We start from the raw sequence: 117,467 nt of genomic DNA on the forward strand, positions 1-117,467 counted from the left end.
CGTGGCGCCGATGACTAGGCCAGGTTTCTGACTTTGTGGCCGTGGTAACTAGCGACGACTGTAAATGTGACCAAAGAGGACAATGGGTGACTGTTGATGACAGACGCAGAGAAATAGTGAACACAGAGAAAGCTTCATAGAAGACAAATTATATGTACATTGTCATTTCAGATAATGTAGACACTGGGCTATTATGGTCTGTATAAAACACAGGAGGGTGCTGAGGGGATAATGGCTTATAATAATGGCTGGAATGGAGCAAATGGAACAAATGGAATGACAAACACCTGGAAACCATGTGTTTGATGTATTTGATACAATTCCACCTATTCCACTCCAGTTACTAACACAAGCCCGCTCTCTCCAATTAAGGTGCCAATTATGGTCCAATTATGGTCCTGTGGTATAGAATGAAAGCGGCTAACTGTTCTTAAATAGAAACTGCCCCTTAAAAAAACAACTTCTCATTTAGAGAGCAGCCTATGTGGCTTTGAATAGGAGTCAGAAACATGTATTTTACTGTCAATATTGACTACGTTTAAATAGGGTAATTTTGTTCAAAAATTAAGGTTGGGTTTGTTTCAATCCTGCCCACATACCCACAGCTGGCAGCACACAAGTAATCATCAATTCGGATTGCAGCTGCATACGACCCGATCCTAATACTTGTGGTAAATTTGAGTTGACTTATAGGGCTAGTTCGGGACCATCGGAAAAATACACAATGTAGCCTGGGACAATATGTTACATTTTACATTTACATTTTAGTCATTTAGCAGACGCTCTTATCCAGAGCGACTTACAGTAGTGAACGCATACATTTCATACAATTTCATACTTTTTTTTTTTTTTTTTTTTCTGTGCTGGCCCCCCGTGGGAATCGAACCCACAACCCTGGTGTTGCAAACACCATGCTCTACCAACTGAGCTACAGGGAAGGCTAAAATACTAATAGCTAAAATACCAATAGCTCCAAATTTCAATGACTATAAAACATCAAACCAACTACAGATTTTAGAAATTCATATAGAAATATTGAAAGCATTTAATGAGAACTGAAAAGTGTACAAAATGAACAGTCTCATTTACATTGTGTAATTTATTGGCCGGTCACTAACTAGCCCCAGCGCTAGGCTATCCAAAGTCAAACCAACTTTTAAATGTATTTTTTTATTTTTTATGTTTACCTTTTATTTAACTAGGCAAGTCAGTTAAGAACAAATTCTTATTTTCAATGACGGCCTAGGAACAGTGGGTTAACTACTGTGTTCAAGGGCAGAGCGACAGATTTTTACCTTGTCAGCTCGGGGATTCAATCTTGCAACCTTTCCGTTACTAATCCAACGCTCTAACCACTAGGCTACCTGCTGCCCCACTTTGCCACGGTCGGTTGCACACCAGTCAGCTGAAGCTAATTGGCTAACTGTTCCCAACTGTGAACACACACACACACACACACACACACACACACACACGACACCCACATAAATCCACACCCCGAAACCAACTCGCGTTTGAATTCTGTCATGGTCACTAGCATTTCTTAATGAACCAAATCTAAAACAAGGCTAAATCAGGAAGTGTAGTTGCCCTTTAACAGTCTGTGCAACCCCCCAGCTAGCACATTTGGGTTTTTATTGTGGCATGGCTTCAGTGAGATTCAAACCTATGATCTTCTGCTCTTTATCCATGGAATTAGTCCACCAATTAGTCCACCAGGATGGCACTACCATACCATGCTTTTTTACAAAGCAGTTCATTTTAGTCTATTCAAACAGACCCTATTTTAAAGGAAACATGCACTCTTTATAAATCAGGTGTGGCCAATTAGTGGACACGGCCAACACACTTAAGAATAGTTTTTTTTAATGCTGAGAACAGAATGTATGTTTTTAAATAACATTCTTAGAACGTTTTCTTAATGTTCTGGGAACATGACTAAATAGAACCACAAGGAAACCTGCAGAAAACGTTATGCTGTACTTGAATTCCCACAGAAGAAAGTTGTTTAACATTCTCTAAACAATTTGAGAACACGACTAAATTGAACCATGAGGAAACCTGCAGAAAGCATTATGCTGAAGTACTGACATTTGCACAGAATGTTGTTTCTTAACGTTCTCTGAACGTTCTGAGAACATTACTTTAAATAGAACCATGAGAAAACCTGTAGGAAACGTAATGGAAAGGTTGTTGCAAAATAACCATAGGACAACCACACAATCCTCAAGCTCTAAGAAATACTGTATATGGTTCTCAGAACCTTATGTGCTAGCTGGGTCATTAGTATCAGACGTGTGTTACCAGTGTTTCACCTACTACAGTGCAATTAACAGGTTATCTATAGAAATATAAATGTAATGCAGTATTCATACCCCTAGACTTATTCCACATTTTGTAACAGCCTAAATTCAAAATGGTTAACATAGATTTTTTTTTTTCTCTCCCTCACCCATCTAAACACAATACCCCATAATGACTAAGTGAAAACATGTTTTTAGAAATGTTTGCTAATGTATTGAAAATGAAATACAGAAATATCCCAACCCTGAGTCAATAGATGTAGAAACACCTTTGGCAGCGATTACAGCGGTGAGTCCCACTCAAATGTATATTTTTTATTCAGTACATAGGAATTTTAACGACAAAAGTTACTTGTATGTGCACTACGCCATCATGCACCGAATTTGATGAAAACGCATGGGAAAATGCAGGCATGGTTTTTATGCAGATTTGAGAATATTCATTTGCCAATTGGATGGAAACCTAACTACTGTGTGCTTGTTTATGTGGCTTGCTCTCAATACATAATTATAAAACTGAAATCATACAGTGCAAGTAGACATTGATTTTGTTTCCTTTATAAAACATTGCAGTCCATGACATCATTACTGTTTAAACGCACTGTTCTTTATGTTAAAAGAAATATTGTGTGAAATGCATTGTTAACATGTCTTGCTTGTCACTTGTATCAAAGTAAGTTACACCTTGTTTTATCATATTGTACTGGTGAAACCTGTCTGTACAAATTGCTGCATGATTACAGTACCATTTCCAAAATGAAGCAACAAAACAGTAAGGGATGTAAGTCTTGGTTCTTCACATCAAAATTCAACCACTTCAGGTGCTGCACATGCTTTACCTGAATCTTCAAGAAAAAAAAAGACTAGAAAACATTCATTTTAATGTACAACAATTCAGATTTTGATCAATAAAAATCACAATATTATACTGTCTTTCTATCTTAGACTGCGGTTTGAATCTCAAAATCAGTCAAATATCTCTTCTGCTGGTCTTGCGATAACAAAAAGGGAGCAGCCTACCGTTTATTGATTCAAATGCAATCAGTACATTTCCAATAAATGTACAGTGCAGGCTAGTAAAGCATGTTGTTGTGCATGCTCTCCCTACAGCGGTCAATGTCCAGCTTAAACAACATGCAACCACTTTGAATTCTCCTCGGCTACTCATACCTCTAAAAATAGAAAATAAACAATCATTTGTTTTTTTTTTAGAAATATACCGGAATCCCTTGAGATTTGATAAAAAACAGCTTCGCTTACCCAGGAGATGACCAAGGCCATAGGACCACTGTAGCCTACCAGAGGAGGCTAGTGGGAGGAGCTATAGGAGGACGGGCTCATTGTAAGGGCTGGAATGCAATAAATGGAACGGTATCAAACATATGGAAACCACATGTTCACCCCCCGTAATCCATTCCAGCAATTACAAATGAGCCCTTCCTCATATAGCTCTTCCCACCAGCCTCCTCTAGAGTCGACATACTACATTTCCCATCATGCCTTGTCTCGTCTGATAGCAGTGATCCCCTTCTACTGACAAATTACCAGGTTCAGCTTAACTGTGCCAATAATGCACATTGATGGCTATACCACACTGGTCATTCTACTCTCGAGGTGTGAACACACACTGTCAAATATCAGCTCGCGCTCTACGGTTTCAACCGTTGGCTACAGTAGATGTTCATTCCCATAGAGAGTAGTAAAGTGAGCCGACACACAATGCAAACGTGACCCACATTGTATACAGTATATTAACGGAAGTTTAGACTCGACACACGAGTCCCTGTGGTGGTTGTGATTCGTCACCACACCTGGGCTAACATACAGGGCCAACCAATGGGCTCGCAATAGAGCCCTCTCAGTCACATCAACTCTACAGTAGATTCACTTTTTTCTTTCCAACGCCAGATTTCTCAACACCTACGGTCATGTATGACACAATGTCGTCATGTATTTTATCATAACACCCATATAATATTTTAGTGAAAAAAACGTAAGTCATTACAAAAGACTGATTTACCACGGTTTTCTCCAAGAGAATGGATTCTAGAAGGTGATAAGTGGTTTCAGTTTGCTTATGTCTGGAGGTGTTCTCAGTGTTGTCAAGGAGGGCATCCCTTGGGTAGGTGGTTGCTAGGTGGTTGCTTCTCCAGAGGGATAGTCGCTGTGATTTAAAGGTGCTTCTGTATGAATGGGGCCCTTGGAGACCCCTTCCCCCTCAGAGGGTGATCCTGGCACAGTGGTGTTTTAGTTTGCAGGGCAGCACGCCCCGGTTGAGCTGGTAGAACTCCACTAGCTGGATCAGATCAGCGAAACGCGTGTGACCGTCGTCTAGGCTGTAGAACAATTCCCCCTCTTCATCCACCTGACCACACACACACACACACACACACACACTTGAACAAGATGTTGTCTAAAAGAGTAGAGAATATACCAAGACAAAAGGTTATACTCACCGGTAAGATCTGAAAGTGTTTGATTCTCTGTGTGTGACACAGTGACAGTACAAATGTATTGGGGTTGCTTTGGCTGTCCCTTAGAAGAAATACTCTGAAAACAAAGACAAGTCTCTCAGTTTCGTCAGGAACAACTTTTTACATTTTTTTTTTTTTACACATTTCTGTCTGGGGAAAAAAGAAAGTAAATTACTCTACGATAAAATCCATATGTAAACTCTTTAGCTTGCGGCGTCAAAAAAACACATAGAAAAGTGCCTGATGTTGCTCACCCATCAATCAGACCCTGTTGAGTGATTAAGCGGTGTGCCTCGTCTCTGGACAGTTTGCTGTGGAACCAGGGCTGGGCCATATGGAGAGCTGCAAAACACACAGGACAACCATGGTGATGTTCATTAGGCCCCAAACGGAAGGAAACATACAGAAACAGTGAGTGACTAGCTGAACTTGTCCAATAAGAAACGCTCGTTTCAGTTATCCGTTGCAAAATAATACATTTGGTGGGTGCTTATATTTGTCCCATTTCATACACGTACAAGTGTGTATTAATATGCATATGTGAAATGGAGATGTTTTTTTGGGGGATATGCCAACTCTCCTTGAGACACCTTTGTAGAGTGGGGTCAGGGCCAGGCTCTGCCAATATCTACGGCAACCCTGGAGCAATCAGGGTTAAGCGCCTTGCTCAAGGGCACAGACAGACTTTTCACCTTGTCGACTCGGGGATACTAGCCACCTTTCGGATAGCAGCCAGAACGCTCTAACCGCTAGGCTACCTGCCGCCAAAATCGTACTGCTAAGGTGTGCACTAATGAATACGACCCATGTGTCAAAGGGAGGGAGAGGACAGGACACTGGTGGCTGAGTCATTAAGCACAGTGTATCTGGTCAGGACAGTCACGTGGCGGTGTCGATGGAAGTTGCTGCTTGGATGTTGAAAGTGGCCTTCTACTAACCCATGTTTGACATGGGACCCTGAGAGGTGGATGGGCTTCCATGGGAGCTCAGACGGTGGCAGCTTTTCCTCTAAAGGGAGAGAGAGAGGAGAGCAGTTCAAGTGTCACATGCTAGGACTATTTTCACATGGCTGCACCATCATTTCATACCTTACACGCGCTGAGTAGAGAGACATGACGTCAGAGAGAGAACCAATGGCCTACCCTCCACGAGAGACCCTCCTCCACGGCTACGGACAGCGCCTCCGATGGGTTCTCGATCACCCGGCTCTTGTGTCCTGAGAAGTCCATGGCCACCAAGGAGTTCTCGGAGATACTTCTCTGGAAATATACATCGTGTTTGAGGTAGTATACATTATTATGAGTATACAGTGTAACAGGGTTTAAACGTTTGAAAAAAATGATACAGATAGTGAGTGAAAAGTTATAGGAGAAGCACATTCATGCTTTCGTGTGTGGTATTGTGCTGCCATCTAGTGTCAGAAGTTCGACAGTATAATTTCTAAATGATTCCGAGCAGAATGTGCTCCAGTCACTGGGGATTAGAGGGGATGGGAATAGAATGACACATGGGCACATAGAATTGATTATGGTTCCTTAAGCTGTCATAGTCACTGGTTCTAAATAAATCACACACAAAAGAAAATACTTATCAGGATTAGTGAGAAGCCTTTAAAATTGCCATGGTTTGCCCCTCTATCAGCCCTAACCAGCCCTAACCTTAAGGGCAGTCGTCACAAAGTGACTACTGTTTACTCTAAGGATAGAAACATTCCAATCCTTCTAAGACTCTCCGCCCCGGTCCTGGGTCTATTCAGGCGATGCAAAGATCATTCTGGGGCTCCCAGGCATCATTGTGCAAACAAACTGATTGCTCCTTTCCTTGGATTGGTTTTATTGTGATTTGATCCTTTGTCCGTAGTTGAACGGCACGTCGTGCTCTAGGCTGTAACAGCTGTATGCCGGGGTAAAGGAGATTCAGCAGCAACATGACTGTACCCTAACTTAATATCCTCCGCAAGCCTGTTCCCAGAGGGTCAGTCCCTAATGGTACCCTATTCCCTATATAGTGCACTACTTTTCACCAGGGACCATGGGGTATCCCATAGGGCCCTGGTCAAAAGAAGTACACCATTTGAGATGCATCCTAGCCCCTCCCTGTGCAGCGCTGAGCTCAGGGTCCCAGCCCCATGCAGCGCTGAGCTCAGGGTCCCAGCCCCATGCAGCGCTGAGCTCAGGGTCCCAGCCCCATGCAGCGCTGAGCTCAGGGTCCCAGCCCCATGCCTGGCCACTCTTTGCGTTCTTCTGACAGCAAAGCAGGGGTGATGAGTTAGTAAGTCTGAGAGCAGCTGATCTATGGTTATTTTTAGAGCAGACAGGCTGGAACATGTTCCAGTGCCCAAAATAGAACAGGTGTTTACTCATACAGAATACTCGTATTTGAGGGGGGAATATGCACATTTCAGAATATTCTGGAAAATCAATCCAGGATGAATACTAACTATGTGTCATGTGCTGTTAAACAGTGTATCAGCACATTGTATCTACACATCACTTACCATAGGTGTTTTCTGTTTCTGGTGTGGTTGAATGAAGTTTTGGTACAGCTGCATCCCATACTGCAACACAAAACATGAGCACGTTTCAAAAAGGCAAGCCTTTAGATGTGTAGACACTAGACAGAGTTTGGATGTGATGGGGGGTGGGGGGGGGTCAGCATGGTGACTGTACCTTAAAGAGGCGCATGGCAGTGACCCAGCAGGTTCTGGTTTGCTCGTCATCTGCACACAACAGCTTAAGGTCCCGTGGAGAGCCACGCTTAGTAGACTGGGGGGATCATCATGAAGAGAAAGCATGAGTTTACCAAACATAACTTGGAACTGACTTGCCTTTCTTAATTGCCCCTGATGGGATAAATAAAAAGGTTAGAATGACTTGAATAAGTTAACATGTTAAAACCTTTACAGAAAACACCAAATATAGGTTTATAGGACAGAGAAAGTAATAAGTACCTTGACACAGAAGCCATAGTCAGTAGGCGCTCCGTGTATCTTTCTCGCTGATAGTAACGTGTAGACGTCGCCGTCACTGAACTCGGCGATGAACTGGAGATGTCTTGGTTCCTGTGAACAGAAAACAAGACATGTCTCAAATCTCCACATGCCTTTCAGTGTCCCCTTTACGGAACACCCCCCCCCCCCCCCCACCCCCACCCGACGATGCGCCATTGCAACGAGGGGTTGGTTCTTGCATTCCACTGTAGAGTAGACTCAAGTTCCATTACAAATCTAACTATGCGAGGGATCAGGGTAGAAATGTGAACAATGCAGGGCTGCCCAGTGTGAAGACAGATGCTAAGCAAATAAAGACTGCAATGTCATACTTCTTGGCCATTATGTACACACAGACGTACCTCTGTGTGAGCTTAGTGGGCCGGTCAACGTAAGGAAAAGATAGCAGTTAAGGCATGTGGTATAATGCCAGTCTGTAGTACGTTGGTCACTGTGACAATAGTAAAGAGGGAGTAGCTTGGAGTTTTTGTCTGCATCACAAATGGCACCCTACTCCCTTGACAGCAAACTACGTTTGACAAGAGCCCTATGAGTCCAAGAGCACTGGACAGGGAATAGGGCGCCATTTGGGACAAAGATTCCCATCGACCTGGTCCATTGTGATCACAGAATAAAAAGAGATTGTTGTTTTTGCTGCAGACTCCTTAAAATGGAGAGGTGGGACGAGGTTGGAACACTTCGACGTAGTCAAGCAAATAATACCGCCCTATCCATTACACTGTAGGTGTGGCTAGTGTTTGACATAGGACCAAATATGTGACAAAGTGATAAGAGCTCTATTTATACAATAAGAACACTGTCAGGGAGCCAAGGCAAAAGAGATTTACCAAGCAGACAAGCACAAAGTAAACCATTGTTCAAACTCAGTGGGACTGCGACACAACATTCTCACTTCTGTGGCACAGTGTAAAGAACGGGTAGCTATAGTTGTCTGTGTTTGTGTTGACTGATTGACTGGCAATGTGTAGGGCCAAAACCAATTTACACATCATAAATCCCTTCATATCAAACTAAAAGAATGAAGTCAGATCTTACTTCTCTAATTGCGTCACCTATATTTGAGATAGAAAACCGAGGTCTTTTTGTTTTAGTGTCTTCTGTTTTTGGGAGAGGGAGAAGTGGTTGGCTTGGCACAGCGCTGTGTAGGTCTAAGCCTCACCTGTCATCGGTGGGTGTTGAGGGCTCAGTCCCTGGCACTGGCATGCCAGCTGAGCTAAGGGAAATCTAGCTCAACCAGTTACACAAAGTAGCCAGGAGACAAGAGCTAGCTAGTCCCCTACTGTACACCACACCACTCTGGCACATTGACACAGACTTATCAAATGGTCCCATAGAGCAGCCAGCAAAAACAAGTTCAATTATCTCCTTAAATCTATTTGCTTTTTGCAAAAACACACTTTTTGCTTTAACATACATAATTATTTTGTGAAGGAAATCTATTCCATTCATATTGTAATGAATTCATGTTATATTGAAATCTGGAAAACTTGACAGATACTGAGGAAACATTTCTTGAATGCACACTAATTTATCAGTGATATTGACTGACCTTTGATGTCCCCTTGTTGGAGAAGTAGAGACCTGACCTCCTCAAGACAAAGTAGAACTTCTTCCAAGACTTCCTGCCTTGTTCTTTGGCATGGAGGTGGCCATGGATCTCTGGACAAGTGCTCGAGTTGAGAAAAGTCTGTTGGACAGAAAACAGTCCGGAAATACTTTAGCAGCACCACTGAAGGGCTGTTTCCTGGACACAGACTAAGCCTGGTCTTGGACTTGCAAGCAAACTCACTGAAGAATCTCCTTTGAAAGGGCTTGTTAGTCCAGGACTTGGCTTAATCCGTGTCCAGGAAACTGGCCCCGACTCTGTCCCTTTTTAAAGTGAAGATACTGTACATGTAGAATGTAGCTTGATGGATACCTGTATTAGCTGAGAATGGTTCATCATCCCGTTGGTTTCACTTGATATGGACACCATGTGATCTGGGAAAAAATCCTATCAACATGAAAACAACATCAGTGTTAACACCACACGTGCTCTTTATATCAACTAATACCTACTGGTCCAGCAGAGTGCATTAAGATAACAGGCGGGATAATGTTTAAATGAGTACACCATTTTCTTTGCTAATATCACACCCTCATCTTACCAGCGGTTTATTGAAGAATTCATATTTGGCATAGTTCTTCCGGAAATATAAGCGACTGTCTGTGTCCATGGCCCAACCGGACAGCACCTCCATAACAGATTCATGGTCTTCTATGATTCGTTCTGGTGGATACAGGAGAAAGAAATGTCAAATGTAGAGACCACAAAAAGACAAAAGAAATGGACAGAGAGGAAAGTGAGAAAGGTCAAGTTAGTCAAACCTACAGCAGCCGACCATGTTCCTTGTCACAATACTAGAATGAATCATCAAGGTTCAAAGAAAGGTTATCCTCTCAAACATACAGTTGTGATCATATGTAACAGCTTCCCAGTGAACACAGCAAGACTGGTCTCGGCACCAGTGTAACAGATGTGATCGTACTTCGTAACTCTTGCATTGTGTTTTTAAAGAAAGGACTATCCAGCCGGCAATCCTAGTTGATTGGTGTTTATTCGCTTGAATGTCAATATCAGACTGAGTATTTTTTTTAAATCAAACGTAAATTGCGAAAATAGTACTAAAATACAATAAATGTAAGTTCCTGACGATAGACATAAGGAAGCGCATCAGATGTGTAGGACAACAGTATGTCGATGGCTGTAGATTCGTGATTAGCCTGTTAGCATGGAAATAACTGAATTAGCAGGGGCTAATGTGACCATTACATTTAGAGCATGGAAGCTAACTCGCTCTTACAGCAATAACACACAAAAGCAAATCCAGGAAGCCGCCAACATCAGGACATGTACATAGTGAACTCGTACACATTGTACATTTAAGCAATAAGGCTTGAGGGGGTGTGGTATATGGCCAATATACCACGGCTAAGGGCTGTTCTCCTGGACACAGCCCTTAGCCGTGGTATGTTGGCCATATCACACAACCCTCCGAAGTGCCTTATTGCTATTATAAACTGGTTACCAACGTAATTAGAGCAGTTAAAATAAATGTTTTGTAGTACCTGTGGTATATGGTCTGATATACTACGGCTGTCAGCCAAATCAGCATTCACGACTCAAACCACCCAGTTTATAAATGAAAATACAGTATTTCAGAACGTGACCTACTGCTTGCATGTCAATAACAGACAGAGGAATGTACGTTCACAATCTCCCCCTACGTGCAAGCGTAGCCAATGACTTGACCTTTGATTGACATCTGACTTAAACCAACCAATTAGAATACATGAACATTAAAATACACATTTCTGCAGTCGCAAGTGGAAACATAATTAACCACGTTACATTCTCCTCTGCTGAATTCCACTTCACACTATAAACAAAATGAGGAATGTAATACCTTGCAATGTCACCAAATATTCCAGTCGATAGACTATTCTCTAAAGGGAATTAGGGGAACTAGTTAAATAAAGGTCAAATTAAAAATAAATTAATAGACCTCATAGGCAAACATGCAGGTTACATGTTAAGTACACTCAGTGACAAATGGTTACCTCATAGAAAGAAAAGAAAAACCTGGGCCTACTTGACCTCTGACCCATCACTGTCCACAGGTCAAGTGTTCTGCTACTGTTGCTGGAGCCTGTGGCCCAGTGTGTTCAGAATGACTTCTCTTCAGAGGGTTCTGACCTTTATCCTCTAAAAGGTCAGCTCTGACACGCTTGCACAACCAGCGGCACCCTGAGAATGTGGTGTGTTCCGATGGTCACCTACCAGTGGCACATCTTTCTGCATGTCCGGGATCTCCTCTTCCGTGGTCAGTGCCGATACCAGACATGGACATGGGTGGGTATATCATTCATGGATAAGGCCTCAGTCTCCTTACTCTGATCCTCACCGTCTCCTGTATCAGGTGTCTTCAAGGCAGCGTCAGGACTGTTGAAATCAGAGTGGGCTAGCATGACCTGATCGAGGAGGGTTTGTTTTAACTGACTGAAGGCCTGTTTGCACTCTTCTGTCCAGTGAGATTTCCATGTATTTTTCGCTTCTTCTTGCCTTTCCCATGGCATGGGGTCTTTGTCCCAGCACTTCCATCCAAGTTCTGGCCGAGGCCTTGTGGGAGACGGTAATACTCATATATGCCAAAAGGGGAAGTAAAGGCTGTGAACTTCTTGTCGTCTACATGTACCTCAAAATTGTAGTAGCCCGAGGTCAAATCTATAGTGGAGAAGGCATTGATACCCAGGGCCAACACTTGGTGAGGCAGAGAGTGAGCATCGTGGATGGTGCGAGCATTAAGCCATCGGAAGACTGCACAGTCTCAGATCACCGGACTTCTTCCAGAACACCACGAGTAGGGGGGCGTACTCACTGCGGGACTTCGACTATCCCTCGCTCCTCCATCTCATCCAAGGCCTGTCTGAGCTGGTCATAATGGTTAGGGGAGAGCCTATGGTAAGGCAGACGGAGCGGCTTGTCGTCACCAATTCTGGACATGATGTACATAGCCAGTAGCCTTCCCACAATCTAGCTTGTGCCCTGAGAAGATGGAGTCGTAGCGGGCTAAAAGCTTAACTAGCTTGGCCTTATACTGTGGCGACAACGGAGTGGACTCAATGTCACCTAGCCCTAACTCCTGCAGCGCCTCCCACAGTTGGGGTTGTCATCTATCTTGTCCACCTGCTGCCCCAGGGAGACTGGAGGGACAGTGGGCCCATCCAAGTAGTCAGTGTCAAAGTCCTCCAATGCCATACAGGGAAAAACCTCAGCTATCTTGGCATTGCGTCTCACTGTTAATGGCTTCGGTGAGGGATTGATAACTTTGAATGGGACCATCCATTGCTCCACAATGTTGCTACTGTTCTCCGTACGATAAATGTTTTTCGGTCTTGAACGTGCACAAATGTACCTTATTTACATAAGAATTCTGACCTTTTGCTATTAGACTCGAAATTGAGCTCAGGTGCAGCCTGTTTCCATCGATCAACCTTCAGATATTTCTACAACTTGATTGGAGTCCACCTGTGGTAAATTCAATTCATGGGACATGATTTGGAAAGGCACGCACTTGTCTACAGTATCAGTCAAAAGCATTCTGCAGCGATATGCCATCCCATCTAGTTTGTGCTGAGTGTGACTATCATTTGTTTTTCAACAGGACAATGACCCAACACACCTCCAGGCTGTGTAAGGGCTATTTGACCAACAAGGAGAGTGATGGAGTGCTGCATCAGATGACCTAGCCTCCACAAATCACCCAACCTCAACCCAGTTGAGATGGTTTGGGATGAGTTGGACCACAAAGTGAAGGAAAAGCAGCCAACAAGTGCTCAGCATATGTGGAAACTCCTTCAAGACTGTTCGAAAAGCATTCCAGTTGAAGCTGGTTGAGAGAATGACAAGAGTGTGCAAAGCTGTCAAGGCAAAGGGTGGCTACTTTGAAGAATCTCAAATATATATTTTGATTTGTTTAACACTTTTTTGGTTACTACATGATTCCATGTCTGTTATTTCATAGTTTGTCTACAATGTAGAAAATAATACAACCCCCCCCCCCCCCCCAAAAAAAAACTTTAATGAGTAGGGGTGTCCAAACATTTGACTGGTACTGTATATAAAGGTCCCATAGTTGACAGTGCATGTCAGAACAAAAACAAAGCCATGAGGTCAAAGGAATTCTCTGTAGAGCTCAGAGACAGGATTGTGTTGAGGCACAGATCTGGGGAAGGGTACAAACACATTCCTGCAGCATTGAAGGTCCCCAAGAACAGAGTGGCCTCCATCATTCTTAACATCGAAAGACTTGAAAATATCTGTGCAGCGATGCTTCCCATCCAACCTGACATAGCTTGAGAGGATCTACAGAGAATAATGGGAGAAACTCCCCAAATACAGGTGTGCCAAGCTTGTAGCATCGTACCCAAGAAGACTCGAGGCTGTATCGCTGCCAAAGGTGCTTCAACAAAGTACTAAGTAAAGGATCTGAATACCTATGTAAATGTCATATTTCCGTTTTTTTGTTGTTGATAAAACTGCCAAAATGTATACAAACCTGTTTTTGCTTTGTCATTATGGTGTATTGTGTGTAGATTGATGAGAAAAAGAATAGAATAAGGCTGCAACGTAACAAAATGTGGAAAAGTCAAGGGGTCTGAATACTTTCCCGAATGCACTGTACCACACCCTCTTGGGCCTTATTGCTTAAATATAATACAGTATTTCAGAATGTGACCTACCGCTTGCATGTCAATATCAGACTGGGAATAATTGATGTTTGCAATCTCCCCCCATCTGCAAGCGTAGCCAATGACATTAACTCTCATTGACATCGAACTTAAAAGAACCAATTTGAATACATAAAATATTAAAATACACATTTATGCAGTGGCAAGTGGAAACATAATTAACCACGTTACACATACAGTACATTAGTGGTTATTTGTTCATAATCATAACAGCAATATAAACACATTTAGTGCCCAGGGCCAACATACAGTACAATCAGACCTGTGTCACAGCAGGACATGCGTTTTGCTACTTTTAAAAACGTTACACCGTGCAGATTGATTATTAACACTTTATCTAGAGATAAGTTATTTATTAATCTAAGGTGGGATTTACAGTGCGAGTCCTGGCTCTGTGGGTGTTATTAGAAGTTCACAGCAAAGACAACAAACACATTATTGTCTGAATTTAGCTTTTTGTTCAAATAACTCAAGCATAGATTGGTAACTTTTTTCTAATTTGGCACACCAGAACAAGAGGCCATGAGTAACTTCGTAAAACAAAAAGGCACCTATTGTTATAAGCAGTCTTACTTAAACCCTCATATCCATCGCCTTATTTGACCTAGAGACGTGGAAATTTGTATGAAGGCGTCTTTCCTCATGCTGAACAAATTTGCCTCAAGGACCCATAAGGTAAATTGGGAGAGATTTTCCTCCATCTTAGACATTTTTAAAAACCTTTGAAAACGTATTCTCATGAGCTCAAATAACGCCGATGTAGACCCATGTACGTACATCTCTTAAATTAGTTTGACAAAAGCTAAGGAATTGGTTAAGAGACGGCTAAGTTATTGATGAATCAGGAAATCTGATTTTACGTGTCCATTTAAAATCCATTGTAAATCCAATCCACAATGACCTATCATCTTGAATCGTTTTAGGGTTTTCAAAAGACATTACCATGATAAGATGATTTAAGTTTGGCATGGATAACCAATAAGGAAACTAATAAGAATTCACTTTGACAATATGGCACTAATGCTTAAAATAAATCATACAAATTATTCTCAAGGACTAATTAAGCAATAATACGAGGCCATGTGTTATGGCATTTTTTGCCGAGTGACTTAGACCACATCACAGCCATGATAAAAATGTTATAACACACGGACTAGAGTGTATTATTGCTGTTATACAATGGGTTGCCAGGATTAAAAAGCAAGATTCTTTCTCAAACCACACATATTTCAACAGAGCGTGATGCTACATTCACTAACACTGGTTGTCAAGTGCAATTTTTGGGCTTCTCTGGTCATTAGTTCTATTCAAATTGACTGTCAAAAACCTCCCAAGAGCTGGTTGATACTTCCAGAACTTTGCAGGTTGCTATGGCAAACAAAAATGGTTGCTCTCCCCCCTTGCTAGCAAGCCAATTACACAGCTAACACAATCACTTCAGTTAGAAAGGCCGCAAACTAGCTGCATTTCATTTGACCTGTTTCTCTATTGACATTTCATTTATATATATATATATATCCATAAAATGAGGCAGATTCATCATTTCTACTGGCTGAGGAAAGCTGCCTGTCTATCTTGTGCCGACAACATTATTATGGGAGATCTAATTTCAATATTTCAAATGTCGGAGAGAACGCCTAGATGCTTTTACAGTGGAGATCAAGTTTATAAGTTGCATGGCTGGGCAGATGAGACAGTGGATCTGTAAAAGTAGTAGTGCGTTGCTAGGTAACGACAAACAATGCCACTTTTTATGAATGTGGCCATGTGTATGTTTCCCCCTCCCCCTTTGCCCTGAGAACAGCCTCAACTCAGGGTTGTGGGTTCGATTCCCACAGGGGGCCAGTACAAAAAATATATATATATATATATATATAAATAAATAAATGCATGAAATGAAATTATTGAAATGTATGCATTCACTACTGTAAGTCGCTCTGGATAAGAGCGTCTGCTAAATGACAAATGTAAATGTCAATGTAAAAAACAAAAATTGGGGCAAGGACTCTATAGAAGGTGTCGAAAGCGTTCCACAGGGATGTTGGCCCATCTTGACTCGATTGCTTCCTACAGTTGTGTCAAGTTGGCTGGATGTCATTTGGGTGGTGGACCATTCTTGATACACACGGGAAACTGTTGAGCGTGAAAAACCCTGCAGCGTTGCAGTTCTTGACACACTCAAACCAGTGCGCCTGGCACCTATTAGCATATCCCATTCAAAGGCACTTAAATCTTTTGTCTTGCCTATTAAACCTCAATGGCACACACACAATCCATGTCTCAATTGTCTCAAGGCTTAAAAATCCTTCTTTAACCCATCTCCTCCCCTTCATCTACACACATTGAAGTGGATTTAAGTGAAACCAATAAGGGATCATGGCTTTCACCTGTCTTCAACTGGTCAGTCTGTCATGGAAAGAGTTCTTAATGTTTTGTACACTCAGTGTACAGTTTGTCTAGTATATCATGGGCATGAGACTAACAATGGGAATTCCAAACCACCCATTCTATAAAAAGTCAGATTTACTCCAAACATTGATGCATTCAAAGGATCGCCACACTATACCAGTAGATAAATATTAGCATGCGCTAAAATATGCAAAAAAATACAATGAACCATAAGTCCAAATGACAGCAAAATGTGGAATGTAGGTCCATGGTACATGCCTAAACTTGTTTGGGAAAACTAAGGGATTGGTCAAAAATGTAAATTTAAAAGCACGTATCAACTTGAACCTTGTCATCGCTATCACGGACATCCCTAAGATGTACCACGCTGAATTTAGCATGTCAAAAAACATAAAATAATTATTTGCATATGTAACACTAATGCTCAAAATCTGTTAATTAAAACATTGATTAGTATATCATTTATTGTGGCCCCATTATATGGTCTTGTGTCATCCTTGAGGTATTGAGAGATAAACATGGTAATGCTGATTGTACATAAAGGAAGATGGTTTCTACATGAGCGAGTGCTTTGTTATCCAACGGATCATGTGCAATTTTGGTCATCCTGTGAACCCCGTTCATTGCTGCTCACAGCTATATTTATTATTTCAATTTATCATCAAACTTTACTCAATCCTTTGAACCTCAAATGCATATTAATCGTTCCAATGGAAAGCAGCGGTTTGGAGGCAGTCGTCTGGAATGCTGCACAGCCATTTGAGGCTGAGTTATTCCCATAGTATAACCACAGCCGGGGCAAGGCGGGCTGCTGCATGGTCATCAGACCCAAATCCTCGTCAGGGTCTATTACAGCCAATAAAGCAATGTCTGTCTAGTATCGTTAGAGAAGACAAAAAAAGGTACCAATTCATCGCCACATAAGCACTGAAAGGGCTTAGAGAATGAATAATGCAAGAATTGTACATCTAAGTCGAGTAGCACTTCATTACAAACTCAGTGAAAGCAGATGTGCTTCTGTTAGAGAAGTAGTTTGAAGTGCAAGCTTTATTTGGCTTGACCAAGATGAGTGAATCAGGCCAGAGATTGTTAGAGGTTCAAAGGGCTCTAAAAGGTTGAGAGGAACTAATTCGTATATCCCAAATGGCACCCTATTCCCTATATAGTTTTACGGACTCTTTGTAATGACAACAGTTAGGAGCCTGTTAGCTCAATGTTTCATCAACAGGAAACAATTGACTATTGGAATAAAAGAGGTTATGTTTTAGCTGACATTCTTTTCACAAATTTCTTTTCCAAAAGTGTAATTTCCATTTAGGGATTAATTTAGGTATTTTCTGCATATACCGAACAAAAAATATAAATGCAACAAAGATTTTACTGAGTTACAGTTCAAATAAGGAAATCAGTCAATTGAAACAAATTCATTAGGGCCTAATCTCTGGATTTCTGGGAATACCGATATGCATCTGTTGGTCACAGATTCCCCCCCCCCCCAAAAAAAAGGTAGGGGGCGTGGATCAGAAAACCAGTCAGTATCTGGTGTATCCACCATTTGCCTCATGCAGTGCGATACATCTTCTTCATATTGACTAAAGGCTGTTGATTGTGGCCTTTGGGAAGTTGCTGGATATTGCGGGAACTGGAACATGCTGTCGTACACGATGATCCAGAGCATCCCAAACATCCTCAATGGGTGACATGTCTGGTGAGTATGCAGGCCATGGAAGAACTGGGACATTTTCAGCTTCCAGGAATTATGTACAGATCCTTGTGACATGGGGCCGTGCATTATCACGCTGAATGAGGTGATGGCAGCGGATGAATGGCACAACAATGGGCCTCAGGATCTCGTCACAGTACCTCTGTGCATTCAAATTATCATCGATAAAATGCAATTGTGTTCGTTGTCCATAGCTTATGCCTGTCCATACCATAACCCCACCACCACGGGGCACTCTGTTCACAACATTGAAATCAGCAAACCGCTCGCCCACACGACGCCATAAACGCTGTCTGCCATCTGCCTGGTACAGTTAAAAATCAGGATTTATCCATGAAGAGCACACTTCTATGTGCCAGTGGCCATCGAAGGTGAGCATTTGCTGACTGAAGTTGGTTATGACACCGAACTGCAGTCAGGTCAAGACCCTGGTGAGGACGACGACCACGCAGATTAGTTTCCCGAGACTGTGTGCAGAAATTCTTCGGTTGTGCAAACGCACAGTTTCATCAGGTGTCCGGGAGCCTGGTCTCAGACGATCTCGCAGGTGGGGAAGCCGGATGTTGAGGTCCTGGTGTTGTTACACGTTGTCTGCGGTTGTGAGGCCAGTTGGACATACTGGTAAATTCTCTAAAACGACGTTGGAGGAAGCTTTTGGTAGAGAAATTAATATTAAACTCTCTGGCAACAGCTCTGTTGGACATTCCTGCAGTCAGCATGCCAATTGCGAGCTCCCTCAAAACTTGAGACATCTGCGGCACTGTGTTGTCTGACAAAATTGCACATTTTAGAGTGGCCTTTTATTGTCCAGCACAAGGTGTACCTGTGTAATGATCATGCTGTTTAATCAGCTTCTTGATATGCGACACCAGTCAGGTGGATGAATTATCTTGGCAAAGGATAAACGCTCACTAACAGGGAAGTAAACAAATCTGTGCACAAAATTTGACCGAAATAAGCTTTTTGTGCATATGGAAAATTTCTGGGATCTTTTACTTCAGCTCATGAAACATGCAACCAACACTTTACATGTTGCGTTTATATTTTTGTTCAGTTAAGCTCATCTGAAATGAACACTTAAAATATATAATTACACATTACAGTCATGCCAATAAAGTCAAGGAGAAAAGGAGACTCAGAGGAACACTGCAGACTTTAGGATACACCTTACTAAACTGGTTGAATGATAAACAGCACACTTCCAGCAAAATCAATGCTTTAAAGACAATGAAATAATGAACAAAATAGATGGATAAGTTCTGCAATGCAAGCTGCTGAGAAATGGTAAGGCTACACCTGTAGAAAGATTGGAGCCACTGTTGCTGTACGATTAACTCTTTTGCTGATCAACTTGTGGTATCTCTTCAAAGAGCAGAATCACACTGCAGTGTGCCACAGAAAAAAATCCAGAAATAAAAATAAACTGGGTCCGGTTTAGGGTTATACACTCACTAAACCGAATCTGGTGCACTTCCTCGTCACCATTGCACAGTAATCTAAGGTTGTATACAAAAAATGTATGCGGAGGATTTTGTGTCTATTTGATACTGTACTTGTAAAACAGACTTGTCTTACTTAATTGCCCCTGGTAGGGTAAATAACATCATTTTGAATTTAAATCTTACCTATGCTTAGATGGGTGAGATGCTCAAACAGAGTCCAGCTGTGGTCGTCAATGCAATGATTCTTCAGGACAAACAGCTGGCATATGTCCCGGGCTGTGATGTCAGTGGGAACCTCTACCGCTCGACTTGTATTGTCCTCATTATACACTTTGATTACCTGCAGCGAAACAAACACATTGACATGAACAACATATGTATCAGAAAAGTTCAGAGCTTGCTTTATATGTACATTTAAAAATACATACCACATACGTACATGAAATAAATGTACATTAAATGATACATCAAACTTTACAAATAACCAACTAGGCAAGAAACAGTGGTGAGAAAATGTCAAACACATGGGATTTTCAAATGTTCTCCAAGCCTTATAGGATATTAGGTATGTCAAATCTCATCTTTGTCAAAGTCCACCATAATTCTACCCCATAATCATTCAACCCACACACAACAGCACCAGATTCTCCCAAAAGTTGATAAACGTATCCCTAACAAAGTAGCCTACTGTGTGCAGGTTAGCGTTTTTCCATCATAAATCTTGTTCTGGAGACAGCTCTGCAGAGAGGTCACTAGCTGGCACAGCCACAAAGTCATAACATTTTAAACCTAACCACACTGCTAACGCCTAACCTTAACTTAACACCAACATTTTTGTTTTCATACATTTTCATTTTGCAGCCTATCTAAATGGGAAAGCGACCAGTCCTGCCTCCAGGACAAGACACGACAAACATCAACGTGCCTACTGCGTAGCCTATCGCTCCAAATACCTTTTCCTTATTTTTCCTTCTTCTTCACAGCAGGTATATTACAGTTCTGCATTAAAAAGCTCTGAGAACCTCAACAGTCATGCAATATTAACACAAAACAAGCTACTAACAAATCATCTGACATCACAACTTACCTTTCTGTTAGGAGACAAGACTTGTGAATTTGAGCTAACTCTGTAGCCTATGTAGGGTTGAGTGCACAGCATTGTAAACCAGGCTTTTAGTGAGGAACATGGAAACATGCATCAGACAGGCAAGACGGTGCAGAGCCGAACAGAACAGAGCAGCGAGTCAGTATCAGCTGGGAAGCGAAAAGTAGAGCCCGCTCTCCCTCTCCCTCTCCTCTCTTTACTGCAGTGGGGCAGAAATGAGCTAATTAGAAAGAGCTGCCTCTGAGCACAGCGTTTTCCTGACTCCACAGATATATGTCACCGGGGCTATGGCCCAATCACCTGCTACCTTTTCCCCCCCAAGTAAAAGAGCCCAGGATCAGCCTGCTCTGCTCCACACAGCCCAGGAGGAGGAGGAGGAGGAGAAAAGAGTCAAAAGGCTCGCTCCCCCTCCCTATTCACACAGCCATGGCAATTCGAGTTCTTAGCATAAAGCCCTGCGTGAGCTCTAAAGCCATTACAAAAGGTGCTGGTTAAATGTAATGCTAGTTGGGTCAACTCTGTCTAAAGTTGACAGGGGTGGGCGGGGAGAAGGGAGGAAGAGAGTCACAGTAAAGACCAACTGGCTTGGCTGCCTCTTTCTGTGTGGATGGGTCTCTGTGCCTTGGTTTAAGGCGGATCGTGGGGCAGGATGCACCAGCCCTCTTTTGTGGCTGCCTCTTTCTGTGTGCATGGGTCTCTGTGCCTTGGTTTAAGGCGGATCGTGGGGCAGGATGCACCAGCCCTCTTTTGTGGAGTGAAACGAGGCCACAGTGCTCCAGCCGAGCTGGGGTCAGTGCCCTTAAGGAGCCCGCAGCGAATCACAACCACCAACTATGACGTCACCCCTCAATGAAGTAAAAATCAGTCAGTGCTGAGATTTACAAGACCCCAAAAACACGTAAGGATCCCCCTTTGCGGGTACCTAACAAAAGCCAAGGGACTGCATTACTGGGATTACTTTAATGTCCTTTTGGTGAGTTGTCCGTACAGTACGGACGGACAAGCTAATAATGACACACTAATCATCTCATACATTGCAGCAACACTGAAGTCACTGAGGTTGAAGTAGAAAGCCGAAGATGATCATCTCAAGGCCCAGAGCACTTACTGTATAGAACATTATACTGCATCCAATGCATTTCCAGGGGTAGAAATGACAAAAGAAAAAAAAAAGAAGAAAAAAAGAGATGAAACCAGTGTGAAGGAGCCTCTAAATCAGGCTGTGGAAAAAAACATCTAGGCAGGAATCCAGTTGTGTCCCTCTGTGGAAGTCACTTCCTGAGAATTTGCCAAATCAAATCTCCAAAGGATCGTGTTTCATGGAGGAACAGGGCAGGGTTTGTTAGGGGGTGAAACAGCTTTTACTGCGTTACTCCTGCAGGACGACATTAGTTCCTCCACACAAATACACTGGACATGATGCTATATTACACAAGGTTTAGGATTTGTGTGTCAGGAAGATATTTTAATATATGTATAGGAAAACCCTAGTCAAAAAAAAATATAGGATTTGTGATTTTTCCAAAAGAATCCTGTAGGATTTTCACAATCCGATTAGGATTTTGTTCCACCTCTTTCAGAATCCTATTGGACTGCTTTTTCCCCCCTGATTGGAAATCAAAAGTAATCATATTGGATCCTATAGGATTCTCGCAATCCTAAAATATTTTGTATCAGTCCTACTGGACTACTTTTTTCCTACTGGAAATCAAAAGTAATCCTGTAGGGTTTTGTCACCCCAATCAGAATCCTATTACAACTTGTTTTTAAATGATAGTTTGTCGTCATTTGTTCCAGTGCAATACAACATGAATTACAACATTTTTGTTGATTGGAAACAGTTCTATATGACTACCAGTACAGTGCACCTTTTTCAACAAAACACCCAAAACGAATGATGACAGAACATGTATTCATTGAGATATTGCTTCATGAAAATGCTACACATGTATTATAAAGTACTGTAGTGTTACGCCTCGATCACACCGACAGCATCATTGCATTTTGGTACACCAGAAGTACTTTAAAATGTCCCAATGGAACACTGCATTTGCCTCGCAGCATTGCATGGCAGAGGCAGTTGCGGTGCGTTCTGTGTGGCGAATTCGTTGGATTTAAATCGAACGTACTCATAAAAACTGTATGCGTAGACGGCTTGACAGAAATGGCAGCAGAAGGTGAATGATGAACTTTTGCTGCACACATATCCAGATTATACTGCAAAAAGACGCAGTAGGTGTGATCGAGGCATTGTGCATACTCCCTGTAACACTCGGTCTCTTTATATATCTCTTTTATATTAGCAATAAAAACAAATATGGCCTGTATGTCCTTATTGGAGTGTTCCGCAAAGCTAGATATAATCTGTGTGCATATCTCTTGACTATTATCTATGTTTACCCACTTCAGAGAGCTTTGGACAAATATTTGGTGAGGTTCTTGAAAATGCATTCAACACTCTGCAATAAAAAAAAAAAATTAAAACGGCCGATTCTGTCCTCATTCGGTATCCTACGTTCTGTATCTGGAGATACAAGATTCCAGACAGCAAAATGTTCACAACTAACGAACAATAAAAACAACGTGCATAATTCGTTCTAATGAACCTTTCAACAGACTGAGCCCACACTAGCTCCTACATGCGCCGGCTCTCGCCAATAAATCGATTTGATCATTGTATCATAGCATGCTGGGATGTTTCAACAAGGGTTGAAATGACTGGCCTCGGTATCCATGATAAATCGCTTGGTCCAGGGAGTCAAATGAATGGCGAAGCCAGATAAAATGCTGCTGTGAACTGCTGCTTTCTGTATCAATGAGCACAAAGAGGTGCATTCATCAGGTAGCCATGCTGCTCCATGTGCTCACCTGCACCTGCTTTTATTTCACAGCTCCAATTCTGTCTGCCAAATTCCCTTTTTTTTTGTGTCATTATACTAATATAGTTATTGTGGATGCTTTACAAAAAGCTTTCCAAGAAAGATTGATAGTCTAAAGATGCAGTTTTCTACCAATTTTTATATTCTCTTTCATTATACCATGTTCAAAGACGACACTCAAATACTACAACAAATCCAAAGAGGGTGAACACATAAGGACTGCTTAACGCCTCAGTTGAAGTGAAAAGTAGTTCAGAGCACATGCAGGCAACCTGGCCTGTGCAACTAAATACCAAAAGTGCATTTCAGTCCAAAGTAAATGTGAAGTGCGCTCGCGATTTAAGTTCAGATAGTCAGTCGTTCTGGAACTGCGAGAACTTAACACAATGACATACACTGTGCAGGCACTGACATGGGAGAGTGCTGAGGGAAGTAAGATAAGAGTTGGGCAACAGAGATAAGGTTGATGACAGGGCTAAGCAGCGCTACGAGCTTTGAAACAGTACTGACTGCAACCCATATTTTAGCCCCGGCCTTCCCCCGTCGACGGCCACACGGTTGTACATACAAATTGTACAGAAACTCTGGGAGGAAAGGAGCATGGTCTCCAATTGAGACAGAAAAGGGAGGGAAAATCCAGACAGACATAAGCGCTGGCCTAAATATAGATTTGTCTATGCTTTGCTAACAACGCTATAAAGTCCTCTTTATCTCAAGGACAGGGTTGCGGACACCGGTTTACTAATTTGCGTGTGCTGGTTTTACCTTGAACTCCACTCCCACAGCTGCAGCTCTATCTGTGAGCGCCACAGCAGTGGCCTCAGCCCTGGGCTCGGCTCAGCGTGTAGCAACCATGCATCCACAGTGCCCTTCACTACAGCAAAGCACTGGATAAGCTCAGTTAGCCATGCTACTCCTCCACATGCTTGAACTCCCTGGCTGTCTGGACACAGCAGTCCTAGATGCTACACCTGGGCCTATGCAGTCTCTTTGCCCCACTGCTCTCATTTTGAGGCATTTTAGTTAAACATTGTGCAGCTGTATATTCTACGTTTCTGCCACGTAATGTCAAGCCTTTCATTTCATGATTAATGCGAAACTTATTTTAACAACACATTTTTACAAAAGGTACTCATAACACCAAACCAAGAATATGTTGGAGGACCATAAATAACCCTAGGTCAAACCTTCTACACATTTAACAGTGGAACTCCTCAGTGGTGCAACAGGCAACAGGCTCACATAGAACCTTGAAATGGCTCACTCTAGTGTCATTTTTGCCAAAAACAAGTTTATAGACCGTTACAGACACATATTTCAACCGGTCAGATGTTTTGTATTCCAAATTACTTCTACATTTATCCTTAGCGTGATATCATCACGGCATTAAGCTGTCTAAGTCTGAGTTCACAGAGTATTTTGAAATACGTGGACAAAATTGGGTTTTAATGTCAACCATTGTTTTTTCACTTTTTAATAAGTGCGTCGACTGCAAAATTGTATCACATTTCTATTAAGCTGCTACTGTAAACACGCTACTGTGAAAGATCCAGGGAAGCGCATGGTGAAAAATATAGGCCTGCTTGTCTCACACACACACAAAACAGAGGAGGCTAGCTAACCTCAGAAAAAGCATAGCTGCTCCAATGACTGCCATATACTGTACCTCAGCAGTAAAGGGGAAAACATACTGAAGACAAATCTATGAATTTAATGTAAAAAAAAAAGCTAATGTGATGACTGATGGGAAACTGATATAAATACTGAAGCACAATCCAAAGGATCAAATAAAAACTACTGTATCTCTGGATTGGAGTTTTTTTTCTGAACTCCAGGCCAAACTGGTTCAGAAAAGTGGATGAATAAACTGTTTTTCCACTTCTAGTTCCAGAGTGGTTTAGTTGAATCCCATTGTACGATTTAACACGGACACACTATTAGGACAGTTAAAGAAAGCAGAAGTCATGCAGTGTGGCAAAGAGAGGAAATTACAAGCACGTTTCCTACCCGCTTCTGAAGACAAAGTGGAGTAATGGCAGGCAAGGTGACTCTTCTCGCATGGAAGTTCATGCTTCTTTCCTCAGTACACAACAACTAAAATAAATAATATCCATATATCTAAGTTGTAAATACTGGTATTCTATAGATTATTTTAGAAAAATCAAACCGCGCAATGTCATACTTAGTATATTATCTTAATATGCAGAAGTCTTCTCTAAGTGATTCTGCTATACAATGCACGTTGTATCGTATCTCTCTACACTGAGGTCGTGCACAATGAATGTGTGAGACAGAGAAGTCATCGCTGTACAAGAAACTCCTCCTTTGTCCTTGGAAATCTAAAAATATATTTTTTATTTTTTTTAAGAAAGCCACTTTATCAAGCCACAAACAAGTCTTGATAAAAATAGTTCCAAGAAGGACTATAGTTTACGATGCAGAAGCTCAGAGAAAGCCAGAACGCTAAAATGACTAAAAATCAAGATGAAACATCTGACACAAAAGTGAGTAGGTGTATTATCTATAGTAATATAGTTGCCCATTTCTAACAGCTCAGAGAATGTCTTTCCATTGGTACAAACGCAACATGAAATAAAAAAATATATCTGAAAGGGAAAACTGTGATGTAGTCGATGGCCAGTAATTTAGGAGGAGAATTGACACCTCTTTTTCCCCCCGTAACCAGAACATGTCCGTCTGTTCAACAATATCATTGTACTACAATCTCCTGCAAATAAATCAAAAACGTGAAGTGTATAAATGTTGTCAACTTTAGAATAATGCAATTTGCAAATATGTCCACAAGAATATCTGGCAAATCACATTTGACATGAATTTCCATATTTCATTTCTCCACATTTCTTATCGGAAAAAGCGTGCAAGTCAAGTACAGGTATAGGCAATGGACAATAGCGCATTGCTGATTTCATATCTATACGACACTACAGCAAGGAAAAGATGTGGTTGGCAAAGAGGAATGGGGGACGGGAGGAGGAGGTTGGGAGACTGTATAAATTGGGGGCTTCAAAATAGCTCTGCGCCAAGTTGTTCCCACAGCGACAATTGCCACAATTCATCTGTTTAAATCTGTTGTACTGTAAGGATGAACAAAGAAGTCTCTGAAACGAGCAGCCTTACACAGTATGCATTAGAGTTAATGATGTAATAATGAAAGTCACTCTCAATGGTCTGATAAAGACGAGTTACACATCAAATAAAGATGTATTCAATACATTTTTGTCGATGGTAAAAGAGGATTTGGCCCTGACAAAACCATTTTAATTCTGACAACGCTAAACAATTATATTAGCCCCCTTGGCTATTCTGCCAAATGTTCCTGCTGATAAGCTTGAACTTGGATAAAAAGGTCAAGGAAGAGATAAAAAGGGGAATTTGATAACGATGATAATAGTGGTGTTTTTGTTGGAGAGTTCAAGTGTTTATGTTTTATTAAAAAAAGGACAGCAGAAACATGTCCTTGGACACAGGAAACTAGAAACATCCAAAAGTGTGAGATCTCTTTTCATAAAACCCAGTTATGCAATTAGCTAGGCCCTATAATGGGTCACAGTCGAAAAGGGACCAGAAATGCATTGCTAGATATACACAACACCATGCACAGGCCAGTTCCACTCTGCTACATATTTCTGTCTTTCCAAGTGCAGGGCAAAGCTCAACATTTGAGCCAAAACTCTCCTATTAATCTTAAAATGTCAAGCAGAAGAGGCAACTTCATCTGAGAAAATACTACCCTGACTTTATGATGAGAAACAACGAGACCAGAAAATGATTTTAGTAGTATTATTTTACAGAAGGGCCGATTAATGATTTAAAATCAACAACATTCTATGGGCAGATAACGGTATGCATTTGAATGGATTCAACAAGAAAGCACATTATCCAGCTTTACGTACATTAATATGTCATTAAAAGTGCATGAAATGTACTAACAGAGTACACAGGTCAGAATCAGACCATGTACTGTAGTTTTGACTAAATCTAGACACATTGTAGCAGTGGGAGGATTCCTCTCTCCTGATACTCTTTCCTTCCCTCCCAGACCAGACCGGGGGGTTGGCAGGCAGCACAGTGGTGACTGTCATACAGCTTCCCTCATGAGAACGGAGGAGTCCATCCCAAGCTCACAGTTTATCTGGAATCGCAACACAACATGTTGTGAATCGCACAGACAAGCAGACGCTGCTAGTTATCGGGAGTGCAAAAATGAATTTGTATTAATGGAGCCAAATTGATAACGGAGTCTCCGCAACTCTCATAACAAAGCCTGCTCCAGACACTCTGTCCTTGACCAGGGCTCGATTCAAACAAGACCCTTTCTCTCACACACACACACACACACACACACACACAGCAGGGCAGGAGGAACTGTTTCTGACCCCACATGCCTGCAAATAAAACAAACTCTGGCAAACGCAGGTCTACAATTATGCATGAATGCCTTTGCTGAGAGGTATGGGAGTAGAAACACCGCTACCATTGTACTCCTTTCTTTCAACTGTACCTTCAGTAAACTGTACAGTACATTCAAACGGATATTCTCAATCCATATCACAACAGATTGTATTATGTGCTCGTAGACCTTTACACACGTACCCGTATACGGGTTAAAAATGGCAGATTTGGACACTGATAAAACGGCAGTGGCTGTACAGTAACATGCTATACATGTCAGAGCTCAGGTTCTCCACTTTACAGTGCTGTATGGGATTCAACTGACAGCAGATCTAAATGTGAGCACCAAGCACAACGAGAAGATGCCCCCATCCCTCCCGCTAACTGGGCTACTTTTACAAATGTTTTGTTTGTGTGTGGGGAAAACTGTAGATCAAATGGTAGGCGATGTGTTTTGAAAGCTGAGACGTTGAGGATTATAATAAAATAGAGCTTTGATGTCATATAAGCAAACCACACACACACGTGAGTCCAAATATGCGCTTCCCATTTCCATATTATAATATTCATGTAATTTACATTAAAGTTTATGATCGCCATGTTTGATGTACAGTTACAAGGATGACGTGGCGTCATACCCTGGGTTGTTCTGAACAGAATGAGCCCGTTTGTTCGATTGTGAAGGAAATGCACTCATGACTCCATTCTATGCGCACTTAAATTACTATCCGTTTCTCTGAAGCGCCTTAGGTGGTCAAAAAAAGAACTAAATTTGTCATACATGAGTAAAAGTAAAAGCTATACATCAAATTCCTTAAGCAAATCAGACGGCACAATTGTTTTATTTTTTTTTAAACAGCCAGGGGCACACTCCAACACTCAGACATTTAGAAAACGCAGTATTTGTGTTTAGTGAGTGAGCCAGATCAGAGGCAGTAGTGATGACAACACGTTATATTGATAGGTGCGTGAATTGGACCATATTGCTGTCAGTCCTGAGTATTCAAAATGTAAGTACTTCATGGAAAATGTATGGAAGTAAAACGTACATATTCTTTAGGAAGTACAATTCTTCAAAATTATATATAATAAAGTAAAGTACAGATACCCCCAAAAAACTACTTAAGTAGTACTTCAAAGTATTTTTTAATTAGTTATTTTACACCACTGGTTAATATTATTTTATTACATAAAAGCAATTCCCATATGAATCCTCCTTCACTGGTGCTTGACTGGACTGTGCCGGGCCTATCATAAGAGCATAAATCGTCCACCTAGACATGTATACACTAGGCTTATACCCTGACTACACCACTCGCGTCGCGCGCGCATTGCAAAATAAATGTAGGAATTTATGTTATTCAATTATTGCACCCACACTGCTCGCGCGCATCAACGAGTGTCTGCGTTGCCAAGGGCTAAAATAGAAGTCATTTCTATTTCTGACGCAGATCATGCTGCAAGTCCTGCCTCTCCCATCGCCTCATTGGTTTATAGAAGCAGGTAGCCACGTGCCATCTCCTCATTGGTTATACCCACGTGGGTGATTGAAAGACGAGTTGTTTTGCCGGTTGTCGTGGTAATACTATGAAAGTTTAGATGCCAATCACCATTTAAGTTCAAAGATGAAAAAGCCTGGAAGGAGGAGAGATGACTAGAAACGATTCGGTTGACCGTTTTATGTGTGGATGAATTGGCGGAGTAGAGGACCTTGTGCATTTCAGGTAAAATAACAACCTAATATTTATATCCCAGGACAAATTAGCTAGCAACAGCAAGCTAGCTAAATAGGACAAATTAGCTAGCAAGTGCAAGCTAACTAGCTAAATTGCCATAAATGTTTAATGCTTTTCGACCTGTCCCCAAATTAATGTAATTGTTTCAGAGTTTGTTTTGATATTTTAACCTGTGTGTCGTGATCGCGTTTGGTGTAGGGGTACCAAATACATTTATGCACGATGTCACACGATAGCGCACACGCACAGCCGGTTTGGGATCCGTGTTAGTCGGTGTCCAGATTGTCATACCGACCTTGTGCCATCCCAGGATATTCGGTAATACTGGTACTGAACACAAGGGGAGCCATTTTCTAAAATATACTGCTCAAAAAAATAAAGGGAACACTTAAACAACACATCCTAGATCTGAATGAATGAAATAATCTTATTAAATACTTTTTTCTTTACATAGTTGAATGTGCTGACAACAAAATCACACAAAAATAAACAATGGAAATCCAATTTATCAACCCATGGAGGTCTGGATTTGGAGTCACACTCAAAATTAAAGTGGAAAACCACACTACAGGCTGATCCAACTTTGATGTAATGTCCTTAAAACAAGTCAAAATGAGGCTCAGTAGTGTGTGTGGCCTCCACATGCCTGTATGACCTCCCTACAACGCCTGGGCATGCTCCTGATGAGGTGGCGGATGGTCTCCTGAGGGATCTCCTCCCAGGCCTGGACTAAAGCATCCGCCAACTCCAGGACAGTCTGTGGTGCTACGTGGCGTTGGTGGATGGAGCGAGACATGGATGTCCCAGATGTGCTCAATTGGATTCAGGTCTGGGGAACGGGCGGGCCAGTCCATAGCATCAATGCCTTCCTCTTGCAGGAACTGCTGACACACTCCAGCCACATGAGGTCTAGCATTGTCTTGCATTAGGAGGAACCCAGGGCCAACTGCACCAGCATATGGTCTCACAAGGGGTCTGAGGATCTCATCTCGGTACCTAATGGCAGTCAGGCTACCTCTGGCGAGCACATGGAGGGCTGTGCAGCCCCCCAAAGAAATGCCACCCCACACCATGACTGACCCACCGCCAAACCGGTCATGCTGGAGGATGTTGCAGGCAGCAGAATGTTCTCCACGGCGTCTCCAGATTCTGTCACGTCTGTCACGTGCTCAGTGTGAACCTGCTTTCATCTGTGAAGCGCACAGGGCGCCAGTGGCGAATTTGCCAATCTTGGTGTTCTCTGACAAATGCCAAACGTCCTGCACGGTGTTGGGCTGTAAGCACAACCCCCACCTGTGGACGTCGGGCCCTCATACCACCGTCATGGAGTCTGTTTCTGACCGTTTGAGCAGACACATGCACATTTGTGGCCTGCTGGAGGTCATTTTGCAGGGCTCTGGCAGTGCTCCTCCTGCTCCTCCTTGCACAAAGGTGGAGGTAGCGGTCCTGCTGCTGGGTTGTTGCCCTCCTACGGCCTCCTCCACGTCTCCTGATGTACTGGCCTGTCTCCTGGTAGCGCCTCCATGCGCTGGACACTACGCTGACAGACACAGCAAACCTTCTTGCCTCAGCTCGCATTGACGTGCCATCCTGGATGAGCTGCACTACCTGAGCCACTTGTGTGGGTTGTAGACTCCGTCTCATGCTACCACTAGAGTGAAAGCACCGCCAGCATTCAAAAGTGACCAAAACATTAGCCAGGAAGCATAGGAACTGAGAAGGGGTATGTGGTCCCCACCTGCAAAACCACTCCTTTATTGGGGGTGTCTTGCTAATTGCCTATAATTTCCACCTGTTGTCTATTCCATTTGCACAACAGCATGTGAAATTTATTGTCAATCAGTGTTGCTTCCTAAGTGGACAGTTTGATTTCACAGAAGTGTGATTGACTTGGAGTTACATTGTGTTGTTTAAGTGTTCCCTTTATTTTTTTGAGCAGTGTATTTGCAGGACAGACAGCCCTGCTCATAAAATTATACAAGTAACTCAAAAATGCTCCTCGCAGTTTTATGCACGCACAAAACCAATATTAGACAGCAAGGCTCTTGATCCAGGAGGGGATCCTCTGTTTTTACCAAGAGGAGCTTGATTGCAAGAAGCTAACCACTTACATATACATTTTAGTCATTTAGCAGAGACTTATCCAGAGCGACTTACAGTTAGTACCATTCATCTTAAGATAGCTAGATGGGACAACCACATATCTCAGTCCTCAATTCCTCAATCAAGTAGACGTCACCAAAAGCACAACTACAGATCATTTAGCACTTTTCAGACAGTTAACTGAACAGTTATTAAATCAAAATTAAATCAGACTTTGTCACATGTGCCGAATAGAACAAGTGTAGACCTTACCGTAAAAGGATGACTTACAAGCCCTTAACCAACAGTGCAGCTCAAGAAGGGTTAAGAAAATATTTACTAAATAAACTAAAGTAAAAAATTATGAAAAAGTAACAATAACGAGGCTATATACAGGGGGTACCGGTACCAAGTTAGTGTGCGGGGGTACAGGTTTGAGGTAATTTGTACATGTAGGTAGGGGTGAAGTGACTAGGCATAGATAATAAAACAGTGAGTAGCAGCAGTGTATAAAACAAAATGAATAGTGATTGGAGATCTAGCTAAATTCCATACCGTCACTAGATCACCTGGCGTGTGCTACAAAACAGTGAGTGACTCACAAGACTCCGGTCTCTCCTCGTTGTTTGCTTGTAAACAAACATGTGACTGGGGATTACTGGTACATTTCATAATATAAAAAAATAATGTGACAGGTGCTTTATCTCCTAACGTATTGCACAAGTTGACCACAGGTATTTACTTAGAGGTTGACCGATTAATCGGCATGGCCGATTTCAAGTTTTCATAACAATCAATAATCTGCCTTTTTGGACGCAGATTATGGCCGGTTACATTGCAATCCACGAGGAAACTACATGGCAGGCTGACCACCTGTTACGCAACAGTACATTTAATCCACGCTGCCCTCAAACCAAGGCACGCAGCCTGTTTTTATTTATAGGCTGTTTTCAAATTATTATCTAACAAGTTTATTTTCTAAGAACAGTTTGAATTGAGGTGTGTTCTGCCTCATTCATTCACATAAAAGTAGTCATTTTTACTTTTGCGGACCAATTAATTTTTTTGACATTTCTGACCCGGACAAAATTCCCCAAACACTTCCCAATTGTTTGTGCAGTTCAAGTCTGCAGACATTTGCTCATCGCCCGTCCTGCACACACACACACACACACACACACACACACACACACACACACACACACACACACACACACACACACACACTTTCTGTCTGTTGCCTGTTGGATCAAAGATGCTATAACACATTGAGGTGAGTAAGGGTTCAATCATTTTTTGAGAACTTCAGGAAGTGAAATGGTGGGATGTGAACGATGGTAGACGACACACCCCTTCAACATGCAAAACAGACCAAACTCATCTTGTCTTCTCTTATTATCTTTTGGTTTCTGTGAGGAAAAAAAAGCATTGTGGCGCACTGAAACTAATTGTCGAATTACTTTCGATTTCTAGAAAGTTCTTTACTTAATTATTTCAATCAATGGGGAGCTCACCCGTGATGTGATTAATTATAAATAGTAATTGCTATTAGCTAATTCATATTGTAGTTTGTCAGCCAAGAGTTATAAAATATGACCGCTTGTGTTGCGTCAATCCTTCCTCAGTTAGCTCTAGGACAAATGTAGCCTACATTTTTCCAGTTTGGATGATGCTGTTAAGCTATAGATACTTCTAGCGAATATCTGAACTTTGCATCCAAAAATAAACTGCTCACATTCTTGACATAACTTTGTAAGGACTGTGTTTGTGTAAATAGTTTCTGAATAAAAGTGTGGTCAGCTCAAATGTTGATTGTTGCGTCAGTCGAAACTGGCCGTTCTAAATAAGCGTTCTAATCACACGGGTGTGATCGTACCCTTCAGGGACCACTGTAGATTGATCACACCCGTGTGATGGTACGTGTGAAAGGGTTAACTACACATGGTTGATGACATTACTAACTTGTCCTGCGTTGCATATAATCAATGCGTGGCCTGTTAATTTATCATCGAATCACAGCCTACTTCAACTTCGCCAAACGGGTGATGATTTAACAAAAGCACTTTGCCGAAAAAAGCACAATCTTTGCACAAATGTACCTAAACATCAATGCCTTTCTTAAAATCAATATGCAGAAGTATATCTTTTAGCATATTTAGTTAAAAGAAATTCATGTAAGCAGGCAATATTAACTAGGGAAATTGTGTCACTTCTCTCGCGTTCAGTGCAAGCAGAGTCAGGGTATATGCAACCGTTTGGGCCGCCTGGCTTGTTGTGAACTGAACTAATTTGCCAGAATTTTACATAATCATGACATAACATTGAGGGTTGTGCAATGTGACAGCAATATTTACACTTAGAGTTGCCACCCATTCGATAAAATACAGAACGGTTCCGTATTTCACTGAAATAATAAACGTTTTGTTTTTTCGAAATGATAGTTTCCGGATTTGACCATATTAATGACCAAAGGCTTGTATTTCTGTGTTTATTATATTATAATTAAGTCTATGACTTGATAGAGCGGTGGTAGGCAGCAGCAGGCTCGTAAGCATTCATTCAAACAGCACTTTACTGCGTATGCCAGAAGCTATTAGTAATGCTTGAAGCACAGTGCGGTTTATGACTTCAACTCTATCAACTCCCGAGATTAGGCTGGCAATACTAAAGTGCCTATAAGATCCAATAGTCAAAGGAATATGAAATACAAAATGGTATAGAGAGAAATAGTCGATGTGTCATAATTCCTATAATAACTACAACCTCCAACTACTTAACTGGGAATATTGAACCACCAGCTTTCATACGTTCTGAGCCAGGAACTTAAACGGTAGTTTTTTTTTTTTTTTTTTTACATGGCACTTTTATTTTCTTCTCCAACACTGTGTTTTTGCTTGTCACGATTATAATTTGCATGATTTATGTTACGGGTCTCGTATCCTTCCCCCCTAGACCGCTGGGCCAAAGGGATTCGTAACAATTATTTAAACCAAATTGAACATGTTTCATTATTTATTTGAGACTAAATTGATTTTATTGATGTATTATATTAAGTTATAATAAAAGTGTTCATTGAGTATTGTTGTAATTGTCATCATTACAAATAGATATAAAAAAATATTTTAAAAATCTGCCGATATCAGCTGTTTTTGGTCCTCCAATAAATCGGTATTGGCGTTGAAAAATCATAATCCGTCGACCTCGGGTAGTTACAAATATACAGTTGAAGTCGGAAGTTTACATACACCTTAGCCAAATACATTTAAACTCAGTTTTTCACAATTCCTGACATTTAATCCTAGTAAAAATTCCCAGAATAATAGAGAGAATGATTTATTTCAGCTATGATTACTTTCATCACATTCCAAGTGGGTCAGAAGTTTACATACACTCAATTAGTATTTGGTAGCATTGCCTTTAAATTATTTAACTTGGGTCAAACGTTTTGGGTAGCCTTCCACAAGCTTCCCACAATAAGGTGGGTGAATTATGGCCCATTCCTCCTGACAGAGCTGGTATAACTGAGTCAGGCCTCCTTGCTCGCACACGCTTTTTCAGTTCTGCCCACAAATGTTCTATAGGATTGAGGTCAGGGCTTTGTGACGGCCACTCCAATACCTTGACTTTGTTGTCCTTAAGCCATTTTTCCACAACTTTGGAAGTATGCTTGGGGTCATTGTCCATTTGGAAGACCCATTTGCGACCAAGCTTTAACTTCCTGACTGTCTTCAGATGTTGCTTCAATACATCCACATAATTTTCCTGCATCATGATGCCATCTATTTTGTGAAGTGCACCAGTCCCTCCTGCAGCAAAGCACCCCCACAAAATGATGTCAATTGGCTTTAGAAGCTTCTGATAGGCTATGACATTTTCTGGAATTTTCCAAGCTGTTTAAAGGCACAGTCAACTTCGTTTATTTTAACTTCTGACCCACTGGAATTGTGATTAAGTGAAATAATCTGTCTAACAATTATTGGAAGTGTATGTAAACTTCTGACCCACTGGAATGTGAGACAGTGAATTATAAGTGAAATAATCCGTCTGTAAACAATCGTCAGAAAAATGTATTGTGTCATGCACAAAGTAGATGTCCTAACCGACTTGCCAAAACTATAGTTTGTTTTACAAGAAATTTGTGGAGTGGTTGAAAAACGAGTTATAATGACTCCAACCTAAGTGTATGTAAACTTCTGACTTCAACTGTATATATAAAAAAAAGCCTGGAAGCAGGGTCTCTGTCTGTGTGTGTGTGTGTCTGATGACAGGCCAAGCAGTGTACAGTCCTTCCACTATACCAGTTTGGTACATCTAAAAGACTCAGAATACATGCGGACTCAACGTAACGAAGATTCTATGGTGCCCGTTATTGTGTGAAATCTAAGTTGCCTCTGAGAATGATTGAAAGCAATATTATGCATGTTATTATGATTGCTATGCAATTGAACAATGAACCATTTGATTGCAACGTAACCACCAATAAGGTGTCACAAAAAAACATCACAACATATGACAGGCCTGCAAGTAGCTGTCATGGGACAATCTGGTGTACGTAAAGAGTTTCCTTTTCCAAAAGTAGGCTCTGCACAACCGCCTTCCCTACCACACAAACAACCATAGCGCCTACAGTACCTTGCATACCTTTCAAAGCCTTGAAGGGATTAGAGGGCTTTGTGCTAGCTTATTGAGGGCCATTGGTGCTGCAAAGACATGGTAGGAGCCATGTCCCTGGCATTGCCAATGGGATCTGACTTGAGGTTATGATCCAAAGTGCATAAGTATACTATTTCACAAGGTAGTCACAGAGAAGTGCCTGTGATATGGCAGAGGGAGCAGAAGTAGTATAGGACAGATCGTGATTCACTTACTCCCCTTATCACCCCATCTGCCATCATAATCACTGGCTGCCATTGGCCCATGTCCCCTATGTCTTTCTTAGTGAGAACATTTTGCACATTCTATGCACAGAGTTAATACCCCACATAAAAGGTGAAAATGATAATTGAACAATTGTGATTAAAACATATTGTCAGTCACTACACAGTATGTAACATATCCAAACATCAACTACTATGTTCGATTGTAATAAATCAGTGATTAAAGTGTCTACCCTACAAAAAACAACTGTATGTCACCTTTTAACAATTTAAACAACTTTAAACCCCCACAGGCATTCGGCATCTAAATAATACTTCATACAATATTAATGAATTAGCTTGAAGAACATTTTAATATTGAACAGTTGAACATTTAATATTGACAATGATGATAGAACTCAAATAATGCGTGGCCAAACTGGTTCCTCGCATAAAACATATGACAGAGAAGCAAAAATTATATGGACAAGGGCAAATTATATACACAATAGACTTTCTTATGAAAATGCACGGTTGACGGGCTCAGGCAAACTGCTTTCTCACGACTGGAATAGCTTTTAAAGCCCATGTAAAACAAAGGCATGTCAAGCAAAGGGCATCGGAAATAATTCCCGAACAGGCATTCAGGCCAACCACAGTAAACCAAAACCTGGCCAATCATGCACAAGCACACTGGCTGCTCCAATTGCCACGGCAACTAGCACCAAGGCAGACACCACCACTACTAACTCTAGCCCTGTCCCTATATCTTTTATCATTTAACAGTACCACCACCTTTTTGTGGGACAAAGTGTTTCAAAAACAAGTAAAGCGTTCCCATTACTTTATCATGAAATCTGATGACATATAGACACTAATCTGCAGCTTTACATGTTGAGAGTAAGCAGTTTTGCCTAGAAACAGACTACCCTCAAAGACAGACTGGGGGATTGAAAAGACAGACTTGGCACACCCATTTATGGGGATAGGGAGGCTAGGGCAGTGATGTCACCGGTTTCTCAAGTGCTTGTGAAGATGGGTCGTGACCCTGCAACTGGGGGATTGTGACACATAAACAGCTGGGCAGTCTGACATAGTCCCTTTGTCTTGACAATGGCAAAGCTCAAAAGGCTGAGTGAAAGCCTGTCAGCCTAATCAGGTGCGAATGCAAGCCTCATCCCGGTGTTACATAAGGAGCACATTGAGACAGGCTAACAAGGAGCCACACTGTTCAAGGCTGAGGTCACCAAGGTGTCATTCTACTTCTTCACTGCTGAGAAATTGAAAAATGTTACTCTCAAAAATCCAAAAGAGAATGACAAATCCACGCTAATCCCCTGGACTTTTATAAACAGTAGAGCGAGGGGTGCATTAGAGAATTGCAATCACTTTCTGATTTTCCAGTGTGAATCCTGGGTCAAGTGGAAAGGGGATCGGGTATAAAGGGCTCATTTGAGACTGCCATATCAAGCGAAGAGTGACAGCTTAGTTTATTTGGGGAAGATAATCAAGCACTACAGGCATCTACAGGAGAACAAACAACAATCACAATGTATTCTCAAATCGCACAATGGTGGGCTCCGGAACAAACTGGAGAATGGTAAATATATACTGAAAGCAACTCGTTAAAAGCTGACGAGCCAGGTCTAACGCTGCTGATATTCTTCGGTTAGCGCTGAAATTTCAGGCTTTACCATGAGTCTGAGGTCTGAGATATATATATACACACACACACACACACACACACACACACACACACACACACACACACACACACATACATATATATATTAATGTTTCCAGCAAAAAATGTATGTATGTGTATGTACATATACATACATACATACATACATACATATATCATAGATCACAAATTAAACATTGGCTCAAATTAAATCTGAGCAGTACAAAAATAGCTTTGCACCTGACCTGCAATGAGAAAATGATGTTTTGATTCAAATCAAAATTAGATTTGTTTTGGTTTTACTTCACTAATTCCAAATTCATTTCTGTAGATCAAACTGCAAAAATAGTTGTGACCATGTTGTATTTTTTGCCGCAGTGCAAGCTAAATTACATTTTTTTAAATCTGATTTGAATGTGTGTACAGAGCACTCTGAATGGCAAAACATCAATTGCTGTGCAATCCGTGACAGGTCTGGATGTCCCACTTCGCATTCCATTCTCTGCTCTCATCGGAGATGCAGTATGTGAAATCCGACACATAATTTGCATAGGGAGCGAAATAAGAAATAACCTTATGCTTAAAGCTGAAGTTATTACAAGTCAGCAGGCATTTGAATGGAGTCTCTGTCACTCAGAGGACGCTGGGCAGAAAATGCTCTGTCATTTATATGAAATGGTGCAAATTCTGTACTGTCACTAAGTATGATCATATTTCAATAATTTCAAAACCCTATTCCCCCACTTTCGTTAAAAATATTTGCATGTTTTTTTCTGGATCAAAAAAGGGCCTTAGGTTGTGGACCGGGCATGGTCGGCCAATCGGGGAAGCTGGATTTCAGAGGCCATTCCCCGTGGCAGTGTAGAGAATGTTTTAAATATTTAAGCCAAATAATAATAATATTTTTTTGGGGGGGGGGGGGGGCTTCCATCAAAGCAATTGCCTGCATAATTTCCAATCACCCAAATTTCGGGGGGAAATATGCACAGTACCAGTCAAAAGTTTCAACACACCTACTCATTCGAGATTCTCTATATTTTTACTATTTTCTATAATTAGAATAGTAGTGAATACATCAAAACTATGAAATAACACATATGGAATCATGTAACGAAAAAAAGTGTTTTATTTTATATTCTTCAAAGTAGCCACCCTTTGCCTTGATGAAAGCTTTGCACACTCTTGGCATTCTCTCAACCAGCTTCATGAGGTACAGTAGTCACCTGGAATGCTTTTCAATTAACAGGTGTGCCTTGTTAAAGTTAATTTGTGGAATTTCTTTCCTTCTTAATGTGTTTGAGCCAATCAGTTGTGTTGTGACAAGGTAGGGTTGGTATACAGAAGACAGCCCTATTTGGTAAAAGACCAAGTTCATATTATGGCAAGAACAGCTCAAATAAGCAAAGAGAAACAACAGCCCATCATTACTTTAAGACATGAAGGTCAGTCAATCCGGAACATTGAAAGTTTCTTTTAGTGCACTCGCAAAAACCATCAAGCGCTATGATGAAACAGGCTCTCATGAGGACCGCCACAGGAAAAGTAAATTACCTCTGCAACAGAGGTAGAGTTAACTGCACCTCAGATCGCAGGCCAAATAAATGCTTTATAGTTCAAGTAACAGACACATCTCAACATCAACTGTTCAGAGGAGACTGCGTGAATCAGGCCTTCATGGTCGATTTGCTGCAAAGAAACCACTACTAAAGGATACCAATAAAAAGAAGACTTACTTGGGCCAAGAAACACGAGCAATGGACATTAGACCAGTGGAAATCTGTCCTTTGGTCTGATGAGTCCCCCCCAAAATGTTGGGATCCAACCGCTGTGTCTTTGTGAGACACATAGTAGGTGAACGGATGATCTCCGCAGGTCTGGTTCCCACCGTGAAGCATGGAGGTGGTGGTAAGACGGTGTGGGGGTGGCTTCGCTGGCGTCTTGGTCTAATTTATTTAGAATTCAAGGCACACTTAATCAACATGGCTACCACAGCATTCTGCAGCGATACGCCACCCCATCTGATTTGCGCTTAGTGGGACTGTCATTCGTTTTTCAACAGGACAATGACCTAACACACCTCCAGGCTGTATAAGGGCTATTTGAGTGATGGAGTGCTGCATCAGATTACCTGGCCTCCACAATCACCCAACCTTAACCCAATTGAGCTGGTTTGGGATTAGTTGGACCAAAGACTGAAGGAATAGCAGCCAACAAGTGCTCAGCATATGTGGGAACTCAAAGACTATTGGAAAAGCATTCCAGGTGAAGCTGGTTGAGAAAATGTCAAGAGTGTGCAAAGCTGTCATCAAGGCATAATGTGGCTACTTTGAAGAACCTCAAATATATTTTGATTTGTTTAAGTATTTTTTGGTTTCTACATGATTCCATATTTGTTATTTCATCATTTTGACATCGTCACTATTATTCTACAATGTAGAAAATAGTACAAATAAAGAAAAACCCTTGAATGAGTAGTTGTGTCCAAACTTTTGACTGGTACTGTAACATCCTGCTGGTTGCAAGAATATTGTAAACTCAGCAACAACAAAAAACATCCCTTTTTCAGGACCCTGTCTTTCAAAGATAATTCGTAAAAATCCAAAATAACTATACAGATCTTCATTGTAAAGGGTTTAAACACCGTCTCCCATGCTTGCTCAGTGAATCATAAACAATTAATGAACATACACCTGTGGAACGGTCGTTAAGACACTAACAGCTTACAGACGGTAGAAAATTAAGGTCACAGTTATGAAAACTTAGGACACTAAAGAGGCCTTTCTAATGACAAAAAAAAAAAAAAAAAAAGATGCCCAGGGTCCCTGCTCATCTGTGTGAACATGCCTTAGGCATGCTGCAAGGAGGCATGAGGACTGCAGATGTGGCCAGGGCAATAAATTGCAATGTCCGTACTGTGAGATGCCTAAGACAGTGCTACAGGGAGACAGGACGGACAGTTGATCATCCTCGCAGTGGCAGACCATGTGTAACAACACCTGCACAGGATCGGTACAGCTGAACATCACAACTGCGGGACAGGTACAGGATGGCAGCAACAACTGCCCGAGTTACACCAGGAACGCACAATCCCTCCATCAGTGCTCAGACCGTCCGCAATAGGCTGAGAGGCTGGACTGAGGGCTTGTAGGCCTGTTGTAAGGCAGGTCCTCACCAGACATCACTGGCAACGGCGCCTATAGGCACAAACCCACTGTCGCTGGACCAGACAGGACTGGCAAAAAGTGCTCGTCACTGACGAGTTCGTGTTTATCGTCGAAGGAATGAGCATTACACAGAGGCCTGTACTCTGGAACGGGATCGATTTGGAGGTGGAGGGTCTGTCATGGTCTGGGACGGTGCGTCACAGCATCATCGGACTGAGTTTGTTGTCATTGCAGGCAATCTCAACGCTGTGCGTTACAGGGAAGACATCCTCCTCCCTCATGTGGTACCCTTCCTGCAGGCTCATCCTGACATGACCCTCCAGCATGACAATGCCACCAGCCATACTGCTCATTCTGTGTGTGATTTCCTGCAAGACAGGAAATGTCAGTGTTCTGCCATGGCCTGCGAAGAGCACGGATCTCAATCCCACTGAGCATGTCTGGGACCTGTTGGATCGGAGGGTGAGGGCTAGGGCCATCCCCCCAGAAATGTCCGGGAACTTGCAGGTGCCTTGGTGGAAGAGTGGGGTAACATCTCACAGCAAGAACAGGCAAATTTGGTGCAGTCCTTGAGGAGATGCATTGCAGTACTTAATGCAGCTGGTGGCCACACCAGATACTGACTGTTACTTTTGATTTTGACCACCCCTTTGTTCAGGGACACATTGTTCAATTTCTGTTAGTCACATGTCTGTGAAACGTGTTCAGTTTGTCTCAGTTGTTGAATCTTATGTTCATACAAATATTTATACATGTTAAGTTTGCTGAAAATAAACGCAGTTGACATTGAGAGGACGTTTCTTTTTTTGCTGAGTTTATAAATTGCAGTCGTACTTTATCCAAAGACTTTTCAAAAAGTGAGATATGATAAACAGCCCTGGTTTCCCAGATTTTTCATAGTGTTATATTGTTTTCAGTACTTGTCTTATATTATCTCCAATGTATCATCCATGTAAAAAACCTGTCTGATTAGGATGAATAATATCCAACAACACCTTTTTAATTCTATGCGCTATGCAGTTTGCATAGTGTAAGGGGCCTCCAATTTTTTAAATGGACCTGAATGGTATGCCATTCAGCCCTGGAGTTTTCCCGGACTTAACTTTAGTTGCATCAAGAAGTTCCTCTGTAATTCAGCCTTCACAGAAGTCTTTCTGTACAGCTGTTAATTGTTCATTATTAATAGAAAATAATACTAACAATTAACTTTGGTTAGTAGAGATGGAGGAGACAAACTAAAACATATGCTTAAAGTACTTTGCTTCCCTGTTCAAAATATTGTTTGGTGAATCATGGGTGACACCATCATTTGTAACAAGTTTCAGTAAATTATTTTTGGTAGAATTTCTATGTTGAAGATAACATTTAAAAGAAAGTGCATTTTCCCCATATTCTATCCATTTCGCTTTATTTTCAGAATACATTACACTTGATTTTTCTTGAATAAGTTTCTCCATTTCTTTTTTACAAGGATTAAATGTCAGGAATGGTGAAAAACTGAGTTTAAATGTATTTGGCTAAGGTGTATGTAAATTTCCGACTTCAACTGTATATCTCACTAGGTCAGGATATTTAAACCTCCATATATCCACTCGTTCCATTATATCCATGATATTCGTGATTTCCTTACGTGGATAAGGGTGATCGTTTGCAGTGTGATTTCCTATACGGTCCATTGAGGTACTTAAAACCATAATCTCCCACCATAATAATAGGGTCTTGTATTGCTTGATAAATTATAATAAAGTGCATTCGGAAAGTATTCACCCTCGACTTTCCACTTTTTGTTATGTTACATTACAGCCTTATTAAAAAATTGAGGAATATATTTTATTTACTCCATCTACTTACAACGCCCCATAATGGCAAAACAGGTTTTTAGAAATGTTAGCAAATTTATTACAAATAAACAGAAATCTTATTTACATAAGTATTCGACCCTTTGCTATGAGACTCAAAATTGAGCTCAAGTGCATCCCGTTTCCATTGATCATCCTTGAGATGTTTCTACAAATTGATTGGAGTCCATCTCTGTCAATTGATTGGACATGATTTGGAAAGGCACAAACCTGTCTATACAAGGTTCCACAGTTGACAGTGCATGTCAGAGCAAAAACAAAGCCACGAGGTCGAAGGAATTGTCCGTAGAGCTCCGAGACAGTGTCAACTCACATACCTGGGGAAGGGTACCAAAACATTTCTACAGCATTGAAGGTCCCCAAGAACACAGTGGGCTCCATCATTCTTAAATGGAAGAAGTTTGGAACCACCAAGACTCTTCCTAGAACTGGCCATCCAGCCAAACTGAGCGATCGGGGGAGAAGGGCCTTGGTCAGGGAGGTAACCAAGAACCCGATGGGTCCAGAGTTCATCTGTGGAGATGGGAGAACCTTCCAGAAGGACAGCAGCACTCCACCAATCAGGCCTTTATGGTAGAGTGGCCAGACAGAACAATTTTGCCTGAATGCCAAGCGTCACGTCTGGAGGAAACCTGACACCATCCCTAAAGTGAAGCATGGTGGGGGCAGCATCATACTGTGGGGAGGTTTTTCCAACGGCAGGGACTGGGAGACTAGTCAGGATCGAGGGAAAGATGAACGGAACAAAGTACAGAGAGATCCTTGATGAAAACCTGTTCCAGAGCTCTCAGGACCTCAGACTGGGTTGAAGGACAAGTCTCTGAATGTCCTTGAGTGGCCCAGCCAGAGCCCAGACTTGAACCCAAATTGAACATCTCTGGAGACCTGAAAATACTTGTGCAGCAATGCTCCCCATCAAACCTGACAGAGCTTGACAGGATCTGTAGAGAAGAATGGGACAAACACCCCAAATACAGGTGTGCCAAGCTTGTAGGGTCATACCCAAGAAGACTTGAGGCTGTAGTCGCTGCCAAAGGTGCTTCAACTAAGTACTGAGTAAAGGGTCTGAATACTTATGTAAATTAAATTATATATTTTTTATTTTAAATAAACTAGCAAAAAAAAGTATGTTTTTGCTTCGTCATTATGGGGTATTTTTTGTAGATTGAGGGGGAAAACTATTTAATCAATTTTAGAATAAGGCTGTAACCTAAAAAATTTTGGAAAAAGTCAAGGGGTCTGAATACTTTCCAATATATTCCTTTTAGCCAGGTAAATACTGATTGTCTTTTCTCATGATCTGCTGAGCCATTACAATTGGCTATACTTATATCACCATAATGAAATAAAAGTTTCAATTCTATTTATCATAATATATATGTTTGTAAACTTACCATTAAAAAGCACCATAATGATTGTGTCCATATAGCTATACCATGGAATTCTCACTGCTACTAAGTAAACCTCCAATTGTTCTCCACTATTCCAACTGCTGAAACCTCCCCCCATCCCAAGTAGGACTGTCGTCCCAGTGACTGGCAGACCACCCCTGTCCACATGTATCCTAGGGCCTTTGAGAGATTGGGACCAATCATTTAAAAAGAGCACACAGTGCCACCCACAGAACAGAAGCAGATCAACTGCCAAAAGCATTTCCAATGCGCTTACCTCGATTGTATACAATATATATATATATATTCATTCAAAAAATCTTGCATATCTTACTTTATTTCCACAATTAACGAATAATATGCTCAATAATGTCAGCAATTCATATGAAGGAATGTCACCTATAACCAGGATTGGCATTACAAAAATAAATGTTTGGCAAGCAATTATTATTTTGGGAAACAATTATTGTGATTAATCCTGTATTTTACCCAACAATATTACCCCATAGCAACAGATGTGCGGTACATACAGTACACACACGCCACAAGCTCAGATGTTCAACAGTTGTTCCATCCCCGAGCCCAACTCAAGAGAAGACTTGATGTGCGAATGCATATACAGTTGTAGCTGTATGAGAAGGCTTGTCAAATTGAGCAAGAATGGGGAGATTTGATTAACCAATGTCAAGTCCTAGCTGATGGCGCTCAGATACACACACACACACACACACACACACACACACACACACAGACCATTTTCCAAAACATCAGACCTTTAGATTATTTTGTGCCACCAGGGCCACAATAATTTGCCCCTTTGTCTGATTGCCCAAGTGTGCCAATTTCCTGCAATTCTACACATTTCTTCATGGAGTTGAGAGAACATTTCGCCGTTTTAAAGCAATGTTTCTGCAGTTCTATGCATTTTGCCATGTCTAACGCTGTTACTTTACTCAAGCACAATAACAAAATCAAAAACTGCTCAAATCATTTTTCTTTTTTCCCTGACTGTCTAGCTTTTATTTCGGTGATTGTTAGCCCTCTCATGATATATAATTACTTTTGCGTATGTCCATTTAGGAGGAAATCTACATTTTCACTTTACATTTAACAGTGTTACCCAAGCATGCACTGAAAGTTATTCACTTAAGCACAGGAACTCCATATGATGAGATCAAGCAGAACAGAACAGAGCCAGGGGTCCAGTGAGGAGTGAACGCTGATCCAGTGCCAGCTCTCTTCTCCCCCACAGTCACCTTTTTTTTTCTTTTTTACAGAGCTGGTCAAAAGTAGTGCACTATATAGAGAATAGGATGCCATTTGGGATGCAGCCCATGGCAGGGTGAAGAACAGCATGCCCGGCGGTACAACCACACCACATAGGCCTACATAAACACTGGGTCACCGACCCTTGTCTGAGCTCTTTGGTTGTACACGTTTGTGCCATTAGAACGAGTGCGCTGTTCATTGTAACGCCGTTGCTGATGCAGAATCTAGGTACAAAGTCAGGATCTCACAGTCACATGTTCTTTGGGATTTCTCTGCAGCGTGTGCTTCGCATACTCAACAACTGGTTCTGCGTCCTCACGCCCCGCAGTTTTAGACTTTTAGCTCATGCCAAGTATGACCGAGTCACGCGAGAATTTGAACGTACACGTGTCTTGCAGCTTGTGTTCTTTTTTTTTTATCTGGCAGTGTTATCCCTTCTAGGATCACATGTAACACCCGAGGTTGTCAACTGGAAATCATTACAGGGGGACATTGTATTTTCTATTTGTCTGTGTAAAATAAACAAATATCTGCTCACCTGAGTTGCGCCACTTTTGGTGGAGGGTAATAAACAATCGGAGACAAGGGATGAGACGGTTGAGGGAATGAGTTCTGGGAAAAGGCTTGGTACAGGAGCAGCCAGCAGAAACTCCTCTCCCTCTTCAATTTTCCTGGAGCGAGGCAAAGAATAAGTATATAAAACATTATACTGACAACCACTGAGCTTAACACAAACAATATGCTGCCTGTCGGTCAGTCTTTCCATCTGGAATGAGGAGAGATAGGCATTCGTGGTAATGTTATTGCAATGATATATCAGATATTAGATGCCTGGAGCTTTAGGAGCCTACAGCGAGTCATGGGATCTCCTTAGCCTCTACCTGAGACATATATCACTGTCAATACCCATACTGAAGCATGTGTATTGCCAGATTCTACTGTATACCTCCTAGCTGTTGTTAGTGCCTTTGTTGTGAATCATGTGTCTTCTGTACATTCGAGGGGATCAGTAGGACTGAACAGTTGATACTCCCAGACAGACACAGATATGGCTGACCGACAGTGAGACTAGCCATGTCTACGACTGCGTCCCCCCGGTCCCCCCCCCCCCCCACTCTCAGCCAGTCAGAAAACACACCAAGCAGAGGGACAAACTGATTTTTGATGAGACGATAGATAACGCACCCTCCACCTCAGCAGGGCGCAGCTTAGAAAGAGCACTTGGAGCCTAGCTCGCGCTAAGTTAGTATAAAGAAAATTCAACTTGACATCATGTCAAGACAGAGTTTGGCTACACACTAGAGAGCCGGGTCACCCCCGTTCATGCATAGTGAATCCACAACGGAAATACAGGCCTATGATCCTTATGTTTATCTGACGTGGATTTCTGATTGTGTCTGTATGAGGGAGAGGCCATGATGGCCGTTACGCTGTTTACTTCACATAAAACTCAGCAAAGCGTGTCCGTTTAATCCGTTCATACCAAAACGAGCAGAAAAAGCAACCCTGTCCGTGTGGGAAAGACCGGCCTGACAAAAGCATCACCACATTTGCCATTAGTATCATGAGAAGATATGAAATTGAGATTTAACATGGTTTATATATGTGAAGGCGTTTCACGGTAAAGTCTACACCTGTTGTATTCGCGCGCATTTGACAAATACATTTGAGGGCCTTGAATGGTAAAAGGTGTCTCCCATTGACATGTCCTTACTGCTCTGTAAACACACAGCAGTTACTAAGTTACTAATTACAAGCAGCAAAGTAACAGGTGTTAGATTCGAGTCCGGTTCTTTCAGTGTACTCTCAAAATTGGGTAAAACTATTCTCTCGCCGACAGGCGTGCATTTAGCGGTACAAAGTCTACAGCAATTGTTCAACTGGGACGTCTTTGCCCTGCTGTTGCGAATACAAAGGGTGTACTATTCCTCTGTAGGAGAGCACATTGTACGAGCGCACTAATCACATATGTTAAATATTAACTTCAAGCAGTGAGTTACAGTATAAAGTAAGAGATACGCTTAGGCTTTTGAAGGAAATTTGGGGATATATATTACTAACACAAATGGTTTGTGTTTTAGACTGTTCGTTGAAAACATAACTATGAACTATAAAGAAAAATGTGACACTAAATCACATTCATTCACACCAGCCATTCCAAAGGAGAAATTAACAATACCTATTCCCCTGGCAGACAACATTCCTGGAGAGCTGGGGATTTGGTGGTTGTAAAGGACCATGCAAAGGGATGAGGGATGGGCTGGAAAAGCCACTCACATTACCCTTCCCACTCCCAGAAATCTCGGCTTTCTCTCCGAGGCAGCCAGAGGTGTGTACGTCTTCCAGTGTGTTATTCATATCACTCATGGGGGGCCGGCTATATCCAAGGCATCATCTGGAGCAGAGAAAAGAGACGAGCTGTTGGAATGGAGTGTACAGGGAAGTAGCAGAGTAGAGCACATTGAGAGGGAGCAAGAGCTAGAAGGGATCCTCTGTCTGCTCACAGCACACACATGCCTCTCCGCAAGGCTCATCTGCTGCCCGTGCAACTGGCCCAGTGGGGCAAAACATGATCCACCACAATAAAGATATTTTTAACTCAATGACTCGCAAATGAGCCCTGGCTTTGACACAGTGGCGTATTAAAATGCATGCGCCAACTCTGGGATTTTTTTTTCTCCCCCTGGTTTGGTTGTAGTTAATTCTTCCCTCTATTTCTTAGTTTTTTTTTTTCTCTTCGATTTTTTTTTCTTCCTCTCCCACTTCCTGGAAAGCAGACCTGCACAGAAAGCACACCTACGCAAAGGGTTGTTAGTATGTAACTTAGCTATGTTATGAGTCCTGGATGGCTACCAGAGTGTAATACCAACTGTTCCTTTTGTCACAGACTTCGCACTGAGGTCCCGACTGCACTTTAAAACTGAGCCCTGTGCTGGACTGGATGAATGTAGAAGCGGAGAGTATCCCAGCCATGACTCAGCCATGATGTAGTGGGCTGTGGTGTGGTGTGGTAGGTTATGTCATTCTGTGACAGCCAGCCAAGCATTATGTGGGGCGATGGTTGACGTGATAGCATCTATCTGAAAGGTAATGTGTAACAGAGATTGGGCTGGGGCTGAGAGGCTACTGTGGATAATCACATGCAGGCAGTCATTATGGTAACATCTGGTCGCAGTACCAGTTTACTTAGCTTGCTGAAATCTAGATGGCAGAACTTCATTCTATTCAAACCTTTGCAAATGTTTCTAACTCCAATTTTTACTTTATTAGAAAGTAGACATTGAACATGAATTTGTTGTTGGCTGCTGAGGGTGATTATTAATGTTATGTGCTTCAAAACTGAACAGTGGCCATTATCTGTATAGGAGCAACTTTTCAAAAAGCTACTTAAAATTGCAATAACACAAAATGATGGCAAATGCTATTAACCCATTTAATCCCATCGGTCACAATAGTGGAAAGAAATGCTTGTACTTTACAGGCTCCAGAGAAGATCAACTAATTAGTCATATTATGCATTAGTAAAAAGGGGTCTAGTATGATTCAAAGAAGTTTAATATGATTTCTCTAATGGTTTCAAGACCACAGGCATAAATCTCCAAGGTGTACTTTTACAGACATATTGGCACCAGAAGTCTGTATTCAACAGCTTAAAAAAACAAATACATTGTTGGCATTTAAAAATATTTTCTTCGTAAATATGTTTAAAAGGGTCTCGTTTACATATGTGCCTTCCGTTTTCAATTCATTGAATCAATGATGCTGGAGGTATATGAACATTTCTTAGCCGTGTGACCAATGGGAAAACACAGTGGCTCTAACTCATTCATCACAGCAGAGTCTTTATTTTCTCAGTAGATTGAAGTCGAGTTGGGTTATGGATATACTTCATCAAGACGATCTTACAGACGATTATCTATTAGCCCTTTACATGCTGTATGTTTAAATCAGTGATAGACAGTAGAAAGTCATATTTTGTCATTTGAGGGGGAATTGGCCATGTATAGACCCATAAACTGAATTAGTGTAATAATGTAACAAATATTGAATGGCAGTAGGTTTGTTTAGTGTCTCTTGCACAAGGGAAGACCGGGCTATCAGTGCATTGGGACATAGCCACAGGTGTAAACCTGGTTTGTATGGGTATTTGGGCTGAGATATAAAAGGTGTAAACCTGGTTTGCAGGAGTACTGGAGCTGAGGTGCAGGGGTAGACCTGGTTTACAGTTTATGAGTATCCAGGCTTTGGCACATATTTAGACCTGGCTTAGTTGACTATTGGGGTTCAAGCACAGGTACAGACTTTGTAGGTATGTAAATTGAAGCTGTATTACAGGTGTACCCTTGTTTGTATTAATATTGGGGCTGAAATGGAGAAGTACACCTATTTTTTGACAATTGGGCCTGACATGTAGCAGTAGACCTGTTAAAAATAGAAAAGAAAATGGGGGTTACACGTGCAGGTGTACACCTGGTTGGTAAGAATATTGGGGCTAAAGTACAACTGTAGACCTTGTTTGTATGAATGTTGAGGCTTGGGCACACCTGTTTTATATATGAGTATGCCCATGGATTTACCTGGTTTATGAGTAATGGAGTGTAGAAATACACAAGGCTCATATGGCTGGGTCTGGACGGACGTCTATTGCCCATTCAAATCCTTTGGCAACAAGTTTGTGGTAGGAAAAATGGTTTAATGGGGCACATGTTATACCACTGAACTATGAGTTTATCAATGAAAATGATTAGCGTATACAGGTCAGAGATCACAGGACTAAGATATGCAAATAACATTGTTTGGGTGTGCAGCAAATAGCTGGATAGGTTACCGTTGGTGACTTGGGGAATACAGGCTTAAGAGAAGTGGGTATCAGGGCCGAGGAGTATTGGAAAAGGAACTGGAGTCTATGAGTAACAAATAGGGCATTTAGGGCTATGATTTGGGTGTATTGGTACTTGATTGTATCAATATTAGGGTATTGGCATGTGGGTGTTAGGGTCAGGGCATGGGGTGTGTGGCTAATTGGGTTTAGGTGTGTGGGTAAGTGGGCTGTGGTATATAGATATTGGGGCTGAGTAATTGGGGTCAATGTATGTTCATTGTATTATACGCACATCCATCTGTGACCGAGAATATAACACTTTTTTTTTCTTCTTTCTTTTTAACATACGTCAATATTTTGTAAAAAAATACAAATTATAATAAAAATATATAATCTATGGATTACATGTTAGGGTTACTAATGGCTAGGGTAGGTTACTTTCTAAATGTAATCTGTTACAGTAACTTATTTTTTTTAATTTAACCTTTATTTAACTAGGCAAGTCAGTTAAGAACAAATTAATATTTACAATGACGGCCTAGGAACAGTGGGTTAACTGCCTTGTTCAGGGGCAGCATGACACATTTTTACTTTGTCAGCTCGGGGATTCGATCCAGCAACGCTCTAACCACTAGGCTACTTGCCGTTACATGTCCAAAATTGTAATCAGTAACACAACTTTTGGATTACCCAAGCTCAGTAACGTAATGGGATTACTTTCAGTTACTTTTATTACTTTCCCCTTGAGAAGACAAAAATGTATATTGAACAACATCTACTGCAGGATAATGTTAGAGTTTACATAACTGGCCATGAATGGATGTTGCATTTTACTTTATGGGTTGGTTATGTAGGCTTCTTCTAACCAATTATTTTCTACTACAGATACTAATACAATTAGGCTATATCTTCACCAAAGTCAGTCAGATTTCCAGTTAATTTAATACCCCTTGATCTTCAAGAAAAGGATTTTGAAATATAGCTTAGCCCAAAATTACCTGAGCATAACTCAAACTAAAAACGTATTAGCCTACTCTGTTAATGATTTTGTTGTCATGGAGGACTGATTGGTATTATTGCGTCGAGTTGAAAAATAAATGCTGCTCTCGTGGAATTGCATGCTTTGAGCACTACCGATAAGTTGTATTTGCATGTGAAAGACGAATGCCATATGCTGCATTTTCTATAGGACTATTAACTTTTTTGTTGGCGACACTTTGATATCTCAACAATTTGCAGCTGTTTAAGTCTATCAAAAGTGTGCGAGTTTGAGCATGTGTCTGTTAGGCCTATGGATTTTTTTTATCAGCACGAACTAGATTGAGCAATAAAAGCCCGACTTGTGGTCTTCATGAATTAAAACTTGTTTTTGACAGTATGTGGAGCACAATACCACAGAGGAAGGGAGGAAATCCCTCAAACTTTTATCCGCACTATGCAGCTGTTGCAAGAGCACATTTTTCACTGGCTGTCCACTGGTAGAAAAACATTTGGGTTAAAATACACATATAAACTGAGTTTACAAAATATTGAGGACACCTGCTCTTTCTATGACAAAATTACCAGGTGAAAGCTATGATCTCTTATTGAGGTCACCTGTTAAATCCACTTCAAATCAGTGTAGATGAAGGGGAGGAGGCCGGGTAAAGAAGGATTTTTAAGCATTGAGACATGGATTGTACATGCGTGCCATTCAGAGGATGAATGGGCAAGATAAAAGATTTGTGTGCCTTTGAACGGGGTATGGTAGTACGTGCCAGGCACACCGGTTTGTGTCAAGAACTGCAAAGCTGCTGGGTTTCTCACGCTCAACAGTTTCCCGTGTGTATGAAGAATGGTCCACCACCCAAAGGACATCCAGCCAACTTGACACAACTGTTGGAAGCATTGGAGTCAACATGGGCCAGCATCCCTGTGGTGGAACGCTTTCAAAACCTTGTAGAGTCCATGCCCCGACAAATTGAGGCTATCCTGAGGGCAAAGGGGGGGTGCAACTCAATATTAAAGTGTTCTTAATGTTTTGAACACTCAGTGTACATTTGTGAACAGCCATCCACAATCTAAGGTGCAAATAGCTAAATGAGAGAGCAGCACTGTGATTCACATCAATGCGCTACTGTATGTAGATTTCAATAATAAGTGTTATCCATAGCGCACGTAGGCTACACCACTGCTGTTGTCCTTACCTCCAAGCGTTTATTCAAGTTGGATAATCTTTGGATGCAGTCAACACCATTGGAAGACATAGCTTGGACTGTAGCCTACAAAAGCCTATTCCTGCTCTTTTCACGCAATCCTTCAAAAGGCATTTTGTGTGTCATCATAGTTGTCTCTGACTTGTGGTCAGACTCCCTCAGGCGGAACAAACTTAAACTTGCGCCTTTTTTCAGTACTGATTTCAATGTCATTGAAAAAACAGGAGTCAAATAATTATCGAAAACATCCTTTCTGAATTTAAAAGTAATCCTAGAAGTATTACAATATTTTTACTGCTAAAGTAGCAGTTTACAGTTTATTTTTTACATGTATTCTGTAAGTCACCAAGTCTGCAAATGGCATAAGACTTGCATAGTGCCACGTCTGTTTTTTTTTTTGGTGGGGAAAAAAATTGGTTACAAGTCCCACTACCTGTATCACTTGTTTAGATTACTTATATTTAATGTTCTGCGTTTCCTTATCACTCGATTCTTGGATTCCAAAGTCAACGCGAGAGTCATCAAATGGCCCATCATTGTGTCTTTTCACAGTTGACAACAAAACAAGCACTAAAGGGTTTTCTTGAGAAGGACACTGAGCATCTTTTCCCAGAACATGGCTTCAGTCTTACCCTGAAGAGGCTCCTGTGTCTCAGAGTGCGTCCCAAATGGAACCCTATTCCCTATATAGTGCGCTACTTTTGACCAGAGCCCTATGGGTCCTCAGTTGTTTAAGCAGCCCCCTAGCGATTCAATGGAGAAAAAAAATAAAAAAAATCAGACAGATCTGTATGAAAGGGAGCTGTGTGCCTCCAGTAATGCACTCCCAGTGTAAAGGAGCCTGAGCTAACAGCACTGTCACAATAACACAGCTCCACCTGGCTTAGGTTACCTTTTCACTTAGACACACCATCATAAGAAAGGCCCCCTCTCTGGAGAGCACCACTGACAAAGCACGACACAAAATAAAAAAAAAACAGGAAACAATCAAATAAACGACATGCTACTGCTGAAGTCTCTGTAAAGGTGAATGTAAATAGTCCCATGCTTATTTATCCAATGCATAAGCAGTACGTAAGTAGCCTTGCACGAGCCTTGTGCGAGCCGGAATGGCTCATAGGGCATGAGCCTCCCGTTTCTGTAGCGTGTAGCAGCTTGATGTACAAGTATACCCCCTGGACACGACGCAAGTCTATCGCATAAGGAGCACAATAGTGAATTAGCGTAGTAGTGAGTGAGTGAGTGAGTGAGTGAGTGAGTGAGAAAGTAAGACAAAAAGACAGACTAGTCAAACAATCCAACTGGGGTCCTACAAAAACAAAGTCTGAGACAAGGACACCGTGAGGCCAAGCAGAATGAGCTGTCCAAAAATAACCCTGGCCTGAAACATATTCTTCGGCTATCAGTCAATGCAAATGCTTTCCAATTGTCCCCACAATGACATTTTGTAAATGACGGATCTCTATGGCAAGATGCATCATTCACCCAAATTTGGTCAAAATCGGGCCAGTGGTTTCTGAGATATCGTGTGGGTTAGCTAGACTCATATCCCTGAGCATGTGTACCAAATGTCACCACTCGGAGTCAAACAGATCAGTAGATATAAACATGTGCCCATTATTGCGCCACCGTGTGGTCAATATTAAATGTCCTTACATATGTTGAGTCTTGATAGTATTTGCAACGTGTGCTAAATTGTGTTACAATACAAATATCATTTTATTTAACCTTTACTTAACTAGGCAAGTCAGTTAAGAACAAATTCTTATTTACAATGACGGCCTACCCCTGCCTCCCCTAACCCGGACATCCCTGGGCCAATTGTGCACCACCCTATGGGACTCCCGATCACAGCCGGTTGTGATAGAGCCCGGGATCGTACCACGGTCTACAGTGACGCCTCTAGCACTGAGATGCAGTGCCTTAGACTGCTGCGCCACTCGGGATCCTTGATTTATATGCATTTATGTGCCAGACCACGCCCAAGTGAATGTTTATTGGTCAAAAGCAGCCATGTTGTTTTAGGTACTAGTCTGGAAAATATTGTGTTGAGAGACCTTTTTCGATAGATGCCACATATCAAGTTTCGTGCAGATCGGGCCCAGAAGAGTAGCTTTTTAAGTGTTTTTCACAAAATTCTAAATGGCGGACCTTATCAGTCCCTGAGGCAAATGTGTTCCTTGTGAGAAGAGGGACCTATGTCCAGAATTTCATGACCAAGTCAAACGAGGTGAGGGGCGTGACATTTCAAAGATAGCATTTATAGCGCCACCATCTGACCAATCATTGTAATTGTGTAAATGCCAGATCTCTACGGCAAGGAGCATCATTCACCCAAGTTGTCAAAATCGGGACAGTGCTGTCTGAGATATCGCGAGTGACTAACAAACGTACGAACACATGTATGGACGGAGACAGATTCACAGTCCCCTCTCCAATTCCATTGTGGGAGACAACAATAGCTGGTGAAATCCTAGGTACATTCTAGCTTGTTTGGATTATGTATGAGGAGTAACGGTTGAGTAAGATGTTGAACACTTGTAAATTAAACGTAAAGATCACAGGCCAATCATAGAGTAGCTGCGGCACCCGTTTTGTCCCTTTAACCTATGATCTAAGTTGTTGTCATGGCACACACAGTACATGCACGGAAACAAAGCCATATTAGTGCCGTCTCCCAGAGGTCATGTTGCATTCTCATACATTCAGCAGCCTCACAAAGCGATCCCCTCTCAGGACTCGATCCAACACGAAGACGGTCCACAGCATTAGCCTGGCCTTGTTAGAACAGTCTGCCTTGTCTAGCCTACACCCCAGGTTGGGAAAAACAGTGACGTCTCAATGGTTTCTAACTGGAGCTAAGGATAGAGCTTAGCATTGCTAGATCAACACTGTTATGTACTGTCATTATACGAGTCGCGCTGCTCGTTTCCTAGTCGATTGTTCTTCCTGAATATCCTAGTCCCACTCCCCTCATCTGATATTCATGAGTGACGTGGGGAGTACAGGTGAGCTGCAATTCGTGCTACAGTAGAGGTTGGCCTTCCTACTGTTGGGTAGGTACAGTAACGTGTTATTTACAGTGCCAGACGATTTCCTAAGGAAAATAGAAGCTCGCAAAGACAAACAAAGCCTAGGTGTCTTTCATCAAGGTGGTGTGGTTTGTGTTGTAACTGAAGAAACAGAAACCGGTCCAGGCACATACAGTGTGATCGACATCAACATATGATCTAGCCCCTAGACTATGTTCTCGCTAGGATATTAAGTAATTAAGCAAACATTATCCTCATAATCATCATCAATTATTTATCTCTGGAGCGGCATACTCCACACATGCAAGTGGTACTGTGCTTATGGAAAGTGCCGAAACAGCTATTCTGAGACTGTTACGTAGAAACATAATTACGAATTCGGAAAACAGAACACATAACTCTCTCACCCCATTTGACCTTTACAGCACAACTGACTATGCCGTCTAACCCCACACCACTCCCCAGTCCCAGCTGTCTACACTACATCAGCTGCTCTAACGGAGGACCTCATAGAATTCAAATAGCAAAACGGGCTTTCCTTTCTAATGCTTCATCCTCTGTTGACGCAGAAAAGAGGACAGCTATAAGACCCCAATCTATCATTTCTTGGAGTCCCAGGTTGTTGATTAGAAAGAAATGTTGCATGAGCCATTATGTGTATGACTGAGCAGCCAAAACACATCATGCTGCTCGATCAGCAATAGACAAAACCCTGTGACAAAAAAAAAGTTTGGCTGTTTTGCTCCAACTCAAGAAATGCCAAAGCTAAAAGCAGAATAATGCAATTCTCGATCCAACAGGCAGATTACAGTAATTTTATGTGAAATATATGATATACTCTAATGTTACCGACTTCCAAATTTGTCATGTCTACAGTATGTAGGCAACACTAAAATTACTACTGTAAAGTAATGTAACTACTGGGAGGGGGCACAAAGAGAGAGAGGAAGAGAGAGCAGGAAAGAGAGAGGGGAGAGAGAAAATCAGATTCTCTACACATTACTGTCTGCAATTTACATATGAAATACCACCAAGACTTTTGAGGGATCGTCCGCTGCTTGTGTCTATCTCTGTTGAATTCTATCCCGAGTCGTGGCAGATGAAGAACTAAAGAAAGAAATCTGGCACAACACATTCAGTACCAATGATGTCATGAATATTGTCATGCTTCTTGGGTATAATCTAAATAACAGGGTCACTCCAAACCTGTGATTTGCCAATGTTGACCGTTACTATAGAATAACTCGGTATGGTCTTTTTTTCCCCAGATATAGTTTTACACAAAGTTCTGAAAATACTCCCCAATTAGTAGATAAGACTTTGGCCTGAAAGTATTTTCTCAGTAGATTATTACTATTACCTGAAAAGAGTGACACTTAAAGTGACGAACACGCAATAATAACTGATATGATACATTAAGAATAGCACCTAATAATGTGTAAAAGCAATTTCAATTGCTTTACAAATCCCTTCTGAAAACAGGAAAAAAAAGACAGCTAAATTCACTGATCCCAGATTTACTGACATGCATGGATAACAGATTTGCCAAATGAGGCATTTTTATTTTATTTTTACCAACGTAGACTGTTCTTCTTTAAACTGTAATCCTACTCTTAAAAGGATAATCCATGTGGAATAGACTTGAATAGTATTTCAATGGTGTTTTCAAAAAGTACAAATTCTGTGTTTTAAAGGGTGTGATACTGTAACTACACAATACAAGTTTGACTGATATGCACATCAATGTAAACAGAACCGCATATTTAGTAGGGTTGGGCGGTATCCAGATTTCCATACCTTCATATTGTTCCTGTACCATACCAGGGTATGTGGTATTACCAGCAGTGCACACAGGAGGAGCTCATTTCTTTTTTATGCTATCAAGTACTTGCGAATTCCTATAGCAGACGCTAGGTAAATGCTAACAAACGCAAGCAAACATGAACTAAATACAAGGGCAGATAACCCAGCTCATAAAGTTATACAACTATCTCAAAAGACTACCCACACTTAATACAGGAGGGGATTGATTGTCTCTGCTGTAACCAAGAAGCATGATCTTGCAAGCTAGCCCCCTATTGCTAGCAAGTTAGCAAAACAAATCCATAGCTGGAGCCCTGAGCTGGAGAAAATCTATTTGGCACTTAGATAGTCAACTTGTAGTTATAAGATATTTAGCTGGCAAACATTAGTAGTGAATTTCAAGTGTAACTTGAGCAGCAGAAGAGAGGTGATCAACAGTGGATCTTCAGGAAACATCCTTTCACTCCATGTGCTCTTTGTAAACAAACATACCATGTGACTGGCTCAATTTAATTATTGTGAATTAAAAAAAAAGAAAAATCATAGTCAGTATTTCAAAATACCCCGATATACGGTCCAAGCCAAATATTTAGCGATAGTCTGTTTAATTATTATTATTTTAATTAGCAAAATCCATCAGTTGAGCAAACTGGCATCTGTAAAAAAAAATAATGTTCTCAGTAAATAAAAATATTCACCTGGATCCACTTCAGGGATCACATGCCCTCTTGTTCCACTGCATGAACTCAGGCATACAAAAAGACAGGCAAAATACCCAAGAGCATAATAAATTACAGGCTGTAATTTACAGCCTACAATAGTACACTTGTAAACACTCAGACTGCCTGGTGTCCTCAACCACTCTCAATACTGTATATTCAGAGATATCGCTGCTCATTATAATGAAACATTAACATGCATCTGTCGAGCACACACTCTTTGCAACTCTAGGAGAAAATACTTGAAAACGTGTAGATAACATTTGCTAAATCTGTACAGCATACCCTGTTCCCTGAGTGTACTAAAGCTCTAGGCTGAAGAGCTTTTAGGGCCTATCTCCTGCAATACACTCAAAGGCTAAGTGGATATTTTAGAGGTCTCCTTATCAAACGACTAAAAATACACACCCATTCTTGAAGAATTTTATATGAGGCAATAACCTGCAATGAATTTCAAACCTACTCAGGGTTTGGAAGCAACATTTTTTTTTATTTCATCATTTAATTCCTAAGGGCTATGCACCAACTTAATCATGCTTCTTTCGAACTTACTACCTTCAAGACCAAAAGTAAAGGCATGATGCTACAATTTAATCATTATTATATTTTACATTTTCTTAAGTAATACATTATAATTTAACATTTGTATATACATGTTTTATACATTTAGTCATGGTCAGTTAAGTGCTATAATAGGATACTATTGTTATTACTTTACTGATGGTTAGGTGACTACACCCTATATAGCCTTCTGCTCTAATAATGACAAGTAGGCAAGCCCATATGGATTTCAATGTCGAGCCATGACTCGGTAAGTTCATACAAACAACAGCCAGATGGCAGTGGTATGGTATTGAAGTGACATTTTACGGTAGTCTGTGTGAAATAAAGCGCTAGAGTAGCCTGTTTGTAATCTTCATCATACATTTTTTTTTTTTAACTCATCGTTTTTGCTGAAAATTTTTGAAATTATGTTTTGAATTGTGAATGTATAATGAAGGGTTACAGCCTTTAGTTGTATTTTCCCATAACTTTTCAATTCCCATTTAAAGATGTAATATGCAGAAATCGCGCCGCCATTTACTGGTTGCTAAAATTCGAATTGTTCGCCTAAACTTAGTTTATGTGCCAAAACAAGCAGTCATTGTGTGGACAATCCTTGTACCATCTAAACCGCTGGGATATACAATATTTTGGGTTATGTAAAATTTATTTTCAGCTGTTTGACTCTGGTGTACAAAACCGAAAGTAAAAGACGCAAAAACTAAAACTTTGAGGCTAAAGGGGGGGAAGGAAACAATAGTATACTGGGCGGTGGAAGGGATGCAGGAATGCCCACATGCAGGAACGCCCGAATTGCGGGATGCAGTTGCACACTATAGATTCTTAGACTTGTTTTCAATTACAATGACAGATCTATAACTCCATTTCTATGTTCATTTGGTCCGGTTGCCAAAAAAAAAGTGACATTGCAGCTTTTATTAAGGCTACATTATTTCACCTCAGCCTCTTATGACATAGACAAGACAGGTAGGCTGCACGTGTTTCACCTTTCCTGGCACAATGCACAGGAACACACAACGTTTGTCAGGAAATAAGACAGTCAACATAATCGAAGGAAATCTAAAAAAAAAAACACAACGGGTAGGTCGAGGACACCATGTAACCATCGACATGAACCTAATTACACAGTAGGCTAGCTATACACTTTATCGGTCTAACTCAAACAATTAGCCTATGCCAGCGCTCCCTAGAACATGGTTTATTGTAACATAATACCTGCTGCTCGCTGAAATGGCACCGTTACTGCATATCGCTTCCTCTCTCGTCTTCATCGCTGTCCTTGAGGTGTTTGCTCATCTAGTCCACGCGCTCTCCCTAGACAGGTGTTTATATTTACTTATGCGTTACGTCATGCACAACCCTGACGTTTTACCTGAAAGAGGTCTGGCACTGAGATCCGGCCTGAAACATCTTTCAATCTTGTAGAGAGAAGTATCAGGTTACACTTGCTTACTTTTTATGGGATGTTGTTTCGTCCCGTTTCATTGTAGTTGAAGCATGCTTAAATTTCCGTTAATGGACCTTTTGGACTTTTAATAACATAAAATTGTCTAGTGTATATGATTGTTGCAATTAGTTTCGAACTCATTCGGGAAAAAAAATTGTCAGAGAGATACACTCTTTGATTGTCAATACTTTAATATACTGTGAATGTAACTTGAATTCATAACAGCATTATATGTTTAGAGAAATACTTTACATACCAGTGTATGTCCGGGCACAGCTTTATCAAAACCAAATGAGTAACATAAAATAAAAAATGGACTGAGGAATTTATAAGTACCACTTTCAGGTCAGTCCAATTATTGACCTCTTCAAAATGGTAGACAGTACTAAATAGGCTACTGTATTTTCTCAATGAAAATTACAACTCAATATTAAAACTAATAATATACATATTCGTTGGCAAAATAAGACAGCCGAAAAGTCCAATATGAATCAAATTTCAAACACAAATTGGGAATAATGCATACAATTATTTCATAACATCAAAATGATATGTGGAGGACATACAGTAATTTATCTCATAACAAAACAGAAAAGTAGTCTTCTACAGTGTGTAGCTTGTTAAGACTAGCAACCAAGGTCTTAAAACTATCAAACAAAGTTTTATTCCTCTTTCCTGGGCTCGGGCACTGACAGACTCGAAGGCAGGACATCGGGCTCCTGAAAAAAAAAAGAAGAGGGATCTTGAAACTTAACGCAATTATACATGCATTCATGTAGTCTGAGAAGGATAAAGGCTTGGAGCTCCAGGGAGGGGGACAGCCAGTGACATGACTGTTCAGATGGCAGGCCAGAGTGACGCTGAGCAACGCCTCAGTACGTGTGGAAAGGAGCTGAGAAGCAAACGATCAACAGAGACATCTACAGTAAGGACTAGACTGTCGCATAACATGGTGTTAAGTGGGGAGTGAGTGTCATATTACAGTAGGCAGTCTATGACACTGTCGCAGTCCCTCCCCACTTAACACCATGTTATGTGACAGTCTAGTGCTTACTGTAGATGTCTCTGTTGATCCGTTGATTCTCAGCTCCTCTCCACACGTACTGAGGCGCCGCCCAGGGTCACTCTGGCCTGCCATCTGAACAGTTATGTCATTGGCTGGGACACTACACGGGTCCCCCACTCCCTGGAGCTCCAAGCCTTTGTCCTTCACCCAATCGCTGTTGTCACTGCCCTGTGCTCAGCGGAGAAGACACAATGTACACAATCAATCAAGACTCAGAACTGAGTGTGCCAGTCAATACAGAGAAACTCGAATGAAGACACTGCTGTACCTGCTTTAGATACATCAACCACCAGTACACCACGCTATAGGCCTGGTACAGAGCGTCCTTCAGGAATAACTATGGTAAAAGATGTGCGCTCAGGCCATTCACAAGGAGATACAAAATGTGGCTCCCCAAGGACAGGCACATCATTGACACGCAGGCACACCGGCCCAGTCTCTGATGGAGTTGGGCGTGTCATAGGTCAAGGTGTCTAAGAGGTGGGATAAGCAGCTAGGATTGTTTACCAGGCCACACTGGGGGGACACACACACCCAGCCTAGAAACAAAAGCTCATTGTGGTTTTCTAATTCCATTGAGAGAAAATTGTATATACATTCTCAGAGAGGAGTACACCTCCCCTTTCCTGTGTTATTCAAGTTTCAAAGCTGACCCTAAAGGACATGGAAAAACAGCAGACTGAAGAGTTCATCCGAGGGTAGCCAAATGTTTAAAGATAACACTGAGTGAAACATGGATCACTTAAATCATCTTGTGATGAGAGATTCAATTCTACTGCAAAGTATTTTTAAAGGTAGTCCTATGCTTTGAACTTCAGCACAAGTATCAAAGCAATCAACATTTGAGCCTCGGCATTTTAAGGGAAAAGCAACTACTTGGCTTTTTCATTGAGCTGTGAAGATGCGCTATCCTCGTTTAGAAATTCACTGAATTAGATAAATATCCAGATTCCTACTGTATGTTCTAATAGAGAATACAGAGACTAATAGAAAGAACATGACACAAAACATCTGCAACTACTCACCTTATCCCCATCTGTTCCTTTAGGATCTTTAACTAAAAAGCTGCTTGTGATTGGGTAGAATGGTGGCGAGCAAGGAGATGGTGAGGTGGACCCACTGGATAAGGACTGGGACCTTTTGACCGCCGAAGATACAGCTTGGGCAAAGCGGGATGGGGTTGTAGGAGAGTAGGGTTTGGGAGCAGTGAAACTCCTCAATTTCTCCAGGCTCAGTCCTGGGGATGGGGGCGCCCTGACGGGACTGGACCGTGGAGGGGGCACACTTCTGCTCTCTTCCTCCTTTGGCCTCAGCTCCACCTCAACTATCTCAGCACCCTCTGATGTCTCCTCGTTCCACGGCACCGGAGGAGGAGGAGGGGGGAAGCTGCCCCCTACTGGCTGCAGGGCCTGCCCTGCTGCCACTAGACTGCCTGGAGCCTCCCTCTGGCCAGCGTCAGGACTGGCACTCAAACTTTTCACTGCAGCCGAGGTAACGTAAAACCCAGGTGTTCTTTTGTGCTGTGGCAAGCGGAACGAGCCAGGCTTGGGTTTAGTTGCGGGCGGAATTTTCATCTCCTTGACCTCTGCTATTGAGCCTGCTTGGTCTCCACCACTAGCAGGGGATAGAATCTTGTCATCTTTTGCAAGAATTATTGTTGTCGGTGTTGAGGGGGAGTGAATAGACTCGATCAGGTTGCCATTTACAGTGCTCTCACTAGTAGTAGTGCTGTGGACTTGCTGAGACTGAGAGTCTTCCCTAGGTACAGTAGACGGCAGCTCTATCTGTTCTGTTCTGACCTGTAACTGCTCAGCCTGTGTAGTGCAGTCTTTGAGTTCAAGTGAACCAATATCTACTTCCTTCTCTAGAGCCACATGAGGGGACTCCAACGTTAGCGCCACCTCAAAGTATCTCAGTTTCTCCAGAGTCTTCTGAGGCACGATAGTGTACGTAGTCATCCCCATCTTGGGGATGTAGTCCCTGGTCAGCTCATTGGATGGCTTCGGTGGGGCCGGGGCACTTTGAGTGGATGTTTGGCCCTGATGGGCTGCTGAGGAAGGAGATAAGGCAGGTGTGATGGGTTCACCAGTGGTCAGCAGCTCCTCTGTGGATGTGGACATGTCCCTCTTCTGGCCCACCGCTCCAGAGGTAGAGGCTTTGGCAGGGAGACAGGGGGTGCTGGTGGCCACTGGTCGTTCATCACAGGAGGGATCAGTGTCCAGCTGATCGGAGGCCTGTGTTCCTGTGCTCTGTGTCACTGGCTGGGCTGCTGGTGGGCTGATAGTAGGAGAGCTCTCGGTACTACATTCACCTTTGGCCCCACCTTGTGTTCTGGAATCTTCACATGGCAAACCTGTCTGACCACTTATTTCCTCTGCTTGGCATGGAGGGCTTTCTGGAGAACATAAAAAACATGATTTAGTACAAAGTAGACATGGCTTTTGCCAACATTGCTACTAAAGCTATAGCATGACATCCATAGTTAGCATTAGGAACTTGATGTATTTGAATTCATCACTACTTGTAAACCTACCAGCATCTTCTGTTTCAGATGTGTCCATCCCCACACTCAGCATGGGAATCCTGCACTCAGCGTTGTTCACCATGCTGTGCACTAGTCTATCAAAAACAGGAGTTAAGAAAAGCAATGCAAAAACCGAAGTCAAAGAGGCACTACTTCATTCATAATGTAGGACTATCTGCTAGAGTTCGTACTTGCCATCTGAGGACAGATCACAAGACTGATCTTCCCCCGCTGGGCACTCGCTCTCAGACGGTGGGGAGGTCTCCATCTCAGCATGCGGGGCATCCGGGGATGGAGAGAGACCCTCGGTTCTCTCAGAGTCCACGGAGATGTCTGCTGTTGACAGGTTGAGGCTGCTGTCGTCCTCTTGGACATCACTCATGGAGTCTAGGATCACAGAGGCAGTGGTCTCCTCCTGCTCCACGATCTCTTCCAGTGTAGTAGGTTGGCCACCTGCAGCACAACAGGATGGAGATGATGACAGAGGACAGAGTGAAAAGAAGGAAGCCTGTACAGAATAAAAATATTCCAAAACATGTATCCAGTTTGCAACAAGGAACTTAAGTAATACTGTAAAACAATCTGGCAAAGCAATTAACTTGTCCTGAATGCAAAGTTATGTTTGGGGCAAATCCAATACATTACTACTCTCCATATTTTCAAGCATAGTGGTTATGGGTATGCTTGTAATCGTTAAGGACTGGGGAGTTTCAGGATTAAAAAGAAACGGAGCTAAGCACAGGCAAAATCTTTGACAAAAACCTGTTTGTCTGCTTTCCACCAGACACTGGGAGATGAATTCCCCTTTCAACAGGACAATAATCTAAAACAAGGCGAAATCTACACTGGAGGTGCTTACCAAGAAGACAGTGAATGTTCCTGAGTGGCTGAGATACAGTTTTGACTTAAATCTACTTAATAATCTATGGCAAGACCTGCAAATTGTTGCCTCGAAATTATCAACAACCAATTTGACAGAGATTGAAGAATTTTGAAAATAATAAAATGGGCAAATGTTGCACAATCCAGGTGTGGAAAGCTCTTAGACTTACCCAGAAAGACTCAGAGCTGTAATCGCTGCTTCTATAAAGTATTGACTCAGGTGTGTGAATACTTACAGTACTGTGAAAAAGTATTTGCCCGATTTAAAATGCTCTACTTTTGCAAATGTTTGATACTGAATGTTATCAGATCTTCACCAAAATATAATATTAGACAAAGGGAACCCGAGTGAACAAATAACGCTACAATTACAGGACATAATTTTTTTTAATTATTTCATAAACAAAGTTATGCAACACCCAATGCCCCTGTCTGAAAAAGTAATTACCCCTAACACTCAATAACTGGTTGTGCCATCTTTAGCTGCAATGACACCAACCAAACGCTTCCTGTAGTTGTTGATCAGTGTCATGTCGCTGTGGAAGAATTTCGGCCTACTCTTCCATGCAGAACTGCGTTAACTCAGCGACATTTGTGGGTTTTCAAGCACGAACTGCTCGTTTCAAGTCCTGCCACATCTCAATTGGGATTAGGGCTGAACTTTAACTAGGCCATTCCAAAACCATTTTTGTTGTTGCTTTTTAGCCATTTTCATGTAGACTCTGTGTTTTGGATCATTGTCTTGCTGCATGACCCAGCTGCGCTTCAGCTCACAGACGGATGCCTGACATTCTCCTATAGAATTATCAGATACAGAGCAGAATTCATGGTTCCTTCTATTAAGGCAAGTCGTCCAGGTCCTGAGACAGCAAAGCATCCCAAAACCATCACATTACCACCACAATGCTTGATCGTTGGTATAAGTTTCTTACTGTGGAATGCGGTGTTTGGTTTTCACCAGGCATAATGTGACCCATGTTATTCAAAAAGTTTAACTTTTGACTCATCTGTCCATAGAACATTATTTTAATTGTCTTGATGATCATCCAGGTGATTTGACAAACTTGAGTCAACTTTTTGGAGAAAAATGGGTCTCATGTCTGGCAAATGTCGACATCGGCCCGATGTCTAGTTTAACGCCGATGTGCAAAACCGATGTCAAAGCTGACGTAACTACGCTATATGTTTTATAGGTATGCACATGACGTAATGATGCCATGTAAAATTTAGCGCAACACAGCATTCCTAACCTTGCCCACAATGTCTGCTGTGTGGATCGAGCAGTCAACAAGTCGAGCAGTCATTTGAAAGCGTAAGAAAATTTCAGCAAGACAACTAAAACGTCAAGATAATGAAATTCATTGCACTTGACAATCAACCGTTCTCTGTCGTGGGTGATGTTGGCTTTCGCCGACTAGTCGAGCACCAGTACACACTACCAAGTGTGCTATTTTTCAGATGTTGCCCTACCGGAGTTACACAGTAGTGGCGTCACTGCTATTAGCTTCACGACTGACATTTGGACCAGCAATATCAGCCCCATGAGCATGCTGAGTCTGACAGCACAGTGGGTCGATGAGGATTTCGTACTGAGGAAGGTCGTATTGCATGCTCAAGAATGTGCTGGTTGTCATACCTCTGACATTTCAATAGCATTTGAGAACATGTTTGAAACATGAACACACTAGCGAGCTCCATTCGAACAACTGATTTGAGAAAGAACCTCAACTGCGCTTGCTGCAGACGTGATACCCCTCTGTCATGGCATTGAAACACCTGCTCAACAAAACTGCCAACACAGGCTGTGAACAAATTCAGTGGCATTCTCTCTTTACTGTGTCGCCACCATGCTCGATGCTATGTACCAGGACCGCTACTTCGATGCAGTCAAGAAACAGGATTTACGTGAAATGTTACATACACAGCTGGACAAGATGGAAATGGACACAGTGACAATGCATACTGAGGAAGAGGAGCTGCGGACGGACAGAGCTGAAACTTCACTGCTTGACATGTAAGATGAAATCCTGGTTGAGAATGAAACGATTGAACAACGAAACAGCACAGCAAGTAAGTGAAAGAGATTGATTATGTTTTACTGGTAATGGGGACATACGTAAATGCCAACAAAATAACTTTTTGGACAGTGTGTGTGTGTGTGTAACCTTTATTTAACTAGGCAAGTCAGTTAATAACAAAATCTTATTTACAATGAAGGCCTACCCCGGTCAAACCCAGACGACACTGGGCCAATTGTGCGCTGCCCTATGGGACTCCCAAACACGGCTGGATGTGATACAGTCTGGATTCGAACCAGGGACTGTACTGAGATGCAGTGCCTTAAAACACACGCATGGACGCAGCGGTCTAACTATTTAACTGTACTAGAATGCTTAAGGCCGCTAAAATTTGAAATATCGGTTAAATCTGTATCGGTTTTTATGGCAAGGAAAATATTGGTATCTGCCAAAAATGTCACTAATTACAAAAAAATGTCACTAATTACTAGTGTCACTTTCACAAATCACACAACAGCGAACCTAATATTATTGTGTTAGGGATACTTCAGACCAGTGAATTGGGCTTAATGAAGACATCTAGCATCTCATATTCCCCTCTAGTTCTTCACTCGGCACTTCAAGGCCATCACAGGAAAATAGAGAGCAGAAGGAATATTCAGCAGGCTGGTTATACAAAGCTGAGACTCCTCACTGTGCAGTCTGGGATGTCTAACTGAAATGAACAGCCGTGGGACGTCAGGGAGAGACATCCAGAATCTGGGCTTGATCATCCTCTGTGAAGTCGATTATGTGAAGCCAGCGGGGGAGGGAGGGCAGATGGAAGATGTAGCAATACAAGCAGAGAGCAGTCAAATCTTTTATTCATACGATCTGGGATAATTGGCTAGTGTAGTATTGAAATACTGAACGTACAAATGAAGTTCCTATGAAATACACTCAGGTCTGACAACACAAGTAGTTGACGTGTGGAAAGCATAACTGGGGACTAAGTATGTTACAAAAGACAGGAACAGGACGGAAACAAGTATCAAAAGAGCCATTTGAAAATACAAAAAAACACATTTCAGAATAAACAAGAGAGGATGATGGCTAGATCCAACGCAAAGTCTCCCGGGGCTGTCTGTATTGCTGAACGACTGGGAGTGATTAGAATGTACTTCATGTATGTTTAAACTTTAAAGATCACTAAAGATCATTCCTCCCTCACAGAAAGCATGCAACCCAATCTAAGCTAGTCAGTAACAAATATAACCAAAAGCCGGTATTCAGTCAATAGCAGGTAGTGGATTTCCGGATAGTGCTTTCCGAGGTGTTTCACTTGAATAACAGTGTGTCTGATTTCCATCACTTTATAATTATAAACCCATATAAATACATGCTTTTTTTGTATGATCAAAAGTCTGGAAACTGTTGTTCAATGTCTCAACTAAGTATTGCATGTATTTATGTCTGTATTGTTGTGTTCAAGAGTGTATTTTTTTAACCAATTTGATCATATTGAAGTACATTGAAAGAAGAGCCAAAGAAAACTCATGCAGGGAGGTGTAAACATGCAGCAAGAAAACCAACAGAATAGCACGTTCATCCGATTGACAGAAAGTGTGGGAAGGAAAAGCAGCAGGCCAGTGCAGGAAGAGGAGATGCTTGAGGAGGTGGTGAAAGAGGCAGCAGAGCAGAGTGGGTAGAAGACACAACAGGAAGCTGCGCCAGCGCAGAATCTCCCTCAGCAAGTTTAGACTCAAACTCTCGAGTACTGAAGGCTCCACAAGCATAGCTATTTCATTCTGTAACTGTTTCATATTGACCACTAGGAGGCATCAGAGTCAAATACAATGACTGCAACTCCCACTGATCAATCATTGGTCTTATTTACTATTCTCAGTTGTTGACTTTAGAGACCAAAGTACAATGTATGTACTCAAGGTCTCAAACCAGGAGAAAGAGGAACTAAATCACCAACATCCCAAAAAAAAACTTGCCTCAAGATGCTATTTTCAAGTAACTCCCTAATGTAAGAAACTACACCTGAAATACAGTATCTAGACAGGGGTTTGAGCTCAAGCCAATTCAATACAGTACGTATGAATTCAGTGAAACCTCTCTTACCTCTATCTAGCAAAGTTTCATCTTGGACAACCACTCCAGGAGATGCGGGGGGTGGAGGAGCCTTGCGCTTTGTCCTCTTCAGTGAAGACTCTGTGCTGCGACTCAGACCGGTCGTCATCTCCACAACAGAAGAGGAAAACGAGTTAGTTGAAGTATGCAAAGAAGTAACCTACCTGAAATTATTGATTTACTTGTCTAGGATTTCAATTTTAAAATGCATCACGAGCCATTTCCCTGGACATACTAATAACTACCTTTACAAACAGGCCTGGTAAAGCCAGAACACAGGTCCAGTCGGGTTGAGTCCCACTCACCTGGTCACCATCCGTTTGGGTTTCGGGCTCCGAGGTGGAGATGGACCTCTGGCGATGGCTGAGGTTAGAGGGGCAGCTCTGGGACACCAGCATGGGGGGCAGAGGGGCCCGTCTCTTCTTTGGCATGTCAGAAGGCATGGTGCTGCAGTTGAATGTGGAGGAGTGGGCACTGAGTGAGCTCATGCTGAGAGGTCGAGGCCTGCTAGGGAAGACTGGGGACGCCGGGGCACTGGCAGTCATTCCCTTTAAAGAGCAAACAAACATCCAATCAGATCCTGATCAAAGGCCTGTTTTCTGCAGTAAGCAAAGAGAAAACTATCCAATCACATGGCTGTGACAGTATCCCCATGCCCCACCCCAACACCCATTTAACTCATAATCAGCCAAAACTGACCTGTAAATTAACATAGTACACACCTGTTCAGGTTTCTTCTTACTTTTCCTGAATAGACTGAACAATCCCTTGTTTTCCTTCTCCTTCTGGATTTTATCTTTGCTGGGTGTAATGGTATCTGTTAGGAATATATAGATCTCGGCCATTTCACTGTAAGGTCTACACCTGTTGTATTCGGCGCACGTGACAAATACACTTCGATTTGATCTTACTGACAACGTTTCTTAAGTTTCTGTCAAAAGTGTTGACGGACTTCAAATGCATAATGTCAGAGGTAAACAGAAATCGGCAAGTAAAATCATGTTACATTACCTAGATGATCTTGGTGAGTTGGTGTAGTAGGTGAGGCAGGTACATCTGCTGAGTACATAGCTATGGAAGAGAAGATGGCAACTATATGTGGTAGTAAAAGCACCTGTTTAATTGTAAAATGAATGAATGAAGTTTATTCAGAATAAGTCTCTTGTTGACAGACTAAACACACGAGATTTGGTTCTGAGTGCCGAGATTAGTTCAGAATGTATAGTAATTATTCAGATTGATGAATGTTTTGAAGGCTGATGGTTTTAAAGAGAAGCCCTTACCTTTTGTGTCCCTTGCATAAACCTCCCTAATTGCAAAATCATTGAGAGAACAGGTCAAATCCAAAGGATCCTCAGATTGGGCATCTCTTAATAAAAGTGTGCTCTGTCGGTCAAATTCACATTTCTCACAAATAGCTGGTAAGAGGTCTTCAAGGGGGACTCGAGGGCTGACTCTTAGAATAGTCTTCTGGGTCTTTTTATAGTTTATTACCAGACGGACAGTTGCCTGAAGAGTCAAAGAAATTAGATTATCAGACCTCATGACTAACCTAATTAAAAACTGCCAGAACAAAAACATATATCTATCATTTCATATATGCATTACAAGATAACAATTATTATATCTAGGACATTTCTACCACAGATGTCTCAACTGTACCTCTGGCATCTGAGGGCCAGGCTTCTTACTCTTTTCCTCCATTCCTTTGGGCTTGAGCAAAACCTTCTCTGCCTCTAGGGCCCCGATCAAAGCATTGGGTTTGAACTTGATGTGGTTTCTGTTGGTGGTGACGAGCTCTATAGTGTGGCCTGATGGGTTCAGGTGGTACTTGGCACAAAGCATAACTAACAAATCCATCATCGGCTTGCTGAAAAACACAAAAAGGTTAGTAGTAATAAATCGCCCAAGCTAAGGATAAAAGGCTGTGTGTACACTGAACTTTTGTGTGGAAATTGCAAATGCCAAGGAGAAACTACTCTCACGAAAGTAGATGCTATCACAGAAGACTTTTACACTCTACGTAATAGTAATGCATTATGACACTACTTTTTCACAGTGATAAAGCTTTGCATAAGGAGCTGTCAGTTTGGGCTTCACACACAAACAACTGTTGGTGATGTGGAAAACCATTTAGCAACAGCATCCACACAAAGCTATGCAGCAGTTTCCAAATTCCAGTCTCTGGAAATATAATACCAGAAGTGTAATCCTTATCATAATGAGTTCACTGTACTCTGTAAAATAAAAGAGGGTGAAGAATTTGATGCTTAATCCTTTTATATTAAAAGTTGGTCTTGATTAAAGCTAGAGAGGGCAAGGGGGCACAATATACCAGTGGAGTATTTGAGTCTTGCAAAAAATAGAAGAATGATATCTTGAGTAAACTTTGGTGATGGCGAGTGAAGAGTGTGGGCCTGTAGTTTCATACCAGGACACAAAGTCCTTGTTCTGAAAAACAACAAAGCCCTTTTGACTGAGATATTAATCTTATGTTTGTCTGATTAGGCGTTTTGGTCTCAGCTGAATTGGTGTGGATGAGGGTTTCATCGTCCAGACTTCATAAGACTAACTCATGAAATGTGTGTGCAGGGGGCCTGTAGCAAATTACACAGTCTACACATATTAATCTTATCTAATTCTCTAAAGTCTAAGATTTTTTTTTTTTGGGGGGGGGGGGGGGGTATAAACTGACATGGAATTGTCCATGGATCATTTAGCTATTTGATTTTACATTTTATGACCCCTTTAGGTATCAAAAAAATATTGAATTTCACCAATGGAACCAAATCCCATAGAAACACATTGAACAAAACATTCATAAATGGCAAAAGACATTCCTTATGATTTATTTTTGAAGTGTGTCCTATATATAGGAGATATAAGTTCAGGAAATGTATTTTTTACACATATTTAAACCATAAAATGTGATTACTGGGCCTAAAACGTAAATAACATCATTAAACCTTAACAAGTGGAAAGGAATCAGCCACATCATAAAACTTTTTGGTGCAATTAATGGTTCAAGTACTGTTAACCAAAACCACAGCTTTTACTGCACCACCTACAATATCTGACAGAGAAATAGGACATTACATTAGAGCCTTGGAAAGATGATGTAAATGGTAGGATGTGCAGTAATCATATACCATTTTATACTGAATAAAAATATAAACGTAACATGCGACAATTTCAAAAATGTTACTGAGTGACAGTTCATAGAAGGAAATCAGTCTATTGAAATAAATTCATTAGGCCCTAATCTATGGATTTTGCATGACTGGGCAGGGGCACAGCCATGGGTGGTCCTGGCGTGGTTACACGTGGCCTGCAGTTGAGAGTCCGGTTGGATGTACTGCTAAATTCTCTAAAACAACATTGGAGGTGGCTTATGGTAGAGAAAGGAACATGCAATTCTCTGGCAACAGCTCTGTTGGACATCCCTGCAGTCAGCATGCCAATTGCACGCTCCCTCAAAACCTGAGTCATCTGGCTCACTAACAGGGTTGTAAACAAATTTGTTCACAAAACTTGAGAGAAATAAGCTTTTTGTGCATATAGAACATTTCCGGGATCCATAGGCACTAAATAGGTGCCGTGTGGGACTTAAGCCCAAGTCTCACCTGCCATGGACAGTGGCCGTCTTCTCCACTCCGCCTGGCAGAACCACAACCAGAGTCAGGTCCTGTTCAAGTAGGTTCTCTTTCTGGTCCATGGTCATCAGAGGATATCCTGATACAGAGTGTCTCTGGGAGAGGCCTGCACCTTCCAGGCCCTTCACTGATACTGGAGGAGAGGGTGCCTTGCTTTTGGTTGACACTCTGTCCGTAGGAAAAGGGACAAGATGAGCCTCACACAATAATATTAACACAATATTATCAGCCTGTTACAGTCTAAAACAATATGGTAGTATTTCACTGGTATGAATACACATCTTTCCCTGATGGTATCCATATAAATAAGAAACATTGAACAGGTAGAAAAAGAGAATGCAGTCATTTGTCACGAAAATAATTCTAACCATTCGCAATAGATCTAAAAACTAAATTTCATGAGACATGATTCTGTTATTGCATAAAACAATCTGATTACACATATTATATAGCATGAAAGGAATCCTTTCTTCCCAACTTAAAGTAAGCAGCTATTAGATGAAAGAGCTTGGGCTCCCTTTGCAAACAAGTCACAAGACAAGTGCAGTGATTTGTCCATCAGGCCTGAGGACGGTGTGGTGAAAGGTAACCCATGTGAAACAGGAAACAAAAAGGTGGAGCACAGTGATCAAAGTTTCTGTTCCTCTGAACTGTTCTCTAAATGACTCTACAGGTGTCTTTTAAAACCCATCAGTCTTCCCTTTAAATCACTGAATCAGCAATATTATTATCAAATCAAATTGTATTTGTCACATGCGCTGAATACAACAGGAATTACTGACTAGCCCTTCCCCAACGATACAGAGTAAAGTGGCATCTGCGGTGTGGCGCGTACAACTGAATAGAAAAGTCTGACCATCTGTCAGAAGAAATGTGTGGCCAATCATTACTTTATACTAATTACACCATCATTAAAACTGACTGGGCTAACTGGGGAGAGTGTAATCATATGGTTGATTTTTTCTTGTTCTTGTTTCTTTAGGTTGGATTGAAAATGTTTCTCACTGTACAGACAGATTAGCTCTAACCTGACTGCAACAGCTAACGCAGTCAGCCAAAGCAAACATGCATGCGTTTTTTTTAAAAACAGACAAATCTCCTGATAAGGTGTCACACACACTTTGTCCTTCAGAGGGATACTGTACATTACAGTATGAGAAACTGGCAGTGAAATGCAATATACATAATACTATCTATAAATGAAAGCTGTCATTAGTTATTCAAGGGGTTAATTCAGTGGGGAGTAACACAATTGACTAAGCTGCGTGATCTGTAGTGTATGTGATTTCTTCAGAGGTCATTTTTGCAATGTCTTAACTTGAGAGGCCCAGGCCCACTAAGCCCTGACTTGAAATTACTATTAGTTCCTTTCGGGGGTTCTATTCTCAAATATTCCATGGTTCTAATCATGTAATCACACCAGTAAGCCCCCACCTTCATTCACAATAGTTGCACAATGATGCAATTAAAAGTCATTTAACTGCTTTAGATTTTAACAAAAGCGTGGGACTTATGCATCCAGAAGCCTAGAGCCTCAGAAACAGACATTAGGCAGGGAAGACAGTGTTAAATCAACAGTTATATTCAACACACAGACAAAACTAGTCTAGAACCACCAGAAATGGCCATGAATAGCCTTGTGACTAAATATGTCAACAGACGCCCCCAGCTAAAACAGACAGACTACTGTGGTCCGCACCAGGCTAGGGTACAAAGTCCAGATTTCATGGCTCTAAAAGGTTTGTTTGGCAATGCGATTATGGGAATGAGCTACTCTCTCCCTATGTAAATGTTATACCATTCGCCAAAATTATGCCAAGATTTACTTTCTTTCCACAGATAGGAAAGAACATTTAAGTGTCATGTCTACAAATTACAACAGCGATACTTTAGACTCTGGAAGCAAAAAGCAGGTGCCAATATAACCAATAGTCAAAAGTCCTCAAGACAAAACAGAATATTGTTTGGTTTATAAGACAGCCTAGCTTTTCTCCGGAGCCATATCCAGACACTTCTGAGAACATGTGACGGAGGCAGAGACAAAAGGACTGTTTTCCTCATCCAAGCCCATGTTTCTGCAGCAGCAGCCTCTGCCAGACAGTGAGGTGACTGATGACAGACGGAGACATGTTGCAGCTTGACCCGTTTAAGCCTACATTTACCCCCAAGTGTTTCCCTGCATATAGGTCTGGCGTGCATAAACAAACCCATTCACAACCAGGGAACATGCTTATTGGTCAATAGACAGGAGGAAATGACAAGTCTGGTGCCTTTGTTTCCCGTGTCTTTTATTGATCACAGGCTTGATACAGCTGATCCTGTGTACCAGAGTGTATCCTGTGTATGTATACCAGTGGCGGCTGGTGGGAGGAACTATAGGAGGACAGGCTCATTGTAATGGCTGGAACAGAATAAATTGAACGGAGGCAAACGTGGTTTCCATTTGTTTGGTACTGTTCCATTATTTTATTCCAGCCATTACAATGAGCCCGTCCTTCAATAGCTCCCCCCACCAGCCTCCAATGATGTAAGTACACAAAAGGGTTCTTTGGCTGTCCCCATAGGAGAACCATTTATGGTTCCCAGTAGAGCCCTTTTGGGTTCCAGGTAGATTGAACCCTCTGTGGAAAGAGTTGGAACCAAAAATGGAACCAAAAATGGTTCTTCAAATGGTGACATCCGGCAAACCCTTCTAGGTTCTAGATAGCAACTTTTTTTCCTAAGAGTGTAACCTTGGTAGACAAGTCGAACGAGGCCTACTATACTTATGGACTTGCCAGTTGCCAGACTGTATCAGAACACACACAGTAGTTGTGTGAACTCTAGGGTACCATTGCCAGCCATCAGTTACTGTTAGTCTGGCACCAACAGTTGATGAATCACTACAGTAGTGTGAAATATGAAAACAGATGTAGAGTGAAATCAGCCTCTGATGTTTTTGCTCACACCTGGTACTGCGCAAATGTGCAACGCAGCTGCAGGAAGGTCCGCATTCAGTCTACCTAAAGCAGACAATAACTAAATACATCCAGACGGCACACAAGCAGCCAGATTGCATTTTCAGAATCCTACTGTTAGATTAGCATCAAAGGCATGTGGCCTGTTCCTTCCATTATTGTCTGACGATGCACAAATAGGACTACAGCTCAAAGGCATAATATCCAGATACTGCTACTGACTTTCATATACCTGAGATGCCTTCGTGTGTGTGCATATGAGAGAGAGGAGAGAGAGAGAGGCAGAGAGAGAGAGAGAGAGACACACACAACAGTCCATAGAAGTTCAACAGTAATGACTATGCGTCTCCAAATCAATCCATAGACGTTATAGTGTCGTACCTTTGATGGCTACTTCCTGGTCTTTGTTAGGGGCAAACATAATTAACGAACCTATAAAACAAGTATTGCAATATCGATCGCCGGCATCAGGGAGGCTGCTACTCACTCCTCTAAATGAATAAGCTGAAGGGGCTGGGAAGCAGGCAACCTGCTCAAGCCTACTCACTGGCCGGTATTAAATACATTCCGTTTTGATTGTTACCATTTTTAAACAAGTAATATCCTGATATGCCATTCTTATATATTTGTTTTGAACCAATAAGAAAAAGGCACAAATAACATCACCACAAGGGCTGTCTAAATTCCTTGCATTCCAATGGACATGTTTGCAGCTGGAACATAGGTATGTTCCCATGAAAGACATTTTCAGCCTCTTCCATGAAATTCTTTCGTAATCAATGGGAAACCCCGAGGGGAAAAAGTAAATACTTGAGGGGCAAAACAGATTGTTTATGCTTATGACTGACAAGAGTGTTCTTGGAGTTGCCAAGCTGAAGTTATTTTACTGAGAGTTGATGCATAAAGATTAGGAAGCCTTCTCGCTGTTGAAGTCTCTTACCGGCTGTGTAACCTAAAAGGTCCCTTGGGAAAAGGTAGGTTCATGAACAAAGCGACAAACAAAAGTGGCTATGCAAACAAGCCTTCCTGCTCTCCTCTGGACAACACCCTGTGTATTTTAAGAAGCGAGAGTGCAACAATGCATACCACCACCAACGTCCACACCACTTTTTTTTTTTATTGCCTTGCCTGAGTAATCTACTGTACGGCCTCACACATACAGGGTTAACAGAAACTCTTACTGTACACTCCCACAAAACCATTGAATCCAAGCAAACTACAACCAGTAAACTAGCTGCTCAAACCAACGGGTCTTACAACATTCTTGTATGACAGTGCAAGCAACATGGCTTACATTGTCTTGTCTTAAGTTATTACCCAGGCATGTACTTTCAAGAATCATAGCAGTAATGCACAAGTGTATACAATCCTAAAACTGAAGGCACGTATACCCACTATGTTCCCCTTCAACATTGTCTTAGGAAAAAAACAACGCAACAAAAGTTAGACAGGGTGCTCTAGGAAGTAGAGCAAAACTAGAGTGCCTCAAGTCAACCTGTACTTTCTTTTCAAATGCTGGCTACAGGTTTGAACATTACACATTCATCCTAAAAACAGATCATCTCCTCCAATCATTACCCTGTAACGCCTTCTTACCTCTTGGCCTCAGTGTTGAATTCTCCCCCTCTTAAATACCTGCCATCTCCACTGCGTTCAAAGACAGACTCCGCTATGCTATGACTGTTGGAGCAGAGGAGACCGGGCCTACCTTAATGCCCCGCCCAGGCTGTGACATCAGAAAATCTGTAGTCTCCTGTACTTTAAATCCCTTCACACAGTGGGCCCCCTCAGTCAGTCGGTCGCAGAAATCTCTTAAGCCTGGTGTATCGGTGAAACTTCAGTTCAGTGAGTGAGTGAACTCCCCCACTGTCAGTAATAAGCAAAGGGCTAAATCAGCTTTACTTTACCTCCCTGCACGCTGCGCTAGAGCCGTGAACCTGTGGGCAGGGCGGTGAAACAACACAGCCCTGCCATCCATCACATTCACAGCGAGTTTATCAACTTCCTCTCATATCCTCCAGTCCAAACAACACCGTGTCCGCTAGCCATCTGTCCGCCTTCTTGAGCCTGGCTACAATAGCATGCCTGGGACGCTTTTCCAACACTCAATTCAATCAGGTGTTACTTTGTATGTGTTTGCTATTCATTATCCCAAACACAGACCGCCACCACACACTGCTTCTTCGAGGTGATTCACTCCGAAATCACATCAGCAACTCTGTGTGGATCTTACTCCCATGAACAAGCCTGCCAACGAATGAGATTACATGCCTGCTCAGATGTTTCTAGGGTGCTCTAGTTGCTGAGACGAGGGTTTGGAACAGATTCCCTGTAAGCTAATCTTATAAATCACTTCTGGATGATTGCTTTCTGATGACTTCTGATAAACATATCCTTATAGACGACAACAGACTTTGCCTCAAGCCTCTGATTTGCATAGGGCTGTTGAGATTAGGCTGATTTAATCATGTCAATCTAAGATAACGTACCTACAGTAGCGGCATTACCTTAGTATTATACATCTGATGAATCCACAAGTCTCCATTCGAATACACTTTATTGTTTTCAACGTCCGAGCAACATTTCTTTAAATAAATCCAGCATCTCTGGTTTTGGTTAAAAAAAAAAATTAAAAAAAAATTAAAAAATTGGTTTCACTGTGAAATAGTAAAATCGCATTAGAGAAGTAAATCGTAAAACAGAAAAGATGAGGTTGTTGCAGTGTGCATGGGAAGCTAGGTCAAATCATGTGATCTAAGTGACGTTGTTCATTACAAGACCATAACAACAGTGCATTCGGAAAGTATTCAGACCCCTTCCCTTTTTCCACTTTGTTATGTTACGGCCATATTTTTGTAAATGTATAAAAATAAACAAATACCTTTACATAAGTATTCAGACCCTTTTCTATGAGACTCATTATTGAGCTCAGGTACATCCCGTTTCCATTGATCATCCTTGAGATGTTTCTACAACATGATTGGAGTCCACCGGTGGTAAATTCAATTGACATGATTTGGAAAGACACAAACCTGTCAATATATAAAGATCTCATAGTTGACAGTGCATGTCAGAGCAAAAACCAAGCCATGAGGTCGAATAAATTATCCATAGAGCTCCGGGACAGGATTGTGTTGAGGCACAGATCTGGGGAAGGGTACCAAAACATTTCTGCTGCATTGAAGGTCCCCAAGAACACAGTGGCCCCCATCATTCTTAAATGGAAGAAGTTTGGAACCACCAAGACTCCTCCTAGAGCTGGCCACCCGGCCAAACTGAGCAATTGGGGGAGAAGAGCCGTGGTCAGGGAGGTGACCAAGAACCCGATGGTCACTGACAGAGCTCCTATGTGGAGATGGGGGAACCTTCCAGAAGGACAAAGATCTCTGCAGCACTCCACCAATCAGGGCTTTATTGTAAAGTGTCCAGACGGAAGCCACTCCTCAGAATAAGGCACATGACAGCCCATTTGGAGTTTGCCAAAAGAAGGAAAGGCCTAAAGGACTCTCAGATCATGAGAAACAAGATTCTCTGGTCTGATGAAACCAAGATTGAACTCTTTGGCCTGAATGCCAAGCGTCATGTCTGAAGGAAACTTGGCACCATCCCTACAGTGAAGCATGGTGGTGGCAGCATAATGTTGTGGGGATGTTTTTCAGCAGCAGGAACTGGGAGAATAGTCAGGATCGAGGGAAAGATGAACGGAGCAATGTACAGAGAGTGATCATTGATGAAAACCTGCTCCAGAGTACTCACGACCTCATACTGGAGCGAAGGTTCACCTTCCAACAGGACAACGACCCTAAGCACACAGCCAAGACAAAGCAGGAGTGGCTTCGGGACAAGTCTCTGAATGTCCTTGAGTGGCCCAGCCAGAGCCCGGACTTGAACCCGATCAAACATCTCTGGAGACACCTGACAACAGCTGTGCAGCGACGCTCCCCATCTAACCTGACAGAGCTTGAGAGAGAGAAGAAATGGGAGAAACTCCAAATAGATGTTCCAAGCTTGTAGCATCATATCCAAGAAGACTCAAGGCTGTAATCGCTGCCAAAGGTGCTTCGACAAAGTGCTGAGTAAAGGATCTGAATACTTACTTATTTTTAATACATTTGCAAAAATTTCTAAAAATACGTTTTTTGCTTTGTTATTATGGGATATTGTGTGAATATTAATGGAGAAAAAAAAAGTCATCCATTTTAGAAGAAGGCTGTACCTTAACAAAATGTGGAAAAAGTCAAGGGGTCTGAATACACTGTGTATATATATATATATATATATATATATATATATATATATATATATATATATACACACACACATATATACATATATACACACACACACTAAAAATCATGTTTTTTTTCTGTTTAAAATTCAGTTGCTCTCTTTGATGCGACCTTACACTCCATTCCATAGGCTACCTCACTATTCTCAATTTCATCTTGTCTTTGTGATATTATAGGCCTGTATGCAATTAGTTTAGATAGCCTACTGTAGCCTAAGGTTTAGCTTACTGTACAGCTGCATTTCGGATACACTTGACACGTATGTCGTTGTGGAGACCAATATCATTCTTGTGTTAAGCTATATAAAACAACGATTGTTGATGTGTATTGATGCATCTCAGAATTAGTATTTTTTTAATGTATTTGAACGTTGCAGTAATAGGACCTATAGGCCTACAGTAGCAGTGGGATATTTATTGATATTCTGTCTGGTGCTTTTAACGTTTGAGCGAGCGAGAGCTGGCACTGGTTCCAATGACTCAACTGCCCCGCATGGAAATAAAAAAAAATAATAACTCTGGGTTTTCAGGCTCATTTGAATTTCCTGATGCTGAACTTTTCAGCGACAAAACAGTGATCAAATTAAGATCGGACATCTGTAGGTAGCTGAGCATTCTGCCCGATTAGGTCTACTGTACAGGCCGGTGATGAAATAGTAAGTGTTAACTATGGAGTCAGTCAGAACTTATTATAGGGTGTCCAATCAAAACCGCATCTTTTGACCAATGGGTAATAATGTTCAGTTGTGTAGATAATCTTCTAAGAAAACAATTGGTCCAAACCTCAAGTCTCTATCATAATCCGTTAAAAAACAAGCGTCTCTGTGAAATGTTAACAGATCACTGAGCGTATACCAAGCCCTTTATTTTCAAAGCCTTTTACATTTCATTCAGCTCGTGTTATGTTATGTTAATTTTGCAACCCGAGGAAACAACTTGGAAGACGGCGACCACAAAATGTAAAATCCTCAAAAGTTATGAGAAACCCGCACCGCTTTGTCAACACAGCTAGGTGCTTATTGTCGGACGTATTAGATTACAAAATGCAACTTTTTGGATATACTGTTAATGATATGTTTGAGACAGCCCCCACCTACCGATTCAGAACATAAATAATTATATTTGTCTTGGAAAAATGTATTTCATAACATAAGGAAGTGAAAAGTCATCACCAAAGCGTGTTTTCACCCTTCTTATTACTATCCCCAGCAGCTTACCAAGGCCCGATTTAGTAACCTCCTGCTTTCCAATGCTTTACTCACACAGCACATAATAGATGTTGGACTATTCAACAGGTAGATGAGAAAAGCTAATAATAGGCAAGCTAAACTCAGAAGACTAGATCAAGATTTAAAGCACCAATATGCAGGTTGGTGTTAGATTCTTTTCTTGCAGAGGAACATCTATCTCAACATTTTTCAGTTCCATACTACTTGATAATGTCAGGAATGACATGCAGGTTGAAACATGACCTGAAACTAACCGAAAAGCACGGCTTAGAGATGCTGCCTTTTACCGACTATTACACAGTACTTAAAGTAGTTTGAACTGTCCTGTGCTGTATTTTGTTTGCTAAACATAGTGGTTGTAAATGGAACAATCTACACAAGAGGTCACCGTCTGCCCATTGAATATGCAACAAAAAACAGGAAGCTACAGTTTGACCTTGGATAGTAAGCGTACACTGGACTCAACTAAATGTCCTACATCTTACAATGAGAGTGCCAGATCAACATAGGTTCAACTACGTCAAAGTCTTCTCCTGCACCCTCTGCCCTACTATGTACTATAGATGTCCCCTTCCCTGGTTCTTTACCTTAAAACAACAGAACTAGGTGCTTGATAAAGTACAATGATCAAGTGTCACACAGTTCATGCTCCAAGTGTAACAGAGGAATTTCTACTGAAACAGATGACCTTAGTATACTTCCTCTGTACATACTCTTTTGCCTTCAGAGTTTGTCCTTCATTCAACAGAAAGGCCATATCAGACGATAAGGGACGACTTGTGGTTGGAGGCATTAGTGGGTGGGAATCGGAGCGACAGGGGATGGGGGTTGGGTTGCAGAGAAGGGAAATCCCTGTGGAAAGACAAAACACAGGACCAGGGACACAGCTGGTAATTTGGTAAGAGGTTGCTCACAGTAAACACGAGCTGTTTAGAGAAGGTCTGGAAAGGCCATTACTCGAGGAGCTGTGTGGGGCGGATGGTAGGAGATAAAATTTTTATTTTTTTTAAATAGGAGAACTCCCCACTTCCTGTGTGTGTACCTTATTATTTTAGGCAAAACAAAAACAATTTTCCCATAACATGTCCGTATGCAGGCTTCAAACTTGCTTGGAACATTTCACACCCTTATTTAGACAACCGAGTATCCAGGGGGCATTAATAACTTCAGAGTGGTTTATCGTTAACATACTGTATATTATAACCTTCTGTTATGTACTGCCTTATTTCACTTCAGTAACACTGGGCACATCCCAAATGGCACCCTATTCCCCTATATAGCGCACTACTGGTCAAAAAGTAGTGTACTATATAAGGAACGGCTGGGTGCCATTTAAGACTATAGTACATTATATCCATCTTAATACCACTGGGACTCCAGCTGGTAGTAAGTTAGTCAGCCAGTCTGTCAATCAAAGAGATTTCAGATCATTCTGGGTGATCCTTGAATTCCATGTACATGACACTGCCCAACGCAAGTCACAGAAGAGATCAACCTTGTCTGACCTGTTCTCTCCCCACACCTTAATTCAGAGGTCAAATATGCTTCTACCAGAACTTACTCAGTATAGGCAAGTAAAGACCAGTAAAGACAGGGTGAACATCTGCCAAGCATTAAGATAAGAAAAGAACAAGTAATATGTTACTGTCCAAGTGTATGTTTAAATCCATTGCTTTTGGAGTGATAAGAGCTGAAATTAGGAGCAGTTAGCGCCTGGAACTATTTACATTGCATTCAGAAAATATTTCAGACCCCTTCCCTTTTTCCACATTTTGCTACGTTACAGCCTTGTTCTAAAATTGATTTAAAAAAAATTATAATCCTCATCCATCTACAGAAAACACCCCATAATGACAAAGTGAAAACAAGTTTAGAAATCTTAGCAAGTTCCTTCAAAAAAACACCAAAAACAAAACCCAGAAATACCTTATTTACATAAGTATTCAGCCCCTGTAAAATGGCACCGGAAGAAATAGCAGCAGTTTTACGGGCGCCCAACCAATTGTGCTCTTATGTGTTTTTTTCACGTTATTTGTAACTTATTTTGTACATAATGTTTCTGCTACGGTATCTTATGGCAAAAAAGAGCTTCTGGATATCAGGACAGCGATCACTCACCTCGGATTAGACAAAGATTTTTTCTACAACAAGGACGATGCACAAGTCATTCTCCAAACACCCCACAGGGCCGACATCCCTGTTATTTGCAAGAGGAAGAGACGCAGGTACTGAGGACAAAGAGCCGGATGCCTGGTCAGGACCCGGAGAAGGCGACTGGGAAAGTTGCCGTTACCAGCAATCGTTGGTCAATAAATTAGACTAGGTACGATCACGAATATCCTACCAACGGGACATCAAAAACTTTAAAATCCTATGTTACACGGAATCGTGGCTGAATGACGACATGGATATTCAGCTAGCGGGATATATACTGCACCGGCAAGATAGAACAGCACACTCCGGTAAGACGAGGGGGGGGCGGTCTGTGTATATTTGTAAATAGCTGGTGCACAAAATCTAAGGAAGTCTCTAGATTTTTCTCGCCTGAAGTAGAGTATATTGTGATAATTGCAGGCCACACTACTTGCCTAGAGAGTTTTCAGCTATACTTTTTGTGGCTGTTTATTTACCACCAGAGACAGATGCTGGCACTAAGACTGCACTCAGTCAGCTGTATAAGGAAATAAGCAAACAGGAAACCACTCACCAAGAGGCGGCGCTCCTAGTGGCCGGAGACTTTAATGCAGGGAACCTTAAATCAGTTCTACCAAATTTCTATCAACATGTTAAATGTGCAACCAGAGGGAAAAAAAAAAATCTAAAAATCACCTGTACTCCACACAGAGACGCGTACAAAGCTCTCCCTCGCCCTCCATTTGGTAAATCCGACCACAACTCTATCCTCCTGATTCCTGCTTACAAGCAAAAATTAAAGCAGGAAGCACCAGTGACTCAGTCTATAAAAAAGTGGTCAGATGAAACAGATGCTAAACTACAGGACTGTTTTGCTATCACAGACTGGAACATGTTCCGGGATTCTTCCGATGGCATTGAGGAGTACACCACATCAGTCACTGGCTTTATCAATAAGTGCATCAAGGACGTCGTCCCCACAGTGAGTGTACGTACATACCCCAACCAGAAGCCATGGATTGCTGGCAACATTCGCACTGAGCTAAAGGGTAGAGCTGCCACTTTCAAGGTGCGGGACTCTAACCCGGAAGCTTACAAGAAATCCTGCTATGCCCTGCGACGAACCATCAAACAGGCAAAGCGTAAATACAGGGCTAAGATTGAATCATACTACACCGGCTCCGATGCTTGTCTTGTGGCAGGGCTTGCAAACTATTACAGACTACAAAGGGAAGCACAGCCGCGAGCTGCCCAGTGACACGAGCCAACCAGATGAGCTAAATCACTTTATGCTCGCGTCGAGGCAAGCAACACCGAGGCATGCATGAGAGCATCAGCTGTTCCGGATGACTGTGTGATCACGCTCTCTGTAGCCGACATGAGTAAGACCTTTAAACAGGTCAACATACACAAGGCTGCGGGGCCTGACGGATTACCAGGATGTGTGCTCCGGGCATGTGCTGACCAACTGGCAGGTGTCTTCACTGACATTTTCAACATGTCCCTGACCGAGTCTGTAATACCAACATGTTTCAAGCAGACCACCATAGTCCCTGTGCCCAAGAACACAAAGGCAACCTGCCTAAATGACTACAGACCCGTAGCACTCACGTCCATAGCCATGAACTGCTTTGAAAGGTTGGTAATGGCTCACAACACCATTATCCCAGAAACCCTAGACCCACTCCAATTTGCATACCGCCCAAACAGATCCACAGATGATGCAATCTCTATTGCACTCCACACTGCCCTTTCCCACCTGGACAAAAGGAACACTTATGTGAGAATGCTATTCATTGACTACAGCTCAGCGTTCAACACCATAGTACCCTCAAAGCTCATCATTAAGCTAAGGATCCTGGGACTAAACACCTCCCTCTGCAACTGGATCCTGGACTTCCTGACGGGCCGTCCCAGGTGGTGAGGGTAGGCAGCAACACATCTGCCATGCTGACCCTCAACACTGGAGCACCACAGGGGTGCGTGCCCAGTCCCCTCCTGTACTCCCTGTTCACCCACGACTGCATGGCCAGACACGACTCCAACACCATCATTAAGTTTGCAGACGACACAACAGTGGTAGGCCTGATCACCGACAACGACGAGACAGCCTATAGGGAGGAGGTCAGAGACCTGGCCGGGTGGTGCCAGAATAACAACCTATCCCTCAACGTAACCAAGACTAAGGAGTTGATTGTGGACTACAGGAAAAGGAGGACCGAGCACGCCCCCATTCTCATCGACAGGGCTGTAGTGGAGCAGGTTGAAAGTTTCAAGTTCCTTGGTGTCCACATCAACAACAAACTAGAATGGTCCAAACACACCAAGACAGTCGTGAAGAGGGCACGACAAAGCCTATTCCCCCTCAGGAAACAAAAACATTTTGGCATGGGTCCTGAGATCCTCAAAAGGTTCTACAGCTGCAACATCAAGAGCATCCTGACTGGTTGCATCACTGCCTGGTATGGCAACTGCTCGGCCTCTGACCGCAAGGCACTACAGAGGGTAATGCGTACAGCCCAGTACATCACTGGGGCTAAGCTGCTTGCCATCCAGGACCTCTACACCAGGCGGTGTCAGAGGAAGGCCCTAAAAATGGTCAAAAGACACCCAGCCACCCCAGTCATAGACTGTTCTCTCTACTACCGCATGGCAAGCGGTACCGGAGTGCCAAGTCTAGGACAAAAAGGCTTCTCAACAGTTTTTACCGCCAAGCCATAAGACTCCTGAACAGGTAATCAAATGACTACCCGGACTATTTGCATTGTGTGCCCCCCCCCCCCAACCCCTCTTTTTACGCTGCTGCTACTCTCTGTTTATCATATATGCATAGTCACTTTAACTATACATTCATGTACATACTACCTCAATTGGGCCGACCAACCAGTGCTCCCGCACATTGGCTAACCGGGCTATCTGCATTGTGTCCCGCCACCCACCACCCCCTTTTTTACACTACTGCTACTCTCTGTTCATCATATATGCATAGTCACTTTAACCATATCTACATACTACCTCAATCAGTCTGACTGACCGGTGTCTGTATGTAGCCTCGCTACTGTATATAGCCTGTCTTTTTACTGTTGTTTTATTTCTTTACTTACCTATTGATCACCTAACACCTTTTTTGCACTATTGGTTAGAGCCTGTAAGTAAGTATTTCACAGTAAGGTCTACACTTGTATTCGGTGCATGTGACAAACTGATTTGATTTGCTATGAGACTTGAAATTGAGCTCAGCTGCCTGCTGTTTCCATTGATCATTCCTGAGATATTTCTACAACTTAATTGGAGTCCACCTGTGGTAAACTCAATTGATGGGACATGATTTGGAAAGGCACACACACCTGTCTGTATAAAAGGTCCCACAGTTGACAGTGCATGTCAGAGCTAAAGGGTACCAAAAATGTCTGCAGAATTGAAGGTTCCCAAGAACATAGTGGCCTCCATCATTCTTAAATGGAAGAATTTTGGAACCACCAAGACTCTTCCGAGAGCTGGCCGCCCGGCCAAACTGAGAAATAGGGGGAGAAGGGTATTGGTCAGAGAGGTGACCAAGAACCCGATGGTCTCTCCGGAGAACTTTCCAGAAGTACAACCATCTCTGCAGCACTCCACCAATCAGGACTTTATAGTTGAGTGGCCAGACGGAAGCCACTCCTCAGTAAAAGGCATATGACAGTCTGCTTGGAGTTTGCCAAAAGGCACCTGAAATACTAAGACCATGAGAAACAAGATTCACTGGTCTGATGAAACCAAGATTGAACTCTTTGGTCTGAATGCCAAGCGTCACGTCTGGAGGAAACCTGACACCATCCCTATGATAAAGCATGGTGGTGGCAGCATCATACTGTGGGGATGTTTTTCAGCGCTAGGGACTGGGAGATTAGTCAGGATCAAGGGAAAGATGAATGGCGAAATGTACAGAGAGATCCTTGATGAAAACCTGTTCCAGAGCAGGTTCACTTTCTAACAAGACGATAACCCTAAGCATATACAGCCAAGACAAAGCAGGGGTGGCTTCGGCACAAGTCTCTGAATGTCCTTGAGTGGCCCAGCCAGAGCCTGGACTTGAACCCGATCAAACATCTCTGGAGAAAACTGAAAATAGCTGTGCAGCAACGCTCCCCATCCAACCTGACAGAGCTTGAGAGAAACTGCAGGTGTGCCAAGCTTTTAGGGTCATACCCAAGAAGACTCGAAAGGTGCTTCAACAAAGTACTGAGTAAAGGTTCTGAATAATTATGTAAATGTAATGTTTTTTTAATACACTTGCAAAAAAATCTTCAAACCTGTTTTTGTTTTTTCATTACGGGGTATTGTGCATAGATTGATGAGGGGGAAAACAATTTAAAATCAATTTTAGAATAAGGCTGTAATGTAACAATGTGGAAAAAGTCAAGGGGTCTGAATACTTTCTGAATGCACTGTAAACCCATCACATACACATGCTTCAGCTGCCTACACTACAAGTGCCATCTAGAACCTAAAAAGGGTTTTTACGCCTGTCCCCATAGGAGAACCCTTTTTTGTTCATGGTATAACCTTTTGGGTTTCCATTTAGGACCATTTTCATAGAGGGTTCTACATGGAACCCAAGAGTTCTTCCTGGAAGCAAAAACGGTTTTATCTGGACCAAAAAAGGGGTCTCCTATGGGGATAGTCGAAGAACTCTTTTGGAACCCTTTTTTCTAAGAGTGTAAACTGTGTACGCCACTGAAAAAGAGGAACAAGTTTGTCCTTTCTGGGAGGTCAAAATTTACATAAAAATGCAGGAGAAGAGAGCGCATTTCCCCTTGAGTGATAATTTTAATATATAATCACACTGCATTCAATTTTTTATGAGACAATGCTGCATTGTCTATACAGGAGTGTTTATCAAAGAAGCATTAGCCTGTTGCTCTGCAGTCTCCCCTGATGCTCATCACATGGCACTGGAGCTTTACAAAATGTCAAAGGGCCAAGAGCTTTATATGGGAACGTATCTACGATCTTGCTTTGTGATTACAGTTTTCCAAGTAAAAGACAGAGGAAATCCCAAAATAAAAATAAATGATACATGGGCCACAGTGCCATAAACTAGCATTCATTATGAAAGATGCATATTTCTCACGTTTGTAACCATTAGGTTAATGGCTGCGAAATGTCTGCTTCTGTGACATATTCAATATACTGAATGAACAACTGGTAAATGATAAAGTGCGTAAGAATAGCGCCATCTAGAGATTTGCTTCACATACTTTTATTCAGCCCGTCCTATTTCTCTCTGACCTTTTTAACACAAAAGGCTCTGTTATGAAGGTGGATGGTAGGTGGCTTCCATCTGTTATGTGTTGGAAGAGTACACAACAGAATCAAAGCACGGGCCAAGACTTCATACACAGTATTGACTATTTGTGTTCTCCAGGCACTATGACGCCATTTGCACAGAGCGATTGCGTGGAATCTGTGTTGAATACGTGCTCTCTGGTATCAAAACCGAGCACAGAAATTCCTGGAATAGCCAAGCCTACCAATTCATTTGGCGAAATTTGAACATATAGTTGACTGATTTTGTATACTAACCCAGTACAACTCCAGTAATAAGCTCTCATTGGTATTTACGGTCAGTGCGTTGGCTTCAACAAAGAGGACCCATTATTCCCTGTTCTCTGGATGATGGCCACTGTCTGTTTTAGCCCTCTGAGGCATAAAGCATCCCATCCACAAGACATAAAAGCCTCTGTATTCCCAAGACCTGACGGGCTTAGCAAACACAAGCTTGTCTTAAGGTCTCAATTACATTTCTGTTAACAGAAGTTTTTCATTTTCCTACTGGCCAAATTCAGTGATTTCGCCTCTCCTTTACATTTAATGCCGTTGCTATGAGTGGTGTGGGTGGCCGTTGGAATGCCACTGACCTCTTCACAGAAACTACAAACAACAAGGCCTGTGTGATATCTTTATCTACTCTATTGAGTCTGTCAAACAGTACCGTAAATAATGTGATGAACAACATTGTACAATAGTATAGGCCTAATCATAATCGCACAAATGCTGTATCAAAACGCAGTATATACTATTCTGTATTGAAAAGTTACTTAGAAACGTGTTCATTTTCAAATAAGTTCATCGCATTTAGTGAGGGAATGACACATGCTGTCCTCGATTGGCTTTCAGAGGTTTGTGACACAGTGTTTCATGTTTAATTTGTAACCTACAGTAGTTCCTGGCCCAATTGGAAACTCTTTTCCTGGCTGAACAGAGTGGCTTTCACCCCTCAGGAAAGTTTCAAGGGGAAAATGTTGCAAATGCTAGAACTCTGAGGGCTTTTGTCTATGCTATCATAACCTTACATTAGTAGCTTAATTCCCATTTAACTACATCCAGTAGAGATCTCATTTGCCAGGGTCTAGACTTATGATAACACTTCTGTTTGTAGAGGCTCAACTATTTGCACGTTTCTGTTTTAGATCTTCTTCTGTTTTGAGTTGAAACATTGCAGGAGTATAAAAGGATTGGGTCTCTGCAAATAGTTGGACAATTAATTAAGCTCACAGTAGCACAGATCAAAGTGGTTTGAAATGGCAAACTTGGATTTGAAACAGCAGTATTAGTTTCACAAGTTCCTCTCCTCACAGCGAACACTTTAGCCTCAAAGACCTATACCCTCTACCATGGAAAACATGGGTGTGCAGTAGCTCGTTATAAGGGCGTACTGCTGCCAGTATGATAAATTGTGGCGTTATAACACAAAATATGGTTATGGGACAGTAACTTTGACCCCAATGATTTCAGCTTGCAGCTATATTTTCCTAATATTTATCTGTTGTAGAATTCAGCCCATCCCTCTCGCCATAGCTTTCAACCACTTTGAATAGGGCTACTGTGAACTTAATTGTCCAAATATTTGCAGAGACCCAATCCATTTATACTCCTGCAAAGTTTCAACTCAGAACAGAAGACCTATAACAGAAAGGTCCAAATAGTTGAGCCTCTACAATGTGTGACAGGGTTCTCATTTGCCAGGGTCTAGACTTATGACATCTTCACTGGATGCAGTTAAGTGGGAATAAAGCTACTGAATTAAAATGCAGCTGTGCCCTTGGACTGCTAAAGTGTCTGGAAACAGCTGCGGGGATTCACAATACCTTCACCAATTCCACGCTCGGCTCCACTCCGAGGGAAGCCTGCAATGTGAGATCATGGTAAAAAAGGTGTCTCTCATTATCAGCAAGGGCTTCACATAGCTGGGAGGATAGGGAGAGGAATGTCACCAATAAAACACTCAACTGTCATGGAGGAAAATCTATAAACCATCCATCCTCCTTCTGCACTCCTTTCCTGTACAGATGTAGGATCTTTGCTACAGCAGTTTGCTACAACAGGAAAATAATCCTGCAGCAACAGGAAGTGTGAATTACTATGTGCATTATAACTAATGGACATTTTTGTAGGGGCTGATACATTTTTCATAAGGAAAACTCAACTCTGAAATGTCCAAATGAAAACATCAGAAGCCTTTTTACACTACAAGTTTGACATTTCCTGGATTTCAGGAAAGTTCTCCTGCAACAGGGTGATAACATTTTTTTTTTTTTTTAAATCAAGATCCTACATTTATATAGGCCTGTATAGCCTTCAGAAAGTATTCACACCCCTAGACTTTCTCCACATTGTTGTGTTACAAAGTGGGATTAAAATGGATTTGTCATTTTTTGTCAACAATCTGCACAAAATACTATTTCATGTCAAAGTGGAAGAAATGTTTTATTTACCCCCACTAATATATCTTGATTAGATAAGTATTCAACCACCTGGGTCAATACATGTTAGAATCACCTTTGGCAGCGATGGGTAAGTCTGGGTAAGTCTAAGAGCTTTGCACACCTGGATTGTACAATACTAATATATATATATATATTTTTTTTATAATGCTGTCACATTGGTTGTTGATCATTGCTTGACAGTCATTTTTAAGTCTTCACAGTTTGGACTTAAATCGGTATAAAAAAAAAAAAAATCTATGGCTAGGCTCCTCAGGAACCTTCAATTGTGTCTTGGTTAGCAACTCTAGTGCAGATTTAGCCTTGCGTTTTAGGGTATTGTCCTGCTGAAAGGTGAATTTGTCTTGCAGTGTCTGGTGGAAAGCAGAGTGAACCAGGTTTTCCTCTAGAATTTAGCCTGTGCTTAGCTCTATTCTGTTTATTTTTATCCTAAAAAAAACCTCCATAGTCCTTGTTGATGACAGGCATACATAACATTATGCCGCCAACACTGCTCTTGAAAATATGAAAAGTGGTACTCAGTGATGTTGTTTTGGATTTGCCCCAAACATAATGCTTTGTATTCAGGACAAAAAGTTTATTTCCTTGCCACATTTTTTGAAGTATTCATTTGGTGCCTTATTGCCAACAGGACGCATGTTCTGGAATATTTGTATTTTGTACAGCCTTAATTCTTTTTGCTCTGTCATTTAAAATCACCATTGGTCTCATGGTGAAATCCCTGAGCGTTTTCCTTCCGCTACGGCAACTGATTTAGGAAGGGCGCCTGTATCTTCGTAGTGACTAGGTGTATTGATACACCATCCAAAGTGTAAAATGAATAACCGCACCATGCTCAAAGGGATATTAAGTGTCTGCTTTCTTTTACCCATCTGCCAATAGGTGCCCTTCATAACAAACCATAGGAAAACCTTCCCGGTCTTTGTGGTTGAATCTCTGCTTGAAATTCACTGCTCGGCTGAGGGACCTTACAGATAATTGTATGTGTGGGGTACAGAGATGGAGTAGTCATCTCTGTACCCCACTCTATGTGCAATAAACACTATTATTGCAAATAGAGTGAGTCCATACAACTTACGTGATTTGTTAAGCACATTTTTACTCCTGAACATATTTAGGCTTGTCATAACAAAAGGGTTGAATACTTATCGACTCAAGACATTTTAGAATTTAATTTTTAATCAATTTGTAAACATTTCTAAAAACATAATTCGGCTGACATTTTGGGGTATCAGTGACACAATATCTCAAATGAGTCAATGAATTTAATTGAATTCAGGCTGTAACAACAAAATGTGGAAAAAGTCAAGGGGTGTGACTACTTACTGAATGCACTGTATGTGCAGCGCTACTCAGAAATGCAAAGTTGCCAAGCGAAGAATTTCAAAATGACACCAGATGTCATTGCAAACAGATGCTGCTGTGACAATATGATACTGTCTTTTAGCAGACATTAAGTAACCTTTCCAACGGCCAAAGCAGAACTAGACATACAATTATTTAGTTGAGGCGAATTTGGAAAATCCTCAAGTGAATGTCACTGTGTTCATAGAGCTATGCATGTTTGTACTACAAACTGCCACCCTTGGACAAGGGCATGTGTTTTGGAAGTGTCTGTAGTAGGATAACAAATGTAGCATGGTGTGGAGGGCCACATGATGTCTCCACAAGTCATTGCACTTGAAAAGTGGGGGAATTTTCAGAAGCAGTTGTGGCTCAAAGTATGAGAAGCCACAAATAAAACCGGCACACATGTATCCCCCCCCCCCCCCCCCCCCGAACAGCTCATGGAGATTGGCTTTCATTTCCAAATAACAAACTGAATTGGGTAGTCTGCTACTCTAGAAAGCCAGAGAGGGGCTCTGCTACCGAATTACACAATTCTACAACGACATATCAAAAGCTGAAACTACAGCACTTGATTACTGTGTGGTTATGTGGAGTTCGTGATAAGCACCTATCCCAAAAAATACCACTGGTGGTAAAACAAAATGATCCACGAGGAGAGGTCTAAACGTGTCTTTCGCCTAATATTGAATGTCAAATAAATAAGAGTCAACGAGGATCTCTTTAAAAGTGTTATGACTGTGACAGTGTGGAATTTCCCATTTATTTGGTTCAAGACCGGTTGCTTGAAGATGATGTCAGCTGACTGTATTCCAGTTGGTCGGAGGCGTTTGCTCTTAAACTTGGGAGTGAGTTCTCCCAAAGTTCTTTGCAAGCTTTAATAAAGTCACTGCTCACTCCCTTGGCATGCAATGCAGGCCTGCAGATTTATTATGATTTTAATTAGGAATGAGATGCAGAATTTGAAGGTTTAATAGCAATTCATGGGAAGTTTCCATTTCTCCACAGTTGTTGAGTTTTCCATATTGAGACTGAAATATGATGATATATCTGTGAGGTCATCCATCCATACAATTACCGACCAAAAGACTTTAGAATATAAATAAATAACCAGACGTTGATTAGAACGCACATGAGATGCACACTGGTTTTCCTCCAAAATGCTTCCCATGACCCCAACATGTGGTCAAGGCAATTTCTCAGAACAACTCAGAAGGCAGGAAATGAGTGGAGTTCAAAGGTTACTGAAATGTCTGCAACAACTGTTACTTCAGTTACTGACTACATTTACTCAATATAGCCGATGCACATCTGTCCCCTCTGGTTGTGGACCATTAAATGAGTCAAACTCTTTGTCTTAGACATGCAATTATGTCATTCAATTGCAATTTGCTTGCAACATGTCTAGAAAATGTATTGCAACATTGTATTTTTTTGTGTGTGTGGGGGGTGGTGGGGGGGGGTAGATAATGGCATAGAAGGGATGGAATCCCAGTGAAGCTTTGTAAAAGGTTTGACCTGAATAAGGATTTGGAATGACATAAGACACCATGGGCTACAAAAGTCCCATATTTTTCCAACTGATGTCATCTCAAGAATTCCACCATAAATGATCTAATATACACGTTTTTGTAAGTGTCATCATCAATCTAAGCATTTTAGAACACCTCCAAATAACGGTGACAATTTCTATCCTGAAGTGAACAATAATGTAGTAGACTACAGCTAAGAAAAACTGACAGTTCTCACACAGGAACCCTCTGATCTTAAACCCATATTGAATCCACATACTGTACCTAGAGCCAGAGAATCGTCGTCGTCGTGGAGTTCCTTGGGACCCATTTTCTTCCATGTCTAGCTGCATAGGTTTAATAAAATCCCTCGGACTAATGAAAGGCAAGCAAAACACACAATTATTCATATTTGATAACAAAAAAATGCACAGGTTTACATCTAGAGCTGTCCCAAAAGACCGAGTGCCTGCTGCGGATGGGCGAGCCCTATTAACAATGAAGTCATAGTTGTTCGCCGCATAACTTTTGCCAGACATTAAAGTACAATTTCATTAAGATCATTCTGTAACTCGACATCTCTTACCATGAATGGCCCTGCCCCTCCGAGCAGCTGTCAACTTTCATCAGTCTTTATTAGGGATTCAAAAAATTACTTATACCGTACAAAATATACCGTAGACTTTTCATTCGTTCAGTGATCCATTAGGCTACTCTGCGTTCTTATGAATTCTGGAACTCCCACTTTTACCTCCAACTCTTGGATCAAAACAACAGTCACTGCTCTGTTCCAATACGCCGCCAGCACAACTCGGTCTTTCCCGTTTAGCCAGCAGTTAACATATCAAAGTTGTGACACAACGCTACGGATGCCAAGTTCTCTGTCGAATGCACAACTAAAAAAAAAAAAAAATCGGCGTCCAAGCGTACGCCTATCGGTACTGTAGATGCTATGCACGACGACTCAGTGTGCAAACAGCCTTTCGTGGGGCGTCGAATACCTTACTGCCCTAGTTTCCTCCCAGCGGTGATTGATTTCGTCTCTCCATCCCAGAAGGAATAGGCTACAAACGTTTCGTTTTTTTTTTATTCATTTAAAGTAGCATTGGAAATATGTACACTAAGTGCTAATAAACATTAAGAACACCTGCTCTTTCCAAGGAAGACTGACCAGGTGAAAGCTATGATACTTACTGATGTCGCTTCAATCAGTGTAGATAAAGTGGAGGGGACGGGTTAAAGAAGGACGTTTAAGCCTTGAAACGATTGTGTGTGTGTGTGTGTGTGTGTGTGTGTGCCATTCAGAGGGTGAACTGGCAAGACAAAATATTTAAGTGCCTCAATATTAAGGTGTTCTTAATGTTTTGTTCACTAAGTGTATGTGAAACTTTATTGCATGAGCCAATTCGAAGGACTTTCATTAGTATTTTCAACATCTGAAGTGAACAATTCGCGTAAATGTTATAATAGGCCTATTGCAATTTCCTAAATGGAACAACTATAAGATAACGTTGGGTAACTAACCACCCGGGTTAATTGCCCCAATAATTCGCACAGAAACCACATTATGTTACCAACATTTGTTTTCAACTCTTGCTCAACTAAAAATGGTATCTCTCTCATCAACAAACCAAAAATGGTCACTCTGACGAAACAATTCTGAGTTAAGTTGATCAAATATTTTGTAATTTTGAAAAAGTGATATATACCATTAGGAGAGCCTAAAGATAAATAACCACTTGTTTAGAGATACACATTGTAATCAGTTTTTAATAAAGCAGTAACATTTAAGGTGATACAATGCAAGTCAGTGGTACCTAAATCACCATTTTTCAAATCATGCCCAAACCATCTACAAGTAACTTTTCTGAGTTACAGATATTTTTTAGATACATGTTTTTCCCATGTTACCCCAGTACTTGGGAAAAACGCCCAACTGTAGCTAATTATTTCCATTTATGCCTAAGCATGACCATCATCCACATACCACATTTTTACCAAACCAATGGACAAACACCTATAACTGTGGATCTACATTAATCATTGAAGGGTGAATAATGACATTAAGGCAAGAGGACAATACTGTAGGTAGCCTAGTTTTCAAATTGAGCCTTTTTATGATAGTTTTATTCATGTTATAGCGACATCATGTGGTAGGTAAATACTTGCAAAATTCAAGGTGGAACTTCACTGTTTCGCAACTTGATATACAAATTGATAAATGCATTGTGTATTGGCACATTATCACACATACATCATAGTCAAATAGTAAATTATGACACACACATTCATTGCAGAGTTAATAATACATTTGTTTCTGCAGTCTTACATGTTGTAACAGAGTAGAGAAATAAGTTACAACAATTCAAAGGACATCAGACTTACATTTAACACCAGAACAATAACCAGACAGTCGTAGGCCAAGGATAGCAATGTGCAACTATAAGCAAGGTGACAGCCACATGGGCATGGTTGTTGAGAGACCCATTAAAAAAAACATTGGATATTACCTAAAAACATACGAGAGAATAAGGAACTGTTCGTATGTGATTTGCATTCAAATGAATGAACACTGACCCTGAAGTTATGACGTGCCATATTATCAGTAAAATCATACAGTGCATTTGGAAAGTATTCAGACCCGTTGACTTTTTCCACATTTTGTTACATTACAGCCTTACTCTAAAATTGATTTTCTCATCAATTTACACACATAACCCCATAATGACAAAGCAAAAACAGTTTTTTTTTTGTTGTTGGTGCAAATGGAATATGAAAAAAAGAACATTGAAATATAACATTTACATGAGTATTCAGACCATTTACTCAGTACTTTGTTGAAGAACCTTTGGCAGCGATTACAGCCTTGAGTGTTCTTCGGTATGACGCTACAAGCTTGGCACACCTATATTTGGGGACTTTCTTCCATTCTTCTCTGCAGATCCTCTCAAGCTCTGTCAGGTTGGATGGAGAGCATCACTGCACAGCTATTTTCAGGTCTCTCCAGAGATGTTAGATTGGGTTCAAATCCGGGCTCTTTCCTATGTTGTCTTGGCTATGTGCGTAGAGTCGTTGTCCTGTTGGAAGGTTAACCTTCACCCCAGTCTGAGGTCCTGAGCGCTCTGGAACAGGTTTTCATCAAGGATCTCTGTACTTTGCTCCGTTCATATTTTCCTCGATCCTGACTTGTCTCCCAGTCCCTGCCGCTGAAAAACATCCCCACAGCATGATGCTACCACCACCATGCTTCACCGAAGTGATGGTGCCAGGTTTCCTCCAGACGTGACACTTGGCATTCAGGCCAAAGAGTTCAATCTTGGTTCTCATGATCTGAGAGTCCTTTAGGAGCCTTTTGGCAAACTCCAAGCGGGCTGTCATGTGCCTTTTACTGAGGAGTGGCTTCCGTCTGGCCTCTCTACCAGAAAGGCCCGATTGGTGGAGTGCTGCAGAGATGGTTGTCCTTCTGGAAGGTTCTCCCATCTCCACAGAGGAACTCTGAAGCTCTGTCAGAGTGACCATCAGGTTCACCTCACTGACCAAGGCTGTTCTCCCCCAATTGCTCAGTTTGGGCGGGTGGTCAGCTCTAGAAAGAGTCTTGGTGGTTCTAAACTTCTTCCATTTAAGAATGATGGAGGCCACTGTGTTCTTGGGGAGCTTCAATGCTGCAGAAATGTTTTGATACCCTTCCCCAGATCTGTGCCTCAACACAATCCTGTCTCAGAGCTCTACGGACAGCTCCTTCAACCTCATGGCTTGGTTTTTGCTCTGACATGCACTGTCAACTATGGGACCTTATACAGACAGATGTGTGCCTTTCCAAATCATGTCCAATCAATTGCATTTACCACAGGTTGGACTCCAATCAAGCTGTAGAAACATCTCAAAGATGATCAATGGAAACAGGATGCACCTGAGCTCAATTTCGAGCCTCATTGCAAAGGGTCTGAATACTTATGTAAATTAGGTATTTTTTTGTTATATATATATATATATATATTTTTTTTTGCACAATTGTTGTTTTTTAAAAACGGTTTTCGCTTGTCATTATGGGGTACTGTGTGTAGATTGATGAGGGGGAAAAAAATATTTAATCAATTTTAGAATAAGGCTGTAAAGTAACAAAATGTGGAAAAAGTCAAGGGTTCTGAATATTTTCAGAATGCGCTGTATCTAAGTTCCCTATCTACCATGCTAGACTGCTAGCTACACCAGGCGTGAGAGTTTGCTGTACACCCAGTAGCAATATTGGCTAGCTAGTAGACAGCTAACGTCAGTATGTTGATATAACCAAAGATACTTGTAACTAGCTAGCTAATTTGGGGACAAGCATAATATAAATTTAAGTTGTCTGAATGGACAAGTAAAAAAATCCCCACTAAAATCACTATATCAAACAATTACTCCAATCAGAATTAGATCAGCGAGGCCACATTTAAATAATATTAAAATCTATTTTTAATAGAATAAATAAAAAAGCCTACATGTCAGTGTTAGGTGACATGCATATTGGTTAAAACCTCATGTCCAAACCGATGCTGACATGAGGGAGGCGCCAGAAAATGTAGCCAAACTTTAATGAGACTTAATTACATCATAATGCACTAAATGCCATGTCGAGTAGCCTATGTCGACATAGGCTACTCGAGGCACAGTTCATTCAGATCAAATGGTCACAAGACCAGAGAGTGGAGGACCGTGCCTGTTGCGCACCGCACATCACCTACCTTGAATCTGAGTGGAGGGGGTCAGCATTTTGAAACTATAGAGAACAAAAATATAAATGCAACATGTAGAGTGTTGGTCCCATGTTTCATGAGCTGAAACGAAAGACACCAGAAATTGTCCATGCACACATAAAGCTAATTTCTCTCAAATTCTGTGCACAAATTTGTTTACAACCCTGTTAGTGAGCATTTCTCCTTTGCCTAGATATTCCATCCACCTGACAGGTGTGGCATATCAAGAAGCTGATTAAACAGCATGATCATTACACAGGTGCACCTTGTGCTGGGGACAATAAAAAGCCACCCTAAAATGTGCAGTTTTGTCACACAACACCACAGATGTCTCAAGTTTTGAGGAAGAGCGAAATTGGTATTATGACTGCAGGAATGTCCACCAGAGCTGTTGCCAGCTGTGAACCTCCACATCCAGATTTTTCTCCTTCGGGATCGATTGAGTACAGCCACCCAGACAGCTGATGAAACTGTGGGTTTGCACAATCAACAGCCTGATTAACTCTATTCGAAGAAGATGTCTTGGTTTTGAGCCCTGGAGGGAATTATTTTATGAAGACATATTTGGTTGCAATTTAAATGTTGCAATATTTTTTGTGTCTTGCCTCTCTACCATAAAGGCCTGATTGGTGGAGTGCTGCAGAGATGGTTGTCCTTCTGGAAGGTTCTCCCATCTCCACAGAGGAACTCTGGAGCTCTGTAAGTTTGACCGTTGGGTTCTTGGGCACCTCCCTAACCAGGGTTTTTTTTGGTCTCTATTTTGGTTAGGCCAGGGTGTTACATGGGTGGGCGTTCTAGGTTTATTTTTCTATGTTGGTTTGTTTCTTTGGTTGGCTGTGTGTGGCTCCCAATCAGGAACAGCTGTAGTTCATTGTTGCTGATTGGGAGTCATACATAGGCAGCCTGTTTTTCCTTTGGGGTTTGTGGGTGATTGTTTTCTGTTGAGAGTTTTTCCTGACAGGACTGTTTTGCTGTCGTCTTTGGTTTATTTTTGTAAAGTGTTCTCTTTTTATATTCAATTTCTAAGATGAACACACATCCTCCGCTGCACCTTGGTCTCATTACGACAATAGCCATTACAGAATCACCCACCAAAAAACGGACCAAGCAGCGGAGGAAGGAGAAGCACCAGGAGAGGAGCTATCGGGAATCGTGGACATGGGAGGAATTACTGGACAGTAAAGGACCATGGGCTCAGGCTGGGGAGTATCGCCGCCCACAGTGGGAGATCGAGGCGGCGATAGCTGAGAGGCACTGGTATGAGGCAAGGGAGCGCAACAGGCACGAGAGCAGCCCCAAAAAAACACGGGGAGTGTGGCAGAGTCAGGTTGGAGACCTGAGCCAACTCCCCGTGCTTACAGGAGGCAGCGCAGTACTGGTCAGGCACCGTGTTATGCGGTAAAGCGCACGGTGTCCCCAGTACGCGTAGATAGCCTGGAGCGCTACATGCCAGCCCCCCGCAAGTGCCATGCGAGAGTGGGCATCGAGCCAGGTCGGAGTGTTCCAGCTCAGCGCATCTGGTCTCCGGTGCGCTGTCTCAGTTCAGGCTATCCTGCACCGGCGCTGCGCACTGTGTCTCCGGGGCGCTGGGAGGGCACAGTTCGGCCTATGCCTGCGCACCGCCCGTGCCGGGCAAAAGTGGGTATTCAGCCTGGAGTTTGGGTGGCAAGCCTACGCACCAGAACTCCAGTGCTCCCCCACAGCCCGGTTTATCCTGTGCCTCCTCCTTGGACCAGGCCTCCAGTGGGTCTCTCCAGCCTGGTTTATCCTGTGCCTCCTCCCAGGACCAGGCCTCCAGTGGGTCTCTCCAGCCTGGTCTATCCTGTGCCTCCTCCCAGGACCAGGCCTCCAGGGGGTCTCTCCAGCCTGGTTTATCCTGTGCCTCCTCCCAGGACCAGGCCTCCAGGGGGTCTCTCCAGCCTGGTGAGTCCTGTGCCTGCGCCCAGAGCCAGGCCTCCTGCATGTCTCCCCAGCCTGGTGAATCCTGGGCCAGAGCCGCCAGAGCCGGCCACCAGTCCGGAGCCGCCAGAGCCGCCGCCAGTCCAGAGCCGCCCGCCAGTCCGGAGCCGCCAGAGCCGCCGCCTGTCCGGAGCCGCCAGAGACGCCCGCCTGTCCGGAGCCGCCAGAGCCGCCCGCCTGTCCGGAGCCGGGCGCAGCCAAGGTCGCTCGCCAGCCGGGCGCAGCCAGGGTCGCCCGCCAGCCGGGGCGCAGCCAGGGTCGCCCGCCATCCGGGCGCAGCCAGGGTCGCCCGCCAGTCCTCCGGCACAGCTAGGGGCGCCACCTAAGTGGGCTAAGCCAAGGGTGGAGCGGGGTCCACGTCCCGCACCAGAGCCGCCGCTGTAGGAGGGCCCACCCAGACCCTCCCCTTTAGAGTCAGGTGTTGCGGCCGGAGTCCGCACCTTTGGGGGGGGGGTACTGTCACGCCCTGGCCATAGAGAGGGTTTTTTTTGGTCTCTATTTTGGTTAGGCCAGGGTGTTACATGGGTGGGCGTTCTAGGTTTATTTTTCTATGTTGGTTTGTTTCTTTGGTTGGCTGTGTGTGGCTCCCAATCAGGAACAGCTGTAGTTCGTTGTTGCCGATTGGGAGTCATACATAGGCAGCCTGTTTTTCCTTTGGGGTATGTGGGTGATTGTTTTCTGTTGAGAGTTTTTCCTGACAGGACTGTTTTGCTGTCGTCTTTGGTTTATTTTTGTAAAGTGTTGTCTTTTTATATTAAATTTCTAAGATGAACACACATCCTCCGCTGCACCTTGGTCTCATTACGACGATAGCCGTTACAATTGTATACAGTATATAATTCCATCTCGCAGCTATCGATGGCTACGTGCTCTCCTCCTCTCCCCTTTCCCTTCACTTGTGGACTTAAATGCACAACACATCAGCTGTCTGTGACCAGGTGAAAAAACCTTTCCAAGCCAAACCTTCATATCATGACCGCTAACCACTACACACAGCCTACATCATTGCCAGGTCATAGTCAACATAGATACTAGAACTAACGCATCAGTAAACCCGCTCAATCACGCAGTACAGTGTACAGTCAGAAAGCAGTTTAGCAGTTTCACTGGCGGGCCCCGGCGGGAATACAGCTAGCTAATATGGCATCCCTCGTTGTTTGAGCAGGGTGTTTGAGTAGGCTAAACTAGCTAGCTAAGTGAAAGTGAAAGTTTAAAAAAAATACAACCAAATATCTCTCTCGCTCTCACTTCTCCTTAAGTTTTCAATATATATTTTTTTTAATTGTTCAACTATTGTCTTTCTCTCACTTTGAATCAACTACTCATCACATTTTACACACTGCAGTTCTAGCTATCTGTAGCTTATCCTTTCAGGACTAGATTAATTCACTGATCCTTTGATTGGGTGGACAACCTGTCAGTTCATGCTGCAAGAGTTCTGATAGGTTGGAAGACATCCTCCAGAACTTGTCATAATTACTGTGTAAGTCTATGGAAGGGGGTGAGAACCATGAGCCTCCTAAGTTTTGTATTGAAGTCAATGTACCCAGAGAAGGACAGAAGCTAGCTGTCCTACGGCTACACCATGGTGCTACCCTACAGAGTGCTGCTGAGGCTACTGTAGACCTTCATTGCAAAACAGTGTGTTTTAATCAAAATATTTTTATTTGGTAAAGTCGATATATTTAGTATGGTTTTATCTAAAAAGGAGAACTTTTTTAATGTTTCACTATTTACATTTTTATGAAATTCACTGAGGATGGTCCTCCCCTTCCTGTTTTGAGGAGCCTCCACTGGTGTGAGTGAATAGATTTTGACAGTGTTATTATATACATCTGTGGTGCTAGGGTAGCTGTTCTGATGATAACAGTGATAAGGATCAAAACAGTCAACACCATGGACAGTAAGGACACCAGGAATCACATAGACAGATGCTTTAGCTCAGAAAAGGAAGAATGAGTCATTGTCTCCTTAAATTAACAAATGTGATTAAGTCTTACCTTTCCCAGCTTTGACATATTCCGGAAAAGAGACAGAGGAAGCGTGAACAGAATGGTGGATACTGAGATGACAAAATGTCTCACTGCAAGTGCATGGCCCAGCCCACCTGCAAATAGCATTTATGAAAAATATGAATAAGCAACATACAATAACTGTCACGACTTCCACCGAAGTCGGTTCCTCTACTTGTTTGGGCGGCGTTCGGCGGTCGACGTCACTGGTCTTCTAGCCATCGCCGATCCACCTTTCATTTTCCATTTGTTTTGTCTTGTTTTCCTACACACCTGGTTTCAATTCCCTCAGTATTTGACGTGTATTTAACCCTCTGTTCCCCCCATGTCTGTGTGTGGAATTGTTTGTTGTTTCGTGTATGTGCACGTTAGACTGGTTTGCACTGGGTTATATCAACCCGTATTGTGTTTTCTTCACCGTAATAAAAGGCTCCGTGTGCTACCCAAATTCTGCTCTCCTGTGCCTGACTCCCTTACAGCCAGTTACGCATACCTTACAATAAGAAATGTGGCCTTGGTGTTTGTGCTTAATTTAGCAAAACTTTGACCTATTTTTTGACTGTCACTGCATTAGCATATCAATGCACATCGCTAAGTTGTGGCTTGATATTATTCAGATATATTACATTAAAGTAAAATGTGCCATATTATACTTCCAGGCAGTCTGAAATACTTTGGTCAATGTGTCACCAGCTATGATGTTGTAGCTGATCATAGCTGGGGAAGAAACATACAGTTGAAGTCGGAAGTTTACATGCATTTAGGTTGGAGTTATTAAAACTCGTTTTTCAACCACTCCACAAAGTCGGTTAGAACATCTACTTTGTGCATGACACAAGTAATTTTTCCAACAATTGTTTACAGACAGATGATTTCACTTATAATTCACTATATCACTATTCCAATGGGTCAGAAGTTTACATACACTAAGTTGACTGTGCCTTTACACAGCTTGGGAAATTCCAGAGAATTATGTCATGGCTTTAGAAGCTTCTGATAGGCTAATTGACATCATTTGAGTCAATTGCAGGTGTACCTGTGGATGTATTTCAAGGCCTACCTTCAAACTCAGTGCCTCTTTGCTTGACTTCATGGGAAAATCAAAAGAAATCAGCCAAGACCTCAGAAAAAAAATTGTAGACCTCTACAAGTCTGGTTCATCCTTGGGAGCAATTTCCAAATGCCTGAAGGTACCACATTCATCTGTACAAACAATAGTACGCAAGTATAAACACCATGGGACCACGTCATACTGATCAGGAAGGAGACGCGTTCTGTCTCCTAGAGATTAACGTACTTTGGTGCGAAAAGTGCAAATCAATCCCAGAACAACAGCAAAAGACCTTGTGAAGATGCTGGAGGAAACGGGTACAAAATTATATATATCCACAGTAAAACAAGTCCTATATCGACATAACCTGAAAGGCCGCTCAGCAAGGAAGAAGCCACTGCTCCAAAACCTCCACAAAAAAGCCAGACTATGGTTTGCAACTGCACATGGGGATGAAGATCGTACTTTTTGGAGAAATGTCCTCTGGTCTGATGAAACAAAAATAGAACTGTTTGGCCATAATGGCCATCGTTATCTTTGGAGGAAAAGGGGGATGCTTGCAAGCTGAAGAACACCATCCCAACCATGAAGCATGGGAGTGGCAGCATCATGTTGGGGGGGTGCTTTGCTGCAGGAAGGACTGGTGCACTTCACAAAATAGATGGCATCATGAGGAAGTAAAATTATGTGGATATATTGAAGCAACATCTCAAGACATTAGTCAGGAAGTTAAAGCTTGGTCGCAAATGGGTCTTCCAACTGGACAATGACCCCAAGCATACTTCAAAAGTTGTAGCAAAATGGCTTAAGGTCAACAATGTCAAGGTATTGGAATGGCCATCACAAAGCCCTGACCTCAAATCCTATAGACAATTTGTGGGCAGAACTGTAAAAGCGTGTGCGAGCAAGGAGGCCTACAAACCTGACTCAGTTACACCAGCTCTGTCAGGAGGAATGGACCAAAATTCACCCAAACTATTGTGGGAAGCTTGTGTAAGGCTACCCAAAACGTTTGATCCAAGTTAAACAATTTAAAGGTAATGCTACCAAATACTAATTGAGTGTATGTAAACTTCTGACCCACTGGGAATGTGATGAAAGTAATAAAAGCTGATATAAATAATTCTCTCTACTATTATTTTGACATTTCACATTCTTAAAATAAAGTGGTGACAGGGAATTTTTACTAGGATTAAATGTCAGGAATTGTGAAAAACTGATTTTGAATGTATTTGGCTAAGGTGTATGTAAACTTCTGACTTCAACTGTAGTTATGTTACAATCCAAGTCCTCCCATACTGTACCTGTCCTCCCATACTGTACCTGAGATTGAGACTGCTCAATCTCTTAAAACCTTGATTATAAGTATTTCTGATTTATTTTAAAATGTAATCTCCAATCAAGACTTACCAATGAAAGGCTATATGAACTGCAATAAAGACAGATCCAAAAATCTGGTGAAACCAAAAGTTCTACGTACAAGTGACTGGTAGCTTTTTGTCTCCAAAAGATTCCCTCCTTTTATCAACAAGATGATAAAGTAGTCTGCAGGGAATAAACAGAACACCTCAATGTAAGCTGTTGACTTAAATTCTTTGTATCATCAAAGGAGTTCATCACAATCGTCACCATACAGAACCTATAGTACCTGTAAAAAATGTTCCCAAAACCAGGAGCAAAATTTCAAGGGGAAGGCCTGCCTGGTTCAAGGAGCATGGCAAACCTGCATTTTTTTATGACATGACAAATCTTGCGATTTTGTTGTTTACACATCCAACATACATGTACATATTGTTCAAAAAAATATATACCGTATATATATTTGTAATATTTTGTTTCATTGAATTGACGGAAATGTTATAATCCTACAACTTTGAGAGAATGTTGGAACGGCAAAAGAAGAGGGCTAAAGTTTTTTAAAAAGGTGGAGAAAAAAAGGCATTGTCAGTAGTCATGCGATCATGCAGAGAACAACCACCCAGGGGCTGTTCACTATGGCTGAGGTATGCTGTTTTCTATTCTGCATGTTCTGAACTATATGGAAATTGCTTATCTTATTGGGTAATATGATCAATCATCGAATAGGCCCACATTAACATGCAACAGGTGCTCCCCTCTAAAGAAGGGTGTCGTTGTATCTATCCACCTCCCCATATTCTGTTGCGCCATTGAAACACATGATGCTCAAGCAATTTAATGTGTAAACACCAATTTACCTATTATTCCAGATCCTATTATCGAATTGATTAAATTAAAAGAGGCTGATGTCGTCGAACTTTTGACTTCTCCAACCACCTTTTGTGAAGCAAGTAACGTTTTACCATCGCCATTCTCAATCTAGAGTGGTAAAATAACAAATTGTTGAAATGTTTTGGTGGAATGGTGGTTATCGTGAGCATCAATAAAGGTTAGGCTATTAGTATCTTAGCAAGTGAGCAGTCTACCTGTTGAGCATTCTGGTCTACTTTCCTGTATTGATGTATTCAATTTATACATTTGCTGTCCGCAACTCTGCCATGAAATTGATTTACTTGGCAGAATGTGGAAAACTTTGCTGATCTGAGTCGGTGAAGTCCGCACATGAAAAACGATGCCAGCGATGGGTGTGTTCCAGATAGGTCTAGACAATTTCAGGACAGGCTTGCGCAAAGTACAACATCAGTATAGGCTACTACTGACGTGGTTCCTGAGACGTGAACTTACTTGGTCATGTGTGGCTCGCCAGAGTTGTGGTTTGCAACGTGAGAGTTGTCAGAGTTGTGGGTTCGACTCCCACGGAGGACCAGTATGAAAATGTATGCACTCATGTATGTTGCTCTGGATAAGAGTGTCTGCTAAATTACTAAAACGGAAATGTAACTACAGGCCTGTGCAGAATTGTGTATCTGGAACGAATCCAAACTATAAGCTGGATTCAACACCAATAACCAGTTGAGTGAAATTGGCTTTTAAATATTAGTATTCAAATTTATAGGCTAAGACCTTTGGGCAAGAAGATCAGAGAAATTGACAGCTTTAGCTGACTGTTCATATGGTTTTGGTCATGTGTTGGTATCAATTGTTCCATTATGAAAGAAATGTATACTATACATTCCCCACTGTGTGGTCAAGTCAGGTGAAGAAATTTAGGTCAGACTTGTTTTGCTTTTTACTCAGAACGAAAATCAAATGCGGTAGAGAAACAAAGCAGAAACACAAAATTAACCTCAAGAAAAACTGTTTGACTTCTGAAATTAACGCTGTTCTGTCTGTGGTATCACCAACACAAATTTGGTATAAAGTTTATGATACTGTTTAATATGACACCACCATCCAATGTTGGCACATGAAAACATTAAAGCCTGCTTTATGGTGCACTGAAGAAAAAAAGGTTCTTCAGTCTAGAAGATCGTACCCTTTTTTTTCAATTTTCGCCAAAAATGACCCAAATTTAACTGCCTGTAGCTCAGGACCTGAAGCAATGACATGCATATTCTTGATACCATTTGAAAGGAAACACTTTGAAGTTTGTGGAAATGTCAAATTAATGTAGGAGAATATAGCACATTAGATCTAGTAAAAGATCAAACAAACAAATAAACATGTGTTTTTTTTTTCATCATCTTTGAGACGCAAGAGAAAGGCCATACTTTCAGATAGGAGTCTAGGTGTAATTTAGATTGTGGCCACCAGATGGCAGCAGTGCGTGTGTGCAAATTTTCAGACTTATCCAGTGAATAATTATATTACTGCACAATATTTTGTATCAAGTCTGCCATGAGTTTGCCCAAATGTACAATTGATACATTTTAAAATACATAACTATAGAGAACACTCCCGGGAATGTCATTTATGATGGATCATTAGCTTATACACTAACTTTCACACATCAAGAATTTAAGCTTTCTGCCCATAAAAGGAATGTCCATGTCCCTGAAAGTTGGCTGTTGTATACAACGTCATTCTAGTCACATTAGCACACGTTAGCAACAACCGTCCCGGTTTAGGGACTCCCATCCCGTAGAGGTTAAATGGTTCTACATCAGCTCTTAAGGTTCCTTTTAGAACTCTTGACCAATAAAGAACCTTTGAGTTAAGTGGGGGGTTCTTAAGGTGGCATTTACAGTTCTTCAGAATTCTAAAAGTTTGAAATGTATGGAAGCCTGCAGATGTGTCCCTTTCATAGCATGACAATAAAATGAAGGCCACACATAGATATGTTTGCAAATTGTTGCTATAATAACATCTGATGGGTTAGGGCTTGCCATTATACAGTGCCTTCAGAAAGTATTCACACCCCTTTACTTTTCCCCATTTTGTTGTGTTACAAAGTGGGATTAAAATGAAGTGTCTTTTTTTTAATCAACGATCTACACGAAATACTCTGTCAATCTAAAAGAAAAAAAATTGAACATTTGTAAAAAATAAATAAATGAAAAACCACTAATATATATTGATTAGATATTCAACCCCTTGAGTCAATACATGTTAGAATCACCTTTGGCAGCGATTACAATTGTGAGTCTCTAAGTTTTGAACATTTTTTTATTTTTTATTCTACAAGCTCTGTGAAGTCAGTTGTCGATCATTGCTAGACAGCCATTTGCCACATTTTTCCAAGCCAATTTAAGTCAAAACTGTAACCAGGCCACTCAGGAACATGAAAAGTAATCTTGCTCAGTCCCCTCCTGCACTCCATGTTCACTCATGACTGCATGGCCAGGCATGACTCCAACACCATCATTAAGTTTGCCGACGACACAACAGTGGTAGGCCTGATCACCAATAATGATGAGACAGCCTATAAGGAGGAGGTCAGAGTCCTGGCCATGTGGTGCCAGGATAACAACCTCTCCCTCAACGTGATCAAGACAAAGGAGATGATTGTAGACTACAGGAAAAGGAGGACCGAGCACACCCCCATTCTCATCGACGGGGCTGAAGTGGAGCAGGTTGAGAGCTTCAAGTACCTTGGTGCCCACATCACCAACAAACTATCATGGTCCAAACACACCAAGACAGTCATGAAGAGGGCACGACAAAGCTTATTCCCCCTCAGGAGACTGAAAAGATTTGGCATGGGTCCTCAGATTCTCAAAAAGTTCTACAGCTGCAGCATCGAGAGCATCCTGACTGGTTGCATCACTGCCTGGTATGGCAAGTGCTCGGGCTCCGACCACAAGGCACTACGGAGGGTGGTACGTACGGCCCAGTACTTCACTGGGGCCAAGCTTCCTGCCATCCAGGACCTCTATACCAGGCGGTGTCAGAGGAAGGCCCTAAACATTCTCAAAGACTTCAGCCACCCTAGTCATAGACTGTTCTCTCTGCTACCGCACAGCAAGTGGTAGCAGAGTGCCAAGTCTAGGTCCAAAAGGCTTCTTAACAGCTACTACCCCCAAGCCATAAGACTCCTGAACAGCTAATCAAATGGCTACCTAGAATATTTGCGTTGTCCCTCCACCCTTTTTACACTGCTGCTACTCTGTTCATGATCCATGCATTGTCACTTTAACTCTACCTACATGTACATATTACTTTGACTAACCTGTACCCCCTGTATATAGCCTCGCTACTGTTATTTTACTACTGCTCTTTAATTATTTGTTATTTTTATTTAAAAAATGTTGTTATCTGTTTTTTACTTAACACTTATTTTTCTTAAAACTGCATTGTTGGTTAACGGCTTGTAAGTAAGCATTTCACTGTAAGGTCTACACCCGTTGATTTGATTTGATTTGGTTAGCAACTCCAGTGTATATTTGACCTTGTGTTTTAGGTTATTGTCCTGCTGAAAAGTGAATTTGTCTCCCAGTGTCTGGTGGAAAGCAGACTGAACCAGTTTTTCCTCTAAGATGTAGCCTGTGCTTAGCTCTATTCTGTTTATTTTCATCCTAAAAAAACTGTTGTGTCAGATTTGCCCCAAACATAACGCTTTCTGTTGAGGACATAAAGTACATTTCTTTGCCAATTTTTTTGCAGTTTTACTTTAGTGCCTTATTGCCAATAGGATGCATGTTTTGGAATATTTGTATTCTGTACATGCTTCCCTTTTCCCACTATCAATTAGGTTAGTATTGTGGAGTAACTACAATGTTGTTGATCCATCCTCAGTTTTCTCTTATCACAGCCATTAAATTCTGTAACTGTTTGGCCTGATGGTGAACTCCCTGAGCAGTTTCCTTCTCTCCGGCAACTGATTTAGGAAGGGTGCTTGTATCTTTTAGTGACTAGGTGTATTGATACACCAACCAAAGTGAAAATTAATAACTGCACCATAGGATATATCAAAGGGATATTCAATGTCTACTTTTTTTTACCCATCAACCAATAGGTTCCCTTCTTTGTGAGGCATTAGGAAAACTTCCCTGGTCTTTGTGGTTGAATCTGTGTTTGAAATTCACTGCTCGACTGAGGGACCTTACAGATAACTGTACGTGTGGGATACAGAGATCAGTTTGTCAATCAGAGATGAGGTAGTAATTAAAAGCACTATTATTGCAGACAGTGTGAGTCCATGCAACTTACTATATGTGACATGTTAAGCAAATCTTTACTCCTGAACTTATTTAGGCTTGCCATAACAAAGGGGTTTAATACTTACTGACTCAAGCTATTTCAGCATTTCATTTATAAATCATTTGTAAAAAAAAATCTGAAAAACATGATTCCACTTTGACATTATGGGGTATTGTGTGAAGGCCAGTGACAAAACAATCTAAATGTAGTTATTTTTATATTCAGCCTGTAACACGACAAAATGTGGAAAAAGTCAAGGGGTGTGAATACTTTCTGAAGGCACTGTAGATGCATGTAAAGTTATGATTTCCCCTTGAGACATCATATTGATGTTGAATGCCCAGCGAAATGCTCCAACTTACTTATTTCATCTGCCTATACATTCATAACGCTATTCCAAGTCTTAGTGGTCGGTCAACGTAGCATGTCATCCAAAACACCTGTCGTGCTTTTTTTTTATAAGGCATGACTAAAAACTGTGTATACATGGTTTATGTCCAGCTCTCATCTGATCCTCTGAGGTAAATTGCAGCACAGCTATATCATAATCTGATAGACATTGTTCTTGAGTATCAAAGTTAGCTAGATTCATCTACCGTAATTTATCATCTTTTATTTGAAACGATATTCCTGAATGTCAGTCATTTGTCAGTAAACAGTATATCTAGCGAACTCATCTGACTTTGCGGAGCACAGTAACGTGGATCGTGTTATATCACAGACAAAAGAGGAAAACAGTCAGGGCTTGAAATGATCCCTTTTAGCCACTTGTCCTTTCGAAAAGTAGGACAGATTTATTTACTTGTACAAAAGCTCAAGTCACTTGTAGAAAAATAAAGGGTCTGTTACACAACATTTACATCATTGTATGATGCAAGGAAGCAATTTACAAAATAAAATGCATGAATATATTTTTTACCATAGAGAATCAGACAAAAATGTAGGCTACACTGCCTATTGGCTTCTTAGCATATTCAAGCCTGTCTTAAAATCCAACACTGCCCGTTTACAACTCTCCTGGAGGATGGTTGGCCACCCTTGGTAGCCTATAAAATATTGCAACATTACAATTGCAACTAAATATGTCTTCATAAAATAATTCCCTCCAGGGCTCAAAACCAAGTAATCTCCTTCACATAGAGTTAATCAGGCTGTTGATTGTGCAAACCCAGAGTTTCATCAGCTGTCTGGGTGGCTGTACTCAAACGATCCCGAAGGAGAAAAATCTGGATGTGGAGGTTCACAGCTGGCAGCAGCTCTGGTGGACATTCCTGCAGTAAGCATACCAATTGAACTCTCCCTCAAAACTTGAGACATCTGTGGCATTGTGTTGTTTGACAAAACTGCACATTTTAGAGTGGCCTTTTATTGTCCCCAGCACAAGGTGCACCTGTGTAAGGATGTTTAATCAGCTTCTTGATATGCCACACCTGTCAGGTAGATGGATTATCTAGGCAAATGAGAAATGCTCACTAACAGGGTTGTAAACAAATTTGTGCACAGAATTTGAGAGAAATCAGCTTCATGTGTGCATGGACAATTTCTGGTGTCTTTTGTTTCAGCTCATGCAACACTCTACATGTTGCATTTATATTTTTGTTCTCTATAGTTTCAAAATGCTGACCCCATCCACTCAGATTCAAGGTAGGTGATGTGCGGTGCGCAACAGGCACGGTCCTCCACTCTCTGGTCTCCTGACCGTTTGATCTGAATAAACTGTGCCTCTAGTGTAAATTTCCTTCATTAATTGTCAAAAATGACTGCCATTTAGTGTATATTGATGTAATTAAAAGTTTCATTAAAGTTTGGATACATTTTCTGGCGCCTCCCTCATGTCAGCATCGGTTTGGACATGAGGTTGTAACTAATATGCATATCACCTACACTTTGACATGTAGGCTTTTTTATTTATTATATTAAAAATAGATTTGAATATTATTCCAATGTTGGCCTCTCTGATCTAATTCTGATTGGAGTAATGGTTTGATATAGTGATTTTTGTGTGTTTTTTTTACTTGTCCATTTGGATAACTTAAATCTATATTATGCTTGTCCCCAAATTAGCTAGCTAGTTACAAGTACAGTGGGGCAAAAAAGTATTTAGTCAGCCACCAATTGTGCAAGTTCTCCCACTCAAAAAGATGAGAGAGGCCTGTAATTTTCATCATAGGTACACTTCAACTATGACAGACAAAATGAGAAGGAAAAAAATCCAGAAAAATCACATTGTAGGATTTTTAATGAATTTATTTGCAAATTATGGTGGAAAATAAGTATTTGGTCAATAACAAAAGTTTATCTCAATACTTTGTTATATACCCTTTGTTGGCAATGACACAGGTCAAACGTTTTCTGTAAGTCTTCACAAGGTTTTCACACACTGTTGCTGGTATTTTGGCCCATTCCTCCATGCAGATCTCCTATAGAGCAGTGATGTTTTGGGGCTGTTGCTGGGCAACACGGACTTTCAACTCCCTCCAAAGATTTTCTATGGGGTTGAGATCTGGAGACTGGCTAGGCCACTCCAGGACCTTGAAATGCTTCTTACGAAGCCACTCCTTCGTTGCCCAGGCGGTGTGTTTGGGATCATTGTCATGCTGAAAGACCCAGCCACGTTTCATCTTCAATGCCCTTGCTGATGGAAGGAGGTTTTCACTCAAAATCTCACGATACATGGCCCCATTCATTCTTTCCTTTACACGGATCAGTCGTCCTGGTCCCTTTGCAGAAAAACCGCCCCAAAGCATGACGTTTCCACCCCCTGCTCTACAATAGGTATGGTGTTCTTTGGATGCAACTCAGCATTCTTTGTCCTCCAAACATGACGAGTTGAGTTTTTACCAAAAAGTTATATTTTGGTTTCATCTGACCATATGACATTCTCCCAATCCTCTTCTGGATCATCCAAATGCTCTCTAGCAAACTTCAGACGGGCCTGGACATGTACTGGCTTAAGCAGGGGAACACGTCTGGCACTGCAGGATTTGAGTCCCTGGCGGCGTAGTGTGTTACTGATGGTAGGCTTTGTTACTTTGGTCCCAGCTCTCTGCAGGTCATTCACTAGGTCCCCCCGTGTGGTTCTGGGATTTTTGCTCACCGTTCTTGTGATCATTTTGACCCCACGGGTTGAGATCTTGCGTGGAGCCCCAGATCGAGGGAGATTATCAGTGGTCTTGTATGTCTTCCATTTCCTAATAATTGCTCCCACAGTTGATTTCTTCAAACCAAGCTGCTTACCTATTGCAGATTCTGTCTTCCCAGCCTGGTCCAGGTATACAATTAGTTTCTGGTGTCCTTTGACAGCTCTTTGGTCTTGGCCATAGTGGAGTTTGGAGTGTGACTGTTTGAGGTTGTGGACAGGTGTCTTTTATACTGATAACAAGTTCAAACAGGTGCCATTAATACAGGTAACGAGTGGAGGACAGAGGAGCCTCTTAAAGAAGAAGTTACAGGTCTGTGAGAGCCAGAAATCTGACTTATTTTCCACCATAATTCGCAAATAAATTCATAAAAAATCCTACAATGTGATTTTCAGGATTTTTTTTCTTCTCAATTTGTCTGTCATAGTTGACGTGTACCTATGATGAAAATTACAGGCCTCTCTCATCTTTTTAAGTGGGAGAACTTGCACAACTGGTGGCTGACTAAATACTTTTTTGCTCCACTGTATCTTTGGTTATATCAACTTACTAACATTAGCTGTCTACTAGCTAGCCAATATTGCTACTGTGGTGTACAGCAAACTCTCACGCCTGGTGTAGCTAGCAGTCTAGCATAGTAGATAGGGAACTTAGATACAGCGCATTCTGAAAATATTCAGAACCCTTGACTTTTTCCACATTTTGTTACGTTACAGCCTAATTCTAAAATGGGTGAAAAAAAATTTTCCCCTCATCAATCTACACACAGTACCCCATAATGACAAACAAAAACCATTTTTAAAAAATGGTGCAATAAATATATATATAACAAAAAACTACCTTATTTGCATAAGTATTCAGACCCTTTGCAATGTGACTCGAAATTGAGCTCAGGTGCATCCTGTTTCCATTGATCATCCTTGAGAGGCTTCTACAACTTGGACTCCAACCTGTGGTAAATGCAATTGATTGGACATGATTTGGAAAGGCACACACCTGTCTGTATAAGGTCCCACAGTTGACAGTGCATGTCAGAGCAAAAACCAAGCCATGACGTTGAAGGAATTGTCAGTAGAGCTCAGAGACAGGATTGTATCGAGGCACAGATCTGGGGAAGGGTACCAAAACATTTCTGCAGCATTGAAGGTCCCCAAGAACACAGTGGCCTCCATCATTCTTAAATGGAAGACATTTGGAACCACCAAGACTCTTCCTAGAGCTGGCCACCCGCCCAAACTGAGCAATCATGGGAGAAGAGCCTTGGTCAGGGAGGTGACCAAGAACCCGTTGGTCACTCTGACAGAGCTTCAGAGTTCCTCTGTGGAGATGGGAGAACCTTCCAGAAGGACAACCATCTCTGCAGCACTCCACCAATCAGGCCTTTATGGTAGAGTGGCCAGACGGAAGCCACTCCTCAGTAAAAGGCACATGACAGCCCGCTTGGTGTTTGCCAAAAGACACCTAAAGACTCAGACCATGAGAAACAAGAGTCTCTGGTCTGATAAAACCAAGATTGAACTCTTTGGCCTGAATGACAAGAGTCATGTCTGGAGGAAACCTGGCACCATCCCTACGGTGAAGCATGGTGGTGAGGATATTTTTCAGCGGCAGGAACTGGGAGACTAGTCAGGATTGAGGGAAAGATCAACGGAGCAAAGTACAGAGAGATCCTTGATGAAAACCTGCTCCAGGGTGCTCATGACCTTAGACTGGGGTGAAGGTTCACCTTCCAACAGGCCAATGACCCTAAGCACACAGCCAAGACAATGCAGGAATGGCTTTGGGACAGATCTCTGAATGTCCTTGAGTGGCCCAGCCAGATCGACTTGAAGCCGATCTAACATCTCTGGAGAGACATGAAAATAGCTGTGCAGCGACGCTCCCCATCCAACCTGACAGAGCTTGAGAGGATCTGTAGAGAAGAATGGGAGAAATTCCCCAAATACAGGTTTGCCAAGCTTGTAGCATCATACCCAAGAAGTCTTGAGGCGGTAATCGCTGCCAAAGGTGCTTAAACAAAGTACTGAGTAAAGGTTCTGAATACTTATGTTAATGTCATATTTCAGAATAATTTTTCTATACATTTGCAAAAATGTATAAAAACCTGTTTGCTTTGTCATTATGGGGTATTGTGTGTAGATTGATGGGGAAAAAAACCTTTATTCCATTTTAGAATAAGGCTGTAACTTAAAACAAAATGGGGAAAAAGTCAAGGGGTCTGATTACTTTCCAAATGCACTGTAACATAGCTAGCCAGATAGCTAACATCACATGGTGCATGGTGCTAAATAGCTAGCTTGCTACAATACATTATCTATGTTAGCTAACACTATCTCTGACCAAGTCAGATGTGTTAGCTATCTAGCTTGGGTTGTCCAAGTTAGCTAGAAAACTAATTTGTCAGTATTATCATCATGGGAGATGTTAGTTGTTTCAACCAAAACCTATCACCAGCTAAATATGAACACTGGCTAGCTAACATTAGCTAAACAACGAGCGCCTCTGGCTAGCATTGAGAAATGTAGCTATTAATGTTGACAAACAGCGGCCCTTACAGCGAGTAACAAATAATAGCATATTTGACAGGTATTTTGTTAACGTACCTATTTATCCATTTATCTCATTTAGTTAATAAATAAATGTACAGAATGTATTTACAGAATATATAATGTAATTCATATTAGAGGTCTCAGCTGTTACTATATGTTTTTGTGGTGGATTTGACATATTTGTCTGGTATTTTGAGGACCTATTTCGTTAATCTAATTTAGTTCCTGAATAAAATACAGTAGATTAATTAATTTACAGAATAAATGTACAGCATGAATTTACATAATTTATGATTTCTTCTCCCTCTCTCTCTTCGCTCTCTCTCTCTCTCTCTCTCTCTCTCTCTCTCTCTTCTCTCGCTCTCTCTAGCTTTTGGAGGAGATGACAGCACTCATGCACAAGGACGTGGGCAAGCTATTGATAACCAATCTGCATAAATAGGCAGGCAACATAGTTGAGAAGGACCCAAAGAGTCCAATGAAGACGTCATGTGCCCAGTTGCTAGATGGCTGCCCGATCAGAGGTGGAAGAAGCGGGTAAGTGGTTTTATATTATTACTCTTGATGTTCAGCCTGCAGTGGGCAGCTGCTAGGGGTCCACTGATTTGTCTATGATACGGTAGTTGGGTGGTGGCCAATCTAGGTGGCGCAAAAGGGGATGCTCATTCAAGCTTGTGCAGGGAAAGTTAAAACAATGTTCAATAACAATATCAGAGATGCAATGAATGAAGATGTTTAATTCTGTTTTTCAGGCCAGATGGTCAGCGGAACCATTTTCCTGCTGCCATTTATCCTCAAAGAGGATCCAGCACAGTTGTTTGCGGCTGATGAGGTAAGTGAAATAAGAATTGTCGTTACGACATTTTGGAACGCTCATTACTTTTTTTGAGCCATTAGTGCAGGGCTCTACAATTAGGTTCTCGTCACTTTGAATTCTTAGAGTTTGAAAAACGTTTCATTCACTTTGCATTCTGCCCACCCAGCAAAGGCACCTCGAAAAGCTTATATGGATGTATTCAAAAGGATAAATGTCTGTACAGTCACTTGGGACATTTATTCTCATGGTTCACTCACTCTTTACTCGCTCACTTTTTTTCTCTGTATCGTATGTCTGCTTTGTTTACCAGGACCCTGTGTTTCCAACACCAACCATTGTGCTCAGGGGTTGTGTGGATGGAAAGCCTCTGGAGAGTGGAAGCCTTACCTTCATAATCTAGGAACAGGAACTTTCTATCCACTATTATTACATATCTCTTGTCAGACATTCTTTTGACGTCATGTTCCTGACAGACTAGGATCAGTCATTGTCTTGGTCTTACAATCCTTTTCCTGCAGACCACATGCACATCTTCAATGAG

General features: G+C 41.8%; 2 protein-coding genes across 10 annotated transcripts; both read right to left on the bottom strand.

Moving 5' to 3' along the window:
• Positions 1-2,603: 2,603 nt before the first annotated feature.
• LOC106581801 (growth factor receptor-bound protein 14) lies at positions 2,604-60,562 on the bottom strand. Of its 6 annotated transcripts, none has more exons than XM_014164122.3 (15): positions 60,441-60,562; positions 48,270-48,485; positions 46,629-46,761; positions 19,836-19,992; positions 9,935-10,056; positions 9,706-9,780; positions 9,337-9,474; positions 7,728-7,838; positions 7,447-7,542; positions 7,275-7,334; positions 5,920-6,036; positions 5,716-5,785; positions 5,032-5,119; positions 4,760-4,853; positions 2,604-4,668 (listed from the first exon to the last, which is right to left on the bottom strand). In XM_014164122.3, the coding sequence occupies exons 2-15, from the start codon at positions 48,455-48,457 to the stop codon at positions 4,522-4,524; spliced, it is 1,596 nt and encodes a 531-aa protein (XP_014019597.1). In that variant the 5' UTR covers positions 48,458-48,485; positions 60,441-60,562; the 3' UTR covers positions 2,604-4,521. The 6 variants fall into 6 exon arrangements, 5 of the variants coding, with proteins under 5 accessions (XP_014019597.1, XP_045560425.1, XP_014019598.2 ...); XM_045704469.2 differs by lacking the exon at positions 60,441-60,562 and adding an exon at positions 48,944-49,102; XM_014164123.3 differs by lacking the exon at positions 48,270-48,485 and having other exon boundaries at positions 60,441-60,559.
• Positions 60,563-60,845: 283 nt separating this feature from the next.
• Positions 60,846-95,166, bottom strand: cobll1b (cordon-bleu WH2 repeat protein-like 1b). 4 transcript variants are annotated; one of them, XM_014164118.3, is made up of 14 exons: positions 94,751-95,166; positions 94,450-94,539; positions 82,121-82,259; positions 72,904-73,101; positions 70,943-71,150; positions 70,564-70,789; positions 70,292-70,351; positions 70,003-70,097; positions 69,586-69,828; positions 69,272-69,389; positions 64,454-64,715; positions 64,272-64,357; positions 62,764-64,133; positions 60,846-61,391 (listed from the first exon to the last, which is right to left on the bottom strand). In XM_014164118.3, the coding sequence occupies exons 2-14, from the start codon at positions 94,493-94,495 to the stop codon at positions 61,335-61,337; spliced, it is 3,108 nt and encodes a 1,035-aa protein (XP_014019593.2). In that variant the 5' UTR covers positions 94,496-94,539; positions 94,751-95,166; the 3' UTR covers positions 60,846-61,334. The 4 variants fall into 4 exon arrangements, with proteins under 4 accessions (XP_014019593.2, XP_014019594.2, XP_014019596.2 ...); XM_014164119.3 differs by lacking the exon at positions 82,121-82,259 and having other exon boundaries at positions 94,751-95,161; XM_014164121.3 differs by lacking the exons at positions 82,121-82,259; positions 94,450-94,539; positions 94,751-95,166 and adding an exon at positions 77,599-77,793.
• Between the last annotated feature and the right edge of the window lie 22,301 nt (positions 95,167-117,467).

Source organism: Salmo salar, chromosome 21, assembly GCF_965601325.2.
Source record: "Salmo salar chromosome 21, fSalSal1, whole genome shotgun sequence".
Classification (NCBI taxonomy): domain Eukaryota; kingdom Metazoa; phylum Chordata; class Actinopteri; order Salmoniformes; family Salmonidae; genus Salmo; species Salmo salar.

Bases quoted from the DNA above. Each gene is read 5' to 3' on its own strand.
- LOC106581801 (XM_014164122.3), bottom strand. From the start codon at position 48,457: ATGAGTGATATGAATAACACACTGGAAGACGTACACACCTCTGGCTGC. The intron at 7,839-9,336 runs GTCAGTCAATAT...TTCTGTTCACAG, and splicing joins CCAACAAGGGGACATCAAAG to GAACCAAGACATCTCCAGTT. The intron at 7,335-7,446 runs GTACAGTCACCA...TTTGTGTTGCAG, and splicing joins CTGCCATGCGCCTCTTTAAG to TATGGGATGCAGCTGTACCA.
- cobll1b (XM_014164118.3), bottom strand. From the start codon at position 94,495: ATGGGTCCCAAGGAACTCCACGACGACGACGATTCTCTGGCTCTAG. The intron at 70,098-70,291 runs GTAATGTAACAT...TATTCCTAACAG, and splicing joins AACTCACCAAGATCATCTAG to ATACCATTACACCCAGCAAA. The intron at 64,716-69,271 runs GTAAGAGAGGTT...GTTGTGCTGCAG, and splicing joins TGAAACTTTGCTAGATAGAG to GTGGCCAACCTACTACACTG.